Source organism: Pagrus pagrus (genome assembly GCF_965226575.1).
Source record: "Pagrus pagrus genome assembly, chromosome: 8".
In the NCBI taxonomy this organism is placed as follows: Eukaryota; Metazoa; Chordata; class Actinopteri; order Spariformes; family Sparidae; genus Pagrus; species Pagrus pagrus.
In genome coordinates this window covers 11,718,725-11,861,643 of record NC_140192.1, presented here as the reverse complement: position 1 = coordinate 11,861,643, position 142,919 = coordinate 11,718,725, and the positions used below count along the sequence as shown (strand labels likewise).

Below are 142,919 nucleotides of genomic sequence, written 5' to 3'. Positions count from 1 at the left end.
CACAGCAGTCCCCATTGGATTCGGGTGAAATTTGTATTTTTGGTGAATATTTTAGTGAAAATCTGCCATTTTTCATGAAAACCTCGGCCGATTTTTTCAATAGCTTCCAGGTCTTTTCACCGATTGACTCGAAATTTCTCCCAGACGTGGTCCTATACTGGCTGAACGAGACACAGCAGTCCCCATTGGATTCGGGTGAAATTTGTATTTTTGGTGAATATTTTAAAGAAAAGCCGCCATTTTTCATGAAAACCTCGGCCGATTTTTTCAATAGCTTCCAGGTCTTTGGACCGATTGACTCGAAATTTCTCCCAGACGTGGTCCTATACTGCCTGAACGAGACACAGCAGTCCCCATTGGATTCGGGTGAAATTTGTATTTTTGGTGAATATTTTAGTGAAAATCTGCCATTTTTAATGAAAACCTCGGCTGATTTTTTCAATAGCTTCCAGGTCTTTGGACCGATTGACTCGAAATTTCCCCCAGACGTGGTCCTATACTGGCTGAACGAGACACAGCAGTCCCCATTGGATTCGGGTGAAATTTGTATTTTTGGTGAATATTTTAGTGAAAATCTGCCATTTTTCATGAAAACCTCGGCCGATTTTTTCAATATCTTCCAGGTCTTTTCACCGATTGACTCTAAATTTCTCCCAGACGTGGTCCTATACTGGCTGAACGAGACACAGCAATCTCCATTGGATTCGGGTGAAATTTGTATTTTTGGTGAATATTTTAGTGAAAATCTGCCATTTTTCATGAAAACCTTGGCCGATTTTTTCAATAGCTTCCAGGTCTTTGGACCGATTGACTCGAAATTTCCCCCAGACGTGGTCCTATACTGGCTGAACGAGACACAGCAGTCCCCATTGGATTCGGGTGAAATTTGTATTTTTGGTGAATATTTTAGTGAAAATCTGCCATTTTTAATGAAAACCTCCGCTGATTTTTTCAATAGCTTCCAGGTCTTTGGACCGATTGACTCGAAATTTCCCCCAGACGTGGTCCTATACTGGCTGAACGAGACACAGCAGTCCCCATTGGATTCGGGTGAAATTTGTATTTTTGGTGAATATTTTAGTGAAAATCTGCCATTTTTAATGAAAACCTCGGCTGATTTTTTCAATAGCTTCCAGGTCTTTGGACCGATTGACTCGAAATTTCCCCCAGACGTGGTCCTATACTGGCTGAACGAGACACAGCAGTCCCCATTGGATTCGGGTGAAATTTGTATTTTTGGTGAATATTTTAAAGAAAAGCCGCCATTTTTCATGAAAACCTCGGCCGATTTTTTCAATAGCTTCCAGGTCTTTGGACCGATTGACTCGAAATTTCCCCCAGACGTGGTCCTATACTGGCTGAACGAGACACAGCAGTCCCCATTGGATTCGGGTGAAATTTGTATTTTTGGTGAATATTTTAAAGAAAAGCCGCCATTTTTCATGAAAACCTCGGCCGATTTTTTCAATAGCTTCCAGGTCTTTGGACCGATTGACTCGAAATTTCCCCCAGACGTGGTCCTATACTGGCTGAACGAGACACAGCAGTCCCCATTGGATTCGGGTGAAATTTGTATTTTTGGTGAATATTTTAGTGAAAATCTGCCATTTTTAATGAAAACCTCCGCTGATTTTTTCAATAGCTTCCAGGTCTTTGGACCGATTGACTCGAAATTTCCCCCAGACGTGGTCCTATACTGGCTGAACGAGACACAGCAGTCCCCATTGGATTCGGGTGAAATTTGTATTTTTGGTGAATATTTTAGTGAAAATCTGCCATTTTTAATGAAAACCTCGGCTGATTTTTTCAATAGCTTCCAGGTCTTTGGACCGATTGACTCGAAATTTCCCCCAGACGTGGTCCTATACTGGCTGAACGAGACACAGCAGTCCCCATTGGATTCGGGTGAAATTTGTATTTTTGGTGAATATTTTAAAGAAAAGCCGCCATTTTTCATGAAAACCTCGGCCGATTTTTTCAATAGCTTCCAGGTCTTTGGACCGATTGACTCGAAATTTCTCCCAGACGTGGTCCTATACTGCCTGAACGAGACACAGCAGTCCCCATTGGATTCAGGTGAAATTTGTATTTTTGGTGAATATTTTAGTGAAAATCTGCCATTTTTAATGAAAACCTCGGCTGATTTTTTCAATAGCTTCCAGGTCTTTGGACCGATTGACTCGAAATTTCCCCCAGACGTGGTCCTATACTGGCTGAACGAGACACAGCAGTCCCCATTGGATTCGGGTGAAATTTGTATTTTTGGTGAATATTTTAGTGAAAATCTGCCATTTTTCATGAAAACCTCGGCCGATTTTTTCAATAGCTTCCAGGTCTTTTCACCGATTGACTCGAAATTTCTCCCAGACGTGGTCCTATACTGGCTGAACGAGACACAGCAGTCCCCATTGGATTCGGGTGAAATTTGTATTTTTGGTGAATATTTTAAAGAAAAGCCGCCATTTTTCATGAAAACCTCGGCCGATTTTTTCAATAGCTTCCAGGTCTTTGGACCGATTGACTCGAAATTTCTCCCAGACGTGGTCCTATACTGCCTGAACGAGACACAGCAGTCCCCATTGGATTCGGGTGAAATTTGTATTTTTGGTGAATATTTTTGTGAAAATCTGCCATTTTTAATGAAAACCTCGGCCAATTTTTTCAATAGCTTCCAGGTCTTTGGACCGATTGACTCGAAATTTCTCCCAGACGTGGTCCTATACTGCCTGAACGAGACACAGCAGTCCCCATTGGATTCGGGTGAAATTTGTATTTTTGGTGAATATTTTTGTGAAAATCTGCCATTTTTAATGAAAACCTCGGCCGATTTTTTCAATAGCTTCCACGTCTTTGGACCTATTGACTCGAAATTTCTCCCAGACGTGGTCCTATACTGGCTGAACGAGACACAGCAGTCCCCATTGGATTCGGGTGAAATTTGTATTTTTGGTGAATATTTTAGTGAAAATCTGCCATTTTTCATGAAAACCTCGGCCGATTTTTTCAATAGCTTCCAGGTCTTTTCACCGATTGACTCGAAATTTCTCCCAGACGTGGTCCTATACTGGCTGAACGAGACACAGCAATCCCCATTTGATTCGGGTGAAATTTGTATTTTTGGTGAATATTTTAGTGAAAATCTGCCATTTTTAATGAAAACCTCGGCTGATTTTTTCAATAGCTTCCAGGTCTTTGGACCGATTGACTCGAAATTTCCCCCAGACGTGGTCCTATACTGGCTGAACGAGACACAGCAGTCCCCATTGGATTCGGGTGAAATTTGTATTTTTGGTGAATATTTTAGTGAAAATCTGCCATTTTTAATGAAAACCTCGGCTGATTTTTTCAATAGCTTCCAGGTCTTTGGACCGATTGACTCGAAATTTCCCCCAGACGTGGTCCTATACTGGCTGAACGAGACACAGCAGTCCCCATTGGATTCGGGTGAAATTTGTATTTTTGGTGAATATTTTAAAGAAAAGCCGCCATTTTTCATGAAAACCTCGGCCGATTTTTTCAATAGCTTCCAGGTCTTTGGACCGATTGACTCGAAATTTCCCCCAGACGTGGTCCTATACTGGCTGAACGAGACACAGCAGTCCCCATTGGATTCGGGTGAAATTTGTATTTTTGGTGAATATTTTAAAGAAAAGCCGCCATTTTTCATGAAAACCTCGGCCGATTTTTTCAATAGCTTCCAGGTCTTTGGACCGATTGACTCGAAATTTCCCCCAGACGTGGTCCTATACTGGCTGAACGAGACACAGCAGTCCCCATTGGATTCGGGTGAAATTTGTATTTTTGGTGAATATTTTAGTGAAAATCTGCCATTTTTAATGAAAACCTCCGCTGATTTTTTCAATAGCTTCCAGGTCTTTGGACCGATTGACTCGAAATTTCCCCCAGACGTGGTCCTATACTGGCTGAACGAGACACAGCAGTCCCCATTGGATTCGGGTGAAATTTGTATTTTTGGTGAATATTTTAGTGAAAATCTGCCATTTTTAATGAAAACCTCGGCTGATTTTTTCAATAGCTTCCAGGTCTTTGGACCGATTGACTCGAAATTTCCCCCAGACGTGGTCCTATACTGGCTGAACGAGACACAGCAGTCCCCATTGGATTCGGGTGAAATTTGTATTTTTGGTGAATATTTTAAAGAAAAGCCGCCATTTTTCATGAAAACCTCGGCCGATTTTTTCAATAGCTTCCAGGTCTTTGGACCGATTGACTCGAAATTTCTCCCAGACGTGGTCCTATACTGCCTGAACGAGACACAGCAGTCCCCATTGGATTCAGGTGAAATTTGTATTTTTGGTGAATATTTTAGTGAAAATCTGCCATTTTTAATGAAAACCTCGGCTGATTTTTTCAATAGCTTCCAGGTCTTTGGACCGATTGACTCGAAATTTCCCCCAGACGTGGTCCTATACTGGCTGAACGAGACACAGCAGTCCCCATTGGATTCGGGTGAAATTTGTATTTTTGGTGAATATTTTAGTGAAAATCTGCCATTTTTCATGAAAACCTCGGCCGATTTTTTCAATAGCTTCCAGGTCTTTTCACCGATTGACTCGAAATTTCTCCCAGACGTGGTCCTATACTGGCTGAACGAGACACAGCAGTCCCCATTGGATTCGGGTGAAATTTGTATTTTTGGTGAATATTTTAAAGAAAAGCCGCCATTTTTCATGAAAACCTCGGCCGATTTTTTCAATAGCTTCCAGGTCTTTGGACCGATTGACTCGAAATTTCTCCCAGACGTGGTCCTATACTGCCTGAACGAGACACAGCAGTCCCCATTGGATTCGGGTGAAATTTGTATTTTTGGTGAATATTTTTGTGAAAATCTGCCATTTTTAATGAAAACCTCGGCCGATTTTTTCAATAGCTTCCAGGTCTTTGGACCGATTGACTCGAAATTTCTCCCAGACGTGGTCCTATACTGCCTGAACGAGACACAGCAGTCCCCATTGGATTCGGGTGAAATTTGTATTTTTGGTGAATATTTTTGTGAAAATCTGCCATTTTTAATGAAAACCTCGGCCGATTTTTTCAATAGCTTCCACGTCTTTGGACCTATTGACTCGAAATTTCTCCCAGACGTGGTCCTATACTGGCTGAACGAGACACAGCAGTCCCCATTGGATTCGGGTGAAATTTGTATTTTTGGTGAATATTTTAGTGAAAATCTGCCATTTTTCATGAAAACCTCGGCCGATTTTTTCAATAGCTTCCAGGTCTTTTCACCGATTGACTCGAAATTTCTCCCAGACGTGGTCCTATACTGGCTGAACGAGACACAGCAATCCCCATTTGATTCGGGTGAAATTTGTATTTTTGGTGAATATTTTAGTGAAAATCTGCCATTTTTAATGAAAACCTCGGCTGATTTTTTCAATAGCTTCCAGGTCTTTGGACCGATTGACTCGAAATTTCCCCCAGACGTGGTCCTATACTGGCTGAACGAGACACAGCAGTCCCCATTGGATTCGGGTGAAATTTGTATTTTTGGTGAATATTTTAGTGAAAATCTGCCATTTTTCATGAAAACCTTGGCCGATTTTTTCAATAGCTTCCAGGTCTTTGGACCTATTGACTCGAAATTTCTCCCAGACGTGGTCCTATACTGGCTGAACGAGACACAGCAGTCCCCATTGGATTCGGGTGAAATTTGTATTTTTGGTGAATATTTTAGTGAAAATCTGCCATTTTTAATGAAAACCTCGGCTGATTTTTTCAATAGCTTCCAGGTCTTTGGACCGATTGACTCGAAATTTCCCCCAGACGTGGTCCTATACTGGCTGAACGAGACACAGCAGTCCCCATTGGATTCGGGTGAAATTTGTATTTTTGGTGAATATTTTAGTGAAAATCTGCCATTTTTAATGAAAACCTCCGCTGATTTTTTCAATAGCTTCCAGGTCTTTGGACCGATTGACTCGAAATTTCTCCCAGACGTGGTCCTATACTGGCTGAACGAGACACAGCAGTCCCCATTGGATTCGGGTGAAATTTGTATTTTTGGTGAATATTTTAAAGAAAAGCCGCCATTTTTCATGAAAACCTTGGCCGATTTTTTCAATAGCTTCCAGGTCTTTGGACCGATTGACTCGAAATTTCTCCCAGACGTGGTCCTATACTGGCTGAACGAGACACAGCAGTCCCCATTGGATTCGGGTGAAATTTGTATTTTTGGTGAATATTTTAGTGAAAGGGGGCCATTTTTCATGAAAATCTCGGCCGATTTTTTCAATAGCTTCCAGGTCTTTGGACCCATTGACTCGAAATTTCTCCCAGACGTGGTCCTATACTGGCTGAACGAGACACAGCAGTCCCCATTGGATTCGGGTGAAATTTGTATTTTTGGTGAATATTTTAGTGAAAATCTGCCATTTTTCATGAAAACCTTGGCCGATTTTTTCAATAGCTTCCAGGTCTTTGGACCTATTGACTCGAAATTTCTCCCAGACGTGGTCCTATACTGGCTGAACGAGAAACAGCAGTCCCCATTCGATTCGGGTGGAATTTGTATTTTTGGTGAATATTTTAGTGAAAGGGGGCCATTTTTAATGAAAACCTTGGCCGATTTTTTCAATAGCTTCCAGGTCTTTGCACCGACTTACTCTAAATTTCTCCCAGACGTGGTCCTATACTGGCTGAACGAGACACAGCAGTCCCCATTGGATTCGGGTGAAATTTGTATTTTTGGTGAATATTTTAGTGAAAATCTGCCATTTTTCATGAAAACCTCTGCCGATTTTTTCAATAGCTTCCAGGTCTTTGGACCGATTGACTCGAGATTTCCCCCAGACGTGGTCCTATACTGGCTGAACGAGACACAGCAATCCCCATTGGATTCGGGTGAAATTTGTATTTTTGGTGAATATTTTAAAGAAAAGCCGCCATTTTTCATGAAAACCTTGGCCGATTTTTTCAATAGCTTCCAGGTCTTTGGACCTATTGACTCGAAATTTCTCCCAGACGTGGTCCTATACTGGCTGAACGAGACACAGCAGTCCCCATTGGATTCGGGTGAAATTTGTATTTTTGGTGAATATTTTAGTGAAAATCTGCCATTTTTCATGAAAACCTCGGCCGATTTTTTCAATAGCTTCCAGGTCTTTGGACCGATTGACTCGAAATTTCCCCCAGACGTGGTCCTATACTGGCTGAATGAGACACAGCAGTCCCCATTGGATTCGGGTGAAATTTGTATTTTTGGTGAATATTTTAGTGAAAATCTGCCATTTTTAATGAAAACCTCGGCTAATTTTTTCAATAGCTTCCAGGTCTTTGGACCGATTGACTCGAAATTTCCCCCAGACGTGGTCCTATACTGGCTGAACGAGACACAGCAGTCCCCATTGGATTCGGGTGAAATTTGTATTTTTGGTGAATATTTTAAAGAAAAGCCGCCATTTTTCATGAAAACCTTGGCCGATTTTTTCAATAGCTTCCAGGTCTTTGAACCGATTGACTCGAAATTTCCCCCAGACGTGGTCCTATACTGGCTGAACGAGACACAGCAGTCCCCATTCGATTCGGGTGAACGAGACACAGCCGTCCCCATTCGATTCGGGTGAAATTTGTATTTTTGGTGAATATTTTAGTGAAAGGGGGCCATTTTTAATGAAAACCTTGGCCGATTTTTTCAATAGCTTCCAGGTCTTTGGACCGATTGACTCGAAATTTCTCCCAGACGTGGTCCTATACTGGCTGAACGAGACACAGCAGTCCCCATTGGATTCGGGTGAAATTTGTATTTTTGGTGAATATTTTAGTGAAAATCTGCCATTTTTCATGAAAACCTTGGCCGATTTTTTCAATAGCTTCCAGGTCTTTGGACCGATTGACTCGAAATTTCTCCCAGACGTGGTCCTATACTGGCTGAACGAGACACAGCAGTCCCCATTCGATTCGGGTGAAATTTGTATTTTTGGTGAATATTTTAGTGAAAGAGGGCCATTTTTAATGAAAACCTCGGGCGATTTTTTCAATAGCTTCCAGGTCTTTGGACCGATTGACTCGAAATTTCTCCCAGACGTGGTCCTATACTGGCTGAACGAGACACAGCAGTCCCCATTGGATTCGGGTGAAATTTGTATTTTTGGTGAATATTTTAGTGAAAATCTGCCATTTTTCATGAAAACCTCGGCCGATTTTTTCAATAGCTTCCAGGTCTTTGGACCGATTGACTCGAAATTTCTCCCAGACGTGGTCCTATACTGGCTGAACGAGACACAGCAGTCCCCATTGGATTCGGGTGAAATTTGTATTTTTGGTGAATATTTTAGTGAAAGGGGGCCATTTTTCATGAAAACCTTGGCCGATTTTTTCAATAGCTTCCAGGTCTTTGGACCTATTGACTCGAAATTTCTCCCAGACGTGGTCCTATACTGGCTGAACGAGACACAGCAGTCCCCATTGGATTCGGGTGAAATTTGTATTTTTGGTGAATATTTTAGTGAAAATCTGCCATTTTTAATGAAAACCTCGGCTGATTTTTTCAATAGCTTCCAGGTCTTTGGACCGATTGACTCGAAATTTCCCCCAGACGTGGTCCTATACTGGCTGAACGAGACACAGCAGTCCCCATTGGATTCGGGTGAAATTTGTATTTTTGGTGAATATTTTAAAGAAAAGCCGCCATTTTTCATGAAAACCTTGGCCGATTTTTTCAATAGCTTCCAGGTCTTTGGACCGATTGACTCGAAATTTCCCCCAGACGTGGTCCTATACTGGCTGAACGAGACACAGCAGTCCCCATTCGATTCGGGTGAACGAGACACAGCCGTCCCCATTCGATTCGGGTGAAATTTGTATTTTTGGTGAATATTTTAGTGAAAGGGGGCCATTTTTAATGAAAACCTTGGCCGATTTTTTCAATAGCTTCCAGGTCTTTGGACCGATTGACTCTAAATTTCTCCCAGACGTGGTCCTATACTGGCGGAACGAGACACAGCAGTCCCCATTGGATTCGGGTGAAATTTGTATTTTTGGTGAATATTTTAGTGAAAATCTGCCATTTTTCATGAAAACCTTGGCCGATTTTTTCAATAGCTTCCAGGTCTTTGGACCGATTGACTCGAAATTTCTCCCAGACGTGGTCCTATACTGGCTGAACGAGACACAGCAGTCCCCATTTGATTCGGGTGAAATTTGTATTTTTGGTGAATATTTTAGTGAAAGAGGGCCATTTTTAATGAAAACCTCGGCCGATTTTTTCAATAGCTTCCAGGTCTTTGGACCGATTGACTCGAAATTTCTCCCAGACGTGGTCCTATACTGGCTGAACGAGACACAGCAGTCCCCATTGGATTCGGGTGAAATTTGTATTTTTGGTGAATATTTTAAAGAAAAGCCGCCATTTTTCATGAAAACCTTGGCCGATTTTTTCAATAGCTTCCAGGTCTTTGGACCGATTGACTCGAAATTTCTCCCAGACGTGGTCCTATACTGGCTGAACGAGACACAGCAGTCCCCATTGGATTCGGGTGAAATTTGTATTTTTGGTGAATATTTTAGTGAAAGGGGGCCATTTTTCATGAAAATCTCGGCCGATTTTTTCAATAGCTTCCAGGTCTTTGGACCCATTGACTCGAAATTTCTCCCAGACGTGGTCCTATACTGGCTGAACGAGACACAGCAGTCCCCATTGGATTCGGGTGAAATTTGTATTTTTGGTGAATATTTTAGTGAAAATCTGCCATTTTTCATGAAAACCTCTGCCGATTTTTTCAATAGCTTCCAGGTCTTTGGACCGATTGACTCGAGATTTCCCCCAGACGTGGTCCTATACTGGCTGAACGAGACACAGCAATCCCCATTGGATTCGGGTGAAATTTGTATTTTTGGTGAATATTTTAAAGAAAAGCCGCCATTTTTCATGAAAACCTTGGCCGATTTTTTCAATAGCTTCCAGGTCTTTGGACCTATTGACTCGAAATTTCTCCCAGACGTGGTCCTATACTGGCTGAACGAGACACAGCAGTCCCCATTGGATTCGGGTGAAATTTGTATTTTTGGTGAATATTTTAGTGAAAATCTGCCATTTTTCATGAAAACCTCGGCCGATTTTTTCAATAGCTTCCAGGTCTTTGGACCGATTGACTCGAAATTTCCCCCAGACGTGGTCCTATACTGGCTGAATGAGACACAGCAGTCCCCATTGGATTCGGGTGAAATTTGTATTTTTGGTGAATATTTTAGTGAAAATCTGCCATTTTTAATGAAAACCTCGGCTAATTTTTTCAATAGCTTCCAGGTCTTTGGACCGATTGACTCGAAATTTCCCCCAGACGTGGTCCTATACTGGCTGAACGAGACACAGCAGTCCCCATTGGATTCGGGTGAAATTTGTATTTTTGGTGAATATTTTAAAGAAAAGCCGCCATTTTTCATGAAAACCTTGGCCGATTTTTTCAATAGCTTCCAGGTCTTTGAACCGATTGACTCGAAATTTCCCCCAGACGTGGTCCTATACTGGCTGAACGAGACACAGCAGTCCCCATTCGATTCGGGTGAACGAGACACAGCCGTCCCCATTCGATTCGGGTGAAATTTGTATTTTTGGTGAATATTTTAGTGAAAGGGGGCCATTTTTAATGAAAACCTTGGCCGATTTTTTCAATAGCTTCCAGGTCTTTGGACCGATTGACTCGAAATTTCTCCCAGACGTGGTCCTATACTGGCTGAACGAGACACAGCAGTCCCCATTGGATTCGGGTGAAATTTGTATTTTTGGTGAATATTTTAGTGAAAATCTGCCATTTTTCATGAAAACCTTGGCCGATTTTTTCAATAGCTTCCAGGTCTTTGGACCGATTGACTCGAAATTTCTCCCAGACGTGGTCCTATACTGGCTGAACGAGACACAGCAGTCCCCATTCGATTCGGGTGAAATTTGTATTTTTGGTGAATATTTTAGTGAAAGAGGGCCATTTTTAATGAAAACCTCGGGCGATTTTTTCAATAGCTTCCAGGTCTTTGGACCGATTGACTCGAAATTTCTCCCAGACGTGGTCCTATACTGGCTGAACGAGACACAGCAGTCCCCATTGGATTCGGGTGAAATTTGTATTTTTGGTGAATATTTTAGTGAAAATCTGCCATTTTTCATGAAAACCTCGGCCGATTTTTTCAATAGCTTCCAGGTCTTTGGACCGATTGACTCGAAATTTCTCCCAGACGTGGTCCTATACTGGCTGAACGAGACACAGCAGTCCCCATTGGATTCGGGTGAAATTTGTATTTTTGGTGAATATTTTAGTGAAAGGGGGCCATTTTTCATGAAAACCTTGGCCGATTTTTTCAATAGCTTCCAGGTCTTTGGACCTATTGACTCGAAATTTCTCCCAGACGTGGTCCTATACTGGCTGAACGAGACACAGCAGTCCCCTTTGGATTCGGGTGAAATTTGTATTTTTGGTGAATATTTTAGTGAAAATCTGCCATTTTTAATGAAAACCTCGGCTGATTTTTTCAATAGCTTCCAGGTCTTTGGACCGATTGACTCGAAATTTCCCCCAGACGTGGTCCTATACTGGCTGAACGAGACACAGCAGTCCCCATTGGATTCGGGTGAAATTTGTATTTTTGGTGAATATTTTAAAGAAAAGCCGCCATTTTTCATGAAAACCTTGGCCGATTTTTTCAATAGCTTCCAGGTCTTTGGACCGATTGACTCGAAATTTCCCCCAGACGTGGTCCTATACTGGCTGAACGAGACACAGCAGTCCCCATTCGATTCGGGTGAACGAGACACAGCCGTCCCCATTCGATTCGGGTGAAATTTGTATTTTTGGTGAATATTTTAGTGAAAGGGGGCCATTTTTAATGAAAACCTTGGCCGATTTTTTCAATAGCTTCCAGGTCTTTGGACCGATTGACTCTAAATTTCTCCCAGACGTGGTCCTATACTGGCGGAACGAGACACAGCAGTCCCCATTGGATTCGGGTGAAATTTGTATTTTTGGTGAATATTTTAGTGAAAATCTGCCATTTTTCATGAAAACCTTGGCCGATTTTTTCAATAGCTTCCAGGTCTTTGGACCGATTGACTCGAAATTTCTCCCAGACGTGGTCCTATACTGGCTGAACGAGACACAGCAGTCCCCATTTGATTCGGGTGAAATTTGTATTTTTGGTGAATATTTTAGTGAAAGAGGGCCATTTTTAATGAAAACCTCGGCCGATTTTTTCAATAGCTTCCAGGTCTTTGGACCGATTGACTCGAAATTTCTCCCAGACGTGGTCCTATACTGGCTGAACGAGACACAGCAGTCCCCATTGGATTCGGGTGAAATTTGTATTTTTGGTGAATATTTTAAAGAAAAGCCGCCATTTTTCATGAAAACCTCGGCCGATTTTTTCAATAGCTTCCAGGTCTTTGGACCGATTGACTCTAAATTTCTCCCAGACGTGGTCCTATACTGGCTGAACGAGACACAGCAGTCCCCATTGGATTCGGGTGAAATTTGTATTTTTGGTGAATATTTTAGTGAAAGGGGGCCATTTTTCATGAAAATCTCGGCCGATTTTTTCAATAGCTTCCAGGTCTTTGGACCCATTGACTCGAAATTTCTCCCAGACGTGGTCCTATACTGGCTGAACGAGACACAGCAGTCCCCATTGGATTCGGGTGAAATTTGTATTTTTGGTGAATATTTTAGTGAAAATCTGCCATTTTTCATGAAAACCTCTGCCGATTTTTTCAATAGCTTCCAGGTCTTTGGACCGATTGACTCGAGATTTCCCCCAGACGTGGTCCTATACTGGCTGAACGAGACACAGCAATCCCCATTGGATTCGGGTGAAATTTGTATTTTTGGTGAATATTTTAAAGAAAAGCCGCCATTTTTCATGAAAACCTTGGCCGATTTTTTCAATAGCTTCCAGGTCTTTGGACCTATTGACTCGAAATTTCTCCCAGACGTGGTCCTATACTGGCTGAACGAGACACAGCAGTCCCCATTGGATTCGGGTGAAATTTGTATTTTTGGTGAATATTTTAGTGAAAATCTGCCATTTTTCATGAAAACCTCGGCCGATTTTTTCAATAGCTTCCAGGTCTTTGGACCGATTGACTCGAAATTTCCCCCAGACGTGGTCCTATACTGGCTGAATGAGACACAGCAGTCCCCATTGGATTCGGGTGAAATTTGTATTTTTGGTGAATATTTTAGTGAAAATCTGCCATTTTTAATGAAAACCTCGGCTAATTTTTTCAATAGCTTCCAGGTCTTTGGACCGATTGACTCGAAATTTCCCCCAGACGTGGTCCTATACTGGCTGAACGAGACACAGCAGTCCCCATTGGATTCGGGTGAAATTTGTATTTTTGGTGAATATTTTAAAGAAAAGCCGCCATTTTTCATGAAAACCTTGGCCGATTTTTTCAATAGCTTCCAGGTCTTTGAACCGATTGACTCGAAATTTCCCCCAGACGTGGTCCTATACTGGCTGAACGAGACACAGCAGTCCCCATTCGATTCGGGTGAACGAGACACAGCCGTCCCCATTCGATTCGGGTGAAATTTGTATTTTTGGTGAATATTTTAGTGAAAGGGGGCCATTTTTAATGAAAACCTTGGCCGATTTTTTCAATAGCTTCCAGGTCTTTGGACCGATTGACTCGAAATTTCTCCCAGACGTGGTCCTATACTGGCTGAACGAGACACAGCAGTCCCCATTGGATTCGGGTGAAATTTGTATTTTTGGTGAATATTTTAGTGAAAATCTGCCATTTTTCATGAAAACCTTGGCCGATTTTTTCAATAGCTTCCAGGTCTTTGGACCGATTGACTCGAAATTTCTCCCAGACGTGGTCCTATACTGGCTGAACGAGACACAGCAGTCCCCATTCGATTCGGGTGAAATTTGTATTTTTGGTGAATATTTTAGTGAAAGAGGGCCATTTTTAATGAAAACCTCGGGCGATTTTTTCAATAGCTTCCAGGTCTTTGGACCGATTGACTCGAAATTTCTCCCAGACGTGGTCCTATACTGGCTGAACGAGACACAGCAGTCCCCATTGGATTCGGGTGAAATTTGTATTTTTGGTGAATATTTTAGTGAAAATCTGCCATTTTTCATGAAAACCTCGGCCGATTTTTTCAATAGCTTCCAGGTCTTTGGACCGATTGACTCGAAATTTCTCCCAGACGTGGTCCTATACTGGCTGAACGAGACACAGCAGTCCCCATTGGATTCGGGTGAAATTTGTATTTTTGGTGAATATTTTAGTGAAAGGGGGCCATTTTTCATGAAAACCTTGGCCGATTTTTTCAATAGCTTCCAGGTCTTTGGACCTATTGACTCGAAATTTCTCCCAGACGTGGTCCTATACTGGCTGAACGAGACACAGCAGTCCCCATTGGATTCGGGTGAAATTTGTATTTTTGGTGAATATTTTAGTGAAAATCTGCCATTTTTAATGAAAACCTCGGCTGATTTTTTCAATAGCTTCCAGGTCTTTGGACCGATTGACTCGAAATTTCCCCCAGACGTGGTCCTATACTGGCTGAACGAGACACAGCAGTCCCCATTGGATTCGGGTGAAATTTGTATTTTTGGTGAATATTTTAAAGAAAAGCCGCCATTTTTCATGAAAACCTTGGCCGATTTTTTCAATAGCTTCCAGGTCTTTGGACCGATTGACTCGAAATTTCCCCCAGACGTGGTCCTATACTGGCTGAACGAGACACAGCAGTCCCCATTCGATTCGGGTGAACGAGACACAGCCGTCCCCATTCGATTCGGGTGAAATTTGTATTTTTGGTGAATATTTTAGTGAAAGGGGGCCATTTTTAATGAAAACCTTGGCCGATTTTTTCAATAGCTTCCAGGTCTTTGGACCGATTGACTCTAAATTTCTCCCAGACGTGGTCCTATACTGGCGGAACGAGACACAGCAGTCCCCATTGGATTCGGGTGAAATTTGTATTTTTGGTGAATATTTTAGTGAAAATCTGCCATTTTTCATGAAAACCTTGGCCGATTTTTTCAATAGCTTCCAGGTCTTTGGACCGATTGACTCGAAATTTCTCCCAGACGTGGTCCTATACTGGCTGAACGAGACACAGCAGTCCCCATTTGATTCGGGTGAAATTTGTATTTTTGGTGAATATTTTAGTTAAAGAGGGCCATTTTTAATGAAAACCTCGGCCGATTTTTTCAATAGCTTCCAGGTCTTTGGACCGATTGACTCGAAATTTCTCCCAGACGTGGTCCTATACTGGCTGAACGAGACACAGCAGTCCCCATTGGATTCGGGTGAAATTTGTATTTTTGGTGAATATTTTAGTGAAAATCTGCCATTTTTCATGAAAACCTCGGCCGATTTTTTCAATAGCTTCCAGGTCTTTGGACCGATTGACTCGAAATTTCTCCCAGACGTGGTCCTATACTGGCTGAACGAGACACAGCAGTCCCCATTGGATTCGGGTGAAATTTGTATTTTTGGTGAATATTTTAGTGAAAGGGGGCCATTTTTCATGAAAACCTTGGCCGATTTTTTCAATAGCTTCCAGGTCTTTGGACCTATTGACTCGAAATTTCTCCCAGACGTGGTCCTATACTGGCTGAACGAGACACAGCAGTCCCCATTGGATTCGGGTGAAATTTGTATTTTTGGTGAATATTTTAGTGAAAATCTGCCATTTTTCATGAAAACCTTGGCCGATTTTTTCAATAGCTTCCAGGTCTTTGGACCTATTGACTCGAAATTTCTCCCAGACGTGGTCCTATACTGGCTGAACGAGACACAGCAGTCCCCATTGGATTCGGGTGAAATTTGTATTTTTGGTGAATATTTTAGTGAAAGGGGGCCATTTTTAATGAAAACCTCGGCCGATTTTTTCAATAGCTTCCAGGTCTTTGGACCGATTGACTCGAAATTTCTCCCAGACGTGGTCCTATACTGGCTGAACGAGACACAGCAGTCCCCATTGGATTCGGGTAAAATTTGTATTTTTGGTGAATATTTTAGTGAAAATCTGCCATTTTTCATGAAAACCTTGGCCGATTTTTTCAATAGCTTCCAGGTCTTTGGACCTATTGACTCGAAATTTCTCCCAGGCGTGGTTCTATACTGGCTGAACGAGACACAGCAGTCCCCATTGGATTCGGGTGAAATTTGTATTTTTGGTGAATATTTTAGTGAAAGGGGGCCATTTTTAATGAAGACCTCGGCCGATTTTTTCAATAGCTTCCAGGTCTTTGGACCGATTGACTCGAAATTTCTCCCAGACGTGGTCCTATACTGGCTGAACGAGACACAGCAGTCCCCATTGGATTCGGGTGAAATTTGTATTTTTGGTGAATATTTTTGTGAAAGGGGGCCATTTTTAATGAAAACCTCGGCCGATTTTTTCAATAGCTTCCAGGTCTTTGGACCGATTGACTCGAAATTTCTCCCAGACGTGGTCCTATACTGGCTGAACGAGACACAGCAGTCCCCATTGGATTCGGATGAAATTTGTATTTTGAAAACCTTGGCTGATTTTTTCAATAGCTTCCAGGTCTTTGGACCGATTGACTCGAAATTTCTCCCAGACGTGGTCCTATACTGGCTGAACGAGACACAGCCGTCCCCATTCGATTCGGGTGAAATTTGTATTTTTGGTGAATATTTTAGTGAAAGGGGGCCATTTTTAATGAAAACCTTGGCCGATTTTTTCAATAGCTTCCAGGTCTTTGGACCGATTGACTCTAAATTTCTCCCAGACGTGGTCCTATACTGGCTGAACGAGACACAGCAGTCCCCATTGGATTCGGGTGAAATTTGTATTTTTGGTGAATATTTTAGTGAAAATCTGCCATTTTTCATGAAAACCTTGGCCGATTTTTTCAATAGCTTCCAGGTCTTTGGACCGATTGACTCGAAATTTCTCCCAGACGTGGTCCTATACTGGCTGAACGAGACACAGCAGTCCCCATTGGATTCGGGTGAAATTTGTATTTTGAAAACCTTGGCTGATTTTTTCAATAGCTTCCAGGTCTTTGGACCGATTGACTCGAAATTTCTCCCAGACGTGGTCCTATACTGGCTGAACGAGACACAGCAGTCCCCATTGGATTCGGGTGAAATTTGTATTTTTGGTGAATATTTTAGTGAAAGGGGGCCATTTTTAATGAAAACCTCGGCCGATTTTTTCAATAGCTTCCAGGTCTTTGGACCGATTGACTCTAAATTTCTCCCAGACGTGGTCCTATACTGGCTGAACGAGACACAGCAGTCCCCATTGGATTCGGGTGAAATTTGTATTTTTGGTGAATATTTTAGTGAAAATCTGCCATTTTTCATGAAAACCTTGGCCGATTTTTTCAATAGCTTCCAGGTCTTTGGACCTATTGACTCGAAATTTCTCCCAGGCGTGGTTCTATACTGGCTGAACGAGACACAGCAGTCCCCATTGGATTCGGGTGAAATTTGTATTTTTGGTGAATATTTTAGTGAAAGGGGGCCATTTTTAATGAAAACCTCGGCCGATTTTTTCAATAGCTTCCAGGTCTTTGGACCGATTGACTCGAAATTTCTCCCAGACGTGGTCCTATACTGGCTGAACGAGACACAGCAGTCCCCATTGGATTCGGGTGAAATTTGTATTTTTGGTGAATATTTTAGTGAAAGGGGGCCATTTTTAATGAAAACCTCGGCCGATTTTTTCAATAGCTTCCAGGTCTTTGGACCGATTGACTCGAAATTTCTCCCAGACGTGGTCCTATACTGGCTGAACGAGACACAGCAGTCCCCATTGGATTCGGGTGAAATTTGTATTTTTGGTGAATATTTTAGTGAAAGGGGGCCATTTTTTCATGAAAACCTCGGCTGATTTTTTCAATAGCTTCCAGGTCTTTGGACCGATTGACTCTAAATTTCTCCCAGATGTGGTCCTATACTGGCTGAACGAGATACAGCAGTCCCCATTCGATTCGGGTGAAATTTGTATTTTGGTGAATATTTTAGGGTAAAGCCGCCATTTTTCATGAAAACCTCGGCCGATTTTTTCAATAGCTTCCAGGTCTTTGGACCGATTGACTCGAAATTTCTCCCAGACGTGGTCCTATACTGGCTGAACGAGACACAGCAGTCCCCATTGGATTCGGGTGAAATTTGTATTTTTGGTGAATATTTTAGTGAAAGGGGGCCATTTTTAATGAAAACCTCGGCCGATTTTTTCAATAGCTTCCAGGTCTTTGGACCGATTGACTCGAAATTTCTCCCAGACGTGGTCCTATACTGGCTGAACAAGACACAGCAGTCCCCATTGGATTCGGGTAAAATTTGTATTTTTGGTGAATATTTTAGTGAAAATCTGCCATTTTTCATGAAAACCTTGGCCGATTTTTTCAATAGCTTCCAGGTCTTTGGACCTATTGACTCGAAATTTCTCCCAGGCGTGGTTCTATACTGGCTGAACGAGACACAGCAGTCCCCATTGGATTCGGGTGAAATTTGTATTTTTGGTGAATATTTTAGTGAAAGGGGGCCATTTTTAATGAAGACCTCGGCCGATTTTTTCAATAGCTTCCAGGTCTTTGGACCGATTGACTCGAAATTTCTCCCAGACGTGGTCCTATACTGGCTGAACGAGACACAGCAGTCCCCATTGGATTCGGGTGAAATTTGTATTTTTGGTGAATATTTTTGTGAAAGGGGGCCATTTTTAATGAAAACCTCGGCCGATTTTTTCAATAGCTTCCAGGTCTTTGGACCGATTGACTCGAAATTTCTCCCAGACGTGGTCCTATACTGGCTGAACGAGACACAGCAGTCCCCATTGGATTCGGATGAAATTTGTATTTTGAAAACCTTGGCTGATTTTTTCAATAGCTTCCAGGTCTTTGGACCGATTGACTCGAAATTTCTCCCAGACGTGGTCCTATACTGGCTGAACGAGACACAGCCGTCCCCATTAGATTCGGGTGAAATTTGTATTTTTGGTGAATATTTTAGTGAAAGGGGGCCATTTTTAATGAAAACCTTGGCCGATTTTTTCAATAGCTTCCAGGTCTTTGGACCGATTGACTCTAAATTTCTCCCAGACGTGGTCCTATACTGGCTGAACGAGACACAGCAGTCCCCATTGGATTCGGGTGAAATTTGTATTTTTGGTGAATATTTTAGTGAAAATCTGCCATTTTTCATGAAAACCTTGGCCGATTTTTTCAATAGCTTCCAGGTCTTTGGACCGATTGACTCGAAATTTCTCCCAGACGTGGTCCTATACTGGCTGAACGAGACACAGCAGTCCCCATTGGATTCGGGTGAAATTTGTATTTTGAAAACCTTGGCTGATTTTTTCAATAGCTTCCAGGTCTTTGGACCGATTGACTCGAAATTTCTCCCAGACGTGGTCCTATACTGGCTGAACGAGACACAGCAGTCCCCATTGGATTCGGGTGAAATTTGAATTTTTGGTGAATATTTTAGTGAAAGGGGGCCATTTTTAATGAAAACCTCGGCCGATTTTTTCAATAGCTTCCAGGTCTTTGGACCGATTGACTCTAAATTTCTCCCAGACGTGGTCCTATACTGGCTGAACGAGACACAGCAGTCCCCATTGGATTCGGGTGAAATTTGTATTTTTGGTGAATATTTTAGTGAAAATCTGCCATTTTTCATGAAAACCTTGGCCGATTTTTTCAATAGCTTCCAGGTCTTTGGACCTATTGACTCGAAATTTCTCCCAGGCGTGGTTCTATACTGGCTGAACGAGACACAGCAGTCCCCATTGGATTCGGGTGAAATTTGTATTTTTGGTGAATATTTTAGTGAAAGGGGGCCATTTTTAATGAAAACCTCGGCCGATTTTTTCAATAGCTTCCAGGTCTTTGGACCGATTGACTCGAAATTTCTCCCAGACGTGGTCCTATACTGGCTGAACGAGACACAGCAGTCCCCATTGGATTCGGGTGAAATTTGTATTTTTGGTGAATATTTTAGTGAAAGGGGGCCATTTTTAATGAAAACCTCGGCCGATTTTTTCAATAGCTTCCAGGTCTTTGGACCGATTGACTCGAAATTTCTCCCAGACGTGGTCCTATACTGGCTGAACGAGACACAGCAGTCCCCATTGGATTCGGGTGAAATTTGTATTTTTGGTGAATATTTTAGTGAAAGGGGGCCATTTTTTCATGAAAACCTCGGCTGATTTTTTCAATAGCTTCCAGGTCTTTGGACCGATTGACTCGAAATTTCTCCCAGATGTGGTCCTATACTGGCTGAACGAGATACAGCAGTCCCCATTCGATTCGGGTGAAATTTGTATTTTGGTGAATATTTTAGGGTAAAGCCGCCATTTTTCATGAAAACCTCGGCCGATTTTTTCAATAGCTTCCAGGTCTTTGGACCGATTGACTCGAAATTTCTCCCAGACGTGGTCCTATACTGGCTGAACGAGACACAGCAGTCCCCATTGGATTCGGGTGAAATTTGTATTTTTGGTGAATATTTTAGTGAAAGGGGGCCATTTTTTCATGAAAACCTCGGCTGATTTTTTCAATAGCTTCCAGGTCTTTCGACCGATTGACTCTAAATTTCTCCCAGACGTGGTCCTATACTGGCTGAACGAGATACAGCAGTCCCCATTCGATTCGGGTGAAATTTGTATTTTGGTGAATATTTTAGGGTAAAGCCGCCATTTTTCATGAAAACCTCGGCCGATTTTTTCAATAGCTTCCAGGTCTTTGGACCCAATGACTCGAAATTTCTCCCAGACGTGGTCCTATACTGGCTGAACGAGACACAGCAGTCCCCATTGGATTCGGGTGAAATTTGTATTTTTGGTGAATATTTTAGTGAAAGGGGGCCATTTTTAATGAAAACCTCGGCCGATTTTTTCAATAGCTTCCAGGTCTTTGGACCGATTGACTCTAAATTTCTCCCAGACGTGGTCCTATACTGGCTGAACGAGACACAGCAGTCCCCATTGGATTCGGGTGAAATTTGTATTTTTGGTGAATATTTTAGTGAAAATCTGCCATTTTTCATGAAAACCTTGGCCGATTTTTTCAATAGCTTCCAGGTCTTTGGACCTATTGACTCGAAATTTCTCCCAGGCGTGGTTCTATACTGGCTGAACGAGACACAGCAGTCCCCATTGGATTCGGGTGAAATTTGTATTTTTGGTGAATATTTTAGTGAAAGGGGGCCATTTTTAATGAAAACCTCGGCCGATTTTTTCAATAGCTTCCAGGTCTTTGGACCGATTGACTCGAAATTTCTCCCAGACGTGGTCCTATACTGGCTGAACGAGACACAGCAGTCCCCATTGGATTCGGGTGAAATTTGTATTTTTGGTGAATATTTTAGTGAAAGGGGGCCATTTTTAATGAAAACCTCGGCCGATTTTTTCAATAGCTTCCAGGTCTTTGGACCGATTGACTCGAAATTTCTCCCAGACGTGGTCCTATACTGGCTGAACGAGACACAGCAGTCCCCATTGGATTCGGGTGAAATTTGTATTTTTGGTGAATATTTTAGTGAAAGGGGGCCATTTTTTCATGAAAACCTCGGCTGATTTTTTCAATAGCTTCCAGGTCTTTGGACCGATTGACTCTAAATTTCTCCCAGATGTGGTCCTATACTGGCTGAACGAGATAGAGCAGTCCCCATTCGATTCGGGTGAAATTTGTATTTTGGTGAATATTTTAGGGTAAAGCCGCCATTTTTCATGAAAACCTCGGCCGATTTTTTCAATAGCTTCCAGGTCTTTGGACCGATTGACTCGAAATTTCTCCCAGACGTGGTCCTATACTGGCTGAACGAGACACAGCAGTCCCCATTGGATTCGGGTGAAATTTGTATTTTTGGTGAATATTTTAGTGAAAGGGGGCCATTTTTTCATGAAAACCTCGGCTGATTTTTTCAATAGCTTCCAGGTCTTTGGACCGATTGACTCTAAATTTCTCCCAGACGTGGTCCTATACTGGCTGAACGAGATACAGCAGTCCCCATTCGATTCGGGTGAAATTTGTATTTTGGTGAATATTTTAGGGTAAAGCCGCCATTTTTCATGAAAACCTCGGCCGATTTTTTCAATAGCTTCCAGGTCTTTGGACCCAATGACTCGAAATTTCTCCCAGACGTGGTCCTATACTGGCTGAACGAGACACAGCAGTCCCCATTGGATTCGGGTGAAATTTGTATTTTTGGTGAATATTTTAGTGAAAGGGGGCCATTTTTAATGAAAACCTCGGCTGATTTTTTCAATAGCTTCCAGGTCTTTGGACCGATTGACTCGAAATTTCTCCCAGACGTGGTCCTATACTGGCTGAACGAGACACAGCAGTCCCCATTGGATTCGGGTGAAATTTGTATTTTTGGTGAATATTTTAGTGAAAGGGGGCCATTTTTCATGAAAACCTTGGCCGATTTTTTCAATAGCTTCCAGGTCTTTGGACCGATTGACTCTAAATTTCTCCCAGATGTGGTCCTATACTGGCTGAACGAGATACAGCAGTCCCCATTCGATTCGGGTGAAATTTGTATTTTGGTGAATATTTTAGGGTAAAGCCGCCATTTTTCATGAAAACCTCGGCCGATTTTTTCAATAGCTTCCAGGTCTTTGGACCGATTGACTCGAAATTTCTCCCAGACGTGGTCCTATACTGGCTGAACGAGACACAGCAGTCCCCATTGGATTCGGGTGGAATTTGTATTTTTGGTGAATATTTTAGTGAAAGGGGGCCATTTTTTCATGAAAACCTCGGCTGATTTTTTCAATAGCTTCCAGGTCTTTGGACCGATTGACTCTAAATTTCTCCCAGACGTGGTCCTATACTGGCTGAACGAGATACAGCAGTCCCCATTCGATTCGGGTGAAATTTGTATTTTGGTGAATATTTTAGGGTAAAGCCGCCATTTTTCATGAAAACCTCGGCCGATTTTTTCAATAGCTTCCAGGTCTTTGGACCCAATGACTCGAAATTTCTCCCAGACGTGGTCCTATACTGGCTGAACGAGACACAGCAGTCCCCATTGGATTCGGGTGAAATTTGTATTTTTGGTGAATATTTTAGTGAAAGGGGGCCATTTTTAATGAAAACCTCGGCCGATTTTTTCAATAGCTTCCAGGTCTTTGGACCGATTGACTCTAAATTTCTCCCAGACGTGGTCCTATACTGGCTGAACGAGACACAGCAGTCCCCATTGGATTCGGGTGAAATTTGTATTTTTGGTGAATATTTTAGTGAAAATCTGCCATTTTTCATGAAAACCTTGGCCGATTTTTTCAATAGCTTCCAGGTCTTTGGACCTATTGACTCGAAATTTCTCCCAGGCGTGGTTCTATACTGGCTGAACGAGACACAGCAGTCCCCATTGGATTCGGGTGAAATTTGTATTTTTGGTGAATATTTTAGTGAAAGGGGGCCATTTTTAATGAAAACCTCGGCCGATTTTTTCAATAGCTTCCAGGTCTTTGGACCGATTGACTCGAAATTTCTCCCAGACGTGGTCCTATACTGGCTGAACGAGACACAGCAGTCCCCATTGGATTCGGGTGAAATTTGTATTTTTGGTGAATATTTTAGTGAAAGGGGGCCATTTTTAATGAAAACCTCGGCCGATTTTTTCAATAGCTTCCAGGTCTTTGGACCGATTGACTCGAAATTTCTCCCAGACGTGGTCCTATACTGGCTGAACGAGACACAGCAGTCCCCATTGGATTCGGGTGAAATTTGTATTTTTGGTGAATATTTTAGTGAAAGGGGGCCATTTTTTCATGAAAACCTCGGCTGATTTTTTCAATAGCTTCCAGGTCTTTGGACCGATTGACTCTAAATTTCTCCCAGATGTGGTCCTATACTGGCTGAACGAGATACAGCAGTCCCCATTCGATTCGGGTGAAATTTGTATTTTGGTGAATATTTTAGGGTAAAGCCGCCATTTTTCATGAAAACCTCGGCCGATTTTTTCAATAGCTTCCAGGTCTTTGGACCGATTGACTCGAAATTTCTCCCAGACGTGGTCCTATACTGGCTGAACGAGACACAGCAGTCCCCATTGGATTCGGGTGAAATTTGTATTTTTGGTGAATATTTTAGTGAAAGGGGGCCATTTTTTCATGAAAACCTCGGCTGATTTTTTCAATAGCTTCCAGGTCTTTGGACCGATTGACTCTAAATTTCTCCCAGACGTGGTCCTATACTGGCTGAACGAGATACAGCAGTCCCCATTCGATTCGGGTGAAATTTGTATTTTGGTGAATATTTTAGGGTAAAGCCGCCATTTTTCATGAAAACCTCGGCCGATTTTTTCAATAGCTTCCAGGTCTTTGGACCCAATGACTCGAAATTTCTCCCAGACGTGGTCCTATACTGGCTGAACGAGACACAGCAGTCCCCATTGGATTCGGGTGAAATTTGTATTTTTGGTGAATATTTTAGTGAAAGGGGGCCATTTTTAATGAAAACCTCGGCTGATTTTTTCAATAGCTTCCAGGTCTTTGGACCGATTGACTCGAAATTTCTCCCAGACGTGGTCCTATACTGGCTGAACGAGACACAGCAGTCCCCATTGGATTCGGGTGAAATTTGTATTTTTGGTGAATATTTTAGTGAAAGGGGGCCATTTTTCATGAAAACCTTGGCCGATTTTTTCAATAGCTTCCAGGTCTTTGGACCGATTGACTCTAAATTTCTCCCAGATGTGGTCCTATACTGGCTGAACGAGATACAGCAGTCCCCATTCGATTCGGGTGAAATTTGTATTTTGGTGAATATTTTAGGGTAAAGCCGCCATTTTTCATGAAAACCTCGGCCGATTTTTTCAATAGCTTCCAGGTCTTTGGACCGATTGACTCGAAATTTCTCCCAGACGTGGTCCTATACTGGCTGAACGAGACACAGCAGTCCCCATTGGATTCGGGTGGAATTTGTATTTTTGGTGAATATTTTAGTGAAAGGGGGCCATTTTTTCATGAAAACCTCGGCTGATTTTTTCAATAGCTTCCAGGTCTTTGGACCGATTGACTCTAAATTTCTCCCAGACGTGGTCCTATACTGGCTGAACGAGATACAGCAGTCCCCATTCGATTCGGGTGAAATTTGTATTTTGGTGAATATTTTAGGGTAAAGCCGCCATTTTTCATGAAAACCTCGGCCGATTTTTTCAATAGCTTCCAGGTCTTTGGACCCAATGACTCGAAATTTCTCCCAGACGTGGTCCTATACTGGCTGAACGAGACACAGCAGTCCCCATTGGATTCGGGTGAAATTTGTATTTTTGGTGAATATTTTAGTGAAAGGGGGCCATTTTTAATGAAAACCTCGGCTGATTTTTTCAATAGCTTCCAGGTCTTTGGACCGATTGACTCGAAATTTCTCCCAGACGTGGTCCTATACTGGCTGAACGAGACACAGCAGTCCCCATTGGATTCGGGTGAAATTTGTATTTTTGGTGAATATTTTAGTGAAAGGGGGCCATTTTTCATGAAAACCTTGGCCGATTTTTTCAATAGCTTCCAGGTCTTTGGACCTATTGACTCGAAATTTCTCCCAGACGTGGTCCTATACTGGCTGAACGAGACACAGCAGTCCCCATTGGATTCGGGTGAAATTTGTATTTTTGGTGAATATTTTAGTGAAAATCTGCCATTTTTCATGAAAACCTTGGCCGATTTTTTCAATAGCTTCCAGGTCTTTGGACCTATTGACTCGAAATTTCTCCCAGACGTGGTCCTATACTGGCTGAACGAGACACAGCAGTCCCCATTGGATTCGGGTGAAATTTGTATTTTTGGTGAATATTTTAGTGAAAGGGGGCCATTTTTAATGAAAACCTCGGCCGATTTTTTCAATAGCTTCCAGGTCTTTGGACCGATTGACTCGAAATTTCTCCCAGACGTGGTCCTATACTGGCTGAACGAGACACAGCAGTCCCCATTGGATTCGGGTGAAATTTGTATTTTTGGTGAATATTTTAGTGAAAATCTGCCATTTTTCATGAAAACCTTGGCCGATTTTTTCAATAGCTTCCAGGTCTTTGGACCTATTGACTCGAAATTTCTCCCAGGCGTGGTTCTATACTGGCTGAACGAGACACAGCAGTCCCCATTGGATTCGGGTGAAATTTGTATTTTTGGTGAATATTTTAGTGAAAGGGGGCCATTTTTAATGAAAACCTCGGCCGATTTTTTCAATAGCTTCCAGGTCTTTGGACCGATTGACTCGAAATTTCTCCCAGACGTGGTCCTATACTGGCTGAACGAGACACAGCAGTCCCCATTGGATTCGGGTGAAATTTGTATTTTGAAAACCTTGGCTGATTTTTTCAATAGCTTCCAGGTCTTTGGACCGATTGACTCGAAATTTCTCCCAGACGTGGTCCTATACTGGCTGAACGAGACACAGCCGTCCCCATTCGATTCGGGTGAAATTTGTATTTTTGGTGAATATTTTAGTGAAAGGGGGCCATTTTTAATGAAAACCTTGGCCGATTTTTTCAATAGCTTCCAGGTCTTTGGACCGATTGACTCTAAATTTCTCCCAGACGTGGTCCTATACTGGCTGAACGAGACACAGCAGTCCCCATTGGATTCGGGTGAAATTTGTATTTTTGGTGAATATTTTAGTGAAAATCTGCCATTTTTCATGAAAACCTTGGCCGATTTTTTCAATAGCTTCCAGGTCTTTGGACCGATTGACTCGAAATTTCTCCCAGACGTGGTCCTATACTGGCTGAACGAGACACAGCAGTCCCCATTGGATTCGGGTGAAATTTGTATTTTGAAAACCTTGGCTGATTTTTTCAATAGCTTCCAGGTCTTTGGACCGATTGACTCGAAATTTCTCCCAGACGTGGTCCTATACTGGCTGAACGAGACACAGCAGTCCCCATTGGATTCGGGTGAAATTTGTATTTTTGGTGAATATTTTAGTGAAAGGGGGCCATTTTTAATGAAAACCTCGGCCGATTTTTTCAATAGCTTCCAGGTCTTTGGACCTATTGACTCGAAATTTCTCCCAGGCGTGGTTCTATACTGGCTGAACGAGACACAGCAGTCCCCATTGGATTCGGGTGAAATTTGTATTTTTGGTGAATATTTTAGTGAAAGGGGGCCATTTTTAATGAAAACCTCGGCCGATTTTTTCAATAGCTTCCAGGTCTTTGGACCGATTGACTCGAAATTTCTCCCAGACGTGGTCCTATACTGGCTGAACGAGACACAGCAGTCCCCATTGGATTCGGGTGAAATTTGAATTTTTGGTGAATATTTTAGTGAAGGGGGGCCATTTTTTCATGAAAACCTCGGCTGATTTTTTCAATAGCTTCCAGGTCTTTGGACCGATTGACTCTAAATTTCTCCCAGACGTGGTCCTATACTGGCTGAACGAGATACAGCAGTCCCCATTCGATTCGGGTGAAATTTGTATTTTGGTGAATATTTTAGGGTAAAGCCGCCATTTTTCATGAAAACCTCGGCCGATTTTTTCAATAGCTTCCAGGTCTTTGGACCCAATGACTCGAAATTTCTCCCAGACGTGGTCCTATACTGGCTGAACGAGACACAGCAGTCCCCATTGGATTCGGGTGAAATTTGTATTTTTGGTGAATATTTTAGTGAAAGGGGGCCATTTTTAATGAAAACCTCGGCTGATTTTTTCAATAGCTTCCAGGTCTTTGGACCGATTGACTTGAAATTTCCCCCAGACGTGGTCCTATACTGGCTGAACGAGACACAGCAGTCCCCATTGGATTCGGGTGAAATTTGTATTTTTGGTGAATATTTTAAAGAAAAGCCGCCATTTTTCATGAAAACCTTGGCCGATTTTTTCAATAGCTTCCAGGTCTTTGAACCGATTGACTCGAAATTTCCCCCAGACGTGGTCCTATACTGGCTGAACGAGACACAGCAGTCCCCATTCGATTCGGGTGAACGAGACACAGCCGTCCCCATTCGATTCGGGTGAAATTTGTATTTTTGGTGAATATTTTAGTGAAAGGGGGCCATTTTTAATGAAAACCTCGGCCGATTTTTTCAATAGCTTCCAGGTCTTTGGACCGATTGACTCGAAATTTCTCCCAGACGTGGTCCTATACTGGCTGAACGAGACACAGCAGTCCCCATTGGATTCGGGTGAAATTTGTATTTTTGGTGATTATTTTAGTGAAAATCTGCCATTTTTCATGAAAACCTTGGCCGATTTTTTCAATAGCTTCCAGGTCTTTGGACCGATTGACTCGAAATTTCTCCCAGACGTGGTCCTATACTGGCTGAACGAGACACAGCAGTCCCCATTTGATTCGGGTGAAATTTGTATTTTTGGTGAATATTTTAGTGAAAGGGGGCCATTTTTAATGAAAACCTCGGCCGATTTTTTCAATAGCATCCAGGTCTTTGGACCGATTGACTCGAAATTTCTCCCAGACGTGGTCCTATACTGGCTGAACGAGACACAGCAGTCCCCATTGGATTCGGGTGAAATTTGTATTTTTGGTGATTATTTTAGTGAAAATCTGCCATTTTTCATGAAAACCTTGGCCGATTTTTTCAATAGCTTCCAGGTCTTTGGACCGATTGACTCGAAATTTCTCCCAGACGTGGTCCTATACTGGCTGAACGAGACACAGCAGTCCCCATTCGATTCGGGTGAAATTTGTATTTTTGGTGAATATTTTAGTGAAAGGGGGCCATTTTTAATGAAAACCTCGGCCGATTTTTTCAATAGCTTCCAGGTCTTTGGACCGATTGACTCGAAATTTCTCCCAGACGTGGTCCTATACTGGCTGAACGAGACACAGCAGTCCCCATTGGATTCGGGTGAAATTTGAATTTTTGGTGAATATTTTAGTGAAAGGGGGCCATTTTTTCATGAAAACCTCGGCTGATTTTTTCAATAGCTTCCAGGTCTTTGGACCGATTGACTCTAAATTTCTGCCAGACGTGGTCCTATACTGGCTGAACGAGATACAGCAGTCCCCATTCGATTCGGGTGAAATTTGTATTTTGGTGAATATTTTAGGGTAAAGCCGCCATTTTTCATGAAAACCTCGGCCGATTTTTTCAATAGCTTCCAGGTCTTTGGACCCAATGACTCGAAATTTCTCCCAGACGTGGTCCTATACTGGCTGAACGAGACACAGCAGTCCCCATTGGATTCGGGTGAAATTTGTATTTTTGGTGAATATTTTAGTGAAAGGGGGCCATTTTTAATGAAAACCTCGGCTGATTTTTTCAATAGCTTCCAGGTCTTTGGACCGATTGACTTGAAATTTCCCCCAGACGTGGTCCTATACTGGCTGAACGAGACACAGCAGTCCCCATTGGATTCGGGTGAAATTTGTATTTTTGGTGAATATTTTAAAGAAAAGCCGCCATTTTTCATGAAAACCTTGGCCGATTTTTTCAATAGCTTCCAGGTCTTTGAACCGATTGACTCGAAATTTCCCCCAGACGTGGTCCTATACTGGCTGAACGAGACACAGCAGTCCCCATTCGATTCGGGTGAACGAGACACAGCCGTCCCCATTCGATTCGGGTGAAATTTGTATTTTTGGTGAATATTTTAGTGAAAGGGGGCCATTTTTAATGAAAACCTCGGCCGATTTTTTCAATAGCTTCCAGGTCTTTGGACCTATTGACTCTAAATTTCTCCCAGACGTGGTCCTATATTGGCTGAACGAGACACAGCAGTCCCCATTGGATTCGGGTGAAATTTGTATTTTTGGTGAATATTTTAGTGAAAATCTGCCATTTTTAATGAAAACTTTGGCCGATTTTTTCAATAGCTTCCAGGTCTTTGGACCGATTGACTCTAAATTTCTCCCAGACGTGGTCCTATACTGGCTGAACGAGACACAGCAGTCCCTATTCGATTCGGGTGAAATTTGTATTTTTGGTGAATATTTTAGTGAAAGGGGGCCATTTTTAATGAAAACCTCGGCCGATTTTTTCAATAGCTTCCAGGTCTTTGGACCGATTGACTCGAAATTTCTCCCAGACGTGGTCCTATACTGGCTGAACGAGACACAGCAGTCCCCATTGGATTCGGGTGAAATTTGTATTTTTGGTGATTATTTTAGTGAAAATCTGCCATTTTTCATGAAAACCTTGGCCGATTTTTTCAATAGCTTCCAGGTCTTTGGACCGATTGACTCGAAATTTCTCCCAGACGTGGTCCTATACTGGCTGAACGAGACACAGCAGTCCCCATTTGATTCGGGTGAAATTTGTATTTTTGGTGAATATTTTAGTGAAAGGGGGCCATTTTTAATGAAAACCTCGGCCGATTTTTTCAATAGCATCCAGGTCTTTGGACCGATTGACTCGAAATTTCTCCCAGACGTGGTCCTATACTGGCTGAACGAGACACAGCAGTCCCCATTGGATTCGGGTGAAATTTGTATTTTTGGTGATTATTTTAGTGAAAATCTGCCATTTTTCATGAAAACCTTGGCCGATTTTTTCAATAGCTTCCAGGTCTTTGGACCGATTGACTCGAAATTTCTCCCAGACGTGGTCCTATACTGGCTGAACGAGACACAGCAGTCCCCATTCGATTCGGGTGAAATTTGTATTTTTGGTGAATATTTTAGTGAAAGGGGGCCATTTTTAATGAAAACCTCGGCCGATTTTTTCAATAGCTTCCAGGTCTTTGGACCGATTGACTCGAAATTTCTCCCAGACGTGGTCCTATACTGGCTGAACGAGACACAGCAGTCCCCATTGGATTCGGATGAAATTTGTATTTTTGGTGAATATTTTAAAGAAAAACCGCTATTTTTCATGAAAACCTTGGCCGATTTTTTCAATAGCTTCCAGGTCTTTGGACCGATTGACTCGAAATTTCTCCCAGACGTGGTCCTATACTGGCTGAACGAGACACAGCAGTCCCCATTGGATTCGGGTGAAATTTGTATTTTTGGTGAATATTTTAGTGAAAATCTGCCATTTTTCATGAAAACCTCGGCCGATTTTTTCAATAGCTTCCAGGTCTTTGGACCTATTGACTCTAAATTTCTCCCAGACGTGGTCCTATATTGGCTGAACGAGACACAGCAGTCCCCATTGGATTCGGGTGAAATTTGTATTTTTGGTGAATATTTTAGTGAAAATCTGCCATTTTTCATGAAAACCTTGGCCGATTTTTTCAATAGCTTCCAGGTCTTTGGACCGATTGACTCGAAATTTCTCCCAGACGTGGTCCTATACTGGCTGAACGAGACACAGCAGTCCCCATTGGATTCGGGTGAAATTTGTATTTTGAAAACCTTGGCTGATTTTTTCAATAGCTTCCAGGTCTTTGGACCGATTGACTCGAAATTTCTCCCAGACGTGGTCCTATACTGGCTGAACGAGACACAGCAGTCCCCATTGGATTCGGGTGAAATTTGTATTTTTGGTGAATATTTTAGTGAAAGGGGGCCATTTTTAATGAAAACCTCGGCCGATTTTTTCAATAGCTTCCAGGTCTTTGGACCGATTGACTCTAAATTTCTCCCAGACGTGGTCCTATACTGGCTGAACGAGACACAGCAGTCCCCATTGGATTCGGGTAAAATTTGTATTTTTGGTGAATATTTTAGTGAAAATCTGCCATTTTTCATGAAAACCTTGGCCGATTTTTTCAATAGCTTCCAGGTCTTTGGACCTATTGACTCGAAATTTCTCCCAGGCGTGGTTCTATACTGGCTGAACGAGACACAGCAGTCCCCATTCGATTCGGGTGAAATTTGTATTTTTGGTGAATATTTTAGTGAAAGGGGGCCATTTTTAATGAAAACCTCGGCCGATTTTTTCAATAGCTTCCAGGTCTTTGGACCGATTGACTCGAAATTTCTCCCAGACGTGGTCCTATACTGGCTGAACGAGACACAGCAGTCCCCATTGGATTCGGATGAAATTTGTATTTTTGGTGAATATTTTAAAGAAAAACCGCTATTTTTCATGAAAACCTTGGCCGATTTTTTCAATAGCTTCCAGGTCTTTGGACCGATTGACTCGAAATTTCTCCCAGACGTGGTCCTATACTGGCTGAACGAGACACAGCAGTCCCCATTGGATTCGGGTGAAATTTGTATTTTTGGTGAATATTTTAGTGAAAATCTGCCATTTTTCATGAAAACCTCGGCCGATTTTTTCAATAGCTTCCAGGTCTTTGGACCTATTGACTCTAAATTTCTCCCAGACGTGGTCCTATATTGGCTGAACGAGACACAGCAGTCCCCATTGGATTCGGGTGAAATTTGTATTTTTGGTGAATATTTTAGTGAAAATCTGCCATTTTTCATGAAAACCTTGGCCGATTTTTTCAATAGCTTCCAGGTCTTTGGACCGATTGACTCGAAATTTCTCCCAGACGTGGTCCTATACTGGCTGAACGAGACACAGCAGTCCCCATTGGATTCGGGTGAAATTTGTATTTTGAAAACCTTGGCTGATTTTTTCAATAGCTTCCAGGTCTTTGGACCGATTGACTCGAAATTTCTCCCAGACGTGGTCCTATACTGGCTGAACGAGACACAGCAGTCCCCATTGGATTCGGGTGAAATTTGTATTTTTGGTGAATATTTTAGTGAAAGGGGGCCATTTTTCATGAAAACCTCGGCCGATTTTTTCAATAGCTTCCAGGTCTTTGGACCGATTGACTCTAAATTTCTCCCAGACGTGGTCCTATACTGGCTGAACGAGACACAGCAGTCCCCATTGGATTCGGGTAAAATTTGTATTTTTGGTGAATATTTTAGTGAAAATCTGCCATTTTTCATGAAAACCTTGGCCGATTTTTTCAATAGCTTCCAGGTCTTTGGACCTATTGACTCGAAATTTCTCCCAGGCGTGGTTCTATACTGGCTGAACGAGACACAGCAGTCCCCATTGGATTCGGGTGAAATTTGTATTTTTGGTGAATATTTTAGTGAAAGGGGGCCATTTTTAATGAAAACCTCGGCCGATTTTTTCAATAGCTTCCAGGTCTTTGGACCGATTGACTCGAAATTTCTCCCAGACGTGGTCCTATACTGGCTGAACGAGACACAGCAGTCCCCATTGGATTCGGGTGAAATTTGTATTTTTGGTGAATATTTTTGTGAAAGGGGGCCATTTTTAATGAAAACCTCGGCCGATTTTTTCAATAGCTTCCAGGTCTTTGGACCGATTGACTCGAAATTTCTCCCAGACGTGGTCCTATACTGGCTGAACGAGACACAGCAGTCCCCATTGGATTCGGATGAAATTTGTATTTTGAAAACCTTGGCTGATTTTTTCAATAGCTTCCAGGTCTTTGGACTGATTGACTCGAAATTTCTCCCAGACGTGGTCCTATACTGGCTGAACGAGACACAGCCGTCCCCATTCGATTCGGGTGAAATTTGTATTTTTGGTGAATATTTTAGTGAAAGGGGGCCATTTTTAATGAAAACCTTGGCCGATTTTTTCAATAGCTTCCAGGTCTTTGGACCGATTGACTCTAAATTTCTCCCAGACGTGGTCCTATACTGGCTGAACGAGACACAGCAGTCCCCATTGGATTCGGGTGAAATTTGTATTTTTGGTGAATATTTTAGTGAAAATCTGCCATTTTTCATGAAAACCTTGGCCGATTTTTTCAATAGCTTCCAGGTCTTTGGACCGATTGACTCGAAATTTCTCCCAGACGTGGTCCTATACTGGCTGAACGAGACACAGCAGTCCCCATTGGATTCGGGTGAAATTTGTATTTTTGGTGAATATTTTAGTGAAAATCTGCCATTTTTCATGAAAACCTTGGCCGATTTTTTCAATAGCTTCCAGGTCTTTGGACCGATTGACTCGAAATTTCTCCCAGACGTGGTCCTATACTGGCTGAACGAGACACAGCAGTCCCCATTGGATTCGGGTGAAATTTGTATTTTGAAAACCTTGGCTGATTTTTTCAATAGCTTCCAGGTCTTTGGACCGATTGACTCGAAATTTCTCCCAGACGTGGTCCTATACTGGCTGAACGAGACACAGCAGTCCCCATTGGATTCGGGTGAAATTTGTATTTTTGGTGAATATTTTAGTGAAAGGGGGCCATTTTTAATGAAAACCTCGGCCGATTTTTTCAATAGCTTCCAGGTCTTTGGACCGATTGACTCTAAATTTCTCCCAGACGTGGTCCTATACTGGCTGAACGAGACACAGCAGTCCCCATTGGATTCGGGTAAAATTTGTATTTTTGGTGAATATTTTAGTGAAAATCTGCCATTTTTCATGAAAACCTTGGCCGATTTTTTCAATAGCTTCCAGGTCTTTGGACCTATTGACTCGAAATTTCTCCCAGGCGTGGTTCTATACTGGCTGAACGAGACACAGCAGTCCCCATTGGATTCGGGTGAAATTTGTATTTTTGGTGAATATTTTAGTGAAAGGGGGCCATTTTTAATGAAAACCTCGGCCGATTTTTTCAATAGCTTCCAGGTCTTTGGACCGATTGACTCGAAATTTCTCCCAGACGTGGTCCTATACTGGCTGAACGAGACACAGCAGTCCCCATTGGATTCGGGTGAAATTTGTATTTTTGGTGAATATTTTAGTGAAAGGGGGCCATTTTTAATGAAAACCTCGGCCGATTTTTTCAATAGCTTCCAGGTCTTTGGACCGATTGACTCGAAATTTCTCCCAGACGTGGTCCTATACTGGCTGAACGAGACACAGCATTCCCCATTGGATTCGGGTGAAATTTGTATTTTTGGTGAATATTTCAGTGAAAATCTGCCATTTTTAATGAAAACCTCGGCCGATTTTTTCAATAGCTTCCAGGTCTTTGGACCCATTGACTCGAAAATTCTCCCAGACGTGGTCCTATACTGGCTGAACGAGACACAGCACTCCCCATTGGATTCGGGTGAAATTTGCATTTTTGGTGAATACTTTAGTGAAAATCTGCCATTTTTCATGAAAACCTTGGCCGATTTTTTCAATAGCTTCCAGGTCTTTGGACCGATTGACTCGAAATTTCTCCCAGACGTGGTCCTATACTGGCTGAACGAGACACAGCAGTCCCCATTGGATTCGGGTGAAATTTGTATTTTTGGTGAATATTTTAGTGAAAGGGGGCCATTTTTAATGAAAACCTCGGCTGATTTTTTCAATAGCTTCCAGGTCTTTGGACCGATTGACTCGAAATTTCTCCCAGACGTGGTCCTATACTGGCTGAACGAGACACAGCAGTCCCCATTGGATTCGGATGAAATTTGTATTTTTGGTGAATATTTTAAAGAAAAAACGCTATTTTTCATGAAAACCTTGGCCGATTTTTTCAATAGCTTCCAGGTCTTTGGACCGATTGACTCGAAATTTCTCCCAGACGTGGTCCTATACTGGCTGAACGAGTTACAGCAGTCCCCATTGGATTCGGGTGAAATTTGTATTTTTGGTGAATATTTTAGTGAAAGGGGGCCATTTTTAATGAAAACCACGGCTGATTTTTTCAATAGCTTCCAGGTCTTTGGACCGATTGACTCGAAATTTCTCCCAGACGTGGTCCTATACTGGCTGAACGAGACACAGCAGTCCCCATTGGATTCGGATGAAATTTGTATTTTTGGTGAATATTTTAAAGAAAAAACGCTATTTTTCATGAAAACCTTGGCCGATTTTTTCAATAGCTTCCAGGTCTTTGGACCGATTGACTCGAAATTTCTCCCAGACGTGGTCCTATACTGGCTGAACGAGACACAGCAGTCCCCATTGGATTCGGGTGAAATTTGTATTTTTGGTGAATATTTTAGTGAAAATCTGCCATTTTTCATGAAAACCTTGGCCGATTTTTTCAATAGCTTCCAGGTCTTTGGACCGATTGACTCGAAATTTCTCCCAGACGTGGTCCTATACTGGCTGAACGAGACACAGCAGTCCCCATTGGATTCGGGTGAAATTTGTATTTTGAAAACCTTGGCTGATTTTTTCAATAGCTTCCAGGTCTTTGGACCGATTGACTCGAAATTTCTCCCAGACGTGGTCCTATACTGGCTGAACGAGACACAGCAGTCCCCATTGGATTCGGGTGAAATTTGTATTTTTGGTGAATATTTTAGTGAAAGGGGGCCATTTTTAATGAAAACCTCGGCCGATTTTTTCAATAGCTTCCAGGTCTTTGGACCGATTGACTCTAAATTTCTCCCAGACGTGGTCCTATACTGGCTGAACGAGACACAGCAGTCCCCATTGGATTCGGGTAAAATTTGTATTTTTGGTGAATATTTTAGTGAAAATCTGCCATTTTTCATGAAAACCTTGGCCGATTTTTTCAATAGCTTCCAGGTCTTTGGACCTATTGACTCGAAATTTCTCCCAGGCGTGGTTCTATACTGGCTGAACGAGACACAGCAGTCCCCATTGGATTCGGGTGAAATTTGTATTTTTGGTGAATATTTTAGTGAAAGGGGGCCATTTTTAATGAAAACCTCGGCCGATTTTTTCAATAGCTTCCAGGTCTTTGGACCGATTGACTCGAAATTTCTCCCAGACGTGGTCCTATACTGGCTGAACGAGACACAGCAGTCCCCATTGGATTCGGGTGAAATTTGTATTTTTGGTGAATATTTTAGTGAAAGGGGGCCATTTTTAATGAAAACCTCGGCCGATTTTTTCAATAGCTTCCAGGTCTTTGGACCGATTGACTCGAAATTTCTCCCAGACGTGGTCCTATACTGGCTGAACGAGACACAGCATTCCCCATTGGATTCGGGTGAAATTTGTATTTTTGGTGAATATTTCAGTGAAAATCTGCCATTTTTAATGAAAACCTCGGCCGATTTTTTCAATAGCTTCCAGGTCTTTGGACCCATTGACTCGAAAATTCTCCCAGACGTGGTCCTATACTGGCTGAACGAGACACAGCACTCCCCATTGGATTCGGGTGAAATTTGCATTTTTGGTGAATACTTTAGTGAAAATCTGCCATTTTTCATGAAAACCTTGGCCGATTTTTTCAATAGCTTCCAGGTCTTTGGACCGATTGACTCGAAATTTCTCCCAGACGTGGTCCTATACTGGCTGAACGAGACACAGCAGTCCCCATTGGATTCGGGTGAAATTTGTATTTTTGGTGAATATTTTAGTGAAAGGGGGCCATTTTTAATGAAAACCTCGGCTGATTTTTTCAATAGCTTCCAGGTCTTTGGACCGATTGACTCGAAATTTCTCCCAGACGTGGTCCTATACTGGCTGAACGAGACACAGCAGTCCCCATTGGATTCGGATGAAATTTGTATTTTTGGTGAATATTTTAAAGAAAAAACGCTATTTTTCATGAAAACCTTGGCCGATTTTTTCAATAGCTTCCAGGTCTTTGGACCGATTGACTCGAAATTTCTCCCAGACGTGGTCCTATACTGGCTGAACGAGTTACAGCAGTCCCCATTGGATTCGGGTGAAATTTGTATTTTTGGTGAATATTTTAGTGAAAGGGGGCCATTTTTAATGAAAACCACGGCTGATTTTTTCAATAGCTTCCAGGTCTTTGGACCGATTGACTCGAAATTTCTCCCAGACGTGGTCCTATACTGGCTGAACGAGACACAGCAGTCCCCATTGGATTCGGATGAAATTTGTATTTTTGGTGAATATTTTAAAGAAAAAACGCTATTTTTCATGAAAACCTTGGCCGATTTTTTCAATAGCTTCCAGGTCTTTGGACCGATTGACTCGAAATTTCTCCCAGACGTGGTCCTATACTGGCTGAACGAGACACAGCAGTCCCCATTGGATTCGGGTGAAATTTGTATTTTTGGTGAATATTTTAGTGAAAATCTGCCATTTTTCATGAAAACCTCGGCCGATTTTTTCAATAGCTTCCAGGTCTTTGGACCTATTGACTCTAAATTTCTCCCAGACGTGGTCCTATATTGGCTGAACGAGACACAGCAGTCCCCATTGGATTCGGGTGAAATTTGTATTTTTGGTGAATATTTTAAAGAAAAACCGCTATTTTTCATGAAAACCTTGGCCGATTTTTTCAATAGCTTCCAGGTCTTTGGACCGATTGACTCGAAATTTCTCCCAGACGTGGTCCTATACTGGCTGAACGAGACACAGCAGTCCCCATTGGATTCGGGTGAAATTTGTATTTTTGGTGAATATTTTAGTGAAAATCTGCCATTTTTCATGAAAACCTCGGCCGATTTTTTCAATAGCTTCCAGGTCTTTGGACCTATTGACTCGAAATTTCTCCCAGACGTGGTCCTATATTGGCTGAACGAGACACAGCAGTCCCCATTGGATTCGGGTGAAATTTGTATTTTTGGTGAATATTTTAGTGAAAATCTGCCATTTTTCATGAAAACTTTGGCCGATTTTTTCAATAGCTTCCAGGTCTTTGGACCGATTGACTCTAAATTTCTCCCAGACGTGGTCCTATACTGGCTGAACGAGACACAGCAGTCCCTATTCGATTCGGGTGAAATTTGTATTTTTGGTGAATATTTTAGTGAAAGGGGGCCATTTTTAATGAAAACCTCGGCCGATTTTTTCAATAGCTTCCAGGTCTTTGGACCGATTGACTCGAAATTTCTCCCAGACGTGGTCCTATACTGGCTGAACGAGACACAGCAGTCCCCATTGGATTCGGGTGAAATTTGTATTTTTGGTGAATATTTTAGTGAAAATCTGCCATTTTTCATGAAAACCTTGGCCGATTTTTTCAATAGCTTCCAGGTCTTTGGACCGATTGACTCGAAATTTCTCCCAGACGTGGTCCTATACTGGCTGAACGAGACACAGCAGTCCCCATTGGATTCGGGTGAAATTTGTATTTTGAAAACCTTGGCTGATTTTTTCAATAGCTTCCAGGTCTTTGGACCGATTGACTCGAAATTTCTCCCAGACGTGGTCCTATACTGGCTGAACGAGACACAGCAGTCCCCATTGGATTCGGGTGAAATTTGTATTTTTGGTGAATATTTTAGTGAAAGGGGGCCATTTTTAATGAAAACCTCGGCCGATTTTTTCAATAGCTTCCAGGTCTTTGGACCGATTGACTCTAAATTTCTCCCAGACGTGGTCCTATACTGGCTGAACGAGACACAGCAGTCCCCATTGGATTCGGGTAAAATTTGTATTTTTGGTGAATATTTTAGTGAAAATCTGCCATTTTTCATGAAAACCTTGGCCGATTTTTTCAATAGCTTCCAGGTCTTTAGACCTATTGACTCGAAATTTCTCCCAGGCGTGGTTCTATACTGGCTGAACGAGACACAGCAGTCCCCATTGGATTCGGGTGAAATTTGTATTTTTGGTGAATATTTTAGTGAAAGGGGGCCATTTTTAATGAAAACCTCGGCCGATTTTTTCAATAGCTTCCAGGTCTTTGGACCGATTGACTCGAAATTTCTCCCAGACGTGGTCCTATACTGGCTGAACGAGACACAGCAGTCCCCATTGGATTCGGGTGAAATTTTTATTTTTGGTGAATATTTTAGTGAAAGGGGGCCATTTTTAATGAAAACCTCGGCCGATTTTTTCAATAGCTTCCAGGTCTTTGGACCGATTGACTCGAAATTTCTCCCAGACGTGGTCCTATACTGGCTGAACGAGACACAGCAGTCCCCATTGGATTCGGGTGAAATTTGTATTTTTGGTGAATATTTTAGTGAAAGGGGGCAATTTTTTCATGAAAACCTCGGCTGATTTTTTCAATAGCTTCCAGGTCTTTGGACCGATTGACTCGAAATTTCTCCCAGACGTGGTCCTATACTGGCTGAACGAGATACAGCAGTCCCCATTCGATTCGGGTGAAATTTGTATTTTGGTGAATATTTTAGGGTAAAGCCGCCATTTTTCATGAAAACCTCGGCCGATTTTTTCAATAGCTTCCAGGTCTTTGGACCCAATGACTCGAAATTTCTCCCAGACGTGGTCCTATACTGGCTGAACGAGACACAGCAGTCCCCATTGGATTCGGGTGAAATTTGTATTTTTGGTGAATATTTTAGTGAAAGGGGGCCATTTTTAATGAAAACCTCGGCTGATTTTTTCAATAGCTTCCAGGTCTTTGGACCGATTGACTCGAAATTTCTCCCAGACGTGGTCCTATACTGGCTGAACGAGACACAGCAGTCCCCATTGGATTCGGGTGAAATTTGTATTTTTGGTGAATATTTTAGTGAAAGGGGGCCATTTTTAATGAAAACCTCGGCCGATTTTTTCAATAGCTTCCAGGTCTTTGGACCGATTGACTCGAAATTTCTCCCAGACGTGGTCCTATACTGGCTGAACGAGACACAGCATTCCCCATTGGATTCGGGTGAAATTTGTATTTTTGGTGAATATTTCAGTGAAAATCTGCCATTTTTAATGAAAACCTCGGCCGATTTTTTCAATAGCTTCCAGGTCTTTGGACCCATTGACTCGAAAATTCTCCCAGACGTGGTCCTATACTGGCTGAACGAGACACAGCACTCCCCATTGGATTCGGGTGAAATTTGCATTTTTGGTGAATACTTTAGTGAAAATCTCCCATTTTTCATGAAAACCTTGGCCGATTTTTTCAATAGCTTCCAGGTCTTTGGACCGATTGACTCGAAATTTCTCCCAGACGTGGTCCTATACTGGCTGAACGAGACACAGCAGTCCCCATTGGATTCGGGTGAAATTTGTATTTTTGGTGAATATTTTAGTGAAAGGGGGCCATTTTTAATGAAAACCTCGGCTGATTTTTTCAATAGCTTCCAGGTCTTTGGACCGATTGACTCGAAATTTCTCCCAGACGTGGTCCTATACTGGCTGAACGAGACACAGCAGTCCCCATTGGATTCGGGTGAAATTTGTATTTTTGGTGATTATTTTAGTGAAAATCTGCCATTTTTCATGAAAACCTTGGCCGATTTTTTCAATAGCTTCCAGGTCTTTGGACCGATTGACTCGAAATTTCTCCCAGACGTGGTCCTATACTGGCTGAACGAGACACAGCAGTCCCCATTTGATTCGGGTGAAATTTGTATTTTTGGTGAATATTTTAGTGAAAGGGGGCCATTTTTAATGAAAACCTCGGCCGATTTTTTCAATAGCATCCAGGTCTTTGGACCGATTGACTCGAAATTTCTCCCAGACGTGGTCCTATACTGGCTGAACGAGACACAGCAGTCCCCATTGGATTCGGATGAAATTTGTATTTTTGGTGAATATTTTAAAGAAAAAACGCTATTTTTCATGAAAACCTTGGCCGATTTTTTCAATAGCTTCCAGGTCTTTGGACCGATTGACTCGAAATTTCTCCCAGACGTGGTCCTATACTGGCTGAACGAGACACAGCAGTCCCCATTGGATTCGGGTGAAATTTGTATTTTTGGTGAATATTTTAGTGAAAATCTGCCATTTTTCATGAAAACCTCGGCCGATTTTTTCAATAGCTTCCAGGTCTTTGGACCTATTGACTCGAAATTTCTCCCAGACGTGGTCCTATATTGGCTGAACGAGACACAGCAGTCCCCATTGGATTCGGGTGAAATTTGTATTTTTGGTGAATATTTCAGTGAAAATCTGCCATTTTTAATGAAAACCTCGGCCGATTTTTTCAATAGCTTCCAGGTCTTTGGACCCATTGACTCGAAAATTCTCCCAGACGTGGTCCTATACTGGCTGAACGAGACACAGCACTCCCCATTGGATTCGGGTGAAATTTGCATTTTTGGTGAATACTTTAGTGAAAATCTCCCATTTTTCATGAAAACCTTGGCCGATTTTTTCAATAGCTTCCAGGTCTTTGGACCGATTGACTCGAAATTTCTCCCAGACGTGGTCCTATACTGGCTGAACGAGACACAGCAGTCCCCATTGGATTCGGGTGAAATTTGTATTTTTGGTGAATATTTTAGTGAAAGGGGGCCATTTTTAATGAAAACCTCGGCTGATTTTTTCAATAGCTTCCAGGTCTTTGGACCGATTGACTCGAAATTTCTCCCAGACGTGGTCCTATACTGGCTGAACGAGACACAGCAGTCCCCATTGGATTCGGGTGAAATTTGTATTTTTGGTGATTATTTTAGTGAAAATCTGCCATTTTTCATGAAAACCTTGGCCGATTTTTTCAATAGCTTCCAGGTCTTTGGACCGATTGACTCGAAATTTCTCCCAGACGTGGTCCTATACTGGCTGAACGAGACACAGCAGTCCCCATTTGATTCGGGTGAAATTTGTATTTTTGGTGAATATTTTAGTGAAAGGGGGCCATTTTTAATGAAAACCTCGGCCGATTTTTTCAATAGCATCCAGGTCTTTGGACCGATTGACTCGAAATTTCTCCCAGACGTGGTCCTATACTGGCTGAACGAGACACAGCAGTCCCCATTGGATTCGGATGAAATTTGTATTTTTGGTGAATATTTTAAAGAAAAACCGCTATTTTTCATGAAAACCTTGGCCGATTTTTTCAATAGCTTCCAGGTCTTTGGACCGATTGACTCGAAATTTCTCCCAGACGTGGTCCTATACTGGCTGAACGAGACACAGCAGTCCCCATTGGATTCGGGTGAAATTTGTATTTTTGGTGAATATTTTAGTGAAAATCTGCCATTTTTCATGAAAACCTCGGCCGATTTTTTCAATAGCTTCCAGGTCTTTGGACCTATTGACTCTAAATTTCTCCCAGACGTGGTCCTATATTGGCTGAACGAGACACAGCAGTCCCCATTGGATTCGGGTGAAATTTGTATTTTTGGTGAATATTTTAGTGAAAATCTGCCATTTTTCATGAAAACTTTGGCCGATTTTTTCAATAGCTTCCAGGTCTTTGGACCGATTGACTCTAAATTTCTCCCAGACGTGGTCCTATACTGGCTGAACGAGACACAGCAGTCCCTATTCGATTCGGGTGAAATTTGTATTTTTGGTGAATATTTTAGTGAAAGGGGGCCATTTTTAATGAAAACCTCGGCCGATTTTTTCAATAGCTTCCAGGTCTTTGGACCGATTGACTCGAAATTTCTCCCAGACGTGGTCCTATACTGGCTGAACGAGACACAGCAGTCCCCATTGGATTCGGGTGAAATTTGTATTTTTGGTGATTATTTTAGTGAAAATCTGCCATTTTTCATGAAAACCTTGGCCGATTTTTTCAATAGCTTCCAGGTCTTTGGACCGATTGACTCGAAATTTCTCCCAGACGTGGTCCTATACTGGCTGAACGAGACACAGCAGTCCCCATTCGATTCGGGTGAAATTTGTATTTTTGGTGAATATTTTAGTGAAAGGGGGCCATTTTTAATGAAAACCTCGGCCGATTTTTTCAATAGCTTCCAGGTCTTTGGACCGATTGACTCGAAATTTCTCCCAGACGTGGTCCTATACTGGCTGAACGAGACACAGCAGTCCCCATTGGATTCGGGTGAAATTTGTATTTTTGGTGATTATTTTAGTGAAAATCTGCCATTTTTCATGAAAACCTTGGCCGATTTTTTCAATAGCTTCCAGGTCTTTGGACCGATTGACTCGAAATTTCTCCCAGACGTGGTCCTATACTGGCTGAACGAGACACAGCAGTCCCCATTCGATTCGGGTGAAATTTGTATTTTTGGTGAATATTTTAGTGAAAGGGGGCCATTTTTAATGAAAACCTCGGCCGATTTTTTCAATAGCTTCCAGGTCTTTGGACCGATTGACTCGAAATTTCTCCCAGACGTGGTCCTATACTGGCTGAACGAGACACAGCAGTCCCCATTGGATTCGGGTGAAATTTGTATTTTTGGTGATTATTTTAGTGAAAATCTGCCATTTTTCATGAAAACCTTGGCCGATTTTTTCAATAGCTTCCAGGTCTTTGGACCGATTGACTCGAAATTTCTCCCAGACGTGGTCCTATACTGGCTGAACGAGACACAGCAGTCCCTATTCGATTCGGGTGAAATTTGTATTTTTGGTGAATATTTTAGTGAAAGGGGGCCATTTTTAATGAAAACCTCGGCCGATTTTTTCAATAGCTTCCAGGTCTTTGGACCGATTGACTCTAAATTTCTCCCAGACGTGGTCCTATACTGGCTGAACGAGACACAGCAGTCCCCATTGGATTCGGGTGAAATTTGTATTTTTGGTGATTATTTTAGTGAAAATCTGCCATTTTTCATGAAAACCTTGGCCGATTTTTTCAATAGCTTCCAGGTCTTTGGACCGATTGACTCGAAATTTCTCCCAGACGTGGTCCTATACTGGCTGAACGAGACACAGCAGTCCCCATTCGATTCGGGTGAAATTTGTATTTTTGGTGAATATTTTAGTGAAAGGGGGCCATTTTTAATGAAAACCTTGGCCGATTTTTTCAATAGCTTCCAGGTCTTTGGACCGATTGACTCGAAATTTCTCCCAGACGTGGTCCTATACTGGCTGAACGAGACACAGCAGTCCCCATTCGATTCGGGTGAAATTTGTATTTTTGGTGAATATTTTAGTGAAAGGGGGCCATTTTTCATGAAAACCTCGGCCGATTTTTTCAATAGCTTCCAGGTCTTTCGACCGATTGACTCGAAATTTCTCCCAGACGTGGTCCTATACTGGCTGAACGAGACACAGCAGTCCCCATTGGATTCCAGTGGAATTTGTATTTTTGGTAAATATTTTAGTGAAAAGGGACAATGTTTCATGAGGCTGGCTTAAAGCTCTGGTCTACGATCTGAGAAAGGTTTGAAAAAAGCATCCCCCCCACACACACACCCCTCCCCTCTGTGCTCCTTAACCCCTCCCCTCCGAGCTTGTATCGCTCTCCCCTCGGAGTCCCGCGACACACCCCCTCCGGCTACAAGCTTTTTTTTTTTTTTTTTCACTTCAACGAACTTTATACCTCCCGCAACAAGGTTTTTTTTTTTTCTCTCTTCAACGAACTTTATACGGACAGCTGTCGTGCCAAAAAGTGATCGTCTGCCAGAATCTGATTTCCGGCCGCGGGAGCGCGCACAGCAGCCCGTTGAGCGGTAGCGTTTAAACGTCTGGTTTTCTCTGGATGAAACGGTCATGATATGCAGATACACACAACTGTACGTCCGCAATTATAGTAAAGGTATGTGTCTTAGAAAGTTTAACGTTTGTTGTTACGTAATTATCACAACTGTGGCCAAAAGAAGTGGAGTTTGTAGCGAAATCAGGCCTGACAATTACGTGATAGACATGTCCCTATGTGCTTGGTATGTCTGATGCCTTTGTTTAGCCCTGTCTTATGAATTAGACTGTAATGAATGTGATTCATAGGTGTGGATTTTCAATAAAGAAATGATCACTTTTGCAATTATCCTCGTGACTCTGCATTATCTTTTATCTGATCTGGGCTCTACATTTGCTTCCCATGTTGGGATGTGTCTTGTACATCTAATATTCTTGTTTATGCCTACTATTTGGAGACAATACTATGAAAGACATGATTCGGGAGGGTTAAAAGCCTATAAAATAACAGTTTTCACCTGCCAAAAAGTGATTGAAGGACATATACAGTTATTGAAAAGTTATTTCTGCCTAAATATGACTTGATCTCATTCTTGAGCTTCATAATATGAAGATCTGAGCTCACAGGACAGCTTGAAATTCTTTTAAAGGACCATTACAACAGAAAATGTGCCTTTTCAGCTGCCAAAAAGTGATTGAAGGACATATACAGTTATTGAAAAGTTATTTCTGCCTAAATATGACTTGATCTCTTTCTTGAGCTTCATAATATAAAGATCTGAGCTCACAGGACAGCTTGAAATTCTTTTAAAGGACCATTACAACAGAAAATGTGCCTTTTCACCTGCCAAAAAGTGATTGAAGGACATATACAGTTACTGAGAGGTTATTTCTGCCTAAATATGACTTGATCTTATTCTTGAGCTTCATAATATGAAGATCTGAGCTCAAGAGACAGTTTGAAATTCTTTTAAAGGACCATTACAACAGAAAATGTGCCTTTTCACCTGCCAAAAAGTGATTGAAGGACATATACAGTTACTGAGAGGTTATTTCTGCCTAAATATGACTTGATCTCATTCTTAAGCTTCATAATATGAAGGTCTGAGCTCACAGGACAGCTTGAAAATCTTGTAAAGGACAATTACAACAGAAAATGTGCCTTTTCACCTGCCAAAAAGTGATTGAAGGACATATACAGTTACTCAAATGTTATTTCTGCCTAAATATGACTTGATCTCATTCTTAAGCTTCATAATATAAAGATCTGAGCTCAAGAGACAGCTTGAAAATCTTTTAAAGGACCATTACAACAGAAAATGTGCCTTTTCACCTGCCAAAAAGTGATTGAAGGCCAAATACAGTTACTGAGAGGTTATTTCTGCCTAAATATGACTTGATCTCATTCTTAAGCTTCATAATGTAAAGATCTGAGCTCACAGTATGCTCCTGATGTTGGACTGAAAGGGATGCTCTGCCTCAAAGTCACTTCATATCACTCATCAGTTATATTCTGAAGAATATATCTTAACCACTACTTTTCACTACTTTAAACTGTGGAAAGGGCCAGTGTGAGGTGGTAATCTGTCACATATGATGCTTCAGGATAAAGATCAGTCATTTTGAGGCAGAAAACATCTTCAAGTTACAAGGAAGGAGCTGCAATCACTTTTTGGCAGGTGAAAAGGCACATTTTCTGTTGTAATTGTCCTTTAAAAGATTTTCAAGCTGTCCTGTGAGCTCAGATCTTTATATTATGAAGCTCAAGAATGAGATCAAGTCATATTTAGGCAGAAATAACATTTGAGTAACTGTATTTGGCCTTCAATCACTTTTTGGCAGGTGAAAAGGCACATTTTCTGTTGTAATGGTCCTTTAAAAGATTTTCAAGCTGTCTCTTGAGCTCAGATCTTCATATTATGAAGCTTAAGAATGAGATCAAGTCATATTTAGGCAGAAATAACCTCTCAGTAACTGTATTTGGCCTTCAATCACTTTTTGGCAGGTGAAAAGGCACATTTTCTGTTGTAATGGTCCTTTAAAAGATTTTCAAGCTGTCTCTTGAGCTCAGATCTTTATATTATGAAGCTTAAGAATGAGATCAAGTCATATTTAGGCAGAAATAACATTTGAGTAACTGTATATGTCCTTCAATCACTTTTTGGCAGGTGAAAAGGCACATTTTCTGTTGTAATTGTCCTTTACAAGATTTTCAAGCTGTCCTGTGAGCTCAGATCTTCATATTATGAAGCTCAAGAATGAGATCAAGTCATATTTAGGCAGAAATAACCTCTCAGTAACTGTATATGTCCTTCAATCACTTTTTGGCAGCTGAAAAGGCACATTTTCTGTTGTAATGGTCCTTTAAAAGAATTTCAAGCTGTCTCTTGAGCTCAGATCTTCATATTATGAAGCTCAAGAAACAGATCAAGTCATATTTAAGCAGAAATAACTTTTCAATAACTGTATATGTCCTTCAATCACTTTTTGGCAGCTGAAAAGGCACATTTTCTGTTGTAATGGTCCTTTAAAAGATTTTCAAGCTGTCCTGTGAGCTCAGATCTTCATATTATGAAGCTTAAGAATGAGATCAAGTCATATTCAGGCAGAAATAACATTTGAGTAACTGTATTTGGCCTTCAATCACTTTTTGGCAGGTGAAAAGGCCCATTTTCTGTTGTAATTGTCCTTTACAAGATTTTCAAGCTGTCCTGTGAGCTCAGATCTTCATATTATGAAGCTTAAGAATGAGATCAAGTCATATTTAGGCAGAAATAACATTTGAGTAACTGTATTTGGCCTTCAATCACTTTTTGGCAGGTGAAAAGGCCCATTTTCTGTTGTAATGGTCCTTTACAAGATTTTCAAGCTGTCCTGTGAGCTCAGATCTTCATATTATGAAGCTTAAGAATGAGATCAAGTCATATTTAGGCAGAAATAACCTCTCAGTAACTGCATATGTCCTTCAATCACTTTTTGGCAGCTGAAAAGGCACATTTTCTGTTGTAATGGTCCTTTAAAAGATTTTCAAGCTGTCTCTTGAGCTCAGATCTTCATATTATGAAGCTCAAGAAAGAGATCAAGTCATATTTAGGCAGAAATAACTTTTCAATAACTGTATATGTCCTTCAATCACTTTTTGGCAGCTGAAAAGGCACATTTTCTGTTGTAATGGTCCTTTAAAAGATTTTCAAGCTGTCCTGTGAGCTCAGATCTTCATATTATGAAGCTTAAGAATGAGATCAAGTCATATTCAGGCAGAAATAACATTTGAGTAACTGTATTTGGCCTTCAATCACTTTTTGGCAGGTGAAAAGGCACATTTTCTGTTGTAATGGTCCTTTAAAAGAATTTCAAACTGTCTCTTGAGCTCAGATCTTCATATTATGAAGCTCAAGAATAAGATCAAGTCATATTTAGGCAGAAATAACCTCTCAGTAACTGTATATGTCCTTCAATCACTTTTTGGCAGGTGAAAAGGCACATTTTCTGTTGTAATTGTCCTTTACAAGATTTCAAGCTGTCTCTTGAGCTCAGATCTTTATATTATGAAGCTCAATAATGAGATCAAGTCATATTTAGGCAGAAATAACATTTGAGTAACTGTATTTGGCCTTCAATCACTTTTTGGCAGGTGAAAAGGCACATTTTCTGTTGTAATGGTCCTTTACAAGATTTTCAAGCTGTCCTGTGAGCTCAGATCTTCATATTATGAAGCTTAAGAATGAGATCAAGTCATATTTAGGCAGAAATAACCTCTCAGTAACTGCATATGTCCTTCAATCACTTTTTGGCAGCTGAAAAGGCACATTTTCTGTTGTAATGGTCCTTTAAAAGATTTTCAAGCTGTCTCTTGAGCTCAGATCTTCATATTATGAAGCTCAAGAAAGAGATCAAGTCATATTTAGGCAGAAATAACTTTTCAATAACTGTATATGTCCTTCAATCACTTTTTGGCAGCTGAAAAGGCACATTTTCTGTTGTAATGGTCCTTTAAAAGATTTTCAAGCTGTCCTGTGAGCTCAGATCTTCATATTATGAAGCTTAAGAATGAGATCAAGTCATATTCAGGCAGAAATAACATTTGAGTAACTGTATTTGGCCTTCAATCACTTTTTGGCAGGTGAAAAGGCACATTTTCTGTTGTAATGGTCCTTTAAAAGAATTTCAAACTGTCTCTTGAGCTCAGATCTTCATATTATGAAGCTCAAGAATAAGATCAAGTCATATTTAGGCAGAAATAACCTCTCAGTAACTGTATATGTCCTTCAATCACTTTTTGGCAGGTGAAAAGGCACATTTTCTGTTGTAATTGTCCTTTACAAGATTTCAAGCTGTCTCTTGAGCTCAGATCTTTATATTATGAAGCTCAATAATGAGATCAAGTCATATTTAGGCAGAAATAACATTTGAGTAACTGTATTTGGCCTTCAATCACTTTTTGGCAGGTGAAAAGGCACATTTTCTGTTGTAATGGTCCTTTACAAGATTTTCAAGCTGTCCTGTGAGCTCAGATCTTCATATTATGAAGCTCAAGAATGAGATCAAGTCATATTTAGGCAGAAATAACTTTTCAATAACTGTATATGTCCTTCAATCACTTTTTGGCAGGTGAAAACTGTTATTTTATAGGCTTTTAACCCTCCCGAATCATGTCTTTCATAGTATTGTCTCCAAATAGTAGGCATAAACAAGAATATTAGATGTACAAGACACATCCCAACATGGGAAGCAAATGTAGAGCCCAGATCAGATAAAAGATAATGCAGAGTCACGAGGATAATTGCAAAAGTGATCATTTCTTTATTGAAAATCCACACCTATAAATCACATTCATTACAGTCTAATTCATAAGACAGGGCTAAAGAAAAGGCATCATACATACCAAGCACATAGGGACATGTCTATCACGTAATTGTCAGGCCTGATTTCGCTACAAACTCCACTTCTTTTGGCCACAGTTGTGATAATTACGTAACAACAAACGTTAAACTTTCTAAGACACATACCTTTGCTATAATTGCGGACGTACAGTTGTGTGTATCTGCATATCATGACCGTTTCATCCAGAGAAAACCAGACGTTTAAACGCTACCGCTCAACGGGCTGCTGTGCGCGCTCCCGCGGCCGGAAATCAGATTCTGGCAGACGATCACTTTTTGGCACGACAGCGCAACAAGCACCAAGAGCAACAAGCAGGCAGAAACCAAATACAGCCCAGCTTTGAATGTGGAGTAACGATGTCGGATTCACAGATAAAGTTATTACAATGCACGTTGAAACTAACGTAAATCTTGTAAGTCATTACAATGTCCACAGCTAAGCTCCACAGCCAAGCTAGCGTAACGTCATTAGCATGCTACAGCTATGTTACCTTACAGCTACGTAATCAGTTACAACAGCTAAGTTAGCCACTTCTAAAAGTTATTGAGGGCCAAGAGACTAACAGATGCTGCCGCCAGCTTTCATCACAACGATCGCTTCCACATTGTGGCTGAAAAACAAACCTGTGTGAGTCTCGGAGCAGCTGTGTGTGTCCCAGCTGCTGTCTGGTGCTACTCAGACAGCACCAGGGACACACACAGTTGCTCCGAGACTCACACAGACCGCAACACAAACGTGTCTGTAAACCGTAATCTCTTGTTTATGACAGATAAGACACACAAATACACACATCGTAACGCCTATATGATAATCCATCATATTGATTTAGCAAAGGCTTCGTTGAAAACAAACGGACAAGACCGGGAGGAGGGTTAGCAAAACAGTTGAGTAGTGACCGGGCGAGAGGTTGTTATGGAGAAATAAATCCGGACAAATAAAATAAAAATCCGGAAATAAATCCGAAACCTCTCCGCTTCGCGTTGGGATTTCATCCATCCCTTCATTCATCTTACTTGCTGCTTCATTTAGCTGCCACGAGCAAATAAATAGGCTGATTTGGCGTAAACATGATAGCAATGTTAGCTTGTTGTTAGCTTACAATGCTAGCATAGAGGCTAACGTCTCCGTCGAACAAGTAAACAAGTGTTGACAATACTGCAGAGACGGACACCGTCTAATAACACAGAAACAAACTAACGGCAGCTTTCACAGTCATAAGCAGCATCGGCATGAAACTTATCTGTGTCACAACATCCACAATAAAGACGAAGGTTACCTGCTCAACAGAAACGCCGCTGTATCAGCACCGGGTCCATATCTTCAAGGACCTTTCGCCACCGTTCAAGCGATGACCCGATGTTTATTCGGTTTGAGCCCTCTTTGTTTCACATCTCCGGTTTGTGTCTTTTCAGTGACAGACTTTCTTTCTTTGACTCTTTGTCGGTGGGGCAAGCAGAGGCAGCTGAACTGCTCAGAGCAAAACAAACCTCTTGTCCGCTTGTAGTTTCAAATGCGGAAGTGGGTCGGGACCAGACGTGAGCAGGAGCAGGAGAGTGAGCGAGGATTGGATCGGAAAATTGATCCAATAGGAGCCATCCGGGCCGGATGGTTCCTATTGGTCAATTTCTTTTCAGTTTTACAGACACTAGAGAGAATGGTTTTTTTCGGTTCCTTTTACTCTTCACATTGTGTGGGTGGTACTATTGGGTCATAACCACCATCTAAATGATGTTAATAATAATAACAAATCTTTCAAATCGTAGACCATAGCTTTAAGGCTGAGGTTAGGGTTAGGTTAAGGGTTAGGGTTCGGCTGGACCGATAGACTCGAAATCGATCACGCATGTCCTCCTCACTGGTGGAATGAGGCTCGCCGGTTTTGGTTGGATTCCGGTGGAATTTGTATTTTCCATGAATATTTTAAAGAAAAGACGTTTTTCATGAAAAAAACGTCGGCCGATTTTTTCCAGGTCATTTGACCGATTGCCTCAAAAATCGATCAGAAATGTCATCTTAAACTGGTTGAACGAGACACAGCAGTTTTCATTGGATTTTAGTGGAATTTGTTTTGTATTGTTTTTTTTAATACTTTTATTTTTTTTGCTTTTATGTAAACATAGAACGGGTGAGGTCTGGGATTTTTACATACACAAAGTAAAGGTCAGCCAAAAGAAAAAGTACACATACAGATCATTGATAGGTCTAGTTAAAAAAAAATAAATAAATAAAATTACAGTACACATATACGTATATATTATAGATCTATATGGTTGTAACAGTCCCATTTTTCCCAATATTTGTCTCTCTTCTCCTTTTGTAATCAAATAGTGAAAGTCATTTTCTCCATAATCGCCTTTTTACTGGCAGTCAGAAAGATCGAAAGAAGGTATGAGTCACTCTTATTGACATCCTTAGGGATATGTCCAAGGTACATTGAGGTGAAAGAGAAATCAAATCTCAAATCCAGAATCTCTGAGATCAATCGGCCTACTTCTTTCCAGAAAGGCACAACATAAGGGCATGACCAGAAAATGTGAGCATGATCTGCTGAAACTGATCCACACTCCCTCCAGCAGGAGCACTGAGACCCAATAAATTAGGATTTTTGGTTGGGGGGAGTGTTTTAATATTTGTTGCTTTTGTTCTCTCTATTCCAGGATCCAAGCAACCAAGACAAATGAGGACTGCCAAATTAAAAAGAAAAATTCAACTAGAAAACATTGTGGTGTCCTTCCTTTTTCATGAATGTGAAGTAGAAATGAGAAATGAAATGAGAAATGACAATATATATGTAATATTTTTTAATGCAGGATAATTAAAATGATGCAACATACTTAGAAAGACCATGGACATGCTGTAAAACACATTAATTCCTCACAGGATTGACGGTGGAAATACAGGTGAATCACTAGGATTAATCTTAGCCTGGCTGTTAGCCTGGTCTGGAGCAGGCTAGCTGCAGAGAATAAATCACCATAGTAACTTGGCCGGGTTAAGTTTGACCTGCTTTCATGCAACCGACTTGAGGCTAAAAACAGCCAGGATAACCAACATATCCCAGCTTAATCCCTTATCTTGGTTTTGTGCAATACCCCTCAGTACTGACTGTGTAGGTATGTCCATTAAAGACAGCTCAATGTCTTTCCATCTAGTCTCATATGCCGGATTACACCAGCACACAAGAGGCCTCAGCTGAGCAGACAGGTATCTTTAAGACATGGTCGGGCCCCTACCATGCCCCACCCCCCGGCAGCTGTAATGTTGAGTATCTCACTCTGGGTTTTTTATTATTCCAGATAAATCTTGACAGGTGTTTGTCCCATTCCCTGAACTGTCGACTGGAAGTGCTGTGAATATGTATAATAATCCTGGAAGAATGTTCATTTTAATTGTCCTTATTCTGCCACCGAGGTCGAGGGGGAGCAAGCCCCACCTATCCAAGTCATCATACACTGTCAAAACAACTGTCAAACAACTGTGACATGTCCGTCGTAAGAAGGACTCCCAGATATTTAATGTGCTGCTGATGCCAATGAAACTGATGTTCCTCCATCAGTTTTGGAGAAGGGGTAAAATTAAAAGCTGAAACTTGAGTTTTCTCCAATCTCCTGGCCAGTATGGTCCAGGTCATTTGACCGATTGACTCGAAATCAATGGGGAAAGGTCTTCCTATACTGGTGGAATGAGACACAGCTGTTTTTATTGGATTTTAGAGGAATTTGTATTTTTCATGAATATTTTCAAGAAAAGTCACAATTTTTCATGAAAACATGACCCAACTTTTTTCAATAGGTGTAACCATTCAGCAACAACTACTTCAGAAAATGAATGTTGCCAATTTTGCCCAGTGTCTCTTGGATGTTCAGGACAAATTTAAACCCAATCCAGTGCAAAATGTGCAATGTGCAGTGCAATTGGTTAAGTTCTGAATACCCATAAAGCAAAGGGCCTCAGGTTGGACTTGAAACAGGGGCCACTGCATTAAGGACAAAACCTCTGTATGTAGGACAACAACCCTAGAAACTGAGATAATGGGCTTCTGTTTTTTCATGAACTTTTTAAGACACAAATCACCATTTTTCATGAAAACATCGGCCGATTTTTTCAATAGCTTCCAGGTCATTTGACCGATTGACTCGAGATCGATCACTAATGTCATCCTATACTGGTGGAAAGAGACACACCTGTTTTATTGGATTTTAGTGGAAATTTTATTTTAGATGAGCATTCTTTGTGAAAATTCTGCATTTCTTTTCAATAGCTTCCATGTCATGTGACCCAGTTGTGTTTACTGCTTTCTGTATTGGCTAAAATGAGAGACGACCAAATAGTTTGATATTTTTAAACACACACACACACACACACACACACACACACACACAAAACAAACATTACACACTGGGATTTGATTTCAGTTTAATGAATTCTTTGAGACACAGAATGGATCGCAAGCCAACCTATCCTGGTAGGATCGGGGTTCTTCAATAACAAACTAAACCTCCCATTTGAGTCCAACAAAAGAAATGCATTAAGGCTGGCCATTAAAACAAAGCTACTTTAAAATGAGAAATTTGCTTACAACATCAACAACACAATTATTTTATAAAAGTCAGCCATATTAGGACAACAATAAAGCAAGACAGTCCGTATTTGTAGTTGAATGATAAGCAGGTCTTTGAGACATTAACTAGCAGCAACGTAATTAAAAGGGCATGGACCCTCACAGTGCAGCTACCAATCTGTGGCACCATTACAACAAATGAAGCCTTTGTGGCAAATAAATACATTTATCTCTCCACTGAGCTAGCTGAGATTGCCTATAGTTTCGTTTTAGAGTAGGTGAACAGTGTTTGCAGCAGTGTACGGCTTACCGTTGAGCGTAAGCATGAAACCTTTTGCCCAACTTTCTGGACTATATGTTCTTGCCCTGTAGTTACAACACTTCCTAGCATGTGTGGAGACAGATACAGGCCAGGGTTAGCAGAGGACGTACCGTTCACACTAGTTGAGGGACAGTATGTATCTATGAAATAGGGGTGGATCAGCAGTCTCTAAAAACTAAACATTGATCCTGAAAAAATATCTACAGAATGGTTTCTCTAACACAGAGACACATAAACACACTGTAGGTAGAAGGAGAGCTGCTTTCAAGGCTGAACGACGGACTGATGGACGTCAGTGCAGAGGACAAATTAAAGAGGATCTAAAAGAAATTCAATAAAAATAAAAAATCCTATTATGAAAAGGTACACTGCCATTCAAAAAGTTTTTAAACAACCGATAGAATTTTTTGGTAAAATCTTAAGAAACAATTTATCCTAAAAACCTGGCCATTATAAAATAAGGAATAAATGAAATGAGTGAGTTTTTGGTTTAATTTGAAATGGCCTTGATGACAAAGCAGACAACACACCATATCATCACTACGTCCATTTGTCTTAATGTGGTTTTTGCGCTTTAGATCATGCGCTATAGACCGTCTAAATAGGGCCCTAGGTCTTACCTGACTGTTAGACCTGTTGAGCCTATGCAAATTTATTTAAGACAAATTCTGTATATCATATGTTGTCTGCAAATAAGCTATGTTTTATGGGGATCAAGATCTAATCATTTACAGTTAGTCATGTAATAAACAATTCTCAATTGCTTGCAACTTCTAATTTAAGAGATTTCTCACTGAATCTGCAATGACATTGGTTTAAATGGGTTAAAAAAAACAAAAACAACTTGACTGGCAGTGCAGGTAAACAAAGACGTGAGGTGCATGCATAATGGCTTGTCTTGTTAAAATGAAAGCTTTAAAAAGCTCCTCGGAGGAGGAGAGCTTTGGGGGCGGGGGGGACAACACACATAAAAAGGCCCTATTTGGCTTCAAGTCAAGGCGTCCTGGCTTTGGCTTTTAACGGGCTCCCATTGGCCCAACAGTCCCATTCAGATTTCAGGGTTTTTGGACTTTGGGTTGCTGTCTGCCTGGACAAGAGTTGAACCTTGTGGTTTGTGTAGCCACAGCTGCTGCTCATTCCACTGGGCTCTTCCTGTGACCAGAGCGACCCAAATTTCGGCAGGCTAAACTACCTAAAAAACAAACAAGAAAGCAATTGTAAAAATGTATTCCAAAACAAGTTGTTTTTTTAAACCTGCACAGGTCACTTATACAACTGACAAATCAGGGCAGATTGCCTCATCCTAACAAAATGACCAGCATATTTTTGCTTTATTTGCTTTATTTCAGGTTACAAGTTTGATCAGTCACAGAATTTTTTCTTGGACTATATAGAAAACAACAGATGAAAAAAATAGCCAAGCAGTAAACTTTAGCCAAAACATCAGCAAGTTTGCAATCCAGAGTCCAGAGAAAGAAGGCTGAACCTGAGGCAACCTTTCTTTGCTCGGATTCTTTCTCCTCACTAATTCTGGACACTCATTCTCCTCCAGCCCTAAAAACAACACAGTTGACCCAAAATACACACAGGTAGAAAGTATACAGAGCACCTGATCTACGTTAAATATAAACCTATTTAAGTTGCTGTGGTTGGGAAGATTAGTACAAAACACTGGCTTTGTATGCATCCTTGAAGGATTTTTTTGTTTTGTTTTTTTAAATCATTGAAGTACTTTTAATTACTTCCTACATTCCAGTAAAAGTAATTTAAACCTGATAATCCATTTTGAAATCAATGACATGTTAAATTGGCTAAACAAAACTTTAATGTGTCTAGACTGGAGAATACAGTACATTTACATACCTGCTTGTGGACTTAATATCACGTTTTGTTGCTTTCTCTTCTTATTCTCTTCTTGAATGGGTGAACCCTGGAATAGGGAGATAAACATGGGACAGGTGTTGTGTTGCAGTGAACAACAGTTTACCACAGTGTCGGTAAAATCACACTTTAAAAGAATATTTTCCATTAACTGTAATGAAACCCAGATCGTACCTGTCTCTCCTTTTCTCTCAAATTCCTCAAGTGGGCTGAAGAGGAGGAACTGAAGTTTTCCATCTTCATATTACCTGCAGAATGGCAATCCAAGATTAAAGAAGGAAACAACGGACTTCTCTCCATTTTTATAAAACATTAATTTATTATAACGTCTCGTAATTTGAAGAGTCAAACTGCAATTAAAAAGAAAACTTAGGGAAAAAAAGCCAGTTCTACTTCAGAGATTTAAGAAATATCTTTGAGAAGGGCTTGACAATGCAATTAAAAAAAAAATAAAAATAAATAAAAAACTTTTCACGAACCTGCAGGGCTTCTGTACAGCTGACAGTCCTTCTTGATGTGAGCACTTGATCCACACAGGAAGCAGCAGCGCATCTCCAGTGCATCTCTTTTCCTCCAGTGCTCACTCTTGTGTCTGACCTGATCCCTGGCGTCCTCTCCTGTGTCCTTTCTGTCTCGCAGGTGCTCAGGCCTTCTGTCTGAGTCCTTTCTATGCCTTGACCTGGGCCAAAATGTTCACCATTATAATAATAATCATAATAATACAGACATGTGGTTATGTGGTGATAAATTCTGACATGTGCTGAGATTATACCTACTTCTTACGCATGGGGCAGTCCTTCATGAAGTGGCCAATCTTGCCGCAGATGCGGCAGCAGCGGTCGTTGGGAGCTACTTCTCCCTCAGTGAGGACTTCAGGATCAAAGAAGTACTCCTGCAATAGGTGAAGATAAATCACAATTTCAAAGCTCACTTCCACCACAATAATGCAAATATGGCATTTAGACAGCAAATACTAACCATCTGACTGGGGTACACAGGAGGAAAGGCTTTGACTGGTGTGCCAAACACTGTTCTGCCATTGATGAAAGCCTTCATGATGAAGTTAGTCACTGTTTTAAAGGCAAAAAAAAGGAGAGATGTGAGAGGACCGGACAATACATTTGAAAAGAAAGAGAAAGAGACAGCAGGATTAAGGCTATGAGACAACAGAAGACAGAAACAGAAATAATCTTACTTTTCCTGGACAGACCAGCACCAAGATTATGATTCAGGTCAAATGGATCTGTAATAGGAACGGAGGAGAGAGAGCAACAAATTAAACAATTAAAAATCAATTTGGAATAATTGTTTGGACCGTGAGTTTGTCCCATAAGCTGACCTTCAATGACAATGTATTTGGACGTCCACTGTTTGTTGAAGGTGGTGAGACGGCCATGCTGACGGATACAGACAACATGCTCTCTGAAGTCAAAATCCTCAGTGTAGAAGCGGAGCAGGCCAAGCCACAGCTCGCCCACCGTCTCAGTGTTGTTCCCTTGCTGTGGCCAGCGACTGGGCTGCAGGTTGAAGATGACAAGATTGACACGTTAATAAAATATGGTGTGACAGGCAAATTCACTAAAGCATGTATGTGAAATGTGCAAAACACTCACTAGTGTTTTTAAATCATCAAAGAAGTACACGTTCCAGCCATCAACCAGCACCTCCGGCTTTTTCTTTCCATCATAAATCTGAAACAAAAAAGGACAGTGGAGAGAAGTTGAAGTTCGTGGTGATATTAACATTCTATAATTGCTCACATTTGCATTAGTATGCTTGGGTATATTTTATATTTTGTCTAGACAGAAAAAGTATTTAGTAACATTCAAATTTGAACGAAAAGAAACCTCAAGTTTTAATCTTTTTTGCAAACATGTCATCTGTACCTCTTGCAGCACAGGGATAACTGGGGGGTTCCTCTGCTGGAGAAAGAACAGCACCATGAGGGTGTAAGCGTAGGACGACAGGCTGCCACGGGAAGCATCCCCAATGTCACACATCTGTAATGGGACAAAAATCAACATGTAAATACAGTAATGGAATACAATCTACAGTATAATATTATCCTATGTTGTGTGTTTGTATGTGTGAGAATGAAGCACACTCACTTTGGCAAAAACCTTCATGACGTAACAGAGGATCTTCACTCGCCTGTCAATGGCAGCATACGAAGCTAGCAGGTGTGTGTTGTGCAGGGCCTGAAAACAAAAAGGTTTGTCTTAAAGCACACCTATTTAAGTTATTCAACATCATCCAAGACAAAATTAAAAAGAGGGAGAAAGATCCCTACCAGTGTGTTGTAGAGACTGATGTCTCCCTCAAGGCCGGTGCGAACGTGGTAGAACTTCACGATGGGTACTTTTGCTGTCGTGATTGGCAGGATGTTCTTCAGGCCTGGTGACACAATACATTTAACATCAAGAACCTTGTGTGAGCCACTTTAGCACATTCATGCCAAATATTCTGTAAATGCAGCTGAAATCTGTTATCAAACAGAAGTTAAAAGGTATTTAGGGGAGTTGAGGTGAGGCTCTAAGGCTATAAACTGCACAGACTATGAAGTCCTTTGAGACAAATGTGTGATATTGGGCTGCATCAATAAAACTACTACTTTATTATTACTAACCTGGGTGTTTCTTCAGCAGTCTCGCCAGGCTTTCGATTATAGTGATGCAGTCAACATCCTGTGGAAGAAATTCAGGAATCACGCCAAACGAATCACAATTAAAACAAAGAATTTCATTCAATCCCCAACGATTGTAAGAAAAATGAATGAATACCAACGAATAAATATTACTCCATTACAAACTCAACATACTGAAGTTTTCAGACTTGAATAGGTTGCAAAATTACATCTCACTACTTTGTCCATTTTCAAATTCCTTGTACAATCAAATAAGGCTAATGCTAAACAAGAGCATACATGACCACAAATACAGATTGACACCTCCTTATGTGACTACTATTAAGGTTTATTTTGTATAGAAACATAACTTACATCTATGCTCTCCTGCCCCTCCAGCACCATACAGATGTCTAGGTCACTCTGTCTGAAGCCAAAGCCATTTTTGGAGGATCCAAATAGTTTCAACCGAGCTCCTGTCCATCAGAAATCATGACTGTCAGCTTCATCATAAACGTGAACATCTTAGTGGTGAATTTGCAAGCCAATTAAATGCAATATCAAGCATTATTGGGTAGGTTAAGTCTGAAAATATAAAGATGCTAAACAAGAGTGAACGTGGTGGTTTACTTTACCTGCAAACTGTCGTCTGACGAACGTCTCCAGGTCTTGAAGGATGTGCTCCCTTACACCCACTTCCAGTTCATCTGGGGCAAAGTCGGCTAAAAAAGAAAGACACAGTCATTTATTATTATCTTTGAACACAACAGTCAATATGAAAGTGTAACCACCACCTGCTTGATTATATTCTACATATTTTCCATTTTAAGTCATGTTTCCCCAAAAGCAACTTCTGACACTGCTACATTTCTGTTTTCCCTCTTCTGATTTTTGACAGCAGGAATAGAGGCGCCATCTTTTTTAGCCTTATATAGAAATCTGAGGGTGTCGTTTATGCTAATTTTTTAAGTTCACTAGTGCACGCCTACTCATGAACAGGTGGGATTAATCAAGGTGATCTAAGCAATTTTCAACAAGGTTGTGCAATCAAGAGTTTCTTGAATCCCACTCAAACACCACATTTCACAGAGAACACCTTAGCAAGATTAAGTTAAGAATAAGAAAATATTCTTGCATGAGCCTCGCTCTTCATCAAATACGTTTATGCCACATGTAAAAGATAATCAAGTGCCTGAAAGCCTAATTCAATTGAAACCATTCCTTCTATAAAAAGGAATACAAAAAAGTACGATAATGTTTTACTATTGGTATTGCACTTGTAATACTTCTTGTCAACTGGCAAATTTTAGAAATCTAATGTTTGTAGTATACAGGTGGTGGTATATTCATTCTTGCAGTAAATGTGATCGCCTCTGAAGCAACATACTCATGCAATCACATAATACTCACAGTAGCACTGCTCACAGACTTTGTTAAGGACACTGAGAAACTCTGGTGTTATTGTTGGCAAAGGATCCAGCTGCACTTTCTTGAAGTCTTCCGGACAGTCTTTCTTCAGGTGTCCATCACGCTTACACAAGCTGCACACGACCATGTGTGACTGAAAGAGATTGAGAGGACTTTAACTGGTGTACAGACATCTGGAAGCTTATTTGCCTTCCAGTCACCTACAACTCAAATGATTACTACATAACTTTAAAATGTTCAGTTTGAAATTAAGACGAAGAGCGTTGCTTTCCAGAGAGGTTTTCATGACTACTGAACATAAAGTTAACACAAACATGAGGCTATACTGACCTTCCCTCTGGTGAAAGCTTGCCTTGTGAAGTCATAAGACTTTTTCCTCTGTTCTTGGATTTTATTTTCTGGGCTCCCATCTTTGATTGTATCCTCTAAAAGATGTGGTACAGAGATATCCTCTGGTGCCAACTCCACCTCCTCCTCTTCCTCATCCATTGAGCCAGGTGTGTCCAAAGCTGGGCCCTCCTCATCAGACAAAAGCTCCTCCCCTGAGATCTCATCTACTGGGAAAATATCCTCATCCTCTGTGGTGAAGCTGTCCAAGTGGTGTCTGTTATGCATGTCCACATCAACATCCTCATCCTCCTCATCCTCAGACAGGCTGCTTTTGCCCAGGTCTACTTTTTCCTTCTCTCTCTCTTCATCAGAGTCACTGTACTCCTCAACTTCCTCCTCATCCTCAATAATGCAATCAGAGTCTTCAGGACCACTCTCTGCAGCTTTATTTGCATGTTGTGAGTCGATGCTGAGCTGACTGAAATCTGATGCAATTTCTTCATTCAAAGCATTTGCGTTTGCCCCTTTAACAGGTCCACGCTGTGCCTGTGTCTTGCGACCAGCAGCCGGCGTGTTGAGCGGCATTGCAAAGTACTTGTATGTGGTTTTGAGGCAGTGGATGATGTACTCGTACATTTGCTGGCTGTTCAGCGTGCGGGCCACATTTCGCTTCACAGCAAATGGATCTGAAAAGAGAAATTGGTATTAGCTGCAATTAAACCATGTAAGAGTAATAGATCTCTTTGTGTGTTAAACAGAAACAGGATTTTGTCCATCATTTAAAAAGCTATTAGACACATTAATGGATATGCTTATATCCATTAATGGCTGGGCACTGTGAAGTCAAAACTAAAGAAAGGACTTACAATAGAATGGATTCTCGATGGATCTAATGGATCCTATTCACAACCATCAATGCATTAAAAGTATGTGTGATTTTTTTTCAGTACCCAAAAGTGAAAACGTTTCGAATTCATACAACAAAAAATGAGAAAGCTGCTGACCCTCCACAGCGATGCGTTTCTTTGGCCAGTCTTTCATCTCTCGGGATAGGACAACACTGGTCCGCACGCTGATCACATTGTCAGCCAAGTTGAACTCCAGCGAGTAGAAGCGAAGCATTTCAACCCAGAGAAGGCCAACTTCCACAGGCCTGTGAGGGCTCTGAAACACCAGTGGCACCTGCAAGGAAACATCAGGACAGTACTTTCAGGCACTAGTTAGGATAGTGGATTAAAATAAACTAAATAAAATAAATAAAAAACTATTTTCTGTGTTTTGGTCGCCTTCAAATGTATCTGAGCGATTACCTTTAACAACAATAACGGGCAAGGTGTTCATTATGATACACTACCTGTTATATTAGATGGTTTAAAGTCTCTTTTTTTTTTTTAAACTGAGGTGAAAAGATTGAAAGTATCTGATCTATAAAAAGCACATTCATCAACCAACACATTCTTTTCAGCCAAAACATGAGTCTTCAGGATTACCTTTCCCTTTATAGAGGAACCATCTGCTGGCTGTGACGACTCTTTTGTGGAAGGGTTGTAAGCCCAGTGTAAATATCCATCCTCTGCATGTGTGAGATTGAAGTCTGACAGCCTGCTGAGTGAAAACACCTTAATCTAAAGACAATCAGAGGATTAGATTCTATTGACAACAGCTAACCAATACTGAAATTAATACTGTTTATTTAATTTCAGGGTCAAAATGGGAAGAAACACACACCTCTTGTTTCAGGTAAGCAGGCAAGAGGGGCTCTTTGCGCTGCTGTAAGAAGTAGATCACCATGAGGGCAAAGACGTATGGCGGTAGCCCACCTTCCTCCGCACGGTCGATCACACAGATCTAAGCGAGAAGCAGGAACAACACGTTAAAAATGAAAGGGATATTTCACCAAAAAATGTACGCATATGTAGCCCTTTTTGATAGCCGCCTGGCTAATGTGAGCGACATGTCAGGTTCTCTGCTGGGAACATACCTGGGCCCAGCGTCTGAGGCCCAAAACTAGTGGGAGGAGGAGTTGCTCGTGACTGGATAGAGCAGAAAGATAGGAGGTGGTCTGGAACGCGTTTTCATTCCCTGCACTGACTTTGCAGAGGAGGCCACTGTTGAGAAAAACAACAGTTTCACTTTTCATTAGTGGTTTGCGGCTCTTGTGCTTGTGTGTGAACAATTATCTTTTTTCTCTTTGCATGTAGAGTATGATTTATACATTTTACATGAAAATCAAGTGACCCAGTAGCGGTCGGAAATACCCACCTGCTTTTCTCTTTGCAGATGACCACGGGCACCCTGGCATGAAAATCAGCTTCCAGATCGATAAAAAGGGCTGAGGACACAACAGGACATGTTGTTTTAAAACTGACAGTCTAGCACATGACTGACTTTCCTACGGTGGAATTTCTTAAGCAAGGAAAGAAATCTTGCAGTTTAATGAATAAGAGATGACTCACGGCACACAGTGAGGCTCTCCTTGACCAACAACAAGACGTCTGGCTGATGCATCTGTGAATACATTCCATTTCAAAGCCTTCATACAACATAAATATGGTATAAAAAAGGACAAATGAACGTGGTGCATCCTTCAAACATCCACAAATTATTCACCTTAATACAAGAAATGCTAAATAATTGCAATATAAATATTTTTACAACCAGAATGTCAAAACAGTTCCTATGAAGTCATACTGGAGCTGATTATTCTGAGTATCTGATAAACATATGATATGAATTATCCTGAACCTTATTATTGAACTATATTATTTTATTTTTATTTAAATTGCATCCTTGTTTTAGAAAAAGTAAGAAACCTAATTAGAAACAACAACAACAGCAGTATTCACACTGGGTTACTCACGTGAGGTGGATACTGAATGTCAATGTTGACATCAGAATCCTTAAATCCAAACTTAGTGCAAGATGATCCATATAGCCTGAGCTTGATCTCTACAGATGACAGAAAGAGAATCATGTTATATACATTAAAACGTATCTGGCAGAGTAATGAAATGATGTAAAATATAAGAACCAGCAGTCTGTCCACTACAAGGCAATATCAGCATCAGGATAAATTTTAAAACATGTCTGAGTCATCAAACAAATATTTCGTCCTTGGGCGACTTACCTGGCAGGACGGACAGAAGGAGGTCTTGCATGATGGTGACAGCATGTTGTCTCCTCTCAACATCCTCGTCATTCATCCCATGTTCCTGCACTACAGCCTCTAGTGCAGCACTCACTGCGCTGATCTGCTCTGGACCCGGAGGGAGAATCTCAGTCAGCATCACCTGCTCTTGTCTCTCCTATGAACACAAACAAGCAAATTGGGTTCATCAAGACCTTTTCTGCTCAATGACAGGGTTGAGGTTTCATTATCATTAAATGTAATCATGGAAATTGACTGGATAACTTCTCACCTTGGCCTTCTTCTTGTGCCGTTTGTCTCTGATATGCCTGTAAGCTTCAGACAGAGATTCCAGGAGAACTTCACATAGAGCGCAGGTGTAAAGAGCAGCGGGGTTGCTGTGGGCCCTCTGAACCAATATCAAAAAGGAGGAAAGCACAGATATCAGAACATAGCTGCAATAACAATCCATTTAATTTTTTCTTCAAAAAATGCCCATCTTCTTAGCGATAAATCAACAAAATAAATATTCCTGAGGCTGTATATATGGACTACTACAGTTCGAGCCTGTACCTTCTTCAGGCTGTAGATCTCTTCTTTGTTAAGCCGCCTCTCTGCCTGTCGTAGGCTTTGAAGCTCTTTGGCTGAGAGTGTGGACTCTTCAAGGCCCCTGTTCTCTTCAGCAAAAGCCTTCTTCTTGTTTCTGTTTCTCCGTCTTCTCCCTTAAAAACAGGAGAAATGCGTGTCAAAGATGTGATGACTGTTTTTGTGAGGCGTAATGTGAATCAGTAATGTGTAAATGTCATGGTTGATGGAGTAAAGCCAGTTCTTACAGTCAGACTTGAGCTAGATAAACAGTACATCATGTGATCAGGATGGGAGATGTAGGGGAATAAAGAATCACGGTGGACCCCATTTTTAAAAAGGTGTTCGTTGAGGCTGCCACCTGCCTACGATTTTTCTTCACCGAGGATAATCCTACAAGTGTTTCACTCTTTCCCCAGAGTCTGTTTTCCAAATCCTCACCTGATTTATGAGCACTGCCATCGGTGGCCTCTCTCCTCCCTTGCTCCCTGTCCTCCCTTGAACCTTCTCCTTGCGAACTCCTCCTCCAGTGCTGCTGCTGTTGCTGCTGTTGCTGCTGCTGTTGTTGTTGCGAGCGCTCTCTCCAGTTATCTTCTCGACTCCCACCACTGTTCTCAGGGCCTGAGTACCACCGGAGATCATCCTTTTGTGAGGGGCTGTGACCACCTCTGAAACCACCAGGGGAGTAGCTCATGGGCCCCAGTCCTCCCTTCTTGGGACTGGCCCGGTAGGGCCCACCTTGGTTCTTGCTCTGCTGACCTCCCTCTGATCTGAAGTTCTGTCCTCGACCCTGGTCCTGAATCCTCCAGCTCTCTGCCTTGTCTGCTGTTGCTCCCCGCTCCCAGCCGCCTTGCCTAGCCCGGTAAGGTCTGCCCGAGTTATCCATTGTTTGCTTGAGCTAGAACTGCAGGATGAAATGTTCAGTGAATATGGAAATAGTCATTATGATCAAAACATCCTAGGCACAAACTAGGGGTCGACCGATAACCAATATTTGAAAGCGATATACATTTGAAGTGAAAATAAAAATCTTAGTGTCAAAGTTGAGAACAACCAGTTAATGTAACTAACAAAAACGTACTCAAGTACTGTACGTAAGTACAATTTTGAGGTCCATTTCCTTTTTCTGCTACTTAATATTTCCACTCCACTAAATGTATTTGATAACTTTAGCTACTTTGCAGATTCACTTCTGACGTGTAACCCATCAGATAGTGTTGTGGGCAGGATATGGAGTGACTAGAGACAGAGAAAGGATGCTGCATCCGAGCCAAAGTAGTGGATTTTTTAAAAATGAATTTATTATATCGGCAATCAGACACAAAAAGACCTCACTGATACAGATAATCAGAAAATGCTTAATATCAGCCCCTGATAACCGGTGTACCCCTAACACAAACTGTGAAACAGGATTATCTGCCAAACCTGTGACTTTAGCCACTGTCCTTTCTTTGTAACAGCATCATGTCATTTCAGCTGCCTGTGTAACCTTTTGTGCAGAAACTTTCATAGGCAGCAACTGCTAACAACTTTCACAACGCATCCTGTGATTCAGACCGGATTGCTGCAGAACTTTGCAGGCGAATAAAAGATAATCTGAACAAAGCGATAATTTAGCAAGATAGTTTAATAAAGTTTGATCAGCAAATTAACAGCGAGCTGGCGATTAAAGTGTTATCTTACTGTTGTGTTTTATAGCTGTCTGACTTCCGCAAACTGCAGGTACCTGACTTTTATTATGAACGTTGACAGATCTAATAACTAACGTTAACACTGGTGCTTCTCATGTTACCACATCACTAATATAACAACACGTTAGGTCAATTACGGTGACTTGTGTACGTACAGATGTTTCCTCAACATAAGGTTATCCAACGACTCAAGTCACGTTACAAACTGTAACGTTACCCAACAGTCCTATCTGACTTTAGGAGCTTGTTATGCCATGGTGTTAGCGTGAGCTAGCTTAGTAGCTTCTGCAGTCTGATTTGCCTCTAACGTTAACTTACTTCTTCCTCTTCCTCGAGGTAACGGCGTGTAACTTTACCACGCACGTACCTGGCACACCGGCAACAAATTATGATTAGTCACTAAATTTAACGTCAGCTAAATTGCCACATAATGATATGATAACAAAAAAATAATGCCCAGCTAACGCTAACGTTAGCTACTGCTATTTAGCTACTAGCTAGGACAACTAACACCTAGCTACCCAGCTAGCAGCAGCTACTGGAACCGTTACTGTTTATTTTACAGCGTTTGTTGAGCCGTTCAACCTGCAGCCGAGGCAAAGGCGAGCTGTACGTAAATTGTCAGCGGTCATAATCCATAAATAATATTAAAGTCATTTAAATACCTTGTGTGCGTGCACAGAGGGCATACTTGAAGGCTTGTTGTTCAGGTCTGACTGGGCATGATCGCTTGTCTCGCACCGGAGTTTGAAAGGTGACGTACAGGCAGTCTGTTTTGTAGTCGTCAGCGTTAAAGTTCCGCCCACCGCAAACAAACCGGACCGTTAACGTTACACACAATAATCTTTAAAATGATGTAAGTTTATTATGAGATGATTTTAGGCAGCATTTTCAAGCAAAGTCATTCTGGAAAACTTCTGAAACAAAAAACTGGGGGAAAACATTTTTAGGGGGGTAAACAATGATGTCACTCTGCACACAGCTGTTTGTTTTCATGCGTTAACCTGCTTTTACTTTTTAAGACCTACTTTCTGCGTTATCAGCATCATCATCATCATCATCATCATCAAGAAGAAGAAGAAGAAGAAGAAGACACTTGATATTTTACTCATTTATAACAACTTTTTCCCAGATGAAATGTAAATAGTTAATTTAATTAGGCTATTATTCTAGCAAAATATTACATTCATAAAATGAAATGGCTTGAAAGATTGCCCTCCTGTCACAATTTCAATGTTACAGATTTGAAATCATATTTGAAATTGGCAAAAACAATTAGACTTTTTAGACATTTCAAATGTACTGCTTTTAATTAGCAGACCTCTAAACTGTGTGTTTGTTTGTTTGTTGATGTTTGGTTGTGCTGAGAATGGACTGGAATTTTGAACTTGTATGAATTGTTTTTATGTATTTGAAGTTCTTGAATTAAAACAAAAAGAAAAGAAAAGGATGAGAAGAAGACGACAAAGAAGAAACAGAAGAAGAAAATGATAAGAAGAAGAAGAAGGAGAAGAAGCTTCTCAGATAAAAACACTCACAAGTAATATTTTCATTCATCCCCAGTGCAACCACACCATTTCACATGGGAAAGACATCTTATGAGAAACCAAACAACTGCAGGTTTATGACTTATGTGGCTGCTGGTTTATGACTTATGTGGCTGCTGAAACCTCTTTAATATAATAATAATTATATTTATAATTATAATAATATAATAAATGATGAGTACAATGAATTTGTGTTGGTCTCTGAATGGAGAATAAAATGTGAAGTGATGATTCAAGGTAGGGCTGAACGATATGGCCTTAGAATAATAGTCGATTATTATTATTAGAATAATAATAGATTTTTTGATAGATAATCATTAGTAATGGGGACATAATGACTAAGTGGGTGAAGACAAACATTAGTACAAGTAAAACAGTCTGATAAGTTTAGAAAATGACATCACCTTACTGTACAGCAGCCTTTAAAACCAGTGAGAGGTTTTTTGAGTTATTTCATGAGAAATGTTAAACATCGACATCAGTTTCACACACAATATCACAGGTTTCCAGTGAGACATCAGGACACAGTTCACCTGCGACGACATATTTCTTCACCTTCTGTCTGTAAGGATAGATTTATTGAGCCTATTCTGTTTCATGAAAGTGGCCTGCAGACGTGAAAATGTACTACAACATATGGTTGAGGGTAATTAGCTCCTAGTTAAGCCTCGGTTGCCTTGGTGATGAGAGAAAGGTGAGCTGAAGGAGCGGGGGAGACCCCGGGAAACTGACGTCACCAGACGAAACTCCCCTCCACATCCAGGACGCACACTCAGCCTCGGTGATACAGCCAGTGGACTGGTGGCCGGTGCGCAGACAGGCTCCAGTATACAGTCATGGTTTCCTTTGTGCACAGTGACGCTGTTCACAAGAGGAGACGGACAGACGCGCTCACACCGGTCCAGCAGCGGCAGACCGCCCGGCACAGGAAACAGACTCTCATGTCCAAGTTGAGTGACTCCGGTTTCGAGGAAGACTTGGGCACCCCTGCGCTCTCCTCCCCTGCTCGGATAGATGTGTCCCCGCTGCGTTCAGACGAGCCTCCAGCAGGGCAGCTCTCCACCTGGTACCTCCAGTACGGGGACATCGGTTACAGGATCCAGAGGGGGAAAGAGGCGCAGTTTGATCCCTGCAAAAGCCTGGCACGCCAACCACAGGTAGGCTACAAGGCACTTTACACAGTGAGCGCGTCAGAAATGATATATTGTTACTGAATGGAAGTGTGAAAATGTGTGTGGCCTATTTGTTTTTTCTTTTTTTGCCAAATCTTTTACTTTTTCCCCCAAAAAAATGTGTCTTAGTTTTCATATTTCCATCAGAAGCAAATCCAAAACAAAAATATGACCTTTTAATGTAAAATAATTGTTGACTTGATACCTTTTGGTGTTTCAAACCAAGTACTTTTTTTTAAAACCCACTGCATTGTTTCGAATTTATCTATTATCTGAATGTATTTATTTATCACTTGCTCCAGCAGGAATCTTATAATTTTCACTATCTACCTCTCTGCAAAAATCAGGCAACAGAGAGGAGTTTATACTTTTATGCACCTCAAGAGGCCATAAATCTCCCTTTTTTCATGTAATGTACTCTGTTGTATTCCCAGTTGACAGCGGAGGCGAGGTGTACACTCATCAGCTGGCTCATCCCTGTACACAAACATTTCCGTCTGTCCTTTGAGTGCTGCTGTCTGGCAGTGAACATCATGGACAGGTTCCTGGCATCCACACCGGTGGCTGCTGACTGCTTCCAGCTGCTGGGTGTCACTGCACTGCTGCTGGCCAGTAAACAGGTGCGATTTTGAGTGTGGCAAGTGGTTGAGGAACAGATTTTGTCTTTAGATAGATAGATAGATAGATGTGAACAAGAATTTAAGTAGAGTATAACTCATTCCCTTTCTCCTTGTCCACCCAGGTGGAGGTGTGCTCACCGCGGATCAGCCATCTCTTGTCGTTCTGCTGTGATGCCTTCACTAAGGAGCAGCTCTGCAACCTGGAGTGCCTGATCCTCGTCCGTCTCAACTTCCGCCTCCACGCACCCACCCTGGCCTTCTTCCTGGACTATTACACCAACTGCATTGAGGCTACCCAGCTCGTGTCTGAGTGTACAGGTGGTGAAAGGTGTGCGAGAATGAATCCAGACAGAAAAACACCCAGGCGGTGCAGCAACCTTGCACGAAAGGTGTGCGAGTTGAGTCTAGCAGACTATGCCTTCAACAAATACCCACCATCTCTGACTGCGAGCTGTGCACTGAGGCTGGCTTGTGACTTACTGAAAACTGAACAAGGGCTCGTTGAGCATGCGACCATCCAGTCACAGGAAGAGCAGTGGGGCAGTTTTGTAGATGAACTATGTCCCCAACCAGTTTGTGCTCAACCATCTGAGAGCCCGGAGCTTTCTCGGCCTGTGAGTCAGTGGGGCTACAACCACAATCTGGCCCAGGAATGCAGAGAGAACCTGAAACTTTTAGTGTCATTAAACCAGGAGGCACTGGAAGTGATGTCCACCATGTGACGACGAGTGTGCCACAGTTCAGAAATGTTTCCCCTCCACTCGTGTTGATATTCTTGGAGTTACTTTAAGATGATGTTCAGAAGTAAAGCAGACCGATCTTAACCTCATGTTTACCTCATAGACAACCTGTTGATTGCAGCCACTGAATGTTTTACAACGTAGCATACGTTTATATTTATGAATGTTTATCAATGAAGTATTTTAATATATTCTGTTGAATGAATTTGAAGTCATTATTAAGTGTACGTGCACTGACTTGCTGCAGGTTTATGGTTGTTCCGTCTCTAATGAAGGACCTGGAAAAATGTGCTGTAATTTATTGATTTTCTTTTTAAATGATGTAATAAATGATGAGTAAAATGAATTTGTGTTGGTCTCTGAATGGAGAGTAAAATGTGAAGCACTGATTCAAGCCTCAGAATAATACTGTGATATTTTTTAGGCCATATCTCGAGTCAATATTGATATTGCACAATATGTAGGGATGAGTCAGTTCTTTCACAAAATGAGCACGATGAGATTTTTTGATAAATAATCATCAGTAATGTGAATATAATGACAAAGTGGGTGAAAAATGACATCACGTGACTGTATAGCAGCCTTTAAAACCTGGAAAGAAAACACTTGTGCCATTACATGATATAACGATATCCAAAATCTAAGATGATATATAGTCTGATACCATGATAACGATATGTCACCCAGCCCTAATTCAAACTCAGCTGATGTTTGATGGGAAACCAGAGAGGTGTGTCCAGATGTAATGGACGCTGGATGATATGAAGAAGAAATCATGAAATCAGAGGTTTGTAGTCTCAGTCTTGTCTCCATCGCAGTGTTTGGACTGGGCTCAATACAAATAAATGACTGCTCCACTGCAGACTGACAAATGTGAGGTTATAGGCTTCAGGGATAACAAAAGAAATAAAGTGTGGCCTACAGGCTATTGTAGCCGTTTACCTGGAGGTCAGCTTACCCACATCACTATTTGAACTGTGCCAACACAGCCTGGTCAACTGAGTGTTTTTCTCTGATAATCCATTACGCGTGGCATCTCGACCTGCTGACACAGTGTCGACCACACAGGTGCATTCAGCGTTAAGGGCCAACAAGGCTTACTCTGTTTGTTTACTAATCGAGGCATTTGTCACCAGTGTTTACTGAGCTGTCTGCTGTAATTGCCCTTTTCCTTTTCCACTTCGCTCTGAATGTGGCAACAGGCCTTGACCTAATTTGGCTATTTTACGCACAGTTGGATATAAATTACGCGATGAACGCCGTGGCCATATGAAATAAATACACATTGATAATGATATAAAATAAGTTGATCGGCCATCCAAAGAGTGAAAACGCACTGGTCTGTCTGATGAAGGTGTTTTATTTCATAAATCAGGCATGGTTGGAGCCCACATGCGCCTCTGGCAGGGCGCAGGGAATACTTGGCCGCAGGCGGAGGGAGGGCACACAGGGAGCACCTGCTGTAATGGCGCCGTTACGCGCGGTACCACTTTACACTTCAGAGCAGAAAACCGTTAGCCTGCACCAGTTTAATCTCTCAGGACGCTGTCGCTCCCTGGAGACCAAACAAGTCCCTTTGATTGGGCCAAAACTCCGAGGCCGCGGCATGGAGAGACACAAACCGGGAGAATTTCGTCTATATCAGCTCTGAATCAAACCATGGTGCTTCAGTCCTGCAGCCAGAGGCGAGCTGATGAAGATGCAAAGAGACAGAAAGGTGTTTGATGCCATGTGCCCCAATCAAATGGGCCAACAGGGGAGGCGAGCTGCGGTGAGCAGAAAGGTATGAAATCTTTCTCCCATCTCTTCTCTTCTGTCCAGCTCTGTTGTTGAGTGGTGTTAACAGTTGTTCCCTGCAGGTGCCAAGAAGCAGCAGTCCAGTCGCCATGTACGTGGAGCTCCCCTCTATCATCGAGCAAGGTATGCGCACCTCTGCCATTCTGACTGAACTTTAAGCATAAAGACAGCATGAGACAATAAATAAATTCCGTGGATTGACTCACTCAGACACACTTTTCTCGTTTCAGCTTTTTCAACAATTGCATGGGATGATTTGGAGGACTGCGCGTCTGTGGTGAGAAGAGAGAGCGACTCCCTCGGCTCTCAGGTGAGGAGAAAAACTCAAGAAAGAACCAGAAAAAAACACTTTTTTCATGCTTTTGTGACACCTGACTTTAATGTGAATCCACGCGTTTAGAGAGATATAACATGGTGGCAGATCTTTATCACTCCCAGGCTGTTAATGTTTGACACGATGTGCTGGAATTCTGCACAGGAGAGATTGATGTTTACCCATGACACGCAGGCTACCGCTAATTGGCCGGACCTCACACGTTTTATACACAGGCAGCCTCTTTTGGCACAGCTCACCGTGCGCACAAAACACATTACGCGCCGGCACACTCGCTGACATGACCACCGAGACATATTCTGCCATAAGGCCACATTACCCTGCCTGGTTGTGGTGGGATTATCAGGTGTGGGGCAGCTACGATTCGTTTGTCGTCCAGTGAGATTTTAACACATGTATGTCTTTTAATCGTCAATTTGATTTGTCTGCAGGTGAATGAATCTGATGCAGATGACCAGGACTTTGGAGATTATGCGCTGGACTTCATGGCAGGTGAGGAAAGACATTTAGATCTTAGCACTGATGTTGTGTGCTATGTTGTTGCTGCTACTATAATAGTAACAATCTTATCATCCTCATCATCTTCATCATCAACCCCTTGTGCTTGTCTCCTCTGTCAGACTCTCCTGCCACTCTGGAGAGCAGTCTGTCTCCAGATGAACTGGTACCCTTTCAGGGATGTGTCATACCTCCCCTCACCCCTCAGCGGTTCTCCTCTTCAGAAGACTGTCTGGTTCACTCCTCCACAGAAGCAGGTAATCCACCTGCCCAAGATGGAGCTCTGTGGAGGGGCATCACCCAGTGCCAGGGCAGGGCGTTGGGAGAATCCATGGAAGTCAACAATCAGGTAAATCCTTATTGTAAGATTCATGACTAGCTTGACTTGACTTGATGAGGCAGTATTTATATGTGATTTATGTCATGAATGATCCAATTTGTACTTTTTGGATATGTTTGAGTTAGACAAATCCAAAATTTCTGCTCATCACCTTTGGGAAAACTGACACTTTTGGTGTTTCACTGACTCTGACTCAAGATGTCTCCAAAACGATGCTCATAAATATATCTTGAGTTTTTTTCGTTATATTTAACCTGGTTTGATCTAAAAATATGTGGAGAGTTTGTATAAATCAGGAAAACATTAGAGGTGCCCTGCAGAGTTTTCTTATAAATAAACAACATCAGTATTTTATAGGTCTAACAAATGTGTTGAATGCATTTCCTTCTTCACAAAACATTTGCAAAGCCAAATTCTTTCAACACTTTGAAACCTGCATTGTTTACATCCATGTTTACTTCCTATAGCAGTTTTATTTTCCGTGCCTTTGTTGGTGCTTCGCTGCTTTTCTCAATGGCCTTTCCTTGACCACCATCGCTAGATCAGAGAATAATGTGAAACCACTGTCAAGAAGGAAGCCCACTCATAAATAGACTGGCCCATAATGCTAACAATGGTCAAAAGTTATTAAATAAGGACTTATTCTTCAGTTTTTCAACAAATACTGGTTGTTGAATCAAGGTGCACTGAAACGTCTGTGTGTCTATATTTTGTGATAGTGACAGTAGTTATTTTTCGATGTATACCTGCAAATCATGCAAAAAAATCAACATAGTACCCTTGAAAACATCACTAAAAGTGCACTTTGTGGTTGTCATGTGACAGGTGCAATAGTGCTTTGAAAAAACTGAATATTCATACAATAAAGACTTTTATTGTTGTACATGAAGTGGTCACAGTGAAGTAAAGCAAAGGGCTCTCACTGGAAGTTAACACATTTGTCTGTGTGTCTGCAGCTTCATGAGACTCTCCACAGAAGAAAGGAAGAGATCGACTCCCTTCAGGAGAGAAACCTTCACCTCAGGCAGCTGGCCAGTCGTGCAAAGCACCTAGCCTCAGTTCTTGAAGTGAGTACATGACTGAACACACACTTTCATCCTGGATTCAATATAACCTCTTATCCCTGACCCCTTATCTTTATTTCTTGTACTTCCACTATGTTCTACCAGAAACTGATGACAGTCAGAGACCCTCATGTGAGAGAGGCAGCGATGCCCTGTGGTGAAAAAACTTCACTGAGTCCCTGTAAGAGGCAGCGACTGGATGAAGGATATGAAACAGAGTCCTCTGACTCGGTGGAGGACATGCTGAGGGACATTAGCACACGCTGCAACGCTGTCCTGCATGGTGCTGCTGCTGGAACAAAACTCCAGCAGGAACCAGAGACTATACGCATGTACGGCTCATTCTCAGGCCTACAGACTTCTACCTCCAAAGGCAGCAGCACAGCAACGGATGGAGCAGAGTCAGAAGAGATCACCTCGTCTTTCAGGACTTCTGTTAGAGATCACTGCACCATAAGGACACAGGTGTTTCCTCACGGACGAGCCTTCACCTCGAGGACTCAGCAGGGAGGATACCGCTTTCGCTGGGTCCCAAACCACAGCTGAAGCCCGGGTTAACAATGTAAAACTGGACTCGATCCTGCTTTTAATAAGTGGTTTGAAAGTGCCAAATGTCTGTTCAAGACTGGAAGGACGTGTGGGTGGGCAGGGCCTGTTAATGCTTAACTAATAATCTATAGTGATATCTGTGAATGATTAAATGATGTCTTCCTCAGGTAGCTTGTAAGCTAATCAGTCAGAAGCGGTGCCTGACAAAGGAAATAATACTGCCTCAGCCTTTGTTTTCTTTGTGTTTCTGTTTACATGCCTCAAAATGTAATGATCTGACCAAACAATGTGGAAATGTCGTGTTTATTTTAACGCCCTATAATTTGTTTTGTCTCGGAAAATGGAAATGACTTTAAAAGTTTGAAAATAAAAGTTATGTTTTATAAAGCTAACTTAAAGGGATTTCTGTCATGGAAAGTGGTCTCGGGTGACATTCAAACAAATGGAAAGAAACTGTTTTCAACGTGAACTTTTCTTGTTTGAGCAGTGAAACAAATGTGACCCCCTGACCTCCTTTAAGAAGCAGGGACTTCCTTTCCCTTTGTCTCTGTCTGAGTGACTGTGTGGTCTGAGAAAGGGCTTCACTCATGATGCATTACAGCCAACATCCTTGTTTATATCCTTCTTTTTGGAAATTGAAATAGATTTTTTTTGTTCCAGATTGATGATTTATGGTCCTCTAAACCACGCTGCTAAAAGCTTCAGCTGTATGAACAATATTCCCAGTCGAAAAATAATCTAAAAGAGGACCTAAAATCTCAGATACAAAAACATTTTTAAACATCAACATACAAAAGTTAAGGCGATATCATTGTGAGATTGTATGTGGACAGAGTAGATAATTACAGTATGGGTACGTGACTTTACTTAGGCAGATATTGCAGTATACAGTATGCTGGTAACATATGAACAACAATTGTTTTCCTGCACGTTGAAGGCTTTTTCTTCGCCTTAGCATAGGCTACTGGTCGTTCATTAAAAGTTTGTCATATTATGGACCAGAACCAGCAGCAGGTGCTGATTGAGAGTAAAACATTTGTTCTCATTTGTTAGCTACCATTTATTGATGCCAGTTGTGGAAAACAACAAAAAAACAAACAAAACAAAGACAAGACAACAATAAGAAGAGATGAACTTATCTTAAGAGGATGTGACCGTCTGACCTTTGGGTATCTGTGATGTAATCTTCCTTCACCCTCACTGCTGAGTGGGTTTGTTTGAGGCAGACCGGTCAACAAGACAATGTCGAACCTCAGGTCAGACACCTGGTTAAACTTCCCAAACCTGGGCCTGTTTACTTTAGAGCAGTGAAGGCAGCACTGCAGCCCACGAGCTGAGGGTAATTTACAGTACTGCTGCTGCTGCTGTCATGAACACTGGCTTTAATGACACATATGAAGATAAGAAGAACCTGATAGTGAGATGGAGGTCTGATTAACACAGGCCTGATGTTTCATTTAACATCAAGGAAAGAGGCATCACTAAGGGAAGGTATGCTCATTTGGGAAATCTGGATGATGAATTTCTGAAATAAATAAAAAAATGTCACTGTTAAACTCTTGACTCCACAAGTTAAATGGTGCGGTGATATTTGATGTCAGTGCTGTCAAAAATGTGTATACACATGCCTGAATCAACTTTCTGTTACACAATACATCCAATAATAGAGCTGTGTTTCTCCTGATGTTAATCAGGCATTAGCTCGAAGGGCAAATACCACACAAACCAGTGCATTAGTCACTGGTTTAGTCAGATGTGTGAGTGTGATGAGCGGGGAACAAAACCACACGCATGCATTCTTTAAGTGTCCAACACTGGACCGCTTTTAGGAAGATGTTGACAAATCTCTAAACTATATTTTTGACCTAAAAGAACGTCTGAAACGTATGAGAAAGAAAGTATGTTGGGCGTCAATAGGAACAATAAAATTAGCTGACATACATCTCTTTAACATATTGAAGCAGGTGACATCATGAACTCATTGATACTCTAAGCAACAGAACAAATTTTAGACATTGGAAAGTTAACTTTCACAATCAGAGACCAAACAAAAAAATTTGAACAACAAAGAAAGACTCTACAAACTGAACTCTCCACTACTTGTGGAAAAAGTATTTTAAAAATGTGCAATGGACTTGTAAGCATATAATTGTAAGGAAGATAACGAAGGAAACATTGAGATGAAGCATTTAAAAAAAAAAAAAAAGTTATGATGTTTTACACACTGTCAGTCCACGATTCCTCTATCATGGAGATCAGCACCTCTGCCCTGTGAGAACCATGTATCTCTAAAAAGTCAACTTTCTCTGAGGAAAAGACCACTTATCCAAGAGGGTTCTCAAATAGGCTAGTTTATTCATCTTTAGAGGTATTTTCTCAACCCATAAAGTGACAATTAACCATAAGGTCGGAGATAAATTGTCTTCACTGGACAGGAAGGCTATGAAAATCTGAACAACTATGAAGCTGGAGCAGACAAACAGATTAAGTTACATAGAGTGGAAATCAAATCAAGTGAAGTACAAGTACAGCGAATTTGTACTTTAGTAGCCTACAGTATGCCCCTTTACCTATTTACTAAATCAAGTAATCATGTAGGCCTATTTCAAATCAAGTCAAATAAAACGTAATGTCTGCAGATATTTTGACACCTTTGGCCTTCCATACCTGGAGGTACCTGACTGACCCTGACTTGCTGACTTGATCACCGTTAACAATTTAAATTCCTGCTGCCAACATAAATCAAACAGGACGCTCGTTGTCAGACCGCAGCCCCTCATCATACAACCGTCCAAACCTTCACGTCAGCTTAGCTCGACACCAAACAAATGGGTTTGTCATTGAGCTGCAGCAGCAGCGGCGGCAGCAGCAGCGGCTCTGTGGAGAGTGGCCACAGAGGGCGACGCTTTGTTTAAGCTGGTTGTGACACATTTGACCGGCTAAGCTACCGCCAAACTGCGGGGGGACAATGCGGGAGGGGAAAGGAAAATACAGACACAATGAGTTTCTAAGGCGACTGAAGCCAAACCCTGGAGGGAGGCTGTAAACCAGACGGAGTCCCGCGGGAAAGAGGGTGGTGAAATAAAATGATTTCACGTCCTCCTGCGGGTGGATGCTGATGGAGCCTGGTGGGAAGAATTAAGAGGCGCAAATAAATATTTTATTCAAACCTTTTTTCTAATGCAAGTGAAGAGTTATCAGGACATGTTGTGGGTGCATTTTAAAGCAAGCTGCACAATGTGGATAACACAAGACAGAGGGACAAACTCAAAGTAAAGACACAATAATGAGCCGGAAACAACCTTCATCAGTTTAATTACCTGCTTTTTATATCTCACAGAGAGATTACAAACTTAATTACAGCAGCATTTATTGTGATTTACAAGCAAACATGTTTAACTGTTATTACTCTGTGCATGTGACCTATATGTAGCCTTAATAATGGATTTATAGAGCTGACAGTTAATTATCACAGGTTCAATATGTGTATGGCCTGTTGTTGTGATGGAGCTGCTCCGTCAGCATGTGTCGGGCTGCTGCGGCTCATTGAGAGCACGCACCTGTCGCACAGCTCCGCAGGCTCGCGCTCGGGCTGTGAGCGCATATGGAAGTGGCAGGTGGCGAGAACGTGCGCAGCTCGCGCCGTTCGGCCCACTTAGCGCGAGAGCAGCTCATCAGTAAACGGTGTGGCCCGCGGACTCACCGCCTCTTCCTGCAAAACCAGGGGACTGTTAGAAGAAGTGTTGGTTGTTAATTTAAAAAAAAAAAGATTTTATTAACATATTTGAATTATTTTTTATGTATTTGAGTTGCTAAATAAAATTTTATTTTACTTTACTTACAACTAAAATAAAATAAAAATATTTTGTATAAGCTCTCAAATCTTTAGGCTAATTAAAAAAAATTCATTAACTAAAAATAGAATAACATATCAAACTATAGAACATGTAACCTCTACAAGAGCTGCATTTTGTTTGCATCATGTATAATGTGACAAAATACCACTGTCACTAACTAACTAACTAACTAACTAAAAAAAATGTATTATCATTAGTATTATTTTTGTTGCTGCCTGTTATGTATGGAAGTCCATTTCCACCAGTTAAAGAAAACAAAAAGATGAAAACTAAACTAACTTTTATAAGATAAAAAGTTGAAATTATAAGATAAAAGCCATGACAATGAGATAAAGTCATAGTTATCACGTAAAAGGTCAAACTACATCTCATTATTATTTATTTTATATTATTAGTTTTTATCAAGGCTAAGGTTTCATCATTTTATTTCTCTACATGGCAGAAGTGAGCTTCCATACTATGTCTCATATAGCTGACTTTTAATTGGTCTATTATTCAAGAAAAATCTATTGTTATTAAGAGTATCCTATAAATATTCTCTTTACCTATTTTATCTTAAATGTTCTAACACATGAATCTTTGCTTTTAATGTGTGCCAAAAGGCAAATGATACTATAGCTAATCAACATCATCAATATTTACTAATTATACTCTTTATTAGTGTGTCCTTGTCAGGGTCATTCACTGATACATGCTGCCGCCTCCAGCTTTACAACATTACCGCGCTGCTCTTTTTTTACCGTCTTTTTGTTTCCAGTAGAAACCAGGGCGCGGAGGGAATCCCTCCACATTAATTAAATAGGAAAAACTCCACCTCCACCTAACCTCCAATAGCAGAGCAGAGGACGGTGCTTCCCGCTCCACCGTCCGCCCGGGGAGAGTATTTAGGAGCGGAGTCCGTCCAGGAGGCCAGACAGCAGGTGCACCGGGCATGACCGGTGCTTCAAGACTGAGAGGAAGCTGATGGTGTTTTACTTTTGTATCAAGAACTGAAGATGCGTCTGAGAAGTGGAGATTCAGATGACTGGGTGAGTCATTTTTTATTTATTTAATAATATATAAACAGCCTTAAAGGTGGACTAATTCCTGACTATCACTTGCTGACCTGTTGCAACCTGGCAACCACTTCAAACTGTAAACACATGGCTGTCTCTCTGGTCAACTGCAACCATAATTAATGGAAATTAGTCTTAATTTTTAAGTAGTATTATTTTTCTCAGATTTAATGTTTAATAACTTTTCCCTGTACAACTTAACTGGAGTCAAATTCATTTTCTGTGTACACATACTTACCAATAAAGCTGATTCTGGTCATAGTTTACTCTTAAGTTGTTTAAAATAACACCTGATTTTACTTTCTTACTGCTCTTCTTTATAACATTCATTAAAAAATCCAAAACTCTCTGAAGATCCCAAATTTTTTTTACATATTTTTTTATTGTGCATCACCTTGACTGAACTCTTTGTGTTTCTATCACCAGGACAACATGAGGAGAAGGCTGAGAGATCTTGTGGGAAAGAGAGGACACTGTCCTTTCAAGGTAAGACAGCAAATAAAGGGATAATCTGCACAAAAACAATCCAAACTTTCGGGTTAATCGAGCCAGCTGCATCCACTCCAGCCTCCATCCTCTGAGCTGGTGGTGACAGTGTGGCAGTGTACTGCTGCTGGCTGTGTTATCTTGAGTGACAGCTGTCAGCTACACTCCTCACTGCTGCTGCCTCAGACATCCAACCGACGCTCTGAGTCAGCTGCAGAAAAAAAAAGTCAAACGGTCGAATAAAGTCAGGAGGAGGAAGGCGTCAAAGTCTACATTCAGCTCAGTGTCACATTATATTATATCATAACAGTCAAATTAATTAATTTGCATACAGCAGGCTGGTGAGCTGTGACTGGTTGGGAGGCAGTGTAATGTTAGCTGACGTTTGTGTTGCCAGCTCACACTGCTCTGCTACCTGAACGGTTACATTTGACTATTTTTATATCACTCACTCTGATGAAGAGATACAAGAATCCCACAGGATCTTCAGATCGAGTAGAAGAATTTAGACGGATAAAAATCACAATTTTTTTTTTTTACAGTTTTTCAGCCGTCTTATCGTGGGTGGCTGGAAGGCAGTGTCTTGTTAGCTGGTTGATTGTGTGTGTGTGCCAGCTTACCTGCTGCTGCCCTCCAGCTGTCCATATAAATCCACACCAGCAACACCGGAGGACTTCTGCAACTTCAGTCAGTTTCAAAGAGCAGGCTCGGTTTCAGAGCTGCGGTTGTATATTTTATGAAAGACAGAGATTTTTTAAATAAGTACAAGTAAAATAAGTATTTAGACTCAGTCTTGACCTGAATCAAATACACTGACATAACCAGTCAGGTAACTGTTCCTGAGCTATGCCGTTGACTAAAGGCCAGAATTTTTTTTTGACATTTGTGCAAAGTTTTGTTGTAACTGTCACATGAATTGTTGAGTATTGGCCAAAAAAAGCATTTTGTGAGGTCACACCGACCTTAATCAGTTAATCTTTGAGTCTGAGTGGATGTTTGTGCCAAATTTGAAGAAATTCCTAAAAAAGTGTTCTTGAGATAACGTGTTAACAATGGGATGGATGGACAACCCACAAACATTATGCTTCCAGCCATGGTGGACAGGCATAATAACTCAATCAGCTACAGGATGCACAACATCAGCACCAGTATACAAGTAATAAGTAGCTCTAAGCTGTAAACATGAACACAAGATCCTAAACTCATTACCAAAATCAAATAATTATGAAATCATTTCATTCTTGAATGGATGTTTCACAATTCGCTGGGCTGAAATCACTCAAAACGGGCTGAAAATAATATGCAAGATTTTAATGTAAACATTAGAAACAGATGGTACAAATTAGCCAAACTGAACATTTGTAGACTCCAACACTTGAATGGTTAAACAATCCTTCAGCTGCAGCAGCAGTAGTGGTCATTATCAGGAATGTTCATCATGATTGTCATTATTAACCACAGGATGGCCCCCATGCACACAGACAAACACTCTCTCAACACTAGTGGATCTTTTCATCCCGACTGTTTCTGGAGCGACACGTCGCCCCACCACACTCGCTGTAACAGTTCAGAGCTCAGTCACTCCCCTGCTGTCAAAGCACAGGAAACACCGCCGTCACACACACACACAGACGTGTCCGGCGTCTGTCGACGACCTCTATCATAGCTCCACCCGTTTCTTCAGGATGATTTCTCGCACCAATGATGTGACGGCTTGTCGAACGCTATCCATGGGCTCGTCCGTCCGCCAGAAGCGGACCACTTTCCCCTCCGGATTCACCAGAAACTTCCAGAAGTTCCACTTTGGGATTTTCTGGACGGAGTCTGAAACACAACACAAAATTAACAACATTAAAATTAAGATTATCAGTGGTGGAGTGTAACTAAGTACATTTACAGATGCATGTACTGTACTTAAGCACAAATTATGTATTCCCATTTTATGTAACTTCATACTTCTAGTCCACGACATTTGTCTGCCAGCTTTAGTCACTTTATGGATTTTCATACCCTTCCTGACCCTGTATGTCCAAATTTGGTGACTTTGAACTTCAATATTTCTGATAAACTGAAGGAAGAAGAGTTCATTTATGGGTTGAGATAATCCTCCTAATGTTAAACCAAATGAACTATTTAAAACTCCTCTTGGATTGGCTGGAAAATGCATCGCCACAGAGCTGAAAGCAGACTGACCCTTCTAAGATATGTAGTGCTCAATGATGATGATCTGAATATATATCTACAGAATATGATGCATTACTGTAGATTAAACAACCCGACAGTATATAAAGTAGTGAATATTAGCTCAACCATAAACAGCTACAGCAGTACAATACATATACTAAAATCCATCAGTAGTATTAATCCATACACATCATCGATATATCGATATATCCACCAATACGCACATATTTTTTACTACTGAACATCTGTGTTTAATAAACAAAAGTAATATGTGATTTATAATGTAACAAGTACTTACTGCACAGTGAGGTGCAGTGAAAGTTCAGACTTCCTGTCTGAGACTCATCATTTAAACTTAAAATAAACATAAATATAGACTTCCATCATAGTGATGGTGGACTGTACTATAAATATACACACAGTCATATCTTTTATTTTAAAATACAGATGTGTACAGATGTGGCACACTAACCTGTGAGGAATCTGAAGGCAGGGTCCGCCTCTGAGCCCATTATTTTGATCCTGCTGAAGAAGGGGTACGTGACCCCATACGTGGCCTTGGCGAAGGCCTCGATGTCCCTGCTGGTCCCGGTCTCCGTGTCCCCGAACTGTCCGCAGGGGAAGGCCAGCACGTTGAAGTGAGAGGTGCCCAGCTCCCGGTGCAGCTCCTGCAGAAACCTGTAGTTCAACTCCGTCTGCTCGCTGTGACTCGCCACGTTTACAACCAAAGAAGCCTGAAGAGGAGAGGCACACACAGCAGTGATTATCCTGTAATAATACACACTTTTAAAAATACATCTACTGCAATAAAACCCCTCATTCATCTGACTCTGGATGACTTCCACAAAAAGTCTGCACAGATTTATTCCTGAACCGAAACAACTGGTGATGATGTGGACTCACTTTTCCTCGGTACTTCTCCAGAGACACCGTCCTCCCCTTCGCGTCTTTCACCTCGAAAGAATAAAAGTCCGCAGGTTTCCTCGGCTTCACCAGCTGAGTCTGCAGGAGGAACAGACAGCCCACACCGACCGTCATGCTCAGCAGCACCGTCAGCTTCTTCGCTTTTGGGTTGGAGGACTTGGCAGGGTAGCCCCCTAAGGCCTCCATCTTGGAGGGGGAAGAACGAGCAGCGGTCGGCGAGGAGGGGGGAGAGTCCTGCCGAGAGTCTCAGGGCGGACCGATGGAGGAGCGGAGTGAAGCGCGCACATGTTACCACCATACCGGAAGCTAGACGAGTGCTCCTACAAAATAAGAGGGGAATTAAAGCGTGCAGTTTTGAAATTAAAAATCAATCAATCTATCAGTTATTATTTGGGTATTATTTATCATGTACTTTAAGTGTATAATATAGCCATGATGACCCCTTTATGTCAAATATAATTTCACAAATTCAGTCAGTTACAAAAGTCAACATGTAGCGATTACTTAAGAGTAACGATGACATAAACACAGACCTTTTACTTCAGTAAAAATAGAAAAGTGGCAAGTTATTGGCAATAATATAGATATTTGTTTATTTAGAAAGCAAATTTGTTTTATATATTTTAATATTTTGATAAAGGCATTCACAGTGCTTTTGCTATGAAACTTTTCACCGGAAGTTTAGTTCTTGCAGTTTCGTGCTTGACACCAGTGAAGTTAAGTGGTTAGAAGTTTCTAGAGTTGTGAAGTTTGTGTCAGTTTTCAGTATGCTGACACTACTGAGGCTTTAATCGTGTTTTACTTAAATAACTTCTTGTTTTTGTCTTCTCAGGCACAGAACGAGCAGCAGGTGTCATACAGGCGCTTCAGGAGGCGGATCATCCAGAGGAGCAGCACAGAGGGTCCAGCTGCGAGTACACCGCTCACCGCTGGGCGGCAGTGTGAGCCCAGCTTTGAGTTTGATCCGGTCTGTCAGAGACTGGAGCTGGACTCTCCACCACCGAGGCACCATGAGCCAGAGCAGAGAGTCATACACGGACACCTGCAAGGTGCAACACACACACACACACACACAAACACACACGCCTCATCAAAACTGTGATCAATAATACCCAAACTCATCTGCAGTGGTGAAAGAAGCTACATTTACTCAAGAGTTGCTTTATAAAATGATCCAGTAGATGAAAAGATTATAGATAAGTCCAAAACACGAAAGCAGATTATTGTATCAGAACATTGTTTGTTTATTTCTTTGTTTGCTATTTCCTCAATCATCTCTCAACCCCTCAGGATTACCTTACAACCCTCTGAAAGGGCCCCTTCCCTCTAGATTGGGACCCACTGGCCTGAACTACCCGACTGAAGAGCCAGTAAAAGTGGCTCCTGAAACTTATATTACCATATTTAAAGGCTGATTGCAAAAATATTTCAATATTTATCAGCATAAATGAACATAAATTTCATAAATCAACTCCAGAATTAGTTTAATCTCCTACAATGGTATCAGTCAAAAGGAAAGGATTTTCTTGTTGTTGTTGTTGAATACACAGAATAATCAGCAGATTCATTACCGCACCGCTTTATGATTTAGATCAGTGTAATGTTTTCTGTGATGTCATCTTGTCCCAATCAGAAACAGCATTGGCAGGAGGTGTTCCCCGTGGCACAGCTGTCACACCACCCACCATCACTGCCCGGGGATGGCCTGCCTCAGAAAATGCACCAGAACAGGTTTGTTTAAAGAACTTGTAGTTTTGGCACTGTAGTGCGATTTTTTTGTGTGCATGTCACGTCATGTGCCCACAAGGAAACAAAGGTGTGCACAGTGATAAAAACAAAGCAGGTTTTAGACTCGTTTCTGTCTGACATGATTAAACTAATAATAATGTTGAAAAATATGACAGATAATGAGAAACACAAGAAAGCGTCTGGTGTTCTGGAAGCTTCAGTCAACAAACAGTCAAACTATGTCATTAAAAACTGTGCACAACCGCTGCTAATGCTAACTTTTGATAACATATTTGATTAAAAATGAATATAAACATTATCTCAAACGACCCTTGTGTTGCAGGGATTTGTGTGGAGAGCTGCAACTCAAGAAACAAACGCTCAACAGGCTGGTGTGGCATTCTTTCACTATACAAACACACAAACAGGGAAATGACTGATTATCTGAATGATGTGTAGACCCGCTAGAGTTGCAACTGCATGATGTCATACCAGGAAAGGAGAATGAATGGTAGAAACTTCTAGAGGACCGTGTGTGTGTGTGTGTGTGTGTGTGTGTGTGTGTGTGTGTGTGTGTGTGCGTGTCTCCACTCCACAGCATTCAATAACGATTAATTCACTGTAACGATGTGGATAAAATGAGAAAGAATGTGTGAAAATGATTTCAGTCATCATCAACAGTAGACCAAAGATGTGTGTGTTTGGATGTGATTCTTTGTGTTTGTATTTTGTGTAACTGTGGTTTTATGTTTCCACTGAAGGGTCTGATGACAGACGGGAGGATTTGCAGCCATTTGCTTTTCTGGATGAAGCTTCTGTGAGTCTGCAGGGAAAGCCAGCGATGAAGTTGGCAGCGCCGTCACTCCTAAACGACTACTGTAAGCGAAGACACTGATCCTGCGCTATTCTCACAGAATCAAACTGAGCTGATGTTGTTTTTCTGTTTCCGGGTTAAAAGTGTAAAGTTCCTGTTATTCTGTATTTTTTTTTGGTGGTCAACAAAGCTGATGAAAAGACCAAACCAACAGTTGTCTGTGACACTCAGCACAAGGCCTGTTTGTCACTTCTGAAGACTTGGTTTTATAGCAGCAGAACAATGCGTTTAGTATTGACTCAGAATAAACCACGACTTGTGTAGGTCAATAATGTGCTTTTAATAGTCTTTGGACACCTCACACATAATAACGTTTCCTATGCTCGTCCGAGTGTGTATGCTTGCACGTATAATGTGTATGCTGTAGGTTCATTCCATGCATCAGTATGTTTATGATTTTTGACCCATCGAGCTCTAAACAAATATCCTCCTGGAAGCTGCCATTAATGACCCGGAGGCCATGTCCTCTGTGTTACTGTTGTGAATTTGTTAGTTTTAGCTACTTTAGGAAGGCTGAACTGAAACTATATACACAGTGGGTATTTTAAGAGCTTATTGCAGTATCTTTAAACCATATTTGTCCTGATTTGACTCCTTTTTAGTGCAACAGAATGATAAAAAAAATACATTTTTGTTTGTGGAGAAGGCTTTGAAACAGAATTTAAAACCACATGTTGGGAAATTTTAATTTAACAGTAAGCTGAATAAGCAAAATATTTTTTTTAAATCTAGAAACATTTTAAAAATGAAGAGACCGTATGTGTGTAGGTGTGTATTGGTGGGACTTCTGACTGTCCTAGTCCTTCTACCTTCGTGCTTTTTCAAATTAGTCAGAAGCTCCTACTCTCAGCTCACACTCCCTCGCTGTTCCACTAAAAAATGCACCAAAAACACCTCCATTTTGACTGAACACATCACTGAACATCATGTGGCATGGCGAGCCAGCAGCAAAATAACCTTCTGATTGTGGTGAATACATGTGTGGTTCAAACAAAAAAATAGAAAACGGAAAATAAATGCTGTCAGCTGAGACTCATCCTGTTTGTCAGGCACAGTTTAGCTTTGCCCTTTCTTCCCCCTCAGACACTAACCTTCTCGACTGCAGCTCTAATGGTCTGATTGCGTTAGCGCTGGGCTCTTCTGTTTACATTTGGAATTCAGAAACTCGTGCGCTGGTGGGATGTTTGGACCCAGAACCAGGACGAGCATCGGGCCATCAAAGTCAGTCCATCTCCTGTCTGTGCTGGAGCAGAGACGGCAGAGCCCTCTGCATCGGGACCAGGAGAGGGGACATACAGGTAAAAGCTTTGGTCAAGTGGAGAGTAAATGAGTGGATACTGATTCATATAAACTGTGGTGTGAAGGAGGGAGAGGGGGGCTGTGTGAGGGGACGTGTAGCACCCAGTTGAATCAGTTGCAGTGACTCTGTTTCTCTCTTCACTTCTTTAGATGTGGGATGTTGAGAAGAAGCAGAATACGAGGCGTCTGTCATCACACTTGTCTGCGGTCAAAGCTCTTTCCTGGAAACAGCAGTTACTCAGCAGGTAAGTGGTGAAGGTAGAGGGGGTGCTGTCAACATTTCTGTGATATAGCTTCAGACCAGACCCAGACGCGCTTTAAAAGTGATCGGTAAAATCTTGAAATCTATTCGAAAACCAAACAGGGAGCTAATGGCTAGTGTGACTTGTGGATTATGCCAGAATGCATGGAGCTGCAATATACAGGTCCAAAAAAAAAAATAAGTGCATGTATGACTATTTCTCAGTCCGAATGTGGGAACATTAAAGGTGCAATATGTCAGAATTCTCCACCCAAAAATATAGCAAGTTAGCTAGATAGCCGTGCAGTTAGCGGTTCGGACTGGGACCTCTGGGATCAGAGGAGATCATGATGTCAGAGCTGCTATTTATTTACATTCTGTCTCAACTAAAATTATTACATATTGCCCCTTTAAGGATTTGTAGCTGGAACTAAAAGGGCATCACAGTTTGTATCAATATCAAGTGTGCAGTATTCTTGCAGGGGAATAACATTTTCCACAATCTTACAGCGGCTCTGCTCTCGGACGTATCCATCACCTTGACCCTCGGGCTCCTACACCTCTGGTAGGTGCAGCCGTCCAGGAGGAGGGCATCTGCAGCCTGCAGTGGTCACCAGGAGGCGACTGGCTGGCCAGCGGCTCCACAGATGGCCTCCTCTGTATGTGGGATAGTGACGTCACAGGGCTCGCGAGGTCACGTCAGCCAATCACAATAATGAAACAGCCCAGCGCTGTTAAGGTCAGTGTGTGCTTTATGATTGGGGCTTTATTGGGAAATGAAAACACTGGTAAATAGAGTACCTGTGCTCATTTTGATGTTTTGCGAGTACCAGGAGGGGGGGGTGATCCTGAGACCGCCACTGCGAAGATACTAATGGTAGCTTGCAGAAGAACACCTGCATCATTCACAGCGAATGACATGTTTGGTGATTTTAGGATCGACACAACCACAATCACAAATAGCGAGCAACTGTGTGTTCTGTTGAATGACTTGATGATGACTAATCTTGGCTCGTGAGAACTTGAGTGGCATGCCACTAGTGAGTGTGCTTGAGGATTAAAAAAAAAATGCTGTTAGTTGATAATGGAGCTATTCACTGTGTGGTTTGTTTAAACAACAGACAACCTGTGACCATTGTCTGTATGTGTCTAGGCAATGGGCTGGTGTCCATGGCAGAGAAAGATGATCGCTACCGGAGGGGGCTGGAAAGATGGCGAGCTGAGAATCTGGGACACAGATTCAGGGACTTGCTTGACCTCTGCCAACACAAACTCACAGGTGCTCAAGAGTCAGAAGTGCAACAGAGATATTTCTTTTTTAACTGTGTCTGAATATCAAACAGACTATTCCTAATGACTCCAATTGCAGATCTGTTCTCTGCGATGGGCGGAAAAGTATCTGGTCACAGGTCACGGCCTTCCTCAGCACCACGTCGCCTGCTGGACCTGGGAGTTCCCCTCCCTCAGCCCAACCTACCAGCTCACAGGTTAGAGAACCTGAAACATGAGTACAGCCCTCAACAAAGTCTGTTTAACACATTCACCCTCATAGGAATCAATAAATAGTGTGACAGTTGGACTGTAGTTGCAGCTCTGCCATCTACCACTGAGATATTTAATAGTCTTTTCACGCTTACGAGTCATTCATGTAGTGGGCTTGCAGTAAACTTGAAACTATGATTTACACACATCAAAAGTCACTACGTTCTGTGTGAGATGGCACAGTTGTCTGAGGTATTGTGAATTGTCAGGGACAAAGAAAAAATTGTGTCAGAAACAGACAATCCTATAACGATCATTTGAAATGTATTATAGCTTTAACTTTGACTCTGGTGGTGATTTTTAGCTTGATTTCTTTTGTTTCACTTCATTATTCAGTCTTGAGTTCATCTTGGCTGTTTTCTGTTCAAGAAAGGGGGTCATTTCTAACTAAGCAGGAGGGAGTGACGTACCTGGTTTGTGGTTGTGGTCGGAAAGAGAAGTTGACTTTTCACACCAAGCAAAGAAACATGACTAGAATCTTTGAGACTCCTGTTTCATTTGTAATGTCTAAAGTTTGTGTATTTTTTCACGACTTAATGTCGAGTGACTGTGCACCTTTGCATTGACGTGTGCATGTTCCATTTTGCTAAAGCGCTGCATTTTAATATGGCGCTACTAATGACATGCAAGTAAAACTAAACCCATGAAAGACAATGACAGCGAGCATTTGTGGTCAGGCATTTAACCCTTTCCATTTTCAAGTCTTTGTCAAAGTTAGTATCTGCTCATTATGTCATTGAAATGGTGAAAATAAAAATGTAGACAGCTCTGATTTAAATGCAAAAGAACGTATTTAAACATCATAGTTCAACCATGTTTTCGTTTTTCAGGTCACTCTCAGCGAGTCCTGCACTTGGCCTTGAACCCTGACAGTACTCAGATTTTCTCTGCTGGAGCGGATCAGCGCTTTCACATCTGGCACATGTAATCACCACCAGCACTGAACGTGGAGAACATGCGCGGTGGATGCCGTTGTCATCTGGTCAGACCTGTGTAAAATTTGTAAATATGGAAAAGCCTTAAAATTGGCTTATGCTGGTTGGATTAACACTTGGTCAACACACGAGCAGCTCACTTTCTTGGTAAAGCCACTGTGTCGAAATGCACATTTCCTGCCCCCTCCTCTGAACTAGCCACAACACCAAGCTTTCTTACCACAATCAAATGTACTGTCATGTTCAGAAAGTTCATGCACCACAACTGAGTGAGAACTGGCTTTTTCTGGCTTTTTCTAGGTAAAATAACATATTAATACTACAAATATATTCCTCATTCTTTTTTTTTACATCAAATAAGTTTATCATTTAGGCAAATAACATATGGATAACAGGGCATTGATGTGAAAATAATACAGCAAATACCTCAAATAACAGACATCATCCTCTGGTCAGATACAAACAACTGTATTATGTGAAGCTTGTTGTCTGTGGATGACTGTACTAAAGCTTGATCATCCCTCAGAAGCCTTTTTGGACAGTACTCAGTTCAAATTCACTGATCTACTCTGTAAAGTCTTGTGTATAATGAACACCAGATTTTAAAAGAAATTGTGACGAACATCACAGAGAAATCAAAAACATGGGACTGAATACCATTTCATTTATTCATTGAAAAGGGATTGATGCAACTTGTAAAATGATGTTAATGTTTTGTTTCATGCTATCCTATCCTTCATGCCAGCTGTGATTTGCAACCCAATAAACTTGGTTATTTGCAGTACTTAAAATCAAGTCGGAGGGCTTTGTTTGTGTCTACAGTCTCTCAGATAAAGGGTGATGGTGTTCTGGCTCCCTCTTTATCAGGCTCATGTGTTTTTGCTTGGCATATGTTGATGATGTATGTCACCTCCCAGAGTTTACTCTTATTGTTAAAGAGAGTTTACTGTATTTTAGTTATTTGACAGCTCTCACGCGATAGTTAGACATCAGTAGAACGCAGAGTAAAGTCCTCCTGGCATAAAGCTCTGTGCGTTGAAAGATGTCAGCTTGTGACCAGACTGTGGAAACTTACCTGTGGTGAAGACTTCCTTTACAAGAAACCAACAAAAGAACCAGACCCACAACTAAATTGATATGCCTGATGGTGCAGAAGTGTTGAGTCGATGCAACATGTGAGGTTTACACTTTGCCACCACAGAGGACACGACGACACTTTTCTTGAAGCTGCAAGTTTAGCTGCAGACTCATGATTGAATTCATCAGTGTTCTGCCGTCGGGTCATCGAAATACCGATAAAATACTGATTCTGAATATTTGAAGTAGCTTCAGTACTCATTTCCCGCATTATCGTTACACGGGTACCAGCTGCATTTTCTCGCCCTCTCTTGACTCACACTGCTGCAGTGCCCACGCATCAGTCACATCACTCCATTTTGTTATTGTGTTATCTCATTAAACTTAGCCAGTGCAGAGCCCTCACAACCAGTTTAGTTTTGACAAAGAAAACAGCAGGAGTGGGTTCAGGTTGGGATCACCTTACACACCTGGATTTAACCAAGCCTCAGTATGCATGAAAAACATAGAACTGACAAGAGATCTAACATTTAATAGCCCCCACACTACTAAGTTAATATAGTTGCTGAGGGGTGGATGTGGACCAGGACTGGCCAAGGATGAGGCATGAAGTGAGGCAACAATGTTGTCAAGGAGCAGATTATTAGTATTGCCTGATCACAGTTGAGGTCATTGGCCACCAGGATACAAAACAGTCCAGATTTCTAACAACTTCACAACTTCAGACGATTTGCACTGCACATCTCATGTAAACTTCAGTGCAACTAGAAATCAACAGAGGCAAAACCCAACAACATACCAAATGTGAATATACAATTCTCGCAACTAATGAGAAAAAAGAAAAGGACACCTTGAGAGGCCTTCATCAGCTGCCAAGTTTCTAATATTTAGTTGACAAACTCCTGAACCGCTTCCATCTTGATCATCATCTACGGATGATGTTTGTAACCTTTGGACTGAGAGAGTAATTCATCATAAATCACAGATGCTCTGAAACACTGTGCATGAGGTCAGGACAGAGCAAGAACCCCTAAACATGTGTGTGTCCTTACTGCTGCTGTTTAGACTCTGAATGTCCCTTTTCAGTTCTTTATCCACTGTTATAACCCTGATTAGTTCTTCTGGTGGACACATCTGACCCGGTTTTCAAGCATTTATCTTAGGTAACAAAGAGCAAAGGCTGCGGTCACACACACTTGAATATTTACTTTTCCTTGAAGCTGTGGATTGTTCTAGTAACTCATTGTCAGAATCGAGGGACGGTTGTTCTTAAAATAGATTTCAGGGCGGAGCTGCACTTCAGGATTTTTTTAACCTCTCCTATAAAAGATCAGCAGCTTCCTCCTGGTGTTCAGTTACATTGTGCAACCTGTTCAGACACAATCAGTTGTTTCTGTTCACCGCGACAATCAGGAAGTGAAGATGAATTATTTCAAATGTGGTGCAAAAGTTAAGTAATAAAGTTAATCTTTACCAAGCAGATGAGGCATAAATGGAGTTTTTCAGTAAAGTAAATTAATTGATACTTTTCTAAACCGTCTTAAATTTCTGTTTGAAAGTCATTCATGAGGTCGCTCTGAAACAGGTGAGCAGTCAGCACAGCCACTCCCATTTACTCCACCTCTTGCATCACGCCACGGTGTGAGCTGACTATAAACTCGCCAAGCAGAGGGAGTGTTAGGCAGACAAAGGAAGAGATGAGGACGAAGTATACTGCTAGGATTTTGGAGAACACCAGACAGCAGATTGTCTGGATGGAAAGGGAATGAAAAAGCCTTTTAGAAACAAAATCACGGATTCTCCTGCATGTTTGCCTATGAGACGCAGATCCTGCAGCGGCTGGCTGTTCTGGGTAACTGTTGACAAAAATGATTGAACTCGAACTTTAACACTGCACTTGATACAATTGTTGTTATTTTTTTTTATATTTCATTATTCAGAGAAACTGCACTTCTTTAAACTCTATACTTTACGTCTTTATGTGAAAAGTGTAACTAATTTATGTCAATGATGTGTTATTTTAACGCTTTCATCACAAACCACCACCTGACAGAAGCACAATCCTGTGGTACATTACAAGGATCTTGTTTGAGCTGGGCATGTTTGTCTGCAACTGCTCTGGAAAAAAATTAACCAAAAATGTAACACAGAAGTGGTTAGTCTGACAGCAATTGTTAACAAAAGACAACATGAGGACAAATTATGAGACAACAGGATGACCACAGATGTCTTTGTGGTCATTTTATGTCACTTTTTGATCATTTCGCATCTCTTTGTAGTTGTTTTGTGTCTCATTGTAGTTGTTTTTCATCTCTTTGTTGTCATTTGGTGTCTTTGTAATATTTTTGTGTCACCTTGTGGTAATTTTTACCAGGAATTCAGGCCAGAAATACAGCTGGATTACAGTGTACTGAAGCTGTTAATAACTCATCTATTTTCCTTTCATTAATATCTCCTGACTCAGTGGTGTGCCATGACTTAGCGGTGGGCCAGATCCTCTCACATAACTTCCAGCTCCAGAGACCGATGTCCTGGTTCCAAGCCCGGGAGTTTTGTCAGAGGCACTACGTGGACCTTGCAGTCCTGAGCACAGAGGAACAGTACTTCACTCTCCTCAATGCCACGGCTGCAAACAAAGTCAGCTTTTGGCTTGGCCTGCAGCATCAAAGCACCATCAGTGGCTGGAAGTGGGTGAATGGGGAAGAGCTGAGCTTTAGTCAGTGGTTCAGGGAAAATGATGCAGACTGTGCGAGTTTGGAGGCCATGTTGAAGGAAGACAACAAGCTGCTGGCTCGCTACTGTGATGAACCACACATGTTTGTCTGTCAGGGTGAGTAATGCTTCTTGGGGGTACAATTTAGAAACTGGAAACACTCTTGTGGCTTCATCACATGACCTGTCCAAGTGAACCAGACTAACTACAGGGTGACTTGTTTTCACTCTCCCTCACAGGTCCAGTTTCCCCGCAGCCGGTGACGGTGGACTCCGTGGGTTCTGATCACGTGATACTCAGCTGGAACATCTCCGCCTTTATGCAGATGACACCTCACAGTTACAACGTGACCACATGCACCAACAAGTGTAATACGCTCGTCTACCCCTACACTGGCGGCTCTGCCTTCATGAGCATCAACATCTCCAACTTAACTTCAGCCAAAGAGTACTTCATAGAGATTTCTGCTTTTGTTCGTCGGCCTGACAATGTTACTGGTAGAGATATGACGCTTCGAAGTAAACCTACAGCTTTACAAGTCAAACCAGGTAGGAAGGACTTACATGTGATTACTTTGTGATGCTTCTCATGATTTGTGTTAAGTTGCGTTACGTATTTGTATTTGATGTATATTTGTCCTCTTCCTTAGCTTCCTTAGCGGACTCTGGAAGTCAGCACAACGTCATCATTGTCATTTTGAAGTCACTCAAGCTCGTGTCTCTGGTTCCTCCACTGTGGATTCTTTATCGTATCCTGAAAAAATGTAAGTCTCCTTGCTTGTGTAAGAAAATTAATATACTGAAAATACTACTGTCAAATATTTATCCTCCCATGTCTTTAATGTGTCATTCTTTTTCATCTCCAGGTGACTCAGAGTCAGAGTCAGTTCATGACGTCTCACAAGTGGACCTTCCAGCTGAGGAGACAATTGTTGAGCTGTTTCCGCAGAAAACCAGAGGAGTTGGTTAAAAAAGGGAGAAAACGTATTCTAGATCCCACATAAAAAATCCTTGAGATTGAGGTCTAGATGACAGGAAAAGCCTATTTATTCCTTTAATAACCTCGTTCAGGATGGCATGATTTGTTCACAAATGAAATATCCTGAACAAGATGAATATATAACAAGTGGTATGTAATGGTAAGTTTACTTACCTGGGGCAGATCTCAAAATACAGAATCGGACACAACTGGTCAGTTAAATGAAAACAAGTGTTTGAGAGACTGACCAGATGGTCCACTTACCTGTTGAGTGATATGCTCCATTCTCCTCCTATTTTTGCATGAACAATAACAGTATTTTTCGCTAGCATGGTATAATATGCTTTAACTCTGCTGATGTCTCCAGAGCTGACCTGTGCTGACCCATGTTGTCTAGCTTCTGCAAGCAGACCCAAAGCATTATGATGCCTTCTCATCAACTAAAGTCCTCAGTAGGCGACAGAAAAAGTTGCTGCTTTCATCTTTCTGCCGTTTTGTAGCTACATCTGTTAAAAGTTGCTGTTGTTTGGATGTTGTTACCCTGCTGAAAAATCCAGTAACGCCCCAGTCCCGGCATTGATTTGAAAGATTCAAGCCTTGTTTTGACACCTGTTTTTATTAGTACAGTTTTTAAGGAGCAGAGATATAAATGCAAATTACCACTTCCTGTAGCTGCTTCAAAGTAAAAGCCTGGTTTTGGTCAGTCTGGACATTTCTGGGGTGTTTTTCTGTTGGCGAATTGCTTTGAAAGGGAATGAACTTTACAGCATGCATGCTACAAGCAGCGTAAAGACAGGAGGCTGTACTGGAGTAGAACAAATGTTCAAACAACAGCAACATCTAAGTTCTCAAACAGCTTAATAGTGTGATTATTAAGTAAAAGGCACTAAAAACATTAAGAAAACAATATAGTGAAATGTCTAGATATTTGAATTAAGGTAAATAATGTGTTCTTAAGTAATACTTAATCATTAAAACAATCATTATGAGGACTGTAGAGGAAAATTATTACTCCTTCAAAACATCCTATGTATTGTTTTTTTAGAGTTCTGGTGAGCAAATAATGTTACGTTATACACAGCCTGTGGTGGCACATCATGTTTATTTCCGATTAACATTATTTTGTGTCATATTTTATTGTAGTATTCAGCCATTTTTCCACCAAACTGGCAGAAAACTGACTTCTCATTTTCTAATTTCTGGCATAATGCGAGTGCCATACCATCACTCATTTATATAATCATCATCAATTATGTGTGTGGTGGTTTACTTAAAGCTGGAATAACATAGGAAATAGTGATCGATATTGTGAAGCTCTCCTACTCTCAAGGTGAAGATGTATTGTAGGTTCAACGAGTTAACTGTTGTCTAAATGTACTTCCATTGTTAAACTGTAGGTCACAGAGTTTATATCAGCCAAGAAATGTTAAAGTAGTTAAAATGTTTTTTTTCCTTTATTTTTCATATTTCTTTGGCACAAAAAAACTCACACAGTCAGTTAGTTAGTTTATTTCAAAAAGAATAAAAGGCCACTAATGTGAAAAAGTCCAGATTGCTGAAGCTAAACTCGAAAAACCTGATCTGAAGCTGCGACTAAAATATTATTTCAATGATGCTAAATCTGTGAACATTAATGTGAAAGTGGCAGATAAGCCATAGAAAGGTATCATTAGGATGCAGTTACTCAAAAAACATTTAGTATTATCTTATTTTGCACTTTTTTTGTTGTTGTTTTTTGTTTGTTTTCAGTGGGGGTTTTTTTCATATAGTATTTTAAGTTTGGGCCCATAATTGTACGACCACATCAAGTAAAATCTGACAAAGGTTATTTCAAAAATTAATTTGCTGCTGCAAATTAGTAGTACATATAAATGTTTTTATCATAGTGTTGACAATTCATACTTGATTTAGTTAGGCCTTTGTTGGTTCTTACTGATTTGGATGTTTTGGACCAAAATCAAAAATTTGCATTTCAAAAATGGAAAATATCTTTTACAGTATTCTGACTCAAAGTGAAATCTTGATCAGCTAAGTCTAAACCTCAGTGAGGATTTATGTAGACCCTAAACATGTTTTAGTCTATATAAAGAAAGTGTTTGTGGCCACAAATCTTGCCGTTTTCACGTCTCAAGCCCTTAGGTTTAACCTTTCCAAGATCAGTGGTGCATTCACATTCTGTTTGGGGTGTTGAACTATAACTTATCTAATATTAATGTACTGTAAGCAACTTGTTGTTTTCTTTGGTGGCCGGCAATGAAACCAAGAGTCATATGAATAAATAAATACTGTAAAATGATTGACGTGATGACTATTTTTTGCTACTTTGAGGGAAATTAGAGCAAAAGACCAGCACATTGAGTTGAGAAGATTGATAAAACTCATATCTGTACAATACTTGTGTCATTTTATGCTCATGTTTTTGGATAGCTTAAATAAACAAGATATAACATGTTCATTAGTGGGCTTTAGAGGTGCTATCACGAAGATTAGGACTGAGCTGAGCTAGGCTAACCAGCTATAGGCTGGACAGATGTGAGAGTGGTATACATTTTTTCGGTTGGGCGCACAGAAAGACATTCTGGAGGATTAAACAACCAAAGTCACATCAGATTCTGCTCTTTTCTGGAGACATTCACTGTTGGTGGGACCAAAAAAACTCGGATCTGACTGTGGCAACGATCCTCAGAGGTGACCAGCACTGTGGGGTTTTTATGTAAAGTTGTGTCAGAAACAGACAATCCTATAGCGATAATTGGAAATGTATTATAGCTTTGACTTTGACTCTGGAGGTGATTTTTAGCTTGATTACTTTTGTTTCACTTCATTATTCAGTCTTGAGTTCATCTTGGCCATTTTCTGTTTAGGAAAGGGGGTCTTTTCTAACTAAGCAGAAGGGAGTGACGTACCTGGTTTGTGGTTGTGGTTGGAAAGAGAAGTTGACTTTTCACATCAAGAAAAGAAACATGACTAGAATCTTTGAGACTCCTGTTTCATTTGTAATGTCTAAAGTTTGTGTATTTTTTCACAACTTAATGTCGAGTGACTGTGCACCTTTGCATTGACGTGTGCATGTTCCATTTTGCTAAAGCGCTGCATTTTAATGTGGCGCTACTAATGACATGCAAGCAAAACTAAACCCATGAAAGACAATGACAGCGAGCATTGTGGTCAGGCATTTAACCCTTTCCATTTTCAAGTCTTTGTCAAAGTTAGTATCTGCTCATTATGTCATTGAAACGGTGAAAGTAAACGTGGAGAACATGCGTGGTGGATGCCGTTGGCATCTGGTCAGACCTGTGTAAAATTTGTAAATATGGAAACTTGGCTTTTGCTGGTTGGATTAACAGTCGGTCAACACACAAGCAGCTCACTTTCTTGGTAAAGCCACTATGTCGAGAATGCACATTTCCTGCCCCCTCCTCTGAACAACAAGCTATCTTACCACAATGAAACGTACTGTCATGTTCAGAAAGTTCATGCACCACAGCTGAGTGAGAACTGGCTTTTTCTGGCTTTTCTAAGTAAAATAACATATTGATACTATAAATATATTCCTTATTCTATTTTACATCAAATACATTTTGGCATCCGCAGAGGTGACCAGCACTGTGGGGTTTTTATGTACTGTAATGTTGACTGCCGATCTAGAGAAGAAAGTAACATTACAGAGAGCAGAGGGGAAAAATAAGAGAGAACTGGAGTCTCTGGTGAGTGCTGAGTTTAGTCATTGACCTGAAAGCAGAAAACAGATACACATCGTCTGCGTGTTATTACTTGCTAGCTTACAGCTAATGTACCGTAAAGTAATCAGACTGTTGGGTTGGATAAACAAAAATGATCCAGCAGTCAAACTGGTGTCGCTGGTGTTGAATACACCATTAAAAGACCACCATTGCAGATGAAAACCTACGTGACTGCAGGCACAAATGTTCATGAACGAGGTAATGTTTTATTCACGTTACGTTTAGTCTCATTTACTTCCTCACTCTCTGACTCTATCCTGGAAGTTACATGGAAGTTGTGAATATTGGTTTTAACATTGTTGGAAAAGATCTGGAAATATGTAGTACAGTACACAACTCAACAAAACATTGAACAAAGGTCGTTTATAGAGATTTCCATGCAGAATTCTTACACGTCATATATATCTAATGCAATTCTTCCAGCAATTAACCCTTCATCTCTGTTACTTTCTCATTTCTTGATCATTCGACCTCAACCAGTCTGGTGTCACGTCAGCTTATATATTTCATTTTCTCCACTGATTCATGACATGACACTCATAAGTGTAGTCGGAGGGGCTGACAGCAGCCTCCAGTCGTAGCTGTTCCACACTTGGCCCACCCGTACTGAAGTGTCTGCACACTGACGATGTGAGCTACTTCGCGTAAAAAAAGCCACCACCACCCAGCCTGTAAATTAAATGGTTATGATGACTGGTAAATGACAAAAAAAAAAAAACCTCTTACCACATATTCTCATGTTATGCTTGCGTCCATTTTGCTGACTCATATTTCCACGGTCAGACCACATCCTGAGCTCAACACATAAAGGCAACTGTGCATCGAGGTGCGTTTCAGTGCATTCATCATCACATCAAAGACAGAGATAAGAAGAAATGTTCTGCCTGAGGGGTTTCATTGTTTCTGTCTCCTGTGTTGTCGTCCTCATTGTCCAGTCAAGTGAGTATATATTCTAGTTGTTCAGTATTACAGTTCAGATGGTGCAGAGTGATATGTTTTATTTGACGGAACAGTCATTTACCACTGGTAATTTATTCACTTCTTTGTTAAATTAATGAACTGAGTGTGTTCTGCTTTAGGTCATGGCTCTGAGATTATTAATGGGAACAAAGTGGATACCAACTCGCTGCCTTTCATGGCTCTGCTGAAGAACGGAAACATCTGTGGTGGGACACTGATCAGTCCAAATTGGGTCCTGACTGCTGCCCACTGTGCTAATGCTGCGTACGTACGGCTCATTTAAAAGTCATAATTTTATCATTAGTTTATGCAGTTTATGCTTGTTTTAGCTTCTTAAACTTAAGGATTTGCTGCTTTTCTGTCATTTATGATAGCAAATGAAGATTCTTTTGGTTTTGGCAATTTGAAGACCTCTCTTTGGGCTCTGGGGATTTTTATCTATGATTTATTATATATCATATAGATACTAAACTGCAAATCGATTTATTTGTGGAAATAATCAGCAGATAAATCATGACTAAAAATAATCATTCATTGCAGCCCTGTGAATAAGGAGGTGTTGTTGGGGGTGCGCTCCTGTAGTGCAAAGGACGATTCCAGGCAGGTGATCCAAATTGAGCGTCAGATTCCTCATCCCTGGTACGAACCGGAGGTTCATGTCAATGACCTCATGTTGCTCAAGGTAAGGTGACATCACAGTAACCATAGTGAATTACTGCCTCGCAGAAAAGCTCAAAAATTGGTTCAAGATGTTTGAAGTTTGTTTGAACTCAGTGTTTGCTTCTTAAGTTTGTTTAGGCAGGATATAAAGATACAAACTGCAAGGCAAATTTGATCCAAATCAAATATTTGCCAATGTAAAGTTAGGCTTATCTCTCTTTTAAGGTACTCAATGGGCCATGTCCCAGTGAGTATGTTCTATGTCTTTGCTGCTGTCTTTGTTCAGCGGGAGGATCTACTCATATAGTGTTGCAATGTGCTTTACAAATAAAATGGCTTGCCTTAAATTAAGTGGCCTCCCAGTGACAGATCTGCTGTTGATGTCTGTAGCTGTGAGCTTAATGTTTTGGGGTTTTTTACCTTTAACAATAATAATGATGATAATAAGGATAATATAAAGGTCCAGTAGAAGGGTGAAGGAGGCATTGCATAAACATCCTGTAATTGTAAATACAGGTACAAAAGATTGAAAAGAATCGTAAAAATACAATAAGTTTTCAGTCTGTTTTATCTTGAGAGTACTTTGCTAGTCTCCAGGTGTTTGCCCACTTTAATTGGCTGCAGTTTATCATCTATTCAGGTGACAAACACAAACTGAAAATAATGCTTATATTTTTTTATTATTATCATTTCAGCTTAAAAAGGCGGCGAAGAAAACCAAAACAGTGAATTGGCTCCCATTGGGCAAGACCATCAAATATCCAGCAGATGGCACCCCCTGTCTGGTTGCTGGATGGGGGAAAACAGACAACAAAGCCAAAAAAATGTCAGATGCCCTGATGTCTGCCAACGTGACTGTGATCAACAGAAAAAAGTGCAACTCTAAAGGTTATTATGGTGGTGAGACTTATATCACCACTGGCATGATATGTGCCGGATCAAGTGGTAAAAAGGTGGCTGATACCTGTCAGGTACGTACGCTGTGTAGCAGAAGGTAAACAGCCTGTCATCATCACCACTTAACTGTTATGTATGTGCCTGAAAATGACACGTCATATATTTATTCTGTCTCCAGGGGGACTCAGGAGGGCCACTGTTGTGCAATGGAGTGCTGCATGGAGTTACTTCTTTCGGGGGAAAGATATGTGGCGTGCCTAATAAACCTGGAGTTTACGCTTTTCTCTCAGAAAAGCAGCTCACCTGGATCAAAAAGACGATGAAGAAGCCTCAAATATAATGAGTCCTTCCCGTTTCTGTATTCTTGACCAATTTCACCACGCCTATCTTTGCACTGCTTTTATGCTACATTCCATTTATCCTAATTATATACACTGTATTGTTATGGCAGAGATGGGGTGAGGGAGGGGTGTGTCTGTTTTAATTATTAAGAGCTAATTAATTAATTAAGAGCTAAAGTAAAACAAATTGTTTGAACTTTGTCTTTAATTGCTATGATTTCGCTGCAGTCGTTTTTGCATATCTGGTGAACTATCCTACAGTAATAACCAAGCATTACTTCCAAAGCCAAGGACGAAAACAAATAAATAAATAAAAAGCTCAACTACTGTTTTTGTGCTTTTATTTTCCATCTTAACACAAATATGTGGATGCATAAAGTCTAGCCATAGACTTCCAGTAAGTGCAGGAGTACACTCAAGGTAACAGCCTACTTCTGCAGTAAAATTAGACCAGATTACAAAAGTGATTATTTTTTTCATGATGTACACCACAGAGCTATCTGAGTTTATATGAAAGCAAAAAACCAAAGTGACGTTATTCACCCCATCAACCAGACACATTTACCACTTCCTTTGCCAAAAACTCTTGAGGCTTCAGCTCAAGTCTTGTGAAAATATTTTGAGACAAAGTTTAATTTACATGCATGAACTTATTACTGCTTGAACGCTCCAAACCAAAGACATTTTTTACTGTTTTAAGGGCATAAATATGTTTTCTTTCTGCCTCTCACAATGCATTCTCATAACAACAGCTCCTCACAGGTTGATGTTTCAGTTCTGTGGTTTCAGGTGGTGTGAGATCTGTGTTCAAATTAGAAAACCTTTGATGTCTCATTGTTCAGTCACGTTTCATTTCTTCAACTTCTTTAGGTCATCTCTAGATGATGCTAAAACTGCCTCCTGCATGATTCAGTGCTGTCAACACAAAGAACATTCAGTACTTGAACATCTGAGACCACACAAGACAAATTCACACGTCGTAGCTTAAGACCCCAAACAGGAAACGTGCAAAATGTCACAATGCTGCATCAGTGCCTTTAATGAAATACTGAAGGAGACCTTTACAGTGAAGTCATGTCAAGTTTGTCTACTTCCAGTAAATGCTGATGTTTGCCTTGGAAGGATTATTCATCAGTTTCTTTGTCTCTCTTATCTTAAATACAGTCGTTCACTTTCATTTCTGGGAGCTGTGGGAGGCCTTTTGTCTTTCTGCGATATTTGCCCTCCACTTTAAATTCCTGTGGGTTTATTGTGTCGCACGGAAGTCGACTTGGCCTTCTGATTACCTTTATACATCCAGTCTCTATGAACTGGTAGTGTAATGTGGTACAGACAGTGTTCATGCTACATCACTAGGTGGTGCTCTCTGCTGTGCTTAGTTGTGCAGACATGTACAGAACGGAGACCTCACTCAGCAAGTGGGCAAGATGATGACGATAGCTAAAAATGAAAATGCTCTGTTGATAAGAAATACATAGATAGTAAGAAGTTTAGTTTCATGTTTTCCTTATTTTGTTCCACATTGGCTGATGTGACAGCGTGAATACCTGACTATCTTCCTGGTGTCAACATTTACAATAATTCAGTGATAAAATGGTACACCTAATATCTATATATAACTTATAGTCAGACTAGTAAAAAAAACACAAGTCTACATCAGCTGTTTCCAAGCTTTTGGTTTTAGACTCTCCTTAATCATCTCCTGATGATTCATTTGAATCTTGGGACCCCATGTTGGGAATGATGAGATAATATTAAGCAAACGTTGTTTTGTTTTCTTAGTTTTATTGAAATGTTTTTTTAACTCCACTTCACTTGCAAATAGGTTTCATGACAACAACATTTCGGTGCTCAGACGTTCATTAGGTCATCTCAGTCTAAGTCTGTGCAGGTAAAATGGTCGAGTAAATAAAAGCAGAGATTAGTGGAAAGTCTGAAAAGATCAACATAAGTTTGTGAAGCACTAATTTGATTTTTATCATTTCCTAATCATCTCGTGACCCTTTGTACAGGTTGGTAAAACACTGCTCTGAATAGCCTAATATGATCACTTTTTAAGTAATCAGTAAAAGCAACTTAGTTACTATAATCATAAATAAAATATATATTGTTAAATTAGCCCTATTAAGCTCACCATTTCTTGTCAATGTGTTCAATTACTTTCTACCTCTAAGGTCCACACAAAGATGAAGAAAAGTATACACAGTATGTACTTGTCTACAGCTGTGATTATTGCTTATTATTTTCATTTATAGGATATTCAATAAAAAAAAACACGGTGAGGCTTCAAGCTCAGGACTAACTCACTTTGTAAGGTGTTGGCATGCTAATATGCGGTGTAGCTTGTGCACTGAGCACAACTGAGGATGATGAGAATGTGATTAAAAAAATAATAAATACCTAGCTTGGCAACTGACCTGCTCCCTTGTAAAGGTGAAGGAAAGAAAACGTTACCACACCCAGGAAATTCCAGCAGGTCCTTTATTTGAGCTGAAGTGAATTATCACTGACCAACCATCTGCCTCTGTGTTTACTCTGTTTCCATGGCCACCCACAAAAGCTCACGGGCCCACCTCAGTGCCACCGAAACTACCAAAGCTCACCACACCCTTATAAACTGATTTTGTCAAATGGATGAATGCACGAGTGTCAGTGAATGTTTTTGGCATGTTTTAATAGCCATTTCAACCATGGAGATCACTGTCACACACACACACACACACACACACACACCCACACACACACTCACAAGAGTAAATGTTTACCTGGGCTTGCATCACCTGTGGATGTTGGATGAGTTGCCCACCTTGCCTCGCCTTTTCCTCCACTCATTAGTGACGCCACTCTACACAAACACAAGCACAGAGTGAAACCTCGTTTCATAACGGTGACAGTAAATGGTTGTATCCTGGTAGCTGAGTCAGAGCAGTTGTTATAGTTTATAGCATTATCATTATATCACGAGCAGGGCTCAGCTGTCAATCATGATATTTTTGCGCATTTTTGTACCGTCAAATTCCTGATAAAAACCACAGATCAGAGACAGAGTGGGGCTGATTGATTTGACTGCCTGATGTGTTTATTCCAAAATCCCTACATGTTTGTTTTGTTATTACATCCAATGACAAATGTTAAAAACCCTTTTGAAATCTCTCGGACAAACTAGACGCCGACATCAAAACACTGAATGGAATGAGGGCGGAGGAAGATTGAGCCTAAAGAACTAAAGAGTTCACAGAAGTGAAAACTGTATTCAGTCAGGTATTCTGCTGCACCTTTAACAGTCTTCTCAGCCTCTCACTGGAAATCTCACTGACCTCCACGTGACCTCTTAGATACCTTTACATTTTAGTTAACCCCAATTCCAACCATGGCAAGTGATTATCGAGTCAAACTACCAATCCTTTTAGATTTGGCACCTGTTATTGTTCAAGTGTACAATGAAACCTCATTGACACAATGGGCCAGTCAGTTCGATTAAAAGTAATTTTAAATATATCAAAGGAGATCCAGAAGACTTTATCTGCGTTTATCTATCTGCATTAAGCACATGCATCTGTCTGTCATTGTGATATGTGTATGCTGGACTGATGACCTCATAAACACTGTACATAAATCATAAACTGTATTTTAGTGACATCCGCCAGCATTCTTTATGTAACATTTCTCTGCTGATCACTTCTAAAGGTCCAGGAATGAGGTCAAGTCCAACTAATAATCATATCTTCTGCGTGCAGTGTCATTAAAAGGGCAGCCAGATGTTTGTTTGGTGATTAACACTCTTTTTTTCAGGTCAAATTTAAGCTTGAAATATCTTCTTCTTGTAGTTATGTCCGTAAAGGTGCATTACGTAGTTTTGCAAAAGAAAATTTGACCAGAAGACAAAGATCTTCCCTGACTGTTTTTTATGCCTAAACAAACTAAATGAACAAACTCTCTTCATTTTCATGACTTAATAAACAAATACACAAACCTTCAAGGACAACGCATTTTCATACTGTTTTACTCTGTTTATATTTGGCGGACCCTGCCACCTTTCTAGCTTCAAACAGTGTTCTGGGGACCTTATTTTCCTCTGAGAACTGCTTGTTTATTCAGTTATGGTAAAAATAAATATTTCTGAGTTTGCACCTCATTAATATTGTAAATATTAAAATGACAAAACTACATAGTGCCCCTTGTAGTTGTCACATTTTTCTTGTCCTGCTCCTGAGTTCAGAGTGTGCTACACATTAACAATGTGTGAAACTGAGATGCCCTCATTGTGAACAGTCTATTCAAGGCTCCTTTGTCCTGAACCATCTGATTATGTTCAAGCCTCTGTTTGTATTTGTTTTAGGAGTTGACTTCCAAGACATTCCCAAAATAGTTCAGACGAGACACGCCCCAGCTTCTTTTCCCAGTTCACCTGTGCAACAGTACGTCCTCTACCCATTCACAAAGCTTTGAACGTCACTCAACGGGTAAAAACAATGAAGTGTCATAGCAACGCGGTGATTGTTTCGGTTGGTGTGGGAGGTTGATTTATCTTCCAAGAGCCAAACGCTGACAAGAAAAATGAATTAGATGTTTCCTTTGGTAACACACACCTTAAGTGAAAAAAAAAAAAAAAAGACTTTCCAGTCTCTCATGTGTTTGTGTTCCTCAGGGTTATTCTTGTCTGCTGAATCTGTGTTTGGCTAAAAGGCCGAGGTGTTTGTGCAAGCAGGCTGCTGAGGAATGGGCTGCATCCACAGATGGGAATGTAAACACAATACTCAGGCAGAGATGCAAAGACAAATAAGACTTTCATGTAACACTGAGACACTTTATTGGTGATCAAATTCCATCCCCTTTTCCAGAGTGAGATGAAGAGCGTTTCTCTGACCTATGACAACAGCAGTGCAATAAATAAAACCAAACCTACAGAACAGAAATTGACTGAATGCTCAGCATTCGCACATAAGAGACATCATAACAATAGTCCAACATACAAACAGTCATACACTCGTAAGCCATAAATAATCACACTAAATAAATTACATTCTAACAAGTACAGGACAGTGTTGTTATATTTTTACAGCGTCTATTGAAGCAGTCTATTCACTCTACTGCTCTCTCAGGTCCTCAGACTCCTCCGGTCTGCGTCGCATTTGAATCGGGCAGCTGGATGAGGAAAGATGGAGAGAAATCAGATGTCAATAAACATGTTAACAAAGAAACGATAAGCACTTCATATAAAAGTAAAGAAATCAAGCATGCAACAGTTAATTCAACACTTCCAACACACTCATTATTATGCGTATGTTGTGTTTATGTGCTTTTTGGTTTTCAGTACAAAATAAAATCTTTAATGCAGAAAAAAAGCTTTAAAATTCAGTGGAACAAAATAAAGTTGTATAAAACTGTACATTTGACTAATGAAGATTATTGTAGTTTATTCTGCAATTTGGCCAAGGACGTAATGTTTTCACCCGTGTCCGTTTGTTGGTTTGTCACCAGGATTACACAAAAAATACTGAACGGATTTCCATGAAACTTGGGTGGAGGATGGGTCTCAGCCCAGAATAGAGCCCATTAGCTTTGGGTGTGGATCCTGATAAAGAGATGGATTCAGGGATTTTCTTTTAACATTGCGAGATAGGGCGTTTGTTTTTCATTAATTTCTCAGGGAATAATGCATGGATCTTGATGAAAAACATCAGGTGTATTTAGGTGGCTGGTACAGTTGGATGCAGATCCAAATATAAATCCAGATCTAGCAGATTCAAATATGTTTAGTCTGATATTGGATTAGGCTTGATTTAATTAAAGGGGGACTGTTGGGCCTTGGTCGAGGTATGGAAGCTCTACAAACCGCCAGGGTAGTTGAAAATCATTTGAAAGAGAAAATGAAACTGTAAAATCAATCAACTTATAGATAAACATTCTGGTTAAACGTTAACATGTTTGGGTCTGTTCACTTTTGGTTTTACCTCCCAAATAAAGTGGTTTTAATGATATTGCTCAGAACTGTTTGTTTGCATATCGCAGCAATTGCTTTGGTGAGTTCAATCTTATGAATCTTAGAAACGATGGCCAAAACTATGAAAATCAGACCCAAGTCATCAAAGCATCAAAATAATGCTTAGAATAGTGAGATTGTAACTTTCAGTTTGGCATTGATCCCATTTGTGTGAATCTTTACTGTATGTGTGAGCCAGACAGCTCTTCTCAGGGAGGACACTGACACAGGTTATGAGGAGAATGCTGCATGCCTGCATTGTTTGTCATGCAGCTAACGTCTGTGTCTAAATGTCTGCATGCGTGTGTGTGCATGTGATGTGCAGTGAGATCTCGCCACATGTAAGCACACACTAAGCTCTCACAGCAAGGTCTTCACATGTCGAGTCAGTGTGTCAGTACTGTTATTGTTTCAACACACTGGTGAATGTGTACGATCGAGGTTTTTCTTTACGCTGGTATGCAGCGCAGAGATGGGACAGGCCGAAACACCCCCCGGCTAATCCAGGTTAATTCATCTAGTGGGGATTCCTCTTTGCGTGATGCAATCGGCTGTACTCAATAACAACAACAGGCGGACGGGCTCTTCTGTCACTCTCTGGGCCCACTCTTTCCTGTTTGGCTTAAGGCTCACGTGAGCGCAGGACAGACACCGCCCTCTGAGGACTTAAGCAAGAGTTTTGCGTGAAATATATCACCAAAATATCGTCACCGGAAACACAGGAGCACCTCATTACATTTCTTTTATTACAGCATCATGATCAAGCTTGTACGAAATGGCATTAATGTTGCATCAGCTTGAGGAAGCTTCGGGTTTTCCAGAGCACAGTAGTTCAGTCCCAGAATCACAACTATGGCATTAATGTTGCATCAGCTTGAGGAAGCTTTGGGTTTTCCAGAGCACAGTAGTTCAGTCCCAGAATCACAACTAACTTTACAATAGAAAAGACGTTAACGGGGACGACTAACTAATGTTTTTTTGACATTGGCTGAGGCTGCTGGAGTTCAAACTTTCACAAATCCAACAGAGCAGAATAGAGATGCTAACGTCAGCCAAAACTCTAGTAAAGTCCAGGACAGGCTCCAAAACAGCTGGGAAATACTAGACAGAGTGGATATGTTATGAACAGGTCAGACTCGAGGACGTTACATTAATTCTGAACACAGTGTCGGAGGCAGAGCCCCATTTATTCCTATGAAAGCAGCTCAGTGGCGCGTTGAAGCCAAAAAAGCTCGACTCCCTGCGTATGAAAATACCCGGATCTTCAGAGAGTGTGTAAAAGAGACTTCGACCAACCGACTGGCTAACTTGAAGGGGGATAAAATATGATCGTGTGGCTCTTTAGACTTTCTCATTTCTATTGGACAAACACTGTTTAATCATTACATCTTTGCAGTTTTTTAGTTTTGGAGGTTCATTCAACCAACATCACTACCCAAACTCTTTAGTATCGCTGCATGCACACAACTTCAACATTCGAAACCCAAATCTTTACAGTTTTACGGTCGCTCAGCTATAATTGGACAATCGTGGTTTAAGAGAAAAGTTAAACAAACAATAGAAGTTCTAAAGTTTGGGGATATTGAGATGTTTGTGAATGGCACGGTGTCAGAACTGAATAGATTTAATGCAGTATTAACTCACTAAGAAGTACAGTGAGAGTGTGTTTGCGGACTCACAAGTAGGTTAAAACCTCAACAACACCTACCTCTTCATAACTTGATGCCCTCACACCACAACGTCACCGATGGGTTTCTGTAGCTTCTCCTGCTCCGCCCCAGTTCCCAGGTAGGATGCCAGGAAGTTTTTATGTGACCTGTAACTACAAAAGAGATTCAACGTGAGTACAAAAGTCGAGTGTAGCACTCGCGATTATCAGATAACCAAAGAAAAGAGAGCAGAGTCAGTTACATGACTTTGATCCTGCCCGGACAAATGACACTCGAGGTGTTTTTATTGTATTTTGGAGGTAATTTCCAAGGATTAAGGCCCATAAAGTACACTGTACATTAACCCTGTTAAACACATTTTTTCATTTTTTATTTTCTGCTTTGCTGTGAAGTGAAACTGGAGGCAGTTCACTCTCACAGTAATAAGTTCTACTTTCGCTCCACCTCCACACTACAGCACTTTGGCTGACTGTGGCTGTAAAGCTTTAATTGCGCCGCTGCTGGTTTCATGGACTATTGACTTTGTCCCACATTCCAGCAATTGTGATCTGGTTACATATTGATAAGAACTGCAATTATACAATAAATGACTTGTCACACAATTACAGTAAGTAAAAGATCGTCATTTGAAAGAAATGAGTAATACATACAGTATATTAATCGACGTGACGCAATCTGTGGTGAAATTTCAGATTTCACTACAAGTCGAGTTCAATTTGCGAAGGTGGTGAGCAATACCTGTATAGTGAGGGTGTGTTTGGGTGTGTTAATGTGCTTTTTGATGTGTCAGTGTGCTCGAATGCCAAGAAGTGTTCCTGGGCAGGATGTGTGGATTGCAGATGCGATTTATATTACGTTGAGATTCACCAGGGTGTGGATGGTTTGCTTAAAGCTTCATTACTTCACCTATGACGGTTTCAAAGAATAAAGAAGAGTACAAGGTCTTTTGTACCAAACCACGGGCACTGGTTCTTCCCTTATTATAGCTGACATCATAACCAGAATATTGTGATCTGGTTTTTAAGTTAAAAATAACTGTGTATACTGTAGTTTTACTGTTGCCAGCATACTGCAGGAGGCCGATAAGCTTGACCGACGGGTTTGGAGCAATTTGATTAAAGGTAAATTGGAAATGTTGCTTGAGAAATTTTCCTTTCTCACTGTTTCCTATCGTTTTTTTCTAAATCAGGGTTAAGACTGCCACTGAGGCACACATAAAGTCGCCACTTGCATCTTTAAACCTCGTCGCTTGTGAGTTTTCACCAGTTTCGCCACCGGCTTCCCACCCACAAACACTAACACCGCCTTTTGAAAGCTTTTAGCGCCTCTTTAAAATCAAAGTATGTGTAATAGTGTGTATATGCGCCTGCGTGTCTCTTGCATACTTACTGAGCACAGGTCATGAGCAGGATGGCGGTGCAGCTGATGACTGACAGGACCACAGCAATGATCACTAAGACCGTCTGCACCAGCTCGGTGTGGTTGATCTGGCTGGGCTGGGTGTTTTTAGACTCCAGGGTTTTGGTCGCGCAGCGCTCCCCGTCGTAACCCTTCATACATCTGCAGAGTGAAAAGTTAACAGAGCAAACTGATCAGCCAGTGACAAGACATGACATCAGATATTGAACTCATAGTGTTAATTGAAAGAGGTTTAAACTTGGTGCGCACGTACAAAATGTACTGAATCTAGTCGACAGTTTGAACTGATGCTGTACTCACATGCAGACGGGCTCCGACAGGCCCTCTATGTTCTGGCAGTGACCATGAATGCAGTAGCCCAGATAGATGGAGGTGCAGGGATCATCTGTGGTGCTGTGAGTCGACGTGTATCCGCTGGTGAGGAACGTGTGTTCCGGGTTGAAAGCAGTCGTGCTTTTGCTCCTGCTCTTGTTCCTCCTCTTGCCTTTGCCTTTCTTCTTCCTTCTCTCATCTCTGTTGGGATGTAAGTCTGTTGAAGGGGAGACACATTTAATGAAGTGTCTGGTGTCATTTAGTTAAAACTTAGAGGAGTTTTAAACTGAAGGTTCAGATGTTTTTATAAGGGTAGCCAGGCTGGGTGTGTTTATCATCTTTTTAAGCTCAGTAGTCCTTCTTAAATGTTTTTTTTTTTTTACTAACGAGAAATCAAGATAATGCAAGATAAGCATCCTTTTTGTTTCATTTAATTTAAAACCTGACTCAAGTGGGAAAAAAAGTATTTTATTTTGCACTTTTAGGAGCAATAATGTGTTGATAACCTTTTAACCTTCTAGCTCAGTTTTTTGTCCCTTTTCTTTTGTATTCAGGAAACATTTGCTGATCACAGATTTACTAACATATGAACTTAAACCCAAGTTGACCTCCATTTAAAAGGGGGGATTCAAAAGGCCAAGAAGAAAAGAGTTTGTTTGTCGTACCTAGAAGGCTGAAGTTTTCGTTGTCTCCTCCTGAAAGCTCCTCGTCTACTTCCAGCTCGTCATCATCGCTCAGCTGGAGGCCCTCCCCAGAGGCCGGACCCCCGGTGACCCCAGCTAGTTCACTGGAGAGCGCGGTCCCAGATCCCTGAGTACCAAGAGCACCGCAGACTACTGTAAAACCAAGAGGACACACAGAAAAAAAAGTTCATAACAGATCAACAAAATGATAAACTGGGAAGCAATTAGGGTCAAAGTTTCAATCATATGGTTCAGTTTCATATGTTTTTTGAACTGTTGCCTGAGACAAAATTAGTAAGTAAGTAACCAAGGTGAAGACATCTAATTGGGAATTGATGAAATGGCATTTATTCTTCTTCACCAGGAGCCTAAAGGTTGCTTAGTTACTTTCTCTAAACACTGTATTCTTAAATCTTGGCTCTTTCACAAACTGACTCATCCATTCACATTCACAACAATCTGAGCTTTCAAATTAGACACATATTGTATTAGCACTGAAACCAGTAAGACCAGTCCTCATCCAGAAGTGCACTGTACCTGAGCACATCGTTCACAATAGACAAAAACAATGATTTATATCACTCAATGAAGTATGTGAAATATGTTGACCTTTGGCAGTGTACAATAATTTGGTCTATTAATAGATTTTGAGAGTCAGATGTGACACAAATATCTCTCTAAAACACCTGAATATCTTCGTGCTGCCTGACAAGTCCTCACTTGCAGAGACATTTCTTCCTTCGTACGCCCCTGATTATCTGTCCTCAAACCATTTTACATTTGCTGTCTGCACTTCACACACACACACACACACACACACACACACAATATAGGCACAAGCCCAGACTTACCGAAGCACAGGAGACAGGTGAGGACGAGAGTGTTCATATCCCAGGAAGAGAGTGTGGTGTGTATGACAGGCCTGTGCTAATCTGTGTGTGTGTCAGAGCTGTGTGTGTGTGTGTGTGCTTGTCCCCTGCTGATAGAAGTTGTGCTTTGCTCTCTTTACCTCTGCTGGGTGCAGCTTTTATAGAGCAACGCCTGCCTCTCAACTCCAAGGAGTAAGAAGGGTGTGTGTGTGTGTGTGTGTGTGTGTGTGTGTGTGTGTGTGTGTGTGTGTGTGTGTGTGTGTGTGTGTGAGAGAGAGAGAGACAGATGCAACTGTGTAGGCGCGTGTGTGTGTTTAAGTGTGTTTGTGTATGTATGTGCACGCTGAAACAGTGTGTGTGTGTGTGGTGATTAATCTGCCCCAGGCAACACATTTTGCGCCTAATGACGAGGCTTCTGTCGGGGAATAATAAGTCTGAACGAGACTGAGACACAAAACAGTTTGAGGTATTCTGACTTGTTTCTGGTTACCATTAACACACACACAAACACTCGCTCCTGCTTCTTTAACTGTTATTGCTTCCGCACGTCTTCCTCTACGGTCACAATTACAGCGTGTACCCATTAGTCCATTAGTAACACACACACGCATACTAACGAACTCATACATTGGAAAAAATTCCACTTCAAAAATAAGAAAAGAAACTAGGAATACAAAGTGTGTGTGAAAATTGTTAAGATGCCTCGAAATAAGATGTGATGTCTACAAAGGTTACTTGTTCGATGATTGTGTCTCATGTTAAGTGTAATAAGATATTTTGACTTGAAATTGGACAAATCTTTCTGGTATGATTTTGAGTTACCAGGTGAAAACCTTACACCTGTGTAAACTTCTCAGAAAATGAAAAAAGCTCATCATATTGTCATATTTTATTTAATTTGGGGATTTTTCAAAGTGTTACAGGAGGGTTTAATAGGCTTATAGGTACACTATGTAGTTTAGGGGAAGAAATTTTAATCAGAAGAGAAAGATCTTTATTGACTGATTTTTTTATGCTAAACAAACTGAATAAACAAATTGACCTTGAAGGGCAACACAACCAAAACGTAATGTTTTACATATATTGGGCGGACCCTGCCAACTTTCTAGCTTCAAACAGTGTTCTGGGGACCTTATTTTCTTCTGAGAACAACTTGTTTATTCTGTTATGGAAAATAATTAATTCTGAGTTTGTTTTATTACCTCATTAATATTGTAAATATTAAACCCTCTGGGTGTTAATTTCTTCTCCAAAACTACATAGTGCCCCCTTTGAGGAGTTACGAGGCTTGGCAACACACACTTACGACTTGTGCTATTTATAAACTGCATCAGGAGTCACGTCTGCACTTAACTCAAGGTACAAAGAGCTCAATGAAAAAAATATATGGCATTGATACCAATAATAAGAATCATAAAACTGATTTACGTGATTGATAAATAGTATCATGTACAGATATTCTGTAAACGGTGAGAATGAATCCCAGATATGTTGGTATGACATCATGAACAAACAACAGCAAATTCACCTTTGATTTTTGTGTTTTTGCAGAGTGATGAGTCATGAGTCAGTGTGATTTCACACTGGTTTAAACACGATTAAAACAAATCTGTTATTTTAATATTACATGTATGTTTTGTCTTGTTCAACAGGGTTGTGTGTGTTGTGTGTGTGGTTTCATTCAATGCCGTCATTATTTCAGTACGCTGTAACCGTGAGGAGACCTTAAGGTATGGGTGGGGATGCTGCTACACAAGGGTGTGTTAGAAATGTTGTTGTGTCTGTGGACAGAGGCAGCCCCATCATTCGTGCTCCGCAGGAATCCCATAGAAACCTGCGAGGAATGCCGGGAACTTTTCCATGTCATTCCTCAGGCTCAGCAACAACCACAAGCTCCTTATGCGTTTTTGTTTATAAGTGCTGTGGAATGAAATTGTTTGGATTATGTGTAATGGCATTGGGGATATGTAATACGAATATGTGGAAAGTCTGACACAAGGCTGGAGGGAAGCACCTCATAACAGCCGCCCACTGTAAACACACCGCAACGTAGCTCACGGCATGAAGGAAGACAACTTTCTGACACGCAAATACAGCCGTAACTATTTGGATAAAACTTTGAATCATGCTTTTTCACAAAGTAGTTGTCACAATAAAGGGGATTATTGCACACGCGAAGGATAACCTAAGACTTGGATGCAAGCTTTAAGCGTGCAAACACACCTGCAGATACAGAACAACCTTATAAGGCTGGTGAATAATACTGTACTTTGAGATAATCGATGATGTATTTTTCCGGTATGCACCGGTTGATACGTGGACTTGTGTTTGGCCTCTTGAGGTGTTTGCCCCGATTTGTAACACTTGTCCCAGTTGGTGTGATGCCAGTCAGGTGAAGGCTGTATCAACCTGAAGAATGCAGTTTACTGTCGTGGTAGTGTTATAAATTGCGACTTCCTCGTTCTTTCTTTGAGTTAAACGGTAATCCCAAACACAGATCCCGATGTCTGTTTTCAATAACTTTCAGGTTTTTTACCCAAACTGCACGTGCAACTATATTTCTTTAAATGTTTAAGTTAAAGCTGAAAATGAGAACAGAAATAAACAAGGTTCAAATGCAAATCAAACACCCGACTTCACGAGGGAGCAGTTGTATGACGTCACGCAACAATGGCTGCACCCATGGGAAGGGGGTAGGGTGTATTTGTAGACTACAGTATTTGTATAAGACCAGCGAATAAAGGGGAAAGATATGTTTTGTTTTTTTAAGTATAAAATGTATAATGGCATTTGTTATGTCATGTGTCGCTTTTCATCCTCTATTTAGTCCATAATGCAAGAAGGCTGCACTGCTGAGGGTTCGAGTCTGGGAACACTTGCCAAAGAGATATCATTTTTTATGGTCAGTCAAGTTTTTTGTTCGCTTTTGGCATCTTGCACCTGGAAAGCTTGGACTAGGAATTTCCGACCACCGACGTTGTCAGGAATGCAGCATTAGTTTGACCCATATGGACATTTATTGTTAAGTGGCGACCTCTAGTGGCCATAGTGATTATGAGGGGAGTAAAGGAGGAAATCAGGTGACAGAGGACAAGAGCGTAAGAAGTCAGCACAAGGTGGAGGCACGGCACTTTCTCTTTGAGACCAATGTTTATGTCCAATGCAACACCAAAAGTCATTGGTGAGTTCTTTTAACCTACTACACATAGTTTTTGTGCCTAAACCTACCCAAACAGTGATCTTTTCACTTTAATCAGGTGCTGCCAAAGTTCCAGCCCTGTTAGCCTGTTGCAGATACTCCCAACCGCCATAGTTTTCATATAACATGGGAACGGTAACATATGTTGTTTTGGGAGCCATTAGCAATCAACCTATTTAGTCGTTTAGGTATGAGGATGTGCTGTTTTAACCCAAACCACGTTCTCTAACCCCAACCAAGGGTTTTTTTTGTGCCTAAACCTTACCAGATCTTTAAAACAGCCAAACACATAATTTGTTTTTACAACCCTGCTGAGAGTTTCTGCAAATCTGCCACAAACAACCTCATAATGACGCTGGAGTAAAAAGTCATCAGGATTCCTTCTTTGTGAACCATGAATGTGTTAATTCATGTAGTAGATGATGAGATATATCACTGGATGAATGGAAATTTTGATCTGCCGGTGGCGTAAGAGAATAAGTCACAGAATTACAAAAATCATTAGGATTCACCCTTTGGGAATCATGAAGTTTCACATTAATCCATCCAATGAGCTGTGGAAATATTTCAGCGGTGGTGGACCGACCGACAAACCTACATTACCATCCCTACAGCCGTGCTGCTAGCGTGTCAAACAAATGTAACAGTGAAAATATGACATGAATCATCCTCAAGTTACAAAATAAATGTGTGCATGGTACACGTGGACACTTTGTTTTGTTAAAGGACACGCAAGGATGTGCTTAATGGGGCTTCCACCAACCACATTACTCACTGCATGAGCAACCTACTATTACTTATGCAATAATTAAGTCTTAACTTTGAATGAGCACAGTGTGGAGATTAGAGAAGCATTGCCATGATTTTGTTGTGAATGTTTAGCCAATGGTTTTATATTTAGAACAAAATGGAGTTCGCTCAGACGGTGTGTTGTGTGTGTAAGTGCATGCTTATGTGTTTTTAAGTATGTCCTAAACAGAGCAGCGTCTGCGGGTGAGTTAATGTTTATGTGTAATCATTGCTGTTCATTAGCATAGAGAACATATAAAGACTCACTCAAGGTGTTAAAAATGGTTCATTGACTCTGGTTGAAGCACTAATGAGGGAGCAAAGATTATTGATTAACTCGTCACCGGACACTGCACTCATTAGATCAGACCAGACCAACCTACAACAAGCATAACTATTTATTTGCATTATGTGAGTGCATTTGATCCTGCTATTTTAAATTTAATTTTTTGTCAAGTTTTAATCACAAAGTCTTTAGAAATCCTTGTCCTTGCTTTTCAACCATCTGAAAATGAAGAGTAAAGCAACACTGGTTTGATAAATCTTGACAATGTTACAAGGCAACAGTTTTAGAGATGCAGAGTTTAATCTGTTCTTATTCCTAGAAATGTGTGTAAAATGATCCTAAAATAATTATCCCAGTCTAGCTCGAGGTAAATTCAAAGCTGTTGTTGAACTATTTGGAGTAGAGGCATGGTTTGGGGTTAAAGAATGTATTTAAACTATACATTGCTGGGTTTGAAATCTCATTGGCTACATGATGCATCAATCATCTGGAGGCTGGCGTGTAAGCAGCTCAGGAGAGAGAAGAAAGACTAGAGAGTGGGTCACTTGTCGACACGATCGCTCACTGGCTCTTGTAGGACCCAGGGCGGGCATATAAGCTCCAAACAAACAGCTGCTTTTGCCATTTTGTCACCATTTAATAATGGAATACTGTGTTTTGGATTAAATGTGTCACTAAAATAGGTCAAGTGGACATTTGGGAATAAAGAAAATACAGTTTTGAAAGTAGAGGTACAACAAAAGTACAACCATAATATACTGATACTTTTCATGTGATTGTATCCAAGAGTCAGTAAAGATGAATGATCCATCTAATAAGTAAAGTCATGACACTTGACATCTCCTGACATCTTGTCAAGGTCCTGACAAGATTGTGTGTCTCCTTAAAGAGACAGGAGCTAAAACAGAGAGTTTCATACAGAGGGGGAATATAGTGCTACTGCATTGGACAGTATGAGAAAGCCAATGTGTCTTTTGTGCATTAAAGCACGTTATGAACTTGAAAATTAGTATAATATGTCTCTCTAACAAAGATTACCAAATGCACCAAATTTGAAGGGAATTCCAAATTAACTCTTGGTCCCAGTTGTGTCTTACGCTCCCACTGCTACCATAGTTTATCATATTCAAAAAGTACAGTAACAGGTTAGATAGTGAATCAAATACTCTGTTCTTGCACTGTTTTTATAGCCAGTGTTAGACCTTCATGTTTCAAAGGTTTTGTAGATCTTTCTCACTGCATACATTTTGACTAGTCATAGCAGGATAAGCACAGGCATAGTAATCTTAATAATGACTCACATCCTTCGAGCCAGCGTGCAGTTACCCTGAAACTGTGAATCAAGAACAGCTGCTCTTCATTTAAGTAGTACAACTCCTATTCTAGAAAAAAACTATGTAAGACACAAATCAAATTCAAATACAATGATTTGCAAATCAAATAAAAGCTTTTTAGAGGTTTTGAGGATATATGAAACCTTTTTGGTAGAGCTCGAAATCATAGAGCTACAGTTTAAGACAATACAAACTGTCCCACAGTAGCTTACATTTGAAATTTAAATGACTTATCAGATGATTCACTTTTACTTACTGTTTAATAATGTTGCTCAGTGGATCCACTTTATTTTTACATGCACTTACTATAAAAAAATCATATTTGTGTCCTAAATGAAGAAAGAGTTACAGGGCTGAAAATCAGTATTTAAATGAAGGGAGAACAGGCTGCAAGTTTGAAATGTATTTGCTTTATTTTTATATTAATAAACATGTTTTTTTTTCTGGTACACGTACAGCTACAGTAATACTGCCATTGCAAAAGTTACAGAAATGTGTTGGTAGAGAGAGATGTTTTCATCCGAAGAACAATGTGAAAACTGCTCAAGTTGTGAAAAGAATGTGAAATGTGAAGATTTTCAGTTGTAGCCTTCGGACAACAATGTCGTTTCAATAAAAAGAAACAAAAAAAGAATCCAGGAGTAAAAAAATTCAAGTTGTTTTCATTTTTGTAGCAGTAACAGAGCTTCCAAAATAAGAAAAGATGCTAGTGTATACATTAATACTTTATAATAAATTATCAAAATGAGAACACTATCTGCCTACAGAAATAACAAAACACAGAGCTGTTACACTCAGTGGCCAGTTTAATGACACTGATGACAATAATGGTTTGATATTCATCATAGCTACAGAGGGCTAAAAGTCACAATAAATACAAGCTATATCGGGCATGAAGGTATGATACTGTATGAAGGCGGCTAAATGGTTAAGAGGTGATCATTTTACTTTTTAATACGTTTATTTTTATTTATTTCTGAGGCTGGTGAAGATGCTACATCGATGAGACTGTCACTTTCAGCCAAATTCAGTCAAATGTGGTGCCAAGTTATGGCTTGTTGCCTTTCTCCGTGAATTTTACACCGTCATAGTTTCACCCACAGAAACTGCTTTTGTGTATCTCACTATTCATCTTTTCAAACATGAGGGTAGCAGGTGCTGAAGCAACACTGGAGCCGCACACAAAGCAGGCCGAACATTTTAACCTCTTTGTTTCGATCTGCCTGCTTGATAAAGTGATCCAAAGCCGCGTGACGTAGAGTACTGCAAGAGGGAACAATCCAGTAAACCAGTCACTGAGTGTAAGATCGTCGGGTAACGGCACGATGCTGAAGTTTTCACTAAGAAACTGGGAAAATCCTGGTTTGCCTTTTTCCAGCAGCGGTGGATGCAGGGAGTGTGCGGCCCTCTAAGCAGTCTGGACTCCTTTGTATCCCTGCCGCTTCTGCTGACGTGGGAATTTGTTTTTCTTATACCTGTAAAATAACACAGAGCAACCAAATCATTGACTCATCATCCATCCTTAAAAAATCCTTAGGATGAACTGAACTGGTGACCAGGTTTGAGAGGTTGTAATCATCGTCTGTGGTTTGACATGACTCTGCATGAAACAGGATGTTGAGGCAGACTTCACGTCATGAGGGGCTTCATTTGTAAAGCGAGCTACACCTGCAAGTTTCACACGATGAAAGGAAGTGTCTGAGTCACCCTCGTAACCTATGAGCACACTGTGTTCAGCTGACATAGCAAAAAGAAAACGCTTCATCAGAAAAAGGAGGGTTACAATTAATGACTGAATTTTTGGGTGAACTTATCCTTTAAGTCACATTAAAAGTCATTGATATTACAAACACACACACACTGATTGTCAGTCTGAAGCCTTACCACTTGCAGCAGAAGTACAGCGCTCCGGACAGGCCTATGATCAGCAGACTCACACAGAAAATGGCGACAATTATCTGCTCCTCTCCCATTGGCTGAACGACGAGCTCCGGGTTGCTACACCTGGGGCCGTAGAAGCCCCTCTCGCACCTGCAGCGCAAAGAGACGAGTCATTCATGATCACACAGGATGATTACAAGCAGCAGACACACACACACACACACTCACACACTGACACACAGGATCGTACTTGCAGTGGTGTTCATTGATGTCCACCAGCAGCATGCACTGTCCGGCGTTGAGGCAGTACTTGTCATACGAGCTGTCGCAGTTCTGTGTCGACCGCTTCACCACATGAGGGCGCGCTTCTCCCTGACCTGAAACAACCGAAAACAAAGGCAGCTGTTGGAAACCTTTTCACAGCAGCGTTTTCACTGAGTGGTTTTCTGCTGAGCCTCTGGGATGAATCCACAGTTGTTCAACATGCAGACTCGTGTTCAGGGAGACAGACACGTTTCATTAAGCCGATAAAAAAAGCAACCTGACGCTGTGACTGTGTTGTACCACTTTCTTGTAGAAATATATGTCCAATCATCAGGATCTGAGGCTTGTAGAGTCAGTAACATCTTTTAAATCACTGTTCATTAAAAAGTTTTGATCTGTTTCATTTCATTATCTGCAGCTATTTCAGCAATCGTTTAATCAGGCAAAACTGAGACACATTTGATGGTTCCAGGTTCATAAATGCAACAATTTGATGTTTTTGTAAGTCTTGTTATAAAAATTACTGTGAGTTGCAGTTTAATTCAGTAACTTTACTCTTACTTTTTATTTAAATGGGGTGTATTTTTATCAGTGTGCCTTTATTTACACTTTGTGACTTTCTTTTGTTGAAAGAAAGTAAATGGCTGAGCTGAAATTGTCAGCAATTAAGGGCCGCAACTAATGCTTTCCTTTCACTATTGATCACTCTACCAACATGATAGATTGCGTGGAATAATCTTTTTATCTATGAAATGTCAGAAAATTGTGAAAAACACAGTTTAAGTTTACAAATAATATAGCACAGAGAAAATCAACAGATCCTCACACTGGAGAAGCTGGTACCAGCTACTGTTTGGTATTTTAACCTGACTCAAACAATTGATCAGTTATCAGAATAGCTACTTATTTTCCAGGCGATCAACTTATTGAAGAATCATCATCTTGCTGTTTCAGCTTTACAGCACTTTACCCTCTCATATCTCAAATCTATTGTAGGCTTCACACTGAGTTGCTCCTTGAATGTCTCATTTAGGTTTGATTCATTCATTCAGTTGTCAAGAGTAAATTATCCTTTATGAGATTAATTCCACTTCCACCAGACAGCACTTAAAATGATGTGTTTGTGGAAACATTTCAGAGACAAAGCCCTGCACATTTATCATACTTGACAAATAAAGCGATTTGTTATTGTAGAAAAATAAATGAAATCACAACAGCTGTCTGGGTGAATACCTGCAGATAGAGCGGCGCTGTATGAGACGCTCTTGGTGAGAACGTACGGCCACAGCAGCATGACACCTGTTGAACAGAGGACATTTGTCTCATTAGCGTCAGTGGATTTAAGACGAGGAGGTTTTTCATGGACGTTGACTTTAATCCATGTCGTGAGTCGCCTTACGATGACGGTTTGAGCCGGTGTCACAGGTTTAGTTGTGGCCAGTTGAGAGAACCTGATTTTCTCTTCTCAAATTGTTTAATTTAAACAATTTTAGGGGGCTTTCTACTTTTTTTCCCACTTCAGATGAGAAAAACCCTGAATTCATATCTTATAAGTGTTTTCCCACATTGACCTAGTTTCATTTGGCACCACAGATGACATGCAAACAAACAGAGTTCACAAGTGCAAATGTCGGTTTCACATGACAAGGTACTTTTTGTATTTACAGATTTAAAATGAGATTTTACATGTTTACAAACTGGCTGAACATGATATTTGACCTGAGCGAGGGGACTGATCCGTGTTTGATGTGTGTGTTTAGATAAGGCAGCACACATTAAGGGAAATGTAAAAAACAATAAAAAAACATTTTTTGGCAGGCAACATCAGATCGGCTTCCAGGTTCTTTGTGTAAACTATTCCAAGCAGGACGTGATGTGGTGTGGCTCGTGTTGCCCAGCCCACATGCTTGTACCGGCCTGCACAGCTCCATAATGCAGACGCCCACATTCCTGCAGGCAGGACAGAAAAACACACGAACGTGGATGCAAGATGCGTCTGGTTATGACTGGTTATGAATCGGGTTATACTTGCTGTAAAACCATCGCTCTCTCTCTGGTGTCTGTCCGTTGTTATGGCTGCAGAGATATTTTCCTCAGTGTTTGCTGTGAGAGGACTCAACCCGGTTGTTGGGTGTTTCTGACGTGGCTGATGGGTGTAAAGTGCACATTTATATCATTAATCACTGTCTCTCCCCGGCGCATCAAGAACCAGCAGGATCCAGATACTCATCTCACCTCATGAGGGATAATTTGGATGGGAGTTACACCTGTATTTTTCCATCAGTTTGCAAAATCATAAGTTAATTGGACTCTGACTTTTTTGAAAATTGCAACATTCTGCTGCATCAATGTTTGGTGCCTCAGGTAAAGGTGAGCAGGGCTACAACATGCTGACTTTATATGACCCACATAATGGAGAGCAATATTACAGGAAAGGTCATCAGTGGCTCAGCTCCTGTCGTGATGGATAACTGGCTAAAAACTTAAACAGAGAGAGTGATAAATGCAGAAGTTGGACGGGATTGTTACAAAAGGAGGAGGCATTTTGGGATTTCCACTATTTTCTGCAGTTCATTAGTCGACTTTACTTGGCAATTCTGAGGTAATCAGTTTCTTGGCTTTTTTAAAGTAAAGTCAACTTTTACAATTTACAATTTAAACAGTGAGCGAAAAATAGGGAAGACAAAAAGATCCCAAATGAAAAAGCTCCTCATAGTCAAAAAATAAAAAATAACTAAGTAGCCTACTTTTAATCATGTAATGCACAATTTTAGTATGAATACAATAACTCAAAATATTATCAAAATCTCCAAGTCGTAGAGGCTGCAGTTTTTTTGATGAATAGGTCAAATGTGTGACAACAGCCTTTTAATTACATACTGTATCGCTGCAAATCTTATTCTACAGATGGTAAAAAACTTATACAGACTCTAACAGATGTCACATCATCATGACATTACTGTTTTTTCATGATGTTAATCACATCGCAATGTGCTTTTTGGACCATATCCTGCAGCCTTAGTAATCCTCCTCTACAGTACATGTACTTTTTACTCCATTACATTTATTTCCCTCGCTGCAGTTGCTGGTTGGTTTGCTGATGATTATCAATCATTGGGTTTTGAATGAATGAGTCCTGTCTAGACGTTTCAGATGTCTTCTGATGAGTCGTGAGAAGTTGATTTTCTCTCTGAACTTCTCAGTGGGTCCTTTAATATATCTGCTCGATGCCAAATGTTGCCGAAGTATTCAATACCACAAAAGGACAAAGATTAGAGAAAAGTCAAACACATGAGGCACATTTTTGAAGGCAGGGTACCAGACTCATTTTTCACACGGGTTGCGCTGATGTGCCTAACGGTGCAACCAATTATACACTGTATTTTAGTTCCTTAACAGATTGTGTAGATGAAACAAGACAAAAGGTGCAAAAACATGTCTTCCTTCATTTAAATCACATGCAGCAAGAAACTGCGATAACGTCACTTGTTTCTGGGTGCATGTGTGACCAATATAGTCGCACCCTGGAGTATTTTAGTATTTTAAATTAGATGCAGCTCAGCCAGTTCCAACAGTAAAATGTACCTTAAGCATATCTTATATTTCTTCAGTACAAGTACTTTTTTTCACATTAGTAAAAGGATTTCAAATGCAGGACTTTTATTGGTAATGGAGTATTTTTACATGGTAGTATCAGTAGGTAAAGTATTTGAGTTCCTCCTCCATCAGTTTATATAAGCTATAATATATTGTTACCTTCTTATGTTTGTTATTTGGCTTTTTATTGGTAAAAATGAACCTAAACAAGATGTAAATGGCAGATTAAGTCAGACCACATGTGCTTTCAAATGATAAATCTTCCATTTGTGGTTTAATTGCCAGCGTCTGTCAGCATCCCTCAGGCTCCACACTCACAATGTACGTCAGCTCATTAAAACTGGCATGAAGCAAGTTTCTCCTCTGAAATCTTCCACTTTACCTTGGACCTGAAGAAACAGGCCTTTTACCTGAGGATATCTGTCCATCTGACTGACTTAACAAGTACTAACAGAGGAAATCAGATCGTTAACCGAGTGAAATTTGCAGCTGATCCAAACGAGTCTGTAACTTCTGCTGCAACACTTTCATGTTTTCAGTCCAGATAAAGAATTTGATGTACAGGTTTAAAGGTTACAAGAGATATTTTCATCTGACATTAGCTGCGTTTTACACTCGTGGAAGAAATACTGAGATCTTTTATTAACATAAAAATATTACTTATGTCTTAAAGGTGCATTATGTAGTTTTGGGGAAGATATTTAAATCAGAAGAGAAAGATCTTCATTGACAGATTTTTTTTTTATGCCTAAACAACTAAATAAACAACCTCTATTTGTTTTCATGATTGATAAACTGAATAAGCAAACTGACCTTAGAGGACAACACAATGTCATACTGTTTTACTGTGTTTATATGTGGCGGACCCTGCCACCTTTCTGGTTTCTAACACTGTTCTTGGGACCTTATTTTCCTCTGAGAGCAGCTTGTTTATTCAGTTATGAAAAAATAAATACTTCTTTCTATTATTACCTCATTATTATTATAAATCCATCCTACATCCTGAGTCCAGCACTGACTCACAATAATCCAGTAGTATAATATAAGATATGATAATGACAGTATCATTCTGCTGCATGATGGGGAAGCTACTTCTACTTTTGATACTTTAAGAACGTAACTAATACTACTTAAGTACTTTCACTCAAGTTACATTTTTGTAACACGCTGCAAAAAAAAAGAGTACAATGTGAGGAGTACAATATGTTTGAGTAAAAGTATAAATATTTAGATACTTTACTCAAGTAAAAGTAGCAGTACCATGCCCTAAGACAAGTAGACCCCACATTCAAAATGTTACTTAAGTTAACAAGTAAAAGTAGAAAAGTACCATCAGCTACATGTACTTTAAGTAAAAGTACTCATTTTGCAGATAAATGGCCCCTGTGAGTGTTTTATTATCACCCATTGTTTGATTCATCCATTAATCCATTGTAATCTGAAAAGTAACGAGTAACTACAGCTGTCAGACAAATGTAGTGGTGTAAAAAAAACACATTATTTCCCTCTGAAATGTAGTGAAGTAGAAGCATAAAGTAACATCAACTGGAAACACTCGGTAGCAGTACTCAAAACTGCACTCAGGTAAATGCGTAAATGTACTCAGTTACTTGTAAATTCAGCTCTCAGTGGTTGCTTGTGCTTGTGGAGCTGATCTCAGTCCACAGCTGAAGCCCGTCAGACTTCATCGACACAATAAATAACAGCAGAGTCAAACACAATGTGAGCCTGACTGTCAAACATTAAAGAAGATCTACTGACCGATCAGTGAGAGCAGCGCTGCAGGTTTGCAGGTCAGATCCATCTCAGAGCCGCTGACAGGAGGCGCAGGTACCGTCTGAGGAGAGGAGCTGGTCTGGAGACGCTTCCGATTTATTGTCAAAATAACTATTAGGTAAGAAGAGGGCAGGCGATGCGCTTCCTGTCGGAGACAAACCTGGAAACCAATGGGCTCAAACCTGCGGTCTGGGTGTGGTGACACACTCCTGTAGTTCAGACAATTTCACACATCAAAGGTCCGAATAAAAAGACGGACCCTGAAGGCACCAGTTTAAAAGCAGGAGGAGGGGCTGCTGCTGCTGCTGTCTCACTCATCCTCCTGTCACTCATGGACTTCCACAAAACCAGGTGGGAGTCTGGCCTTCACTCATAGTTTGTACTATTAAAGAAAGACAGTGATGGAAGAAGCGTTCAGGTCCTTTACTTGTGGTTTAAAATGATTTAAAATGTAAAAAATACTCTATCACAAGTAAAAGTCCATCATTAAAATCATACTTAAGTATGGATGTTTATTATTCTGTTTATTTATATTGATTATTATGTTTATTTATAATATGAAGTGAGAATATTTCAGGAGTGTCATAACTATTGTTTAAAAATATTGCTAGTTAAGTATTTTAAAAACACATTTGACTACTCAAATAATATAAAGATGTGAAATGACATGAATGAGCTGTTTTTCAGTAAACAGTCACATATCTTTTAGTTATAATATAATCATTTTTGTGCCATTTCTTTCCTCATTGATATGACTTTAATTGTTGCCTGTTCATAAATAAGCTCTCTGTGTTTCATCTTCAACAATAACTAGCAGATCAAATATATAATTGTACTGTTTGGTCTTTAGCATGCAGCTCGTCTACATGTTGACTTTGTGAAATGCTTTGAAAATGTTATGTAATTAGATTTTTAGACGAGCTCTTTTACAGTTTGTCTGTGGCTCATTCAGCCAAACACCATGCACCAGTATTCAAAGAATAGTTACTGTATGCTTCGATGTTTTTATTTTTCATTTTAAAATCTTATATTCCAAAGTAGTAATTATGATATTTTGAAGAGATTTTTATCTGACATTAGTTGTGTTTGACAGTAGTGGAAGAAGAAATTAGATCTTTCTTTTAATGTAAAAATACTAATAATTTAGTACTTATACTAAATCCTGCATCTATAATTGTATATAAGTAGCAGTAGAGAAATATCATCTAAACTTTATACTTAAAGTGATGACTTGATAACTTTAGTTACTAGTTACTTTGCAGACTGTGTGCTGAATCAGAAACAGTAACACAGAAACAGGCCAATTCTTGACCAATTACGAAGAAAAATCTTCTCCATTATCTCCAATATGATAATGATAATGTGTGTGTCTGTGTGTGTGTGTGTGTGTGTGTGTGTGTGTGTGTGTCTGTGTGTTTGTGTTTATCCACCTTTTACCCACAGAAATTCAGGCAACACAAATATATATTTTTTTTCATTTATTACAAAAAATTAAATAAATGGAACACTTTAAATACGTTAACTTAATATAAGTTAACTTAAGCTAAGTTAATATTACAATAAATAGTCATATTTGATCTTCCTCATTCTTTAAAGGACGATGAGGTGATAAGTATCTGATTCTGTTTAACATGACAGGCTCTGACACTTTAATCTTTGGTTTCTAAATGATTTATAATCATAGTCAATGCGGGGGATTACACAATATGATGAAGTGTTGTGATTTGTTTTTCCAATGAACGATAATACTGAAAATGTTGGTGATAATAATGAAGATGACGATGATGACGATGATGATGATGATGGAAAGCGAGTTGTAGGGGTCACACTGACGACTCAGACGGCGCCGACTTGATTAGCTGCGCTGATTTTTTACACCTGAAAAAGAAAAATCATCTGGATTAGCACTGTAGTCTTTTATAATCTTATTATTCTTGATATGAGTAAAATGCCAAAAAATGTAAACATGTAACTGACTGTAAATATACCAATTTGAAAAGCTCCTTTTTATGATTTGAATGTAAACTTTAACAAATGTAAACCACAAGACTGAGAAGAAAACACTGACAATGGGTCATTTTGCTTGAGGTGCTTGGTATGAAGACATCTCAGACAAACATGCCATGACTTGATGAGTGTAAATAATGTAAGAACATCCCTAAAAGTTCATAGAAATGTTTATCTCAAATGTTCTGAAGCTTTAATTCTCCCTTATTTACATGACATGCCCCTATTCCGTCATACAAGTACACCACTGTGTGGAGAAAGCCCGCAGATACTCACCTCTTGTAGGCGCAGCAGTAAATGATGATGACCAGGACAGAGATGAGCATGGCTACCCCAAAAATGATGGCAATCATCTGCTCTACCTCAGGCAGAGTGTGAGTGTGGTCAGTGAAGAACATGCAGCGATTCCCACCGTACGAGGACGTGCAGCTGCAGAGGAAAAGGGGAAATATGTGAGTGCATTCCAACAGTGAACACGAACCAACATGTGCAACATGTGTAGATATGAAGCAGTGTTTGTACAGAAACACAAGAGACACAGGGAGCCGGGAGGCCAGACTTTGTGTGTGACAGAGAGATAATGCTTCTTACATGCAAGAAGGTTTGTCACTGTCTTGGGGGAACATGCACGTTCCACCGTTTTCACACCAGTTCGCATATTCGCTTCCACAGGATTTGTGTGAGCGCAGAACCAGAGGTTCCTCCATGCTGCCTGCAGAGAGAACGAGAGAGAGGAGCTGCAATGATCACACTTCAACATGAAAGTATGGAGGGTAAGTTGTGCCATTAAAAAAATCAACTGACTAATTGATAGATGAAGTGATAATCAATAAATGAATAATTTCACAAGGAGGCAAAAATGATGGATATATGATAAAACAACCAATTATTTGTTGTGTGATGGATTAATTAATAATTGATCCTCGTGTTCCCAAGACAGATTTCTATGGAGACTCAGAAATCCTGAAAAATTATATAATGTGCACAATCTTCAATCTTGTGTGCAAAAGTTTATAATCTATCTAACTCAGCTGTCAGTTAAATCAGTGACAAAACAGTTCAACGTCTTCAGGCTGAGGCAAAACTCTGCACTCACTGTTGTCGGGCTGTGTGGTCGGAGCAGAGTTTGACAGAACTGGGGCTGCTGTGGTCTGCAGCTCGTCAGGCAGCATCGCAGACTGTCCTGCTGTGGTGAGGAGAAGCAGCACTGCCACTGCTGAGAGGAGGGCTGGAAATGACAGAAAATATGAATTTACTGTTAAAATTATTTATTTTGCTGCCTTGTGCGTCTTTGTGCTGCAAGAGTCTTATTGTTTTCTTATTTAAAAATGCTGCGATTGTGATTTTTAATCTAAAACCTGCATTGATGTGATCACAAATCTGAGGAGAAAATGCCTGCACGTTGGTATCACATCACCAAAACAACACATTTAAACTATTGCTATAATCAAGGACTATTAATGCACCTTCAAACTAATTTAAACAAACTACAACAATGACACCACAGAGTAAACTAAACTTACCGTTCTCCAGGTGTGTCTGTCTTTCTGTGAACATCTTGTCTCCTGTTGCTGTGATGTCTGGTGTTCTCAGCTCAGTGCTCAGTGCTCAGTGCAGTGAGTGTTTCAGCTCTTTGCTCAGCTTATATACCGTCTCCCGACCACCGAGAAGATTTTAACAGCCAATCAATCAACCGCAGATTTTCTTTTTTTTTTTTAAATGAGAAACATTTCCTTCCAAAAAAATCCATTTGCATCATTTCCTCTTTTTTTTGCGCGGACTCTCTGCATGCACAGACAGAGTCAAAAGTTTGATGATGGTGCTGGGCCCACGTGATTACCCAGAAGCTTTATAAGTGTGGTTTATTCTTTGGAAGCCTCTGAACCCACGTAAGCCCTTGGCAGATTGATAGCTTCACTCGAATACCTCCTTTGCTGTTTTAAGAGGTTGCTTCATTGCTGATTACAGATGTTGTGAAAGCCTCAATTTTCTTTATTGGGGTTTTTACAGGAGATTATCTTTTGCTGCCTTTAACTTTACATAACAAGTGAGGACAGGATGTATAGATGAGAATGACAGAGGCACGCATGACAGAAGTTGTGAGGATGAAGAGAAGCATTGTTCAATGGACGGCACCCACTGTGGCCAGTGTGGAGAAATGTTTCCCACTGGCCACAGTGTCTTTAATGGCTAATAAATCATTCACAAATCCTGTATAAATTAGTTAAGTCATTAGTGAGTCATTAATAAGAATAACTTTTGAATCTCCTTTTTCAAGTGATACATGTGATGAATAAGTGCACATCTGTGTAAAATGAATGTGAGAGTCATAGTTCAAATCTCTTAGTGACTAATCAAAAACAATAGATCCACGTTAGTAATAACTAACCACAGCCTAACTTTCTACACATGGGAGACGATCTAGCCAGTGATCAGACATTCTACAACCTGGCAACCCAAACATTTTTCAATTCCTCTAACTATATCAAGCATTACTGTATTTATTAACCATTACTAAAAAGCATCAATGATAGCTTTTCACTTGTAGGTATGTCAACTGGGGTTCATTTGTTTTCATTTAGTGATTGTGACATCCAGCGTCAGTGATGCTTTTTACAGGAAGAATGCGTGACACATGAAATTCTTCTGGCAGCAAAATCACTTTCTCTGGAAGAATGAGATGAAGAAATTTGACTTATTACCCAGCGGCACATCTCCTGGGTGATATTATACAACGCGTTTGGCAGATCAGGTGGGTGTGAAGCCAGCGAGGGATCGTGTTGTGCCTGGAGGTGCTGGTGGTGCTGGTGGTGAGGCGTCCGTTGGTCAGCAGGAATTGGAACGGAAATGGATGGTTGTGTTTGCAGATTTGCATTTCACAGATTTCCTTTTAGGTTTTTTAATCAGCAGCATGCTGTGTTGCGTTGTGACAATGTCTCCTTTGATACCAGCAGTCTAATCTGTAACGTCCGTACTACATGACCTACAACATCTATGGTTCAATTTCAGCCAAGGACAATTACTGCATGTCTCATTCTCTGCAGTGTCGACTGTCCAATGGAGGCAAATGTCAAAAGTGCATCTAGAAATTGGAACAAAAACAACAACTGAGAAAAGATCGTATCGGCACAGCATTGGGTTTTTTTATTTAATACTCATTTTCCAGTGAATCTGGATGTTCAAAAATGAACCAAAACAACTTCAGTAGAAAAAATATTAATCTAAATTCTTAAAAAGTGAACTCTGAAATAAATAACTTAAATAAATAAATGAACAAATTCACAATATAAACAAAGTACATATCAAGTAAGTTTCCCAGCAGGTATGAAGTCTTGAGCTTGTGGATTTTTAAATAAAAGTGTGTGAGATGTTTGGCAAACTGTGTGTGTGAGTGTGTGTGTGTGTGTGTGTGTGTGTGTGTGTGTGTGTGTGTGTGTGTGTAAAACTAAGAGAACTGAGGTATGTATGCATATGATATTTTAACTGTATATCATTCAATAAACTGAGCTGCTTTATCTTGCGTGTGTTTAATGCATCAGTGCATTTCTGGCAGCAGTCACAGTGTTCTTCATCAGCATGGCGACTGTCATCGGGCCCACGCCTCCGGGAACAGGTGTGATGAAACCTGCCTTCTGCTTCACTCCTGAAACGCAAACAATCGATGCAAAGTTACCGGAGCTTGACCAAGACCAGTTTTACAGAAACCTCCCTTTCTGAAAAACCTGTGAAGAAACGTTTTGATTATTTACCCTCGAAGTCCACATCACCGATGAGCCGCAGTTTCCCCGTTTTCGGGTCCTGGATGCGGTTTATGCCCACGTCAATAACAGCCGCGCCCTCTTTCACCATATCTGCTGTGATCAGCCCGGGAACACCTACGCACAGAAACCAAGGAAAGCAAATTATCATGGTAGTGAAACCACTCATCTGTTTGGGGGGCCCATGGGGGCCTCTCATCCTCATTCCTCCCCTTTTCTGTACGATGTGGACATTAGTCCTGAAGGACTACCTGGCCCTAATAATTTGGGAATGTTTTCCACTCGCACCCTTGGCCATGCCGAGTCAAACCGAGCTGTGCCAACTTGCAATTTCATTACCAGCTTTACAACGCCGAGTTGAGGCGCATGGACCCGCTCTGGAGTGGGGCCAACACACGCCCGCCACACCGACCAAGCCTCAACTCATGTCTGTGCAGAACACCTGAGAGAAATGTGGTTTTAAAGGTTTCTGTGCGTTCAGCTCCCTGTATATTTTGTAGCTTCTTACTGAATCTTTGGGGTTTGAGGTTAAGCTTCTCTCCTGCGTACGCTGTTCCTACTTTCAGATATCTGCTGCATTTTACGGTTTCATCATGTTCGCTTTCAGCTGTTTCGGGAGTCAAGTTACTGCTGGTTAAAACCCAACATTTCCTGATTCTTCTGATTTATAAATAAAGCTTTTAATGACTAAATAACTGATTTCTTTGATAGTAGCCCTACTGTTATGGAAATGCAAACCCCTGCCTCAAAAAAAGAAAAGAAAAGCTCCAAAAAAGGAAGAAAGAAAGACAACTCTTTCAGTGCGGTTTGGATGGCTGGTTAAAAGGCATCTGCATCCACCATGACATTCCTATCCCAACCACCATGCAGGTGTAAATAACCCATATCAGGACAGAGATAAAGGTTCTGCGGGTTCCACTAAGCGTGCTCTCTCGTCTTCTGCGGCGATGCTCGTCTTTTAACAGCTTCTAGAGGAATACGGTGACAATTACCACTTCACCTCACACTTGTCATGCATGATGATAACAGAATAGGATGATACCTCAGCTGACTGTCAACAAAGAACAAATATAATTAAGCCATGTATGTTTATGTTGATAACCACTCCATTTGAAGTGATGTCAATTTGAACTCCTCAGACTGCAATTATAGCTACTCATTAGTGGCAGCAAGTCTGAGTCAAATAACAGTTAAGCGCCAGATTTAACTTCAGAAAATACCAACGCTCATTTATAGCACACAGACATCAGAGGAGCTCAGTGACACGCTAACCCCAAACTACACCCCGAGTCTAATGTGTGTATGTATACATGCTGCAATTAAATCCCCAACGTACACCTAATTTCAACAACTACAACTGCACTTCACTCAAATGTGGACTGTTGGAGTTCATTTAATCATACAGCACAGTGTAGACACACTTCCTTTAAGCAGTTGGAGGAAAAGAAACTGAGGTTTCCTTCCCAGAGAGCCACTCTTAGTCATCAGGAAGAATCCCATTTATTATAAAGGAAATACAACACGGCACCCCCTAAGGCATAACCGGTTACTTAAGAGACTTTCGACAGATACGCCTTCCTGGCATTGATTGATTATTGCACATTCCAGCTGCCACGAACCACTATTGTTCTTCACAAAAGTTTAAATCCGTGAAACAGGAACTTCTGTGTTGACTATTTAGATTTGGTCGACATCACTTCAAGTATTGGCAGGGAAGGACTTTCACAATCTCTCCTCCTGGTTGCATTACCAGGCCAGAGAATTCCCTCTACGGCAGTTCCGACATAACGAAATCACATCCGACACTCGATTAAAGACTGAATACTTTAGTAACACCATAAAAAGTAATATCACTTCCCTTGAAGTAAAATTCAGTAAGTTTCATTAAAATGAAGGAAAGTAACATGAGTGCTCACATTATAAATCATCCTGTTAACAATAGAAGCTAATTCAGTTATTTGAAAATGAAAACAAAAAAATAAAAACACACTACACTACTCTGATTGTTATAACTGTCCTTTTGATTTTGAACTACTGTCTTCATAGAAGCTTTGTTTACAATACAATGGACAATGATATCGGCAGTCACACTGCAACTCATGTGAAAAGGATGTTTTCATCCTTTTCACATGAGTTGCAGTGTGACTGTCGACTGTTTTGCAAAACTCAAAAAAGAAAAAATCTGATTAAAAAAAATAACACGGAAGGAAGAAGGATGCACTTCCAAGTTAAAAACTGATGCTCTACGTTTCGACGCAGTGCAATTAATGGACATTATTTCAGTATTGGTCTTCTACAGCTGAAACACCAAGCCTAACTGATTCATTTCTTAGTTGGTCAAAAAACTATTTTAATAACTGAATAATTGTTTAGGGAATTCTTTTAAGCAAATTTGCCAAACATCCGTTGGTTTTAGGTTCTTAGTTGTGAGAATTTGCTGCTTTTCTCTCGTAAACTGAATACCTTTGACTTTTTGACAGTTTAGAAGGCGTCACCTTGAATGTAAAGGAATAGTGATGGAAATGTTTCACTATTTTCTGACATTTTATAGAGCAAACAATTAACTGAGAAAGGAATCGGCAGATTAATCAATACTCAAAATGATGAGTAAGTTACAGCTGACTCATATGTTGTGAACCTGGGGTGAAATTACCTGCAGCTGCAATAATGATGTCTGCCAGGCTGGTTAGCTCCTTCAGCTGCTCCTTTGGTGTACATCTGTGGGCAATAGTCACCGTGGCATCACCTGAGAGGAAACAGTGAATTTACCTAAATCACAACAAATAATAAATCTCACCTACTTCAAGATGGTTTTGCTTGCCAATGTTTTGAGATAACCGTCTCTGAGATTTCTGCCACATACCATGTGGGTGAATCAAATTTCATATCTGGTGCTTAAAACAGTGAACACGTATTTAATAAAAACTCAACACAAACGTTGTTACTCAGGATAATTAACAGACAAAACTTTGAAAGCTCTCTTTTGAAACTTAAGTAGTCACTGTCCCTTTAGAAAACGTCTGACTATCCTGACTGACAATGACATTTCCTTCAGGGTTTCTTGAGGCGTTCCTTGTCTAGAACAAATGTCAGCTACTGTCAGGAAAATGTACAAAAATTACATTTTATTAAATTAGACATTAATCTTAAGGGTGAAAGAGCAACTAAAGAGAGAGAAATTAAAGAGGCTCTTCGGAAATGTTTTATCGTGCTGGAGGTGGGTCGCTGGTTCACGTTAGCTGACATTTCTAAACTAACATTAGCTACTGTTGCTCTCTGTCAGCGGAGAGGCACTGAGACGAGGCATTCGAGAACGTGTATAAAGTCACATCCTTGGACCGTCGTGGAAAATACTGTCTGTGTCCTTCACAGAGGAATCCACAGTCCAGCAGCATTAAATAACTTAAACAAATCATCCACAGGCTTGTGCAGGCAACCAAGAGAGACAGAGAAGGTCTCATTTTTCACGTCGCGTTACAATCCGCTCACATATGACCGATAAAAAGGAGATTTATATGTAAATTGCGCCTTAGAGCGCCTTTAAAGGTTAGGTAACATTTAAACTTGGACCTGTTGATGAATCTCTACATCTTCATGATTTTGCGTCTCGATGATTTACCAAACTGCATAATTTGATCTGTTAATTTTCACAAGCGTGAGCGAGAAAGTTGATCCAATCTAATATTGACCCAACTACTACTACCATTAACTGCATGTTTGTTTCATTTGATTTATCTGTCTGACACAGCTCAGGCGTTGACAGTGATTGATGTGCATTCAGTCTGCAGGAGTTAGTGTTAAAAAGAAAAGTGTAGAAGTTTTTACTAGCCTGTGAAAAACAGCTCGGGGTATCTAATTTCTTAGTACTGCGAGCAGTACAAACAAAATTCCATTCCCGTCCACTGGATTGAGTTGGCAGCACAAGATTCAGAGGAAGATATCTCAAAAGGAAAGCACGTATAATCTAAACTATCTGCACGCCTCAGTAGCACAAGGGTTAAACAGAAATGAAAGAAATGTGTGTTTAATATATTACTTATTAAACAACAGTGATACATCCTCCACTGCACTACATGGGAGTCACCGGTGGGTTAATGGGACTTTACGTAGTGAGTAATTACACAATTAGGGAAAGCAACATTATGAAAGTAATCCTAATCTTATCTAAGATGAGTAAGGACATCCTGCATAGTCACAACCGTGACCAGGAGTACAGGTGTGGAGCGGGAAAAAAAGAGAGAATCATACACCAAGGGCTTCAAGGAAGATAAGAACGAAAGGGAAGGAGAGGCAAGTTACAGCACGTCACACCTCCAGGTCACATACCTAATGGGTCGTGTGTGTGTGTGTGGGCGAGGGGGGAAGAGGACTGACCTCAAAACTACATTAACATTAACATCTCACAAAATTGGATTCAAACATCTTTTTCTTTTGGATATTTTGGAGCTTGGCAGAGTGTTTTTGTTATATTCGTTATTATATGTTAACAGTTATAAGAGGTGGCTTGTCTTTGTAACCTTGTCACTGTGTGTCCGTGCACACTCAGTTTCTGTCACACGCAGCTTCGTCTTTCAAAGAATACTAGAGTCTAACAGTATAAGAAATCATACTCGTTGGGCTTTGTTACAAATCCAAGTTCAACAAGTTTTAAGATTTTGACATGATTTCACTTGTTGGGTTTCCAGTTTAAATAAAATGAATGATGGAAAGTGTGAGTAAGACATGACTGTCAGATATTATCAGGTTAAACTGGTTTTGTAAATAGTAAATTATTCAAATCTGATGGTAGCTTCAAAAGGAACCTGGGTGCACTGTGTACACAAGCTTATAAGCTTCAACACTGCAAGTTGGCGGTTTTAAAAACTAAATTTAGCATTACTTTTTTCTCTCTCAAATGAGTCTCTTTAAAGCAACAATAAGTAACTTTTAAAGCAATTCTGGAGAGAGATAGTTGATTGTTTAGTCTACTTCCCAGGATGTCAAATACCGACATTTTGGGTTGGTAAAAAAAAGAGAAAATAATAAAAAACAGCTGCCGGATCTCTAAGACGCCTCTTCTCCCCATTGCAGTCTCCTTCTCGGTTTCCGTCTTGTTACGTCTTGAACGTCGCTCCATCTTGCTACGTCTACCATGCGTGATATACACTGAAATGGGTCTTGTGATGTTGGGAAGGCAGCGTGACGCAAAATAAAAATAATCGATAATTTCCTTTGAATACATTAAATCTAAAGTACCGAGCCTATTTTGAAAATGTAGAGTAGAAGAGTAGAAAGTACAGATATTTGTGTTAAAATCTAGGGAGTAAAAGTAAAAAGTTATAAAATTAAATACTCAAGTAAAGTACAGATACCTGAAAAATCTCTGTAAGTATTTGTACTTATGGAGATATTTTCACGACTCCTTTATAAAATTTTTATATAAGAAATTGTTGCATACAGCTGAGTTGTTACCACCTTTGTGCATATCTGACCTGTCATACAGGTATACCTCTGACAGGTAAAACATATCGTGTTGCTTCATATTAACAGCAAATTCCATTCTATGCCTTTCCAAATCCCCTCCCTTCTTCCTACACCCTTATAAGGACAGTCGATCCATCTGCCAACAGTGCACAATGCCAAAAGTCTCGCCCAGTTTGGCCCTTTCCTTCACACTCCCTGGTTTTTTCCTCTTTGATCTCTTCCAGCAGGACGTGCATCAGCATTTATTGTTTCATTAAAAAAGGTGGGAGTCAATGAAGCATTCATTTGTGGGTCACATCCTGACCAAAGCTGCAGGTATCAAATATCTTCCAGGAAAAGTCAAGGTGGCGCAACATCATTTACGTACAAAGCAGCACTCTGATCATTTTAAAATTCTGACTCGCCTGCACACACACAGATAGACACACACACACACACACACACACACACACACACACACACACACACACACACACACACGCTTACCCCCGGGGCGTTCATGGTTGCGATCGGTGTGCAGCAACATCGCGATGGGCATTCCAACATTTTTGGAGCGACCGGCGACCAGCACATTCTTTCCCACGGTCTCAATACCTGCACACATTTTTCAGAGGAACATACTTGAGATATATTTTGCTTGATTGAATGTACTGATCAACTGAGACAAAGGAGAACTTGAGCCTCCAAGGAACAAAATCGTTTGTTAACCACAAAATACTGAAAATTTGCATAAATGTCACAGAGAGCCTGGGGCTGTGTTTCACCTTTGGCTGATCACACAGGTATGTGGAGGGAGGTGTACCGCCAGCTGCACCACAGCCTGGCACCGCCGTGTCGCGCCAGTGACATTTACCACATCTTTTGTCAGCCGACACATCAGTCATTAGTGAATTATAGTGGGAGGACAGGTATGTAAATAGCAGGGCCATATCTCAGTTAGCTGATGAAGTCTGTATTAATATATGAATTTTGTGCAGTCCTGTTGTCAGTAACCAATAAATCAATGTAACCTGAACTGAAAAGTGATCCATCATGTGGACTTTATTCATTTATAGAAATATTCATTACAGCAGGGAGAAAATGTGTATTATAGCACTTTACAACCCCCCAGAATGCATCCGAAGCCACTTCAACACTGTCTGGTGTGGCAACTGCAAAAATTCTCTGATAGCAGCTGATGGTGAATATAGTCATCAGGGTCCCTCGCTCATGCAAAGAGGGCCCGTATCATGATCATTATTAACACTGCATCCAAAAAACATTTTCATAGAGCCTTCCCACACTGTACTGACTCTTTATCTCCACATCCTGGAAAGGAGTAAAAAGTCATCTAAACTTTTATTGACAGACTGTGTAAAAACTTTTTCCCTCTGCAGTCAGGACTCTCAGCGACCATGACTGCTCCTACCAAATCATCAGTTTGATTGACAGTCTCTGCTCGTACAGGACCAACAGCGCCCTCTGCCTGGTTTGTAAAGCAACAAATGTCGGTCTGTTCTGTACACACGCCATCTATTGCATGCCCTGATAGATCCCTCCTCTGTGGCTTTTCCTGAGGTTTCTTCTTTATTCTTCCCCCGTTAAAAAGGGTTTTTTTTGGAGGGGACTTTTTTCTCACTCAAATCGAGGGTCTAAGGACAGAGGATGCAGCTCACTGTACAGACTGTAAAGCCCATTGAGGCGATGTCATTGAGATTTTGGGCTATTTAAATAAACCTGACTTGACCTTGTCGTTGGGTAAATGATTGTTAGGCGCCATCTACTGGGCCAGACGTGAACAGAAAGCAGCTCCGTCTTCACAGTTGACTTTTAAAAATATTGTAACTGAAGATAAAACATGTGCTGAGGTTTCATAAGTAAAATATGAACACAGTATACGTTACAGAGCCAAGTCAGCTGACAGGGCTGAAATACAACTTACACTTTTGGGATGTGTTCTCTATTGAGTAATATATAAACTGGCTTAATTAAATTAATAATACCAAACCAAACTAAAGTAGCAATAAAGACAAAAGTTACAGGTTACACTAATAACGACATTATATCTAATTCAATTCAAGAGATCTCCAGTGTCCCCTTCAGGATAAGCCAAGGAGCAGAAAAGGTTTTTTTATGGTTTACCTGCTCTTTTGATGATCTCCCACACAGCTGCAGGAGTTGCAGGCACCATGGATCTCTGGTCCAGACACAGCTTACCGATATTCACAATATGGAAGCCGTCCACATCCTTCTCTGGAGCGATGGCGTTACATACTGCTCGCTCGTTGATGTGCTCTACAGAGGCGAGGGAGAATGACAGATACTCAATGATATTACATATAAAAATGTGTACATAATATCTATTATAATAATAATATTATATCATTATTATATAACACAAACCAGCCAATTGTTGACCACCACTTCATACAGTATGTTGATGTCTTGAATATAATACAAAAGGAACAATAACTATAGAAAGAGCTACATAAATGCGATCACTGTATACTGAACTGTACAGACCAGCTCATTTGTTTAACTTGGATGTCAGTGAGGGAAACTCGCATGCAGCTGTGACGCCTGTGTTTACCGGGAAGTGGCAGCTGCACCAACAGGCCGCTGACCCTCCAGTCACGGTTCATCTTGTCAATCAGCTCCAGCAGCTCCTCCTGGGAGACCGAGCTTGGCCGCACCACTGTGTCACTGGAAATACCTGGAGAGCACATACACATCCCACACACTCCATGTTCAAACTGTCGCCATAAACATTAAAACGTGTTTATCCGTGTGTGTGTGTGTGCATGTGTAAAATGTGAAATGCATTAGGTAGATTGATGTGATGGTCACTGATCTGCATGATACACATTATGCATACAGTGTTAAGAATGCATGCAAAGCTCATGTCTGACCCAGGATGCTGGCTGCCCGGGTCTTGTTCTTAACATAGGTACGACTGGCTGGGTCGTCCCCCACTAAGACCACTCCCAAGTGGGGTCTCATGTTGCCCTGAGCGACCAGCTCCTCCACATCACGCTGGATTTCTCTGTGGAGCTGACGAGCCAACTCTGTCCCCGAAATCACCACAGCTGCGTGTCTGGAGGGGTAAATCATAAAGGCATGAATAAGTGCACATACACAGCTCACACATCACAAACAAGCACAAAACCAAAAAGACATTTATTTATTTCAAATAAAGCTTGGACAATTAGTCGATAAGTTAGTCGATTGATAGTAATCTGATCAGCAACACTTTCATTAAGTGATGAAGTTCGGTCATTTTGAAGGAAACATGCCACTGGTTCTTACTTCTCACATGTGAAATCTTCAATCATCAAATTCATAAAAAATGAGAAAATAGCCAAACACACTAACACTCATGTTACCACCACTACATCATCTGTGAAGTTTGAAGTCATACTTGAACCGCATTTTCATTATCTACATCTGGTACATCATTATGAATCTCTGCCTTTTTTGCCTTTTGTAAAATTATTTGTTTTTTGTTTGTTTGACAACAGTTGTTTGTTACACAGATGACATCACAGCAGAACGGCTGGGCGAGAAGGACAAGAACATCACGGTGAAATTCAAGTTTACAGGTTCATCAGTTGCACTTTTAAACATCATATACTATAGATATAAGAGCCTGTGTTGTATTGTTTCCATTGAAACAGCTGTGCCTAATATTGTATGCCTCTGCCCAATTTGCTGTCTGATTGTCAGCAAAATAAAGAGCTGTAAATGTCTGTCATTCCTATTATCAGGCTGCGGAGTGACCCGATTGTGGACCGTAAAGAAGGCTACAAAATGACGGTAGAGTCAATATATTTATCTGGACGCTGTCTGGACAATATCATAGACATGCGCAGCGTGTCGCAAAAGGGTTTTACCTTCATTTTTGGTAACTCTGTGCATTACTCTTCTCAGTAGATATTACAGTACAGTAACAAGTTACTTTTAAAAGTAATGTTACCCATCACTGGTTACTTGTGACTTGGACCAAATGTCTGCCATCATGAGTCCAACAGTGGTTTTGGGAGTACAACACTAGACCAGTGGACTGCTTTTGAAAACCTGGCGCATACATTACCCACAATCCACCTTGAGTGACATCACTGGAGGCAGTTTATCAGATTACATGCAGCTTCCAGAGCCACGAAAGGGCTTCATACTACTTTTTTTCACGTATGCAGCAGTGCTCCACAAGACACGTAACCTTAAATACACCTGGTTGTGTAAAAGTGGTGTAGTTACCCTTTAAGAAGCTTAAACGAGTGCTAGGTGAGTGCTAGCTAACCGTCCAGCACTGTGCTCTCAGACGTTAAGCTACAACCGGCGAACCCGCGGCTCGTTATGCAACACAGAGCCGTTAACCGACAGCATGGCCGCGTTAACCAGACCTGCAGTTGACCTCTCGGCTACAGGGACGTCCAGTAAAGCGTCCCTCTCCACCATGAACGGTGAGCCCTGCTGTCAATCACCATCCTCCGACACGTGACGGCACACACGCCCTCACCGGCGGATGAAGCGTCGCTCGTCCCCTCCGCTAAAGTAACACCGGACATTTAACGGAGGAGAGCAGCGGTGTGTCCAACATGGAGCCGTTTACCTCGTCGCCGTCTGGTGGAGGTGTCTCCTCTGACTCTCGCATTTTCTGTGCGTCCGCAGTTTGGCCCGGCAGCAGTGATGGTGTAACGTTAACGGGCTACAAATCCTGAAGGAGGAGCGTAGCGGTGAAACAGAGGCCGCCATGTTTGCATGTGTGTGTGTGTGCGTCGTGCGTGTGTGCGTGCGTGCGCGCGCGCGCGCGCGAGAGGGAGAATGGAAGAGGGGGGGGCCTCATCGTGCAGGCACTACAGCTGATGGATGACAGGCTGAGCTGCACATGCTGCACATACTGAACATATCCTGGCTCATTGTGATGCAGAGGGAACATGCTTGTGACTGATCACAGGATCACTGCTCATTGTGTGATCTGAATAACACGACAATGAGCTCCTGAGAAAAAAGGGCTGCAGGGAGCACACAGCAACAATCAAACGCATCCAGAATCAGAATCAGAACTGCGTTTTTTCAGCTCATATAACATCAATCAGTCAGTCAAACTTTATTTATAGCCTCCTCACCAGCAGCCACTTAGCTTAGCTTAACATAAAACAGTGGTTTCACTCTCCTTAAGGTTACAAAATCATCCTAACAGCATCTCTAAAACTCACTGATTAGCTCAGGAAGTCACTGAGCCCAGCCAAAAAATAGTCTGGTAGGCTACATAACCCCAAAAACCACAAACTGTTTTGTACAGAATAAAGAATCCAATATATCAGTTTGATATACACAGATCAGCCACAACATTAAAACCACTGACAGGTGACGTGAATAACATTGATCATCTCATCACAATGCGATGTTTTGCAGGGAAACCTTGAGTGCTGGCATTCATGTGAATGCCACTCGACACGCACCACCCATCCAAACACTGTTTGGGACCAAGTACACCCCCTCATCACAACAACACTACCCGATGGCAGTGGACCCCCAGCAGGACAATGTGCCCTGACACACAAATTCAAGATATGTGTTAAAATATCACTTTGGTAAAAGTGAAAGTTACCTGTACAAATAGTACCTGAGTAAAAGTCTTAAAGTATCTGATATAAATGTACTTAAGTATCGAAAGTAATTTTCTAGCAAAGAATGAAGTACAGTACTTGAATACATGTACATTATTTTACATTCCATCACTGATATTAGGTGACATTTAGACAATGAATTATTTCATATTTGGGTTTCTATTTCACAGCAGCAGATTGAAGAATAAATCAAAGTTTGGCCACATGAATATTTCATTTGACAGCCAAGATGAAAAGCAGTGAGTGTGACTGCTATATCCTGATTCACCACAAGATGGCAGCAAATATTTGTCGCATTAAGGTCTATTTAAAAATGCTGGAATGTAATTAGGGAAAATGAGCATCAGGTGCCCACTCAGAATATAATGTACAAATCATGTACAGAACATCTAGAGTGAATGATTCAACAGAACAAACAGGAGGAGAAATAACCTGGATTTGTGGCCCAAACTGTGCTGGTTCGACCGAGTGAACAACATGTCATGCCGTTAATGCCTGTCTCCTACAGATTACATTAATACAAAGAGAAAGGTGCTTTTTAGATGCTTAGGCAGCTGCATAGAAAGCACATGACCCTGACATTTGGCCCTTTCATA

General features: G+C 40.9%; 10 protein-coding genes and 1 long non-coding RNA gene across 12 annotated transcripts; 5 read left to right on the top strand and 6 right to left on the bottom strand.

Moving 5' to 3' along the window:
* Positions 1–54,120: 54,120 nt before the first annotated feature.
* On the bottom strand, positions 54,121–67,076 carry tut7 (terminal uridylyl transferase 7). Its single transcript, XM_084358836.1, has 29 exons — positions 66,935–67,076; positions 65,020–65,482; positions 64,567–64,715; positions 64,286–64,402; positions 63,994–64,171; positions 63,727–63,815; positions 63,323–63,374; positions 63,129–63,198; positions 62,848–62,974; positions 62,595–62,714; positions 62,357–62,491; positions 61,871–62,048; positions 60,867–61,552; positions 60,519–60,669; positions 59,744–59,830; positions 59,484–59,584; positions 59,112–59,169; positions 58,776–58,879; positions 58,594–58,683; positions 58,372–58,485; positions 58,099–58,176; positions 57,825–58,002; positions 57,681–57,728; positions 57,464–57,555; positions 57,262–57,377; positions 56,965–57,164; positions 56,660–56,733; positions 56,468–56,534; positions 54,121–55,796 (listed from the first exon to the last, which is right to left on the bottom strand). Exons 2-29 carry the CDS (start codon positions 65,462–65,464, stop codon positions 55,738–55,740), a joined length of 3,963 nt encoding a protein of 1,320 aa, XP_084214962.1. The 5' UTR covers positions 65,465–65,482; positions 66,935–67,076; the 3' UTR covers positions 54,121–55,737.
* A 1,362-nt stretch (positions 67,077–68,438) lies between these two features.
* Positions 68,439–70,629, top strand: ccno (cyclin O). Its single transcript, XM_084359749.1, has 3 exons — positions 68,439–68,973; positions 69,423–69,608; positions 69,731–70,629. The coding sequence occupies exons 1-3, from the start codon at positions 68,653–68,655 to the stop codon at positions 70,328–70,330; spliced, it is 1,107 nt and encodes a 368-aa protein (XP_084215875.1). The 5' UTR covers positions 68,439–68,652; the 3' UTR covers positions 70,331–70,629.
* Positions 70,630–72,041: 1,412 nt separating this feature from the next.
* mcidas (multiciliate differentiation and DNA synthesis associated cell cycle protein) lies at positions 72,042–74,927 on the top strand (the record flags this gene model as incomplete). Its single annotated transcript, XM_084360890.1, has 7 exons — positions 72,042–72,131; positions 72,208–72,268; positions 72,376–72,455; positions 72,911–72,971; positions 73,100–73,326; positions 74,274–74,384; positions 74,487–74,927. 7 exons carry the CDS (start codon positions 72,042–72,044, stop codon positions 74,925–74,927), a joined length of 1,071 nt encoding a protein of 356 aa, XP_084217016.1.
* Positions 74,928–79,741: 4,814 nt separating this feature from the next.
* On the top strand, positions 79,742–90,794 carry LOC311260847 (cell division cycle protein 20 homolog B-like). The gene is made up of 12 exons (XM_084359106.1): positions 79,742–79,815; positions 80,269–80,328; positions 84,269–84,485; positions 85,070–85,167; positions 85,508–85,556; positions 85,926–86,042; positions 87,122–87,336; positions 87,488–87,582; positions 88,089–88,317; positions 88,732–88,857; positions 88,948–89,065; positions 89,951–90,794. The coding sequence occupies exons 1-12, from the start codon at positions 79,783–79,785 to the stop codon at positions 90,046–90,048; spliced, it is 1,455 nt and encodes a 484-aa protein (XP_084215232.1). The 5' UTR covers positions 79,742–79,782; the 3' UTR covers positions 90,049–90,794.
* gpx8 (glutathione peroxidase 8 (putative)) lies at positions 81,625–83,685 on the bottom strand. The gene is made up of 3 exons (XM_084359713.1): positions 83,416–83,685; positions 82,985–83,246; positions 81,625–82,152 (listed from the first exon to the last, which is right to left on the bottom strand). The coding sequence occupies exons 1-3, from the start codon at positions 83,620–83,622 to the stop codon at positions 81,989–81,991; spliced, it is 633 nt and encodes a 210-aa protein (XP_084215839.1). The 5' UTR covers positions 83,623–83,685; the 3' UTR covers positions 81,625–81,988.
* Positions 90,795–94,185: 3,391 nt separating the features above from the next.
* On the top strand, positions 94,186–97,077 carry LOC311261016. Its single transcript, XR_014623078.1, has 3 exons — positions 94,186–94,393; positions 94,495–94,608; positions 94,711–97,077. It is a non-coding gene; the product is annotated as an uncharacterized lncRNA (long non-coding RNA).
* Positions 97,078–99,441: 2,364 nt separating this feature from the next.
* Positions 99,442–101,508, top strand: LOC311261876 (granzyme A-like; the record flags this gene model as incomplete). Its single annotated transcript, XM_084360889.1, has 5 exons — positions 99,442–99,505; positions 99,646–99,790; positions 100,067–100,208; positions 100,882–101,157; positions 101,262–101,508. 5 exons carry the CDS (start codon positions 99,442–99,444, stop codon positions 101,421–101,423), a joined length of 789 nt encoding a protein of 262 aa, XP_084217015.1. The 3' UTR covers positions 101,424–101,508.
* Positions 101,509–106,252: 4,744 nt separating this feature from the next.
* On the bottom strand, positions 106,253–112,428 carry areg (amphiregulin). The gene is made up of 6 exons (XM_084359356.1): positions 112,343–112,428; positions 111,474–111,644; positions 110,797–111,025; positions 110,467–110,637; positions 109,116–109,229; positions 106,253–106,569 (listed from the first exon to the last, which is right to left on the bottom strand). Exons 1-5 carry the CDS (start codon positions 112,377–112,379, stop codon positions 109,136–109,138), a joined length of 702 nt encoding a protein of 233 aa, XP_084215482.1. The 5' UTR covers positions 112,380–112,428; the 3' UTR covers positions 106,253–106,569; positions 109,116–109,135.
* Positions 112,429–118,389: 5,961 nt separating this feature from the next.
* Positions 118,390–125,563, bottom strand: LOC311261112 (proepiregulin-like). The gene is made up of 5 exons (XM_084359506.1): positions 125,472–125,563; positions 121,347–121,412; positions 120,100–120,226; positions 119,853–119,999; positions 118,390–119,443 (listed from the first exon to the last, which is right to left on the bottom strand). Exons 1-5 carry the CDS (start codon positions 125,512–125,514, stop codon positions 119,377–119,379), a joined length of 450 nt encoding a protein of 149 aa, XP_084215632.1. The 5' UTR covers positions 125,515–125,563; the 3' UTR covers positions 118,390–119,376.
* Positions 125,564–126,958: 1,395 nt separating this feature from the next.
* epgn (epithelial mitogen homolog (mouse)) lies at positions 126,959–129,099 on the bottom strand. Its single transcript, XM_084359311.1, has 5 exons — positions 129,017–129,099; positions 128,590–128,721; positions 128,085–128,205; positions 127,770–127,922; positions 126,959–127,364 (listed from the first exon to the last, which is right to left on the bottom strand). The coding sequence occupies exons 1-5, from the start codon at positions 129,048–129,050 to the stop codon at positions 127,310–127,312; spliced, it is 495 nt and encodes a 164-aa protein (XP_084215437.1). The 5' UTR covers positions 129,051–129,099; the 3' UTR covers positions 126,959–127,309.
* A 1,514-nt stretch (positions 129,100–130,613) lies between these two features.
* Positions 130,614–141,487, bottom strand: LOC311261685 (bifunctional methylenetetrahydrofolate dehydrogenase/cyclohydrolase 2, mitochondrial-like). Of its 2 annotated transcripts, XM_084360530.1 has the most exons (8): positions 141,303–141,487; positions 139,603–139,787; positions 139,284–139,406; positions 138,836–138,988; positions 137,201–137,308; positions 133,905–133,997; positions 131,243–131,368; positions 130,614–131,136 (listed from the first exon to the last, which is right to left on the bottom strand). In XM_084360530.1, exons 1-8 carry the CDS (start codon positions 141,443–141,445, stop codon positions 131,021–131,023), a joined length of 1,047 nt encoding a protein of 348 aa, XP_084216656.1. In that variant the 5' UTR covers positions 141,446–141,487; the 3' UTR covers positions 130,614–131,020. The 2 variants fall into 2 exon arrangements, with proteins under 2 accessions (XP_084216656.1, XP_084216657.1); XM_084360531.1 differs by lacking the exon at positions 131,243–131,368.
* Between the last annotated feature and the right edge of the window lie 1,432 nt (positions 141,488–142,919).

Coding starts and splice junctions, on each gene's coding strand:
- tut7 (XM_084358836.1), bottom strand. CDS start 65,464: ATGGATAACTCGGGCAGACCTTACCGGGCTAGGCAAGGCGGCTGGGAG. Junction 62,492..62,594: donor CTGCTTACCTGAAACAAGAG/GTGTGTGTTTCT, acceptor GATTGTCTTTAG/ATTAAGGTGTTTTCACTCAG. Junction 58,486..58,593: donor TCATGAAGGTTTTTGCCAAA/GTGAGTGTGCTT, acceptor GTCCCATTACAG/ATGTGTGACATTGGGGATGC.
- ccno (XM_084359749.1), top strand. CDS start 68,653: ATGGTTTCCTTTGTGCACAGTGACGCTGTTCACAAGAGGAGACGGACA. Junction 68,974..69,422: donor GCCTGGCACGCCAACCACAG/GTAGGCTACAAG, acceptor TTGTATTCCCAG/TTGACAGCGGAGGCGAGGTG. Junction 69,609..69,730: donor TGCTGCTGGCCAGTAAACAG/GTGCGATTTTGA, acceptor TTGTCCACCCAG/GTGGAGGTGTGCTCACCGCG.
- LOC311260847 (XM_084359106.1), top strand. CDS start 79,783: ATGCGTCTGAGAAGTGGAGATTCAGATGACTGG. Junction 88,858..88,947: donor CTGCCAACACAAACTCACAG/GTGCTCAAGAGT, acceptor CTCCAATTGCAG/ATCTGTTCTCTGCGATGGGC. Junction 89,066..89,950: donor CCCAACCTACCAGCTCACAG/GTTAGAGAACCT, acceptor TTCGTTTTTCAG/GTCACTCTCAGCGAGTCCTG.
- gpx8 (XM_084359713.1), bottom strand. CDS start 83,622: ATGGAGGCCTTAGGGGGCTACCCTGCCAAGTCCTCCAACCCAAAAGCG. Junction 83,247..83,415: donor TGGAGAAGTACCGAGGAAAA/GTGAGTCCACAT, acceptor TCTCCTCTTCAG/GCTTCTTTGGTTGTAAACGT. Junction 82,153..82,984: donor TGCCTTCAGATTCCTCACAG/GTTAGTGTGCCA, acceptor GTTGTGTTTCAG/ACTCCGTCCAGAAAATCCCA.
- areg (XM_084359356.1), bottom strand. CDS start 112,379: ATGAACACTCTCGTCCTCACCTGTCTCCTGTGCTTCG. Junction 111,645..112,342: donor CACCTGTCTCCTGTGCTTCG/GTAAGTCTGGGC, acceptor TTGGTTTTACAG/TAGTCTGCGGTGCTCTTGGT. Junction 111,026..111,473: donor CGAAAACTTCAGCCTTCTAG/GTACGACAAACA, acceptor CCCCTTCAACAG/ACTTACATCCCAACAGAGAT.
- LOC311261112 (XM_084359506.1), bottom strand. CDS start 125,514: ATGGATCTGACCTGCAAACCTGCAGCGCTGCTCTCACTGATCG. Junction 120,227..121,346: donor CAGCGCCGCTCTATCTGCAG/GTATTCACCCAG, acceptor CGGTTGTTTCAG/GTCAGGGAGAAGCGCGCCCT. Junction 120,000..120,099: donor ATCAATGAACACCACTGCAA/GTACGATCCTGT, acceptor TTTGCGCTGCAG/GTGCGAGAGGGGCTTCTACG.
- epgn (XM_084359311.1), bottom strand. CDS start 129,050: ATGTTCACAGAAAGACAGACACACCTGGAGAACG. Junction 128,722..129,016: donor ACAGACACACCTGGAGAACG/GTAAGTTTAGTT, acceptor TGTCATTTCCAG/CCCTCCTCTCAGCAGTGGCA. Junction 128,206..128,589: donor GACCACACAGCCCGACAACA/GTGAGTGCAGAG, acceptor TTCTCTCTGCAG/GCAGCATGGAGGAACCTCTG.
- LOC311261685 (XM_084360530.1), bottom strand. CDS start 141,445: ATGGCGGCCTCTGTTTCACCGCTACGCTCCTCCTTCAGGATTTGTAGC. Junction 138,989..139,283: donor GGTGCAGCTGCCACTTCCCG/GTAAACACAGGC, acceptor TCGCCTCTGTAG/AGCACATCAACGAGCGAGCA. Junction 137,309..138,835: donor GGAGATCATCAAAAGAGCAG/GTAAACCATAAA, acceptor AAATGTGTGCAG/GTATTGAGACCGTGGGAAAG.